The 105,613-nt window shown below is 43.2% G+C and overlaps 1 protein-coding gene, 1 long non-coding RNA gene and 1 pseudogene across 2 annotated transcripts; 1 reads left to right on the top strand and 2 right to left on the bottom strand.

The window, feature by feature from the left end:
- Window positions 1-37,959: 37,959 nt before the first annotated feature.
- Window positions 37,960-79,005, bottom strand: LOC115105447 (four and a half LIM domains protein 3-like). The gene is made up of 6 exons (XM_029627522.2): window positions 78,771-79,005; window positions 45,203-45,387; window positions 43,883-44,057; window positions 39,073-39,242; window positions 38,647-38,833; window positions 37,960-38,302 (listed from the first exon to the last, which is right to left on the bottom strand). Exons 1-6 carry the CDS (start codon window positions 78,847-78,849, stop codon window positions 38,145-38,147), a joined length of 954 nt encoding a protein of 317 aa, XP_029483382.1. The 5' UTR covers window positions 78,850-79,005; the 3' UTR covers window positions 37,960-38,144.
- An 8,232-nt stretch (window positions 79,006-87,237) lies between these two features.
- On the top strand, window positions 87,238-96,382 carry LOC115114915 (probable U3 small nucleolar RNA-associated protein 11; annotated as a pseudogene).
- On the bottom strand, window positions 88,898-89,980 carry LOC135564666 (uncharacterized). Its single transcript, XR_010461192.1, has 3 exons — window positions 89,657-89,980; window positions 89,264-89,375; window positions 88,898-89,169 (listed from the first exon to the last, which is right to left on the bottom strand). It is a non-coding gene; the product is annotated as an uncharacterized LOC135564666 (long non-coding RNA).
- Window positions 96,383-105,613: the final 9,231 nt, after the last annotated feature.

Genomic DNA, 105,613 nt, shown 5'->3' with positions numbered 1-105,613 from the left:
TTGATTTTTAGATTCATTGCCATCATTGACAACATTCTAGAACTGAGTTATTGCTCATCCAGTGGCAATTTAGGATGTAAATCTTGGTTCGGCAAACAATTCCTTCCAAACCACTCATTGTTGAATTTGCGATTTCCAACTTGTGTAATGTCTATGTCCAATGAGCACCGATAAGTTTTATCTTCGTTATTTCTCATCATATGACAAGGATCAAAAAGCATTTGCCAGTATATTGTCGACTTGATTCATGAGGATGACTGCTAGCTTGCTGGACAAGATCAGTCCAATCAAAGCTACTATAGATATAATGTGATTTGACCTAATTTTATCTGTGGCCAATGACCTTGAGCCTTCTTGGATGGGCTCTTCTGATGTAACTCTATGTCAGCACCCAAGAACCTTGAATTTTCGAGCTCTATCCTTAGATTTGGCGGTGTCGTAGTGCCCCCATGAGTGATAGAACACTGAACCAATCAGGGCGCAACTGGAAAACATTACCCAATCACGGCGCAACTAGAGAACATTACCAAACTCTACGCTCCTTATTTTCCGCTGGCTGCCCCACCACCACAGAAAGCACTAAGCTAGGCTGAAACACCTGCGTTTTGGAGCTGCCTTAAGAAAGCAAGTTTGTATGCGGCTTTACTAACTCAATTATTATTTATTTTTTACACCGTTTGCAAACTGATATGTGACACGTATTAATTTAAAAAATAATATGCGAAAAAGGGCCTTCCCTGAATGACGAGCCGCCACTGCTCATCTAACTCTGGTATCTGGGGTAATATGCTTAATGATTATATAATTAATTCAGTGTCTCTTTCCTTGTAGAATGTTGACAGCGGTGTAGAACACATTTTATTGCTGAGATGCTAAAACTTATCTTAGTAGCTACAATTACTGACACGGGATAAACTATCCCTCATGCTGGCTCTGACCAACCTAGTAAATTGCCCCTCACTATAGCTGCATGAACAGACTTATAGTGGTCTTCTCCCCTTTCAATGCTCAATGCTCATCCTTGAAAAATGCCATAAGGTCTGAAATAGACACCAACGTCGACATACTGTACAAACAATTATCTAGGCTAAGTAATAAAATGGGGGGGGGGTCTACTGCTCTGCTAAGTAGCTAGCTAAAGTGTAGTCAGTGGCTAGCTAAGACTGAGAAAGGGGACGAAAGAAGTTTATTCAGTTAATTTCAATACAGCACATGGATTCATCATGGATTGGACACAGGTCTCTGATCGCGCTGGTGAACGGTAGCTGACAGTGTCGGCTAGAGATGACGTGCCGGAGCTTCCTGCATGAATTTGTAGTATTGCTGAGGTCTTCTCTGTTGAGATAATTGAGGTCATTTGTACATAGATAGAGTTAAAGTGACTATGCATAGATAACCAAAGAGTAGCAGCAGTGTAAAAGAGGAGTTTGGGGGGGGGTGCAAATAGTATGGGTAGCCATTTGATTAGCTGTTCAGGAGTCTTATGGGGTGACGATAGAAGCCGTTAAGAAGCCTTTTGGACCTAGACTTGGCACTCTGGTACCGCTTGCCATGCGGTAGCTGAGAGAACAGTCTATGACTAGGGTGGCTGGAGTCTTGTACAATTTTTAGGGCCTTCTGACACTGCCTGGTATAGAGGTCCTGGATGGCAGGAAGCTTGGCCCCAGTGATGTACTGGGCCATACGCACTACCATCTGTAGTGCCTTGAGGTCGGAGGCCGAGCAGTTGCCATACCAGGCAGTGATGCAACCAGTCAGGATGCTCTCAATGGTGCAGCTGTAGAACGTTTTGAGGATTTGAGGACCCATGATAAATCTTTTCAGTCTCCTATGGGGGAATAGGCTTTGTCGCGCTCTCTTCACGACTGTGATGGTGTGTTTGGACCATGATAGTTTGTTGGTGATGTGGACACCAAGGAACTTGAAGCTCTCAACCTGCTCCACTACAGCTCCGTTGATGGGACTGGGGGCGTGCTCGGTCTTCCTTTTCCTGTAGTCCACAATCATCTCCTTTGTCTTGATCCCATTGAGGGAGAGGTTGTATATGTTATGTTATCAAGGCAAATATATTAATAAAACTCACCTTGTCTGAGTGAGAATAACATGGTTATCAAAATGTCATGCCAAGGAAAGCCTTGCTATTGACATTGCCAACAAACTGAAATGTGTTCAGAATAAATATACACAAGATGTAAAAACCAGCTGCTCCCGCTACAGAGATTGATTATAAAAAATCAAATTAAAATAAAGCAGCTACCAAGCATGATGGAATGTTAATTACTTAATTAACTCAGGAACCACACCTGTGTGGAAGCACCAGCTTTCAATATACTTCGTATCCCTCATTTACTAATTTTCTTTATTTTGGCAGTTACCTGTATATTGAAGAAGTAACGTTTGCCTCTGAATTAGGCATAGGAAACCCTATTATAGTAACATTATGATAGATACATAATCTGTATCCAGTTTAATTATAGGCAAGCCAGTTATATTCAGAAAAACTGACTAGAAAACATCCCCAATTGTATCACTTTGATGACCTGGCATAAATTATTGAAATTACACAGGCCTATAGCACCCCCTGTTGGTTGTCAACTGAATAATCAATTAATTGCACACAGAACACTACATCACCGTGGCTTTGTTCATGTTTTGTGCTTTACAGTGGCATTAGTCCTATAGTTTCTCTGTACATTATAATGCATAGGCCTTGGCATAATTGCAATAATTATACAAAACAAAATGTTGGCATGCATTGCCTAGAGTCGCCTACTGTAGGCCTATTATCTGTGCTATAGCCTTCCAGAGAGGAAGAGACGGAGAGGTTTCACTCTTGCCAAAATCGTTCCAAAATAAGCCCAATGCGTTTCTATGGGCTTATTTTGGACCTCTGCTTGTTACCTGCTCTTGGGACAACGACTCCCATTGTTAGGGTGGAGACATAAGCATCTCATCATTACATACAGATCTCTAAATCTACCCAATTCCCAGTGCTGTTGGTCTATAGGCTGCTGTACATAGGATCCATACTGTTGAGCTCCATGTGACTTTGCGTCATCACCCTACAATATGGGGAAGTGAAAGGCAGAGGCCTCTAGTGGCCAAAAGGCCATATTCACAAGGGCATTGCAATTGAGGGCCCTTGGAGTCATGTCGGGGTCGTCAAAAGAGGGACCAGTCAATCGTGAAGAATAAAATAATATATAGGAATAGGAAGCAGCGCAGGTCCTAATCCAGGCACTTGTCATCTCCCGTCTGGATTACTGCAACTCGCTGTTGGCTGGGCTCCCTGCCTGTGCCATTAAACCCCTACAACTCATCCAGAACGCCGCAGCCCGTCTGGTGTTCAACCTTCCCAAGTTCTCTCACGTCACCCCGCTCCTCCGCTCTCTCCACTGGCTTCCAGTTGAAGCTCGCATCCGCTACAAGACCATGGTGCTTGCCTACGGAGCTGTGAAGGGAACGGCACCTCAGTACCTCCAGGCTCTGATCAGGCCCTACACCCAAACAAGGGCACTGCGTTCATCCACCTCTGGCCTGCTCGCCTCCCTACCACTGAGGAAGTACAGTTCCCGCGCAGCCCAGTCAAAACTGTTCGCTGCTTTGGCCCCCCAATGGTGGAACAAACTCCCTCACGACGCCAGGACAGCGGAGTCAATCACCACCTTCCGGAGACACCTGAAACCCCACCTCTTTCAGGAATACCTAGGATAGGATAAAGTAATCCTTCTCACCCCCCTTAAAAGATTTAGATGCACTATTGTAAAGTGGCTGTTCCACTGGATGTCTTAAGGTGAACGCACCAATTTGTAAGTCGCTCTGGATAAGAGCGTCTGCTAAATGACTTAAATGTAAATGTAAATGTAAAATAAAAAATGTAGATAAAGAAATCTATGAAAAATTGCATTTGTAATTTGGTGCATTAATTATTGCCTAGATTCAAGCACATCAAGAGCAGCAGCTCTTGATCAAAACTAGAGCTCACATATTGTGGAGTATATTATGTACATGAGCACATGGTTTATAAATGAGCCCCTGCCCATCTGAGCAAATTGGTCAAGGGGGTTGGGAATTCAAGGGGAGGCAGGAGAAACAAGTCAGCTCAAGGAGGGTTGCTAATGTTTATCAGATAATAAGAACAACATTTAGTGTTTGCTATTATATGTTAGCTTTGAAAATACTATCTGAAAGATGTGGCGAAAGAAGAAAAATAAGTTGGAAGGCTCAGACGATATGCTCGAGGTTAAAGGCCGGCTGGCTGCAATGGTTGAGAAAAAAATATTTGTACTTTAAAAAAAGTTTTATAGTGTGAATATTGATAGTGAGGAAGAGAAAGAGGAGTTGAGTTCCGAGGGAGGTGGGTGTGTGAGGGGCGTCAAGTACAAGTGGGGTGAGCAGTACTCCAGTAGCTCTGAAGGTGAATTGGATGATAGTGAGTATTAATTACTTGGGAAGGAAGGTGTGGCTCGGGCTACTGAGCCCGAGCCTCATAACGGTAGACATGAGGCGGATGGTTCTGGTCCAGTGGGAGTGACATTTTTGGAGAAGGTGGACCCCTTCCTTTTGGCTGATCCATATGTTGTTTCAGGTGCTGTTGAGTGCTGTTGAATCGGTGAAGGTAACCCAAAGTGGATTTGTGATCATTTGCGACGCAGACAAGATGGTGAGCGTAGTGAAACTGAAGAGTCACTGTCTATCCTATTGAGTTTTGATGTTGAGTCTTTACCCGAAAAGGTAATGTTGGGATATATCAGTTATGCCTTACAGGCTTTTGTGCCACCCCAAAGTGCCGCATGCGTGACGGCGCCTAACATCCTTGCTGAACTCCACTGGCTACTAGTCAACTATAGGATTGACTTTAAAATCCCCCAAGTGTTTCATAAGAGTAGATGTCCGTGGCCCTGCAGAAATCAAATTCTATTTCTATTCTATTACAGGTTACAACTTCCCCCGGATTACTGTATTAACCCCTCGTTCCATGTGTCTCTCCTCAGGCCGGTGGTGGCTGGTCTACTCCAGGAGTCTGAGGTGCGGGAGGTTCCTCCGCCCCCTCTGGGCATCGAGGGGGCCCCGGCGTAAGCTGTTCGAGCCATACAGGACTCGAGGCGTCGGGCGAGGAGCCTTCAGTACGGTCCGGAGGAGAGATGCTGGGTGCCGGTGGAGGACGTTTTGGACCCTTCGTTGCTGCGGGAGTTCCCCTGTTTCCATCCGGATCGCCCTGCGCCTCGTCCTCCGGGTCGTCCCTGAGGTCGGTGTCGACGCGCTGCTGGAGCCGTGCGTCAAGGGGGGGTACTGTCACGACATCCGCCGAAGTTGTCCCTCTCCTTGTTCGGGCGGCGTTCGGTGGTCAATGTCACTGGCCTTCTAGCCATCGCTGATCCACTTTTCATTTTCCATTTGTTTTGTCTTTGTTTTACACACCTGGTTTCAATTCCCCAATTACATGTTCATTATTTAACCCTCTGTTTTCCCCATGGTTTTTGTGCGTGATTGTTTTATGTATGTTCGGTCCGTTATTGTGGGCTCGGTATTACGACATGCTATTGGAATATTTGAGTAAAGTTAGTTGTGTTACTCATCTCTGCTGTCCTGCGCCTGACTCCTCTGCACCAGCTACACCCAGACCACTACAATTCCACTACATTCCTAAAGAATATGTACTTTTTACTCCCATACATTTTCCCTGATACCAAAAGGCACTCGTTACATTTGGAATGCTCAGACAGGACAGAATTATGGTCCAAATCACACACCTATCAATATAACACGTCATCCCTACTGCCTCTGATCACTAAACACAAATAATACGTTTGTAAATTATGTCTTGGTGTTGGAGTGTGCCCTTGTCTGTCCATAAATAAAATAAAATAATAACATTGTGCTGTCTGGTTTGCTTAATATAAGGAATTTTATGTATTGCATTTACTTTTATTTCCAAACTTTTACTCAAGTACGACAATTGAGTACTTTTTCCAGCCCTGTACTTAAGTACATTTAAAACCAGATACTTTTAGACTTTAACTCAAGTAGTATTTCTCTGGGTGACTTTTTATTTTACTTGAGTCATTTTCTATTAAGGTATCTTTACTTATACATGTGACAATTGACTACTTTTTCCACCACTGCCCATCTATGGAACGATGAGACTCTACAAGAACACGGTGGTGTTCACGATGGTGTACTCCAGATGGTGTTCACAATGGTGTTCTCCACAAGCTGGTACATCCGATCTGTCTAGCACGCACACACACTTTTACTATCTGTTTATCCATGTACGGAGTTGTTATTCAATGTTTTTCTATGGGTCAAATTCAAGGTTTCGTCAAATAATTGTTTTATTTTTGGGGGGATAGCTTAAGGGGTCCTAAAACTCCAAATCAAATAGCTGAATGATCCTTAGTATGACCATCTTAAAACAATTCCATATGTTAGCTTAGTAGATCCAAACCCAAAAACAAAATAGGAAAAACCGCTAAATACAATAGTTGCTGGCCAAATTGTCAGAGAGAGAAAAAAAAATCTATTTCAAAATGGCTTTTTATTCATTGATGGATATACCAGTCGATGGGCTTAAACTTCAAAGGAAAATATACTTCATAAGCTAATAAATCCTTGAAGTGCTTGGAAATTAGTGTCGGTGTGTTTCTATTTTTACTCATGTAAAAGACTTGAGGTCCTCATAAGGGACTTCAGCTAAGTGTACCCCGATTGGGCAAAATTGGCAAATATTGTTTTGATTATCCCCATATACAGTGTGCCCATCAAGAAGGGATTCTTTCTCCAAAACAGAGTAAAGATGGCCACAAGATCGCTCCTTCTTGAGGACAAAGTAATGAGGTCGATGCACATCGCAAGCTGCTCTAAGGAGTTGGACAGTTTTGACTTCCCAACAGCAGTGGCCCACTTTGAGCAGGCCATGGTCCACTGCAAACACAAGTAAATTAGAGGCAAATGATTGTGTTTGTCAGGTCTGGTCCTAGCAGTTCTGCTGCCGCCCTAGACAAGAGTAATATATTTTGTCATGTATAGTATGCATCTGTTGATCACATATACCTTAAAAAAAAGGTAGGGGTGTGGCCCAGAAAACCAGAGTATCTGGTGTGATTACTATTTGCCTCATTCAGTGCGACACATCTCCTTCACATAGAGTTGAACAGACTGTTGATTGTGGCCTGTGGAATGTTGTCCAACTCCTATTCAAGTTGCTGGATATTGGCGGGAACAGGAACACACTGTCGTACATGTCGATCCAGAGCATCCAAAAGATGCTCAATGGGTGACATGTCTGGTGAGTATGGAGGCCATGGAAGAACTGAGACATTTTCAGCTTCCAGGAATTGTGTACAGACATGGGGCCTGCATTATCATGCTGAAACATGAGATGGCAGCGGATGAATGGCACGACAATGGGCCTTAGGATGTCATTATGGCATCTCTGTGCATTCAATTTGCCATCAATAAAATGCAACTGTGTTCATTGTCCGTAGCTTATGTCTGCCTATACCATAACCCCACTGCCACCATGGGGCACTCTGTTCACAACGTTGACAGCAGCAAACCACTCGCCCGCAAGACACCATACGCCATTCATCCGTGAAGAGCACACTTCTCCAGCATGCCAGTGGCCATCGAATGTGAGCATTTGTCCACTGATGTTGGTTACGACGCCGAACTGCAAACTGCAGTCAGGACAAGACCCTGGTAAGGTAGACGAGCATGCAGATGAGCTTCCCTGAAACGGTTTCTGACAGTTTGGGCAGAAATTCTTCGGCTGTACATCCCCAGTTTCATCAGCTGTCCGGGTGGCTGGTCTCAGACGATCCCACAGGTGAAGAAACCTGATGTGGAGGTCCTGGGCTTGCGTGGCAACAGATCTGGTGGACATTCCTGCAGTCAGCATGCCAATTGCATGAGATATCTGTAGATATTTGAGACATCTGTAGCATTTGTGTTGTGTGACAAAACCGCACATTTTAGAGTGTCCTTTTATTGTCCTCAGCACAAGGTGCACCTGTGTAATGATCATGCTGTTTAATCCGCTGCTTGATATGCCACACCTGTCAAGTAGATGGATTATCTTGGCAAATGAGGAAATGCTCACAAACGGGGATATAAACAAATTTGTCCACAAGATTTTAGAAAAATAAGCTTTTGAAACATGGGATCAACATGTTGCGTTTTTATTTTTGTTCAGTATATAAAGATTTGGAATGGATTGATAAACTAGAGTATAGTAATGATGTGTATCATGTGCATTTCAGTTGGGCTAAGTCAGTAGCACTTGGAAACGAAACATCATTGCCAACTATTAACATTGAAGTTACAATGCTGCCATCACTAGGCAACCAACTGCCTGTAGTAGGAAAGAGAGTTGTTCTCAATGAGCAGCGTATATCACACACAACAGAGTCACGAGCCCACAGTAGTTCAAACTACAATAAACATAACATTTATTAACATGATCCAGTAGAACTGTAAAAAGAGTGAGATATCATTTGAGCTTTGGAAACAATTGCTTTCATAAATGCATGGGGCGGCCTCGTGTCACAGGAGCATTCATGGTGCGAATTACAGGGAAGCCAGGGGGGTTCAGCTCCCCTGAATGAGAAATTAGCTCCCCTACATGCAACAAAAGTCTAACTTTGGGGGGGGTTCTCTAAATAGTGCTAATTTAACCGTTCTCCCATTTGTTTAAAATGCAGTGGTAAATATGTTTTACAGAGGTAAATATTTATGTAAAAACCATCCAATGAAACACCGCCACCTCTCTAATGGTTTAAAACCATTTCTTTCTATATGCTGCTTCTCATCCAGTAGTGGTGAATTTTGGCCTCAGCCGAGCTCCTTAACGCATAGATTTCCTTTGTACTTCCTCATTTTCACTGTTTGTTTGCCGGTGCGCCCTTGGTAAAAAAAAAAAAAAGCCTTTATTCAACGCATAAGATTTATCCGTTGATTTAGCATTGTTTTCTGTTGTCAGTCAGCTGTTTAGAGCGCCCATTGCTTTGTTTTTCAGGTGCACGTGGGTACTGGTGTTCTCTGTGGCTCTCAGATATTTGCAACATTGTTTCAATATTTAAATCCGATCTCCAGGTGTTCCATAGTAATGAACGTGTTGGGAGTAGAGATGAGACAGACAGGCTGGCAGCATTTCTCAGCCAGTCGAAATCATGAATCAGCATAATTTTTCTGGATATACACAAAAACCCATCAATAGAAAACAGTGAGTGGAAACGCCAAGCGGATGCTTCACACCGGGTGAAAAATCTGTCTCATTGTTCTCTCTGTGATATTACAGTATGGCTCTGTCAGGGAAGTCCTATTGTCATGGGTGTAAAGTTACAGTTAACCACTAGAGCGTCCCACACCACATGGAATCATTACAGTCACTACGAATTGTTACTCAATGGTTGCTACGATAAATGCTGGTAAACTTGAATTACACAGTATAAAGACATATTTGTGCAGAATATATATGACATACATTGTTCAGTGTATCATTTCTACAAACAGATCACATGGTCAGTAATGCAGAACTAACCCTGGGTAGGCAGAATATAATAAACATTTTTGTGAACCTTTTTGTTGTTCTGAGATTCATATTGATGACCATGCAACTGTATTGACCACCTGATTTTCATTAACTAATGAGCTTTTTTTTCATGTCAATATCACCACCTGCTGTGCTTTTTGGTAGTCTGGTTCCTTCACCATTTATACCCCTCACACAAGAAGGTAAACAGAATGGCAGGGGAAGATGAAGTATCAGTAAGATGCATCTTATTCTTTCCATCTGTGGAAGATCTGGTGTTGGCCCCCTGTTTAGCAACATGACAACACTGAGACTTGATCATACTTCAGGGTGACCTCTCTCCAGGTCACCATGTGATGGATTATTCTCTGTGTGTGACGACACCATCGCCCCGCCACACTCACCTCTGTCATCATGAAGTACTTTGAGAGGCTGGTCATGGCCCATATCAAAGCCAGCACACTGGACCAAATCCAATTTGCCTACCACTCCAACAGATCCACGGAGGATTCCATTTCCATCGCTTCTCACACGGCCCTAACACATCTGGACAAGAGGAACACCTATGTGAGAATGCTATTCATTGACTACAGTTCAGCATTCAACACTATTGTTCCCTCCAAGCTCGTCACCAAGCTCAGAGCAACTGGATCCTGGACTTCCAGACGGGCAGACCCACAGGCTCTGAGGATTGGCAACAACACCTCCTCCACACTGACTCTTAACACAGTGGCCCCCCAGGGGTGAGTCCTAAGCCCTCTGCTGTACTCCCTGTTCACCTACGACAGCTTAGTTTTGCACGACACCAACTCAATCATCAAGTTTGCTGACGACACCACAGCTGTAGGCTGATAACCAACAACGATGAGCCAGCCTATAGGGAGAAGGTAAGTGAACTGGCATTGTGGTGCCAGGATGACAGCCTCTCCCTCAACATCAGCAAAACAAAGGAGTTGATTTTTGACTTCAGGAAGCAGAGGAGGGAACACATCCCAATCCACATCAACTGGACCGCAGTAGAGAGAGTCAGCAGTTTTAAGTTCCTCAGCATTACACAGATGCGGTGCCTGTCTAGCTCTCATTTACTTACATTAGATTCTGCTAACAAGGAGACTTCATAGAATCATCGGACTGAGTAATATTTAATTGAATTTAATCCTCCGTGTGTGACCCCGATGCGTCACCTGGTTAGTGGTCAAAAAATGTACCTACATTCTTATCTCCTTATACAGTATGTCTTAGAAACAAATGTACTACTTCGATAAAAAGGGCTAAGTCACACTCTTTCATTAATCCCATTTCTGACCCTTGTGGTGATCCACTAAGTTTTGGAAGGATATTAAATCACTAAAAAGAAGCAGCCACACCTCTCTGCCCAAGGAGGTTCTATTTAACTCCAGTACTATAAAAGGCTAAACTGAAATAACTGATGCATTCAACCAACATTTTATTGCAGCAGGCCATTTATTTTGAAAGGGGAAATGGCAGCAATAAGGACAACTCAAATCAAATCAAATCAAATTTTATTTGTCACATACACATGGTTAGCAGATGTTAATGCGAGTGTAGCGAAATGCTTGTGCTTCTAGTTCCGACAATGCACTCTGAAAAGACTTCATGACAGAAACTCTTATGCACCCCTGTTCAATCACAGACTTGCCTGCTACTGTAAATGGTGACCCACTGTTCTCTCTTCAGCAAGTCACGACTAGGGAAGTTCTGGACACTCTCTTTGTCGTTGATGTTAAAAAGCCCACTGAGGCAGACTTGCTTGACCTGTGTCTTCTACGGCTTACTGCACCTCTGATTGTGGAGCCCTTGACACAACTTTTTTTTATCTGTCCATTCTATTTGAAAGTTTTGAGATTGGGCGATAATTATTAAGATCACAGGGATCACCGCCTTTATGGATCAAAACAAGGGCCGACCTCCACACCTTAGGAATAATACCCAAGGTGTGGAGGTCGGCCCTGGTTTTCATCCATAAAGGCAGTGATCCCTGTGTTCTTAATAATTATCGCCCAATCTCAAAACTTGCAAGTCTAGCGAAAATATTAGAACTCTTGGTAAATTTTCAGCTGCCGTCTTTTTATTTTGAAAAATTATATATATAATATAATATTCTGAAATCTCACACAGCCCCATCTCAGCTGCTTCTCTAGTCATAAATGACATAAGGTAGTTAAAAACACCAGCATTGCGCTGCCCTTTTATATTGATCTGTAGAAAGTATTTGATATGGTTGATCGTACACTCTTGCTACGTATTTCTAGACCAAGCAGCCTGCGTCTGGTTAAAAAATGACCTGTATGACAGAACTCAATGTATATCTGCTGATGGAGCTCAGTCTAGGCCATTTATTGTTCACTTTTTACATGAATCATTTTGGTTTCCCTGAAAACCTCTAGATGTCTCGTAAAATTGATCCTAAAGACCTGCGTGCATATCTGTGCCTTGAGAGGACCCTAAATTGAGCTAGTCCCCCATTAAAAGTATCTAGGTATTTGGATTGACAATAAGCTGTACTTGAAAACACACATCAATAAGCTGACTAAAAAGTTATGAGTAAAGATTGGTTTTCAGTATAGAAATACATCCTGTCTCACTTTTGAAAATAGGAGGAAGATTGTTCAAGCAACACTCCTCCCAGTAAATGACTATTGCGACTCAATCTACATGCACACGACAGCCTCTATGTTAAAAACCTATAGATTCAGTCTACTACTCAGTTTTGCTCTTTATCACTGGTGCTAATTTCCATATGCATCATTGTTTCATCTAGTTCTGTTGGCTGGTAGTCTCTGACTACCCAACGTTGGCTATTATTTGTATGTTCAGCAAAGCACTTCTCCAGAAACTCCCATACTACCTCACCTCACTTTTAAATTGAAAACCTAGCAACTATAAGACTCGCTCTCAAGACTGGTTAGTTCTAGAGGGTCTGCAGGTCTCCTCTGATTTAGGGAAAACTGCTTTCAGTTACTATGCTCCTCAGTCCTACAGGTCACTCTAAATCTTGATTCTTTGGTCACAAAAGGTGAATTTAGGGATCTGATTTTCATTGATTGTATATATTTGTTTCTAATACCCTTTGGAGTGTAATGTGATTTATTTAATATGTTGTAACTGTAATTTTGTAATGATCCTGCTTGAATTGTTGCTTACATTGCTTGAACTGTTCTTCTCATGGCACCATTGGAAATGACACCCTGGTCTCGATGGGTTCCCCTGGTTAAATAAAGGTTATTAAAAATGTCTTAATTTGTGTCACAGGCACTCGAAGAAACACTGTTACCCTTGGACCTAATGTTCTTTCATGCCTCGAAAATGAGATATAGGTTTATAGCGCCTTCAGAAAGTATTCATAGCCCTTGACTTATTCCAAATTTTGTTGTGTTACAGCCTGAATTCAAAATGGATTAAATAGATTTTTTCTCTCACCCATCTGCACACAATACCACAGTAGTGGAAACATGTTTATTGAAATTTTAGCAAATACATTGAAAATGAAATACAGACATATCTAATTTAAATAAGTATTCACACCCCTGAGTCAATACATGTTAGAATCACCTTTGGCAGTGATTACGGCAGTGAGTCTTTCTGGGCACGTCTCTAAGAGCTTTCCACACCTGGAATGTGCAACATTTGCCCATTATTATTTTCAAAAATCTTCAAGCTCCGTCAAATTGGTTGTTAATTGTTGCCAGACAACAATCTTCCCTCAGGAACATTCAATGTTTTCTTGGTCAGCAACTCCAGTGTATATTTGGTGTTGTGTTTAGGTTATTGAACTGCTGAAAGCTGAATTCATCTCCCAGTGTCTGGTGGAAAGCAGACTGAACCAGGTTTTCCTCTATGATTTTGCCTGTACTTGGCTCTATTGCTTTTCTTTATATCCTAAAAAACTCCCTAGTCCTTGACAATGACAGACATACCCATAACATGATGTAGCCACCACCATGATTGAAAATATGAAGAGTGGTACTCAGTGATGTGTTAAATTTTCCCCAAACATAACACTTTGTATTCATGTCATGAAGTTAATTTCTTTGCCACATTTTTGGCAATTTTACTTTAGTGTCTTATTGCAAACAGGATGCATGTTTCAACATATTTTTGGTTCTGTACATGCTTCATTCTTTTCACTTTGCCATTTAGGTTAGTATGGTAGAGTAAATACAATGTTGTTGATCTATCCTCAGTTTTCTCCTATCACATCCATTGATCTGTAACTATTTTAAAGTCACTATTGGCCACACGGTGAAATCCCTGAGCGGTTTCCTTCCTCTCTGGCAACTGAGTTAGGAAGGACGCCTGTATCTTTGTAGTGACTGGGTGTATTGATACACCATCCAAAGTGTAATTAATAACTTCAACATGTTCAAAGGGATATTCAATGTCTGCTTTTATCTTTTTTTTTACCCATCTACCAATAGGTGCCCTTCTTTGCGAGACATTGAAGATCATCCCTGGTCTTTGTGGTTGAATTTGTGTTTGAAATTCACTGCACGACCGAGGGACCTCGACTGTGGGGTACAGTGATGAGGTAGTCATAAAACATGTTTAAACACTATTATTGCACACAGAGTGAGTCCATGCAACTTATTATGTGACTTGTTAAGCACATTTTTACTCCTGAACATATTTAGGCTTGCCATAACAAAGGGTTTGAACACTTATTGACTCGAGACATTGCAGCTTTTCATTTTGAATTAATTTGTAAGTATTTCTGAAAACATAACTGCACTTTGATATTATGGGGTATTGTGTGTGTAGGCCAGTAACACAACATCTCAATGTAAGCCTTTTTCAATTCCGGCTGTATCACAACAAAATATGGAAAAAGTCAAAGGGTGTGAAGATCACAGACCAATCCAACACCCTCCCCAAAATTGTTTCAGGTTGATAATGCTTCATGTTCAAAGTCTCGCTGGCCTTAATTTGATGTAAGCATTTTTTTTGAGGAAACTGAATACTGGAGAGATCAAATACATTATGGGTAAACTGGGGATTTGGTAGTAATACAAGAAAATGAGCATAGTTAGCTTTGTGTGTGGCTAAAAACCCTAATACACAAGAAAATAAGGGTTCCTCAAGAGTTCTTTGGAAAGGGTGATGTTTCTATGTGGAACCATAATGACACAAAGAACCCTTTGAGTCATTCACTTTTTGAGTTCACAAAAGGGTTCTTTGCTCTTTTGGTGATAATTGAAATGTAGGAGAGGTGGCTCATTTGAATATTTGGTTGGCTCATAGGTCTTTTTGTGCAATCATGAGTGAGAGTGTCATTCCAGTTGATCAAATGTGTTGTGTTATGCCATTAAAATGATATATGACTATGGCCAAACAGTGATGGTGTCTTGTATAAGACTTCCGTATGAACGGTTGACTAAATCAGCCAGTGGTTCTCGATTCTCTTTTCAGGGACACCCAGCTGTTCAGAGGTAGTTCACTTGACTCAACTTGTCAATGTCACGTTCTGACCTTTATTTCCTTTGTTTTGTATTTATTTAGTATGGTCAGGGCGTGAGTTGGGTGGGCAGTCTATGTTTGATTTTCTATGATTTGGGATTTCTATGTTTCGGCCTAGTATGGTTCTCAATCAGAGGCAGGTGTCATTAGTTGTCTCTGGTTGAGAATCATACTTAGGTAGCCTGGGTTGCACTGTTTGTTTGTGGGTGATTGTCTATGTTAGTGGCTTGTGTCAGTACAGTTCTCATTTTGTAGCTTCACGGTCATCATTGGTTTATTGTTTTTGTTACTCTTTTGTATAGTGTTGCAGTGTTCAGTGTTCTCTTTATTAAACTTCACTATGAACACATACCACGCCGCATATTGGTCCTCTGATCCTTCTCGCCTCTCCTCTTCAGATGAAGAGGAGGAAGACCGCGACAGTCAATTAACACAATATTAACACCCCTATGGGATTTTAACAGTATTATATGGCTGACCAGAATAAGAAACCCTGTACTGTTCTTCAAAATTATCTACAAATAACCTTTCAGATTGAGAAAGGTTCCTTATAGAACCATTCTCCATAAAGGTTCTATTAAGAACCATACAAAAGAGGTTATAACCTTAGCGGAACCATTTTGTCATGCTATACAGAACCTTTTTTTAATGGTTCTTTATAGAACCTTAGGAAAGGGGTCTTTATAGCACCATACAGGTTCCCTTAAGAACCTAATGAGCATGGTTCTTTATTGAACCTTCAAAAAAGGGTTCTATATAGCACCAAAAAGGGTTCCACTATGGTTACAAGCCAAAGAACCCCTATCTGGTACTAATTAGACACATGTGTTTTTATTGTGTAGAGCATTGACTTGGAAAATCATGCATACATAGCCTAGTCCCAGATCTGTTTGTGCAGTGTTGTCAACTCGCGTGACAATCACCATAGACGTTGCCAAGACAGTATAAACAGCTCTGAGACCAGGCTATTGCATACTTAGAAGTCTGCATAATGTATGAACTGCAGTGGGATGGGACGGTAACAAAGCAACACGTGTGAACATTTACTGAAACAGTATTCAAACGTTCTGATGCCATTATCTAAAAGCTCCTATATTTGGTCTGTGAGTAATTGAAACACATTGATTATGGAATCTGAGTATTTGTAATTGTTCCGCCTTCCTCTCATATGTTAAACATTTGCATTCTTCAAGGATGATTTTACTTAATTATTTATTTTACGTTGTGCTTTTTCCTTCGATTCTATAGTTCCCATATGCTTTCAGATGATGTGAGGTTTACTGGACCTTTGGCAGTCACTCACTCCCATAAATATACAGTGGATGATTAGTGTGATAGTATTAGGGTGAATAGATGCCTCTATCTGTGGGTTTGGCTGTCTGGACCCAAGGCTGCATCCATCCCTGCCTCTGGAAAAACAAGGCCTAGTCTTCCCCACAGAGAGAACTCATTATGGGATAGTCTGTCTGCCTGCATGTCCGTCCGTCTGTCTGCATGTCTGTCTATCCATCTGTCTGTCTGTCTGTCAATGAATATGACCGTGTTGTTTAGAGGACAATGCTACCACTCGGAATGTAGCCATTTACTGACACAACAAAGTGCCTCTGTCTGGAGGTTTGGCTGTCTGGACCCAAGGCTGCAACCATCCATCCCTGCCTCTGGGAAAATAATGCCTGGTCTTCCCCACAGAGAAAACTCATTATGGGGCAGTACGGAAGCTTCCCACACCACAGCCGAGGATCTGCAAGGAAGCCCAACTCCTTGACCTCAGACGGGAGTGAATGGAGAAGACTGGAGCTATCAACATCAGGCACGGCCGGGAATGTCAGTTTGGGGCTAGGGAAGCTTGTGTTTTTCTCCATACAATTATACACTGACTTACTGTAGCTCCATTTTAATGTATCTGGTAGCACTATTTAAATGTATCTGGTAGCTCTATTTAAATGTAGCTGGTAGCTCTATTTTAATGTTTCCGGTAGCACTATTTAAATGTATCTGGTAGCTCCATTTTAATGTATCTGGTAGCACTATTTTAATGTATCTGGTAGCTCCATTTTAATGTATCTGGTAGCACTATTTTAATGTATCTGGTAGCTCTATTTGAATGTTTCTGATAGCTCCAATTGAATTTCTTTGGTGCTGCGTGTAGAGGTGAACCATGGAACCCCTATATTAGTACAGGTACCACCATGTTACAAAGCAGATTGTTAATGTTGCTCCATGTGCCATTCCATCTGTGTATCAATGCTGGTACAGTACACAGACATGTTTGGTGTAGTTACGGACTCTACACTGTGCAACTGAGCCGATCTCTTGTTCCAGTGTACAGAAGCTTTGACTTGTCCTCCTATTGCTGAGGTAACAATTATGATTTCATAAACGGTACATAGTCTGGCAGTACATAGACATGTTTGCTGTAGTTACTGACTCACTATAAAACTTGTCCTCATTTCTTTGGTAACAAACATGCTGTTACTGGTCAGTGGTCGGTGGTCGGTGAGGCATGGCTATACAGTTACTGGGAAGAAAGACCTATCGTCTGACACGTCGGGGTCGAGTCACGTCTGCTAAAGACACCCAGGCTAACCCAAAACCTTGAGACAGGCTAGGGGAGAGCCTCTTTGGAATGATGAGTAAACCCTCGGAATGCGTTCCCTGTTTTTACACCCATAACCATCCCACTCCCGCACAGAGCACGTCTGGCGCCACATTTCACTGAGGCAACACTCCTAAGCTAGCATGATCCTAGATCTGTTTGTGCTGCCTTGCCAACTTCTATGGTCATTGGCATGACATTGACCATAGGAGTGGGCAAGACAGCACAAACAGATCTAGGATCAGGCTCCTCAGAGGTAATCTTTTTATGCTGTTTTGACTTTTTTTCATCTAAACTCTGGTGACAACACCCCGCTGTGTCTCCCAGTCTCCTTTTGTCTTCCAGTAAGCACACAGTACAATTAAATCACCATTGTGTAGAGGGCGACAACCATATAATCTTGCCTTTCCGCCAGATTGTACTAGCCAATTTCTAAATTGCTTGTTATTGTCTGACATTCACTCATTGAGGACAACACCAGTTCCAGTTCCTCTGTTTTGACAGATCGTTGCTTTGTCACTTTCACTCAACCTTGCGTTTAATATTTTTTGTTGCCGTTTTTTTCTGACCGTTCAACCTTGCATTTGTGATGTAGTACAGTAGTAATGTTGTTCACCTTAATCCAAATATCCCTCTCTCTCTCCTCCTCTCCCTCTCTCTCTCCTCTCAAATCAATTAAAGGGCTTTTATTGGCATGGGAAATATATGTTAACATTTCCAAAGCAAGTGAAATAGATAATAAACTAAAGTTAAATAAACAATAAAAATGAACAGTAAACATTACACTCACACAAGTTGAAAAAGAATAAAGACATTACAAATGTCATAGTATGTGCAAATAGTTCAAGTACAAAAGGGAAAATAAATAAACATAAATATGGGTTGCCCTTTTCTTGTGAAAACAGTTCACAAATCTTGCTGCTGTGATGGCAGAAATACAAAACATAGAACAAAAACATTGAATGCCCACCCCAACTCACGTCCTGACCAAACTAAAACAGACTGGGGACCCTTGCAGCGGGCCCCGAATAGACGGGAGATTCCGGCAGCGCCGGACAGGTGGGAGACTCCGGCAGCGCCGGCGGGAAGGGCGACTCCGGCAGCTCCTTACTGACGGGCGGCTCCGGCAGCTCCTGACTGACGGGCGGCTCCGGCAGCTCCTGACTGACGGGCGGCTCCGGCAGCTCCTGACTGACGGGCGTCTCCGGCAGCTCCTGACTGACGGGCGGCTCCGGCAGCTCCTGACTGACGGGCGGCTCCGGCAGCTCCTGACTGACGGGCGGCTCCGGCAGCTCCTGACTGACGGGCGGCTCCGGCAGCTCCTGACTGACGGGCGTCTCCGGCAGCTCCTGACTGACGGGCGGCTCTGGCAGCTCCTGACTGACGGGCGACTCTGGCAGCGCTGGACAGGAAGGAGACTCTGGAAGCGCTGGACAGGAGGGAGACTCTGGAAGCGCTGGACAGGAGGGAGACTCTGGAAGCGCTGGACAGGAGGGAGACTCTGGAAGCGCTGGACATGAGGGAGACTCTGGAAGCGCTGGACAGGAGGGAGATTCTGGAAGCGCTGGACAGGAGGGAGACTCTGGAAGTGCTGGACAGGAGGGAGAAGACGGAGGGAGAAGACGGAGAGACAGCCTGATGCGTGGGGCTGCCACAGGAGGCCTGGTGCGTGGAGGAGGCACCGGATGGACCGGACCGTGGAGGCGCACTAGAGGTCTCGAGCACCGAGCCTGCACAACCTGTCCTGGCTGGATACTCCCCATAGCCCAGCAAGTGCGGCGGGGTGGAACAGACCGCACTGGGCTGTGCTGGCGAAGCGGAGACACCATGCGTAGGGCAGGTGCCATATAACCCGGGCCGAGGAGACGCACTGGAGACCAGATGCGCTGAGCCGGCTTCATTGCTCCTGGCTCGATGCCCACTCTAGCCCGGCCGATACGAGGGGCTGGGATGTAGCGCACTGGGCTATGCCTGCGCACTGGGGACACCGTGCGCCTCACGGCATAACACGGTGCCTGCCCGGTCCACCTCTCACCACGGTAAGCACGGGGAGTTGGCTCAGATCTCTTACCTGACTTAGCCACACTCCCCGTGTGCCACCTCCCCAATAACTTTTTGAGGCTGCCTCTCGGGCTTCCTTGCCAGCCGTGTTCCCTCAAAGCGCTGGCTCCCTTTACCTGCTGTCTCCGCTCTCCTGGCTAACTCCTCATAATGCCGCCGCTCGGCTTTGGCTGCCTCCAGCTCTTCCCTTACCGTCCAAAATCTCCTCCCATGTCCATGAGTCCAGAACCCTCTGCTCCTGGTTACCACGCTGCTTGGTCCGGGTTGTGGTAGATAGTTCTGTAGCGAATCTCTTCGCCATCTGAGGAGGAGTAGGAAGGATCGGACAAATATGCAGCGTGGTAAGTGTCCATGTTAATTATTTATTAGACTGAACACATGAAACAAAATAACAAAGTGAAAGGAAGAAACTAAACAGTTCTGTCAGGTGAATACACAAAACAGAAAACAACTACCCACAAATCATAGTGGGAACACAGGCTCCCTAATTATGGTTCTCAATCAGAGACAACGATTGACTGCTGCCTCTGATTGGGAACCATACCAGGCCAAAAGCAGAAATACAAAACATAGCACAAAAATATTGAATGCCCACCCCAACTCACGCCCTGACCAAACTAAAACAGAGGCATAAAAAGGAACTAAGGTCAGGACGTGACACACGCTGTGGTATTTCACCCAATAGATATGGGAGTTTACCAAAATTGGGTTTGTTTTCAAATTCTTTGTATATCTGTGTAATCTGAGGAAAATATATGTCTCTAATATTGTCATACATTTGGCAGGAGGTTAGGAAGTGCAGTTTCCACCTAATTGTGTGGGCATCGTGCACATAGCCTGTCTTCTCTTGAGAGCCAGGTCTGCCTACGCCGGCCTTTCTCAATAGCAAGGCTATGCTCACTGAGTCTGAACATAGTCAAAGCTTTCCTTAAGTTTGTGTCACTCACAGTGGTCAGGTATTCTGCCACGGTGTACTCTCTGTTTATGGCCAAATGGCATTCTAGTTCAGTTTTATTGTTAATTGTTAATTGTTAATTCTTTCCAATGTGTCAAATAATTGTCTTTTTGTTTTCTCGTGATTTGGTTGGGTCTAATTGTGTTGCTGTCCTGGGGCTCTGTGGGGTCTGTTTGTGTTTGTGAACAGAGTCCCCAGTACGAGCTTGCTTAGGGGACTCTTCTCTAGGTTAATCTCTCTGTAGGTGATGGCTTTGTTATGGAAGGTTTGGGAATCGCTTCCTTTTAGGCGGTTGTAAAATTTAATGGCTCATTTCTCGATTTTGATCATTAGCGGATATCGGCCTAATTCTGCTCTGCATGCATTATTTTGTGTTTTATATTATACACAGAGGATATTTTTGCAGAATTCTGCATGCAGTCTCAATTTGGTGTTTGTCCCATTTTGTGAATTATTGTTTGGTGAGTCATAAAGTTCTTTAACTGATTCAAGTATTTTTAGCCAGATCCTAATTGGTATGTTGAATGTTATGTTCCTTTTGATGGCATAGAAGGCCCTTCTTGCCTTGTCTCTCAGCTCGTTCACAGCTTTGTGGAAGTTACCTGTGGTGCTGATGTTTAGGCCGAGATATGTATAGTTTTGTGTGTGCTCTAGGGCAACAGTGTCTAGATGGAATTTATATTTGTGGTCCTGGCAACTGGACCTTATTTGGAGATTTACTGTCAGAGCCCAGGTCTGACAGAATCTGTGCAGAAGATCTACGGTTGAAGTCGGAAGTTTACATACACCTTAGCAAAATTCATTTTTCAGTTTTCACAATTCCTGACATTTAATCCTAGTAATAAATCCCTGTCGTAGGTCAGTTAGGATCACCACTTTATTTTAAGAATGTGAAATGTCAGAATAATAGTAGGGAGACTGATCAGCTTTTATTTCTTTCATCACATTCCCAGTGGTTCAGAAGTTTACATACACTCAATTAGTATTTGATAGCATTGCCTTGAAGTTGTTTAACTTGGGTCAAATGTTTCGGGTAGCCTTCCACAAGCTTCCCACAATAATTTGGATGAATTTTGGCCCATTCCTCCTGACAGAGCTAGTGTAACTGAGTCAGGTTTGTAAGCCTCCTTTCTTGCACACGCTTTATCAGTTCTGCCCACAAATGTTCTATATGATTGAGGTCAGGGCTTTGTGATGACCACTCCAATACCTTGACTTTGTTGTCCTTAAGCCATTTTAAGCCATTTTGCCACAACTTTGCTTGGGGTCATTGTCAATTTTTGGAAGACCCATTTGCAACCAAATCAAATCAAATCAAATTTTATTTGTCACATACACATGGTTAGCAGATGTTAATGCGAGTGTAGCGAAATGCTTGTGCTTCTAGTTCCGACAATGCAGTAATAACCAACAAGTAATCTAACTAACAATTCCAAAACTACTGTCTTATACACAGTGTAAGGGGATAAAGAATATGTACATAAAGATATATGAATGAGTGATGGTACAGAGCAGCATAGGCAAGATACAGTAGATGGTATCGAGTACAGTATATACATATGAGATGAGTATGTAAACAAAGTGGCATAGTTAAAGTGGCTAGTGATACATGTATTACATAAGGATGCAGTAGATGATATAGTATACAGTATATACGTATGCATATGAGATGAATAATGTAGGGTATGTAAACATTATATAAGGTAGCATTGTTTAAAGTGGCTAGTGATATATTGTACATCATTTCCCATCAATTCCCATTATTAAAGTGGCTGGAGTTGAGTCAGTGTCAGTGTGTTGGCAGCAGCCACTCAATGTTAGTGGTGGCTGTTTAACAGTCTGATGGCCTTGAGATAGAAGCTGTTTTTCAGTCTCTCGGTCCCAGCTTTGATGCACCTGTACTGACCTCGCCTTCTGGATGATAGCGGGGTGAACAGGCTGTGGCTCGGGTGGTTGTTGTCCTTGATGATCTTTATGGCCTTCCTGTAACATCGGGTGGTGTAGGTGTCCTGGAGGGCAGGTAGTTTGCCCCCGGTGATGCGTTGTGCAGACCTCACTACCCTCTGGAGAGCCTTACGGTTGTGGGCGGAGCAGTTGCCGTACCAGGCGGTGATACAGCCCGCCAGGATGCTCTCGATTGTGCATCTGTAGAAGTGAGTGCTTGTTTGTGAGTGCTTTTGGTGACAAGCCGAATTTCTTCAGCCTCCTGAGGTTGAAGAGGCGCTGCTGCGCCTTCTTCACGATGCTGTCTGTGTGAGTGGACCAATTCAGTTTGTCTGTGATGTGTATGCCGAGGAACTTAAAACTTACTACCCTCTCCACTACTGTTCCATCGATGTGGATAGGGGGGTGTTCCCTCTGCTGTTTCCTGAAGTCCACAATCATCTCCTTAGGTTTGTTGACGTTGAGTGTGAGGTTATTTTCCTGACACCACACTCCGAGGGCCCTCACCTCCTCCCTGTAGGCTGTCTCGTCGTTGTTGGTAATCAAGCCTACCACTGTTGTGTCGTCCGCAAACTTGATGATTGAGTTGGAGGCGTGTGTGGCCACGCAGTCGTGGGTGAACAGGGAGTACAGGAGAGGGCTCAGAACGCACCCTTGTGGGGCCCCAGTGTTGAGGATCAGCGGGGTGGAGATGTTGTTGCCTACCCTCACCACCTGGGGGCGGCCCGTCAGGAAGTCCAGTACCCAGTTGCACAGGGCGGGGTCGAGACCCAGGCCGAGCTGTAGTCGATGAACAGCATTCTCACGTAGGTATTCCTCTTGTCCAGATGGGTTAGGGCAGTGTGCAGTGTGGTTGAGATTGCATCGTCTGTGGACCTATTTGGGCGGTAAGCAAATTGGAGTGGGTCTAGGGTGTCAGGTAGGGTGGAGGTGATATGGTCCTTGACTAGTCTCTCAAAGCACTTCATGATGACGCAAGTGAGTGCTACGGGGCGGTAGTCGTTTAGCTCATTTACCTTAGCTTTCTTGGGAACAGGAACAATGGTGGCCCTCTTGAAGCATGTGGGAACAGCAGACTGGTATAGGGATTGATTGAATATGTCCGTAAACACACCGGCCAGCTGGTCTGCGCATGCTCTGAGGGCGCGGCTGGGGATGCCGTCTGGGCCTGCAGCCTTGCGAGGGTTAACACGTTTAAATGTTTTACTCACCTCGGCTGCAGTGAAGGAGAGTCCGCATGTTTTCGTTGCAGGCCGTGTCAGTGGCACTGTATTGTCCTCAAGCGGGCAAAAAAGTTATTTAGTCTGCCTGGGAGCAAGACATCCTGGTCCGTGACTGGGCTGGTTTTCTTCTTGTAGTCCGTGATTGACTGTAGACCCTGCCACATACCTCTTGTGTCTGAGCCGTTGAATTGAGATTCTACTTTGTCTCTATACTGACGCTTAGCTTGTTTGATAGCCTTGCGGAGGGAATAGCTGCACTGTTTGTATTCGGTCATGTTACCAGTCACTTTACCCTGATTAAAAGCAGTGGTTCGCGCTTTCAGTTTCCCGCGAATGCTGCCATCAATCCACGGTTTCTGGTTAGGGAATGTTTTAATCGTTGCTATGGGAACAACATCTTCAACGCACGTTCTAATGAACTCGCACACCAAATCAGCGTATTCGTCAATGTTGTTATCTGACGCAATACAAAACATATCCCAGTCCACGTGATGGAAGCAGTCTTGGAGTGTGGAATCAGCTTGGTCGGACCAGCATTGGACAGACCTCAGCGTGGGAGTTTTTTGTTTTAGTTTCTGTCTGTAGGCAGGGATCAACAAAATGGAGTTGTGGTCAGCTTTTCCGAAAGGAGGGCGGGGCAGGGCCTTATATGCATCGCGGAAGTTAGAGTAACAATGATCCAAGGTTTTTCCAGCCCTGGTTGCGCAATCGATATGCTGATACAATTTAGGGAGTCTTGTTTTCAGATTAGCCTTGTTAAAATCCCCAGCTACAATGAATGCAGCCTCAGGATGTATGGATTCCAGTTTGCAAAGAGTCAAATAAAGTTCGTTCAGAGTCATCGATGTGTCTGCTTGGGGGGGAATATATACGGCTGTGATTATAATCGAAGAGAATTCTCTTGGTAGATAATGCGGTCGACATTTGATGTGAGGAATTCTAAATCAGGTGAACAGAAGGATTTGAGTTCCTGTATGTTTCTTTGATCACACCACGTCTCGTTAGCCATAAGAGAGAGATTGGAAACCCAAATTGGTCTACACGGACATGTTCTGGCCTGGTTTAGATCTTATCTGTCGGAAAGATATCAGTTTGTCTCTGTGAATGGTTTGTCCTCTGACAAATCAACTGTAAATTTCGGTGTTCCTCAAGGTTCTGTTTTAGGACCACTATTGTTTTCACTATATATTTTACCTCTTGGGGATGTTATTCGAAAACATAATGTAAACTTTCACTGCTATGCGGATGACACACAGCTGTACATTTCAATGAAACATGGTGAAGCCCCAAAATTGCCCTCGCTAGAAGCATGTGTTTCAGACATAAGGAAATGGATGGCTGCAAACTTTCTACTATTAAACTCGGACAAAACAGAGATGCTTGTTCTAGGTCCCAAGAAACAAAGAGATCTTCTGTTGAATCTGACAATTAATCTTAATGGTTGTACAGTCGTCTCAAATAAAACTGTGAAGGACCTCGGCGTTACTCTGGACCCTGATCTCTCTTTTGAAGAACATATCAAGACCATTTCGAGGACAGCTTTTTTCCATCTACGTAACATTGCAAAAATCAGAAACTTTCTGTCCAAAAATGATGCAGAAAAATTAATCCATGCTTTTGTCACTTCTAGGTTAGACTACTGCAATGCTCTATTTTCCGGCTACCCGGATAAAGCACTAAATAAACTTCAGTTAGTGCTAAATACGGCTGCTAGAATCCTGACTAGAACCAAAAAATTTGATCATATTACTCCAGTGCTAGCCTCTCTACACTGGCTTCCTGTCAAAGCAAGGGCTGATTTCAAGGTTTTACTGCTAACCTACAAAGCATTACATGGGCTTGCTCCTACCTATCTCTCTGATTTGGTCCTGCCGTACATACCTACACGTACGCTACGGTCACAAGACGCAGGCCTCCTAATTGTCCCTAGAATTTCTAAGCAAACAGCTGGAGGCAGGGCTTTCTCCTATAGAGCTCCATTTTTATGGAACCTCTGGAATGCTACCCTTGCTCGGATTTCATCAACCTTGTTGTCAAGAGACTGGACATTGGCAAGAAGAATGCTAGGGAGTGGTGCACGATGTGTCAGTCTCCGGAGTCTGACCAGAAGACCGCCTCGTTTCCCTCTTTTCCGGAGTCGTTTTTTTGGGTCGCTGGCTGGGATCCATTTCGTTGTTCTGGTTGAAAGGCAGAACACAGGATCCGCGTCGCGAAAATCATATTCTTGGTCGTACTGATGGTGAGTTGACGCTGATCTTATATTCAGTAGTTCTTCTCAACTGTATGTAATGAAACCTAAGATGACCTGGGGTACTAATGTAAGAAATAACACGTAAAAAAAACAAAAAACTGCATAGTTTCCTAGGAACGCGAGTTTTAACTTCCTGACTAATGTCTTGAGATGTTGCATCAATATATCCAGTTCCCCAATGATATGATGCTGCCACCCCCATGCTTCCCGGTTGGGATGGTGTTCTTCGGCTTGTAAGCCTCCCCCTTTTTCCTCCAAACATAACGATGGTCATTATGGCCAAACAGTTCTATTCTTGTTTCATCAGACCAGAGGACATTTCTCCAAAAAGTACGATATTTGTCCCCATGTGCAGTTGCAAACCGTAGTCTGGCTTTTTTATGGCGGTTTTGGAGCAGTGGCTTCTTCCTTGCTGAACGGATATAGATACTTTTGTACCTGTTTCCTCCAGCATCTTCACAAGGTCCTTTGCTGTTGTTCTCGGATTGATTTGCACTTTTTGCACCAAAGTATGTTCATCTCTAGGAGACAGAACGCGTCTCCTTCCTGAGCGGTATGACGGCTGCATGGTCCCATGGTGTTTATACTTGTGTACTTGTAAGGGTGCGGAACTGGTGTCAGTGAAGTCAGGTGCAGGAGAGCAGAAATAGGTAATAGCTGGAGCAGTTTAATTTCAAAACCAACGGCAATAAAAAAAGAACCTACATGGGTACAAAACCCGACGAGCTCCAGTAACATAATGCACAAACACTTACAAACAAACAATTCCACACAAGGACATGGGGGGTACAGAGGGTTAAATACACAATGCTTAATGAGGGAAATGGAAACCAAGTGTGTAGGAAAACAAGACAAAACAAATGGAAAATGGATCGACGATGGCTAGAAGACCAGTGATGCCGACCGCCGAACACCGCCCGAACAAGGAGGGGAAACGACTTCGGTAGAAGTCGTGACAGTACTATTGTTTGTACATATGAATGTGGTACCTTCAGTTGTTTGGAAATTGCTCCCAAGGATGAACCAGACTTGTGGAGGTCTACAATTTCTTTCTGAGGTCTTGGCTGATTTCTTTTGATTTTCCCATGAAGTCAAGCAAAGAGGCAGAGTTAGAAGGTAGGCCTTGATATACATCCACAGGTACACCTCCAATTGACTAAAATTATGTCAATTAGCCTATCAGAATCTTATAAAGCCATGACATAATTTTCTGGAATTTTCCAAGCTGTTTAAAGGCACAGTCAATTTAGTGTATGTAAACATCTGACCCACTGGAATTGTGATACAGTGAATTCTAAGTGAAATAATCTGTTTAAAAAAATTGGAAAAATTACTTGTGTCATGCACAAAGTAAATGTCCTAACCGACTTGCCAAAACTATAGTTAGTTAACAAGATATTTGTGGATGTCACGATCGTTTGTAGAAACAGACCAAGGCGCAGCGAATGTTGAGTTCCACATAATTTATTAACAGTGAAACTTAGCAAAAAATAATAAACTAATAATGAAACGTGCCGACAATGGCGTGCTGGCATACAACTACTCAAAATAAAATATCCCACAAACACAGGTGGGAACAAACACTACTTAAATATGATCCCCATATTTATGCCTCTAATTGGGAATCATACAAATCACCAACATAGAAACATGAAAACTAGAACACCCACATAGAAATAATAAACCCCCAGTCACGCCCTGACCTACTCCACCATAGAACATAAGGACTCTCTATGGTCAGGACGTGACAGTGGAGTTGTTGAAAAATGAGTTTTAATGACTCCAACCTAAGTGTATGTAAACTTCCAACTTCAACTGTAGGTGCTGCTGTAGGCCATCTTTGGTTGGGGACTGAAGCACCAGATCATCAGCAAACAGTAGACATTTGACTTCAGATTCTAGCAGGATGAGGCTGGGTGCTGCAGACTGTTCTAGTGACCTTGCCAATTTGTTGATATATATGTTGAAGAGGGTGGGGCTTATGCTGCATCCTTGTCTCACCCCATGGCCCTGTGGGAAGAAATGTGTTTTTTGCCCATTTTAACCACACACTTCTTGTTTGTCTACATGGATTTTATCATGTTGAATGTTTTCCCCCCAACACCACTTTCCATCAATTTGTATAGCAGACCCTCATGCCAAAAATGATCACTAACAAACCCTGACTTATCATAAGGAGACAGCTTTGGGGTTTTCTTCAAGTCATCTTTTGGCAATCAAACAAAGTTTCTCTCATGTGTGCTCAGCTTTTCGCTTTAATATTCCACATCTCAGTTGAACCAATACAGGTTATAATGCTTTTATTGCAAAGTTATTCCTGCATTGGTATTAACACGGCAGGTAGTCTAGTGGTTAGAGCATTGGGCCAGTAACCAAAATGTTGCTGGATCGACTCCCTGAGCTGACAAGGTAAAAAATATCTTGTTCTGCCCCTAAACAAGGCAGTTAACCCACTGTTCCCTGGTAGGCTGTCATTGTAAATAAGAATTTGTTCTTAACCGGCTTGCCTAGTTAAATTAAAACATAATAAAAAGTTGTTAACACTGATGTTATCTTGTTTACTGGTATGTAAACAAGTAGTTGATGACATCATGACATTTACTACAAACTTGTGTGAGCATTTGCTGACTCAAATGCTTGGGTGAAATGGCCCATCCCATATGTTCTCATAGCTCTGTCTGTTTCTGGATCAGGAATGGCAGGTGGCCTCAGTGCTGCTGGGGGACACAAGTGTGTCAGATCAGATGGTGATGGTGTCATCTCATCACATTCCATGGCCCTTCCCCTAGGCCCAGCATCAGGAGGAGCCATGGCATAGTTTATGGCCTCAATTTTTATGGTTTGTTTCAGGGCACATTACAGACACATTTAGTAACACCATCTCAGTGACTAATCTTTAGGTGTGCTTGTCTAGACATTGTGCAGACTTCACACAGGGCAAAGCGAGGAGTTACTACTGAGAGAAAGGCAGCTGTTTGAGTGGCTGGACAGATTGAGGTTTTCAGATTACGTCATCGTCAGTCATCGAGTATCACAGGAGAAATTGACACTGGTACGGTGTCCATATTAGGACAGCCATATGGGTACTGTAGGCATCAACAGACTTCACTATTGACCAACTGGTCCATGAGCAATGAGAAGACAGTAGTTTATGATTGTCCTCCATTTTGGATTTTAGCAACTGGCCATGATCCCATACTTTCCCCCACATGGACTCTTGTTCACAGTGTCAATGTGTAGGCCTTAAAGGTTCACAAGACAAACACTTAACCACTGTCCTCTGATCATTAGTACTGCCTCAAACAGCCAATGATCTCACAGTCTTCTGTCAAATGGCATTACAGCAATCAGGTTTCTGTCTGCTTGGGTAAAGAAATATTGGTGGAAGTTATCTTTAAGAGCTAAAAAATACATTTCTGTCTGTATGTGTGAATTCTCGGAACAGACTAAATAAACTAAATGTCTTGACAAGACTGGCTTATCCGTCATGCCTGACTTGCGACTGTCTACCAGAATACTACTTCTCCGATTCCAGTGTTAAGTGCGAATGGTGTGATTTTCATCTCTGAAAATGTCTCCCTTCAAATGAGCCAAAATCATATGCAAAGAATGGCTGCTGTGTAGATGCTGATCTGTGTAATTCCTGTGTGACTTTAATTATGTCCCCTCCCCTCCTCTTGAGTATAACACGCTTTGGTTCCTACTTTCTGCTTTTTTTTATCAGTCTTCCATGAAACCACCCGTTTCAACAATGCAGCAGCTTATAAAAGAAAAAGCTGTTTCATTCAAGTTGCTGTTGGAGAACTGCTCTCAGAATCTCAAATGTGTCCACCTAGTGGATGATTCATCATGAGAGTGAGATAACGTGTCTATGAGTCAGAACTATTATTCTTCGACAGGTTTCTTAGTAGGTTAATGTTTTCTGCTTATGAATAACGACAATTGTGTTACCCTAGTGTTACACTTACAACAAATCCAAATTGAGGGGGGAGATCTCCTCAAATACTCATTCCATTTCCGTGGTTGAAACACTACAAGTATAGTATGAAGTTTCACTCTGTATTTGTATTTACAAATGCATATTTATAAACTAATAATAAACAATTATTATTACACTATTCAACCAGTCATTTGGTTTTTCTGCCTCTGTTAACTGGTCTGGTAACCGGCAGTCTTGATCCTCTAGGTCTAGTATAATGAGAATGGGAAAGGCCATGTGGGAACAACATGGAGCCTGTTATCACCCTATACAGCTGGCTTTATGGACCCCACTTCCTGTAAGGACTGAGGATCATTGGAACTAGTGTCAAATCAGGCCTCCCTCCTACTTTTATGGACTTTATAATAACCCGTTATGCCCTTTATTGTCGGGGAAAGGATTTTGTGCCACGTGCTGGAAGTGCGATGAGCATAATTATTAGTGGGATGAAACTCACATGTGCACCAGACGTGCATTAGCTGGAGATGTGGAGCAATAGACTGCCTTTGTGTAAACCCCCTAGAGTCGATTGACACACCGGTGCATTGTATGCATCTCAATCCACCGCATCCACCTGTGTCGCACTTCCGTACCTGCGGTGAAAGGTGACAGAGCTAGAGCAGTGTTTGTCAAACCAGGAGACATCCGGAAAAAAAATCGGTCTTCTCACGAAAACGTCTGTAGCGTCCGAACGGTTTGACCTAAGCACTAATGTGGAAAGGAGAGATTCTCACAAACACGATGGTGTTCTCTGTTCTGCTCTATGACCCCCACAAGTGTCACAGGACTCATCTGAAGTTAACCGGTACCGGTAAAAAAAAAAATGAATGAAAGTATGAAGGCATTTTGTGCCGAGCCAAAAAAGGGGTGAATGTGAAAAAAATGAATAAGTAAAAAAACATTTCCTGAGCTTTACTATATCTCTTAGATATACAGTAGGACAAACACTTCCAAACCTTGTTTCTTATGATTTCTTTTTTGACTGTCTTTTTTGCCATTTATGAATGTGTTATTCAATGCTTTTCTCTGGGCTATATTAGTAAAGGCCTAATTCAACATTTATCAAATACATTTCAAATAAAAATTACACCTAAAGGGGCCCTAAAATAAAAACTAATCTGCTCCCGCCACACCCTCTAGTGGTCATCTGGTGTCTCCGACCTGCCGCCACTCCCCCAGTGCTCTCTCCTTCTCCCTCTCTCCCTCTGTGCGTGTGTGATTGTGTGGTCAGAGACAGAGCAGATCCCCACCAGCTGCAACCTGTTCCATAATCAAGAGCTCTACAAATACTCAGTCCTGCCACTTCCACACTGCCAGATTATAATCTTTGTCCAGTCAGTCCATGTTTCTAGCCGTTTGTTCCTGTTGTGCCTGGTTTCCCTTGCCTGACGCTGTTTTCCTCTTCGCTACAGTTCTGCCCGCTCTGACTCTGGACCCTGTCTCCAGTCTGACAGTCCTCCTACTCTGTCCTGGATTCCCCACTCTACCTTCCCTTGGATTCCCCTCCGGACCTGATTACCCTGTCCCAACACCTCTTGCTCCAGCCTCAGCCTCCACACCTGGTTTCTGGCAACCCGCCTGAGCTTCCCCTGGCCTGCGCTCAATCTCCCCCCCCCCCCCCCCCGTGTTTCAATAAATACCTTGGTGACCCCCTCCCAGTCTCCCCATCTGAGTCTGCTCTTGGGTTCACCTGTTCCGTTCCGCATGACACTCATAGCTAAATGACCATATTAAATACATTCCATATGTTAGTTTAGTACCCCCACCAAAGCTTAGAGTTTTAAGAAGGGAAAAAAAATCTAGTTTGTTAAAGATAAAATATTTTGGGAGAAATATTCTGGACATTGAGTCAGAGGCATCATATTATTTTCTTAACTGTCATTCCTTTCTCCACATCAGTGGAAATTAAAAATTAGAAATAAACACATTGTCAGGCAGTCTTGAATGACAAAGCTTGTCAGTATGTTTGAGTGAGAAACTAAAGTAATGTCATGACTACTTTGTTATTCTTGCTGGCCTCACAGCCTAAATATGCATTAGTTACTATTTCCTTTTCACTCATGGTTGTCCTGTTTGCTTATCGGTCAGTCAAACTGTGCATGTTAAGTCAGATACTGTAGCTAACGTCTTTTGTCAGAAACGAAGGACTTCTGAGTAGCGTGGATGCGTGTGAGAATAGACTTGTGAAGCCATTTTCTAATGGACATTTTTATTGAAGAAACTAAACCTTGGGCGGCAGGGTAGCCTAGTGGTTAGAGTGTAGAGACTAGAGACTAGTAACTGAAAGGTTACAAGTTCAAATCCCTGAGCTGACAAATCTGTTGTTCTGCCCCTGAACAGGCAGTTAGGCTGTCATTGAAAATAAGGATTTGTTGACTTGCCTAGTTAAATAAAGGTAGAGCCAAGTGAAAGCCCATACTGTAGTTTATCATGCCTATGCAACATCAACTCTCTGCATTATTTGATGTTTGTCCAGAGTTGTTTACTGGGCAAGGATGATTCGGCTTGAAACTCAGAAAGGGATGGCAAACAAATTCAATGGAAGGGAGAGACAGATAAGAGATGTGTTTTTGTGCTCTTCCCAATTCCTGTTTGTGGTAGAAACCTTGAGAGTATGTGGTATTCTCTCATTTGCCAGTCGTGGCTAGATACCAGACATTCATTGTGATTCAATTCCACAATTCTATTTCCAAGAAAACCTTCCTAATTGAACATGTTGGTAATAGGTGCGGTAAAGAAAGATGGCGATTGTTTGCCAGAGGATTGCATTTTCAAGTCGCAGGTGGGGAGCTTAGCCTTTACAGTATACAGATGCCAAACCTGAATTGTGTCAGGTTTGGCATCTGTCAGCTACTGTGAACCATCTAAAAACAACTGTAGACAATATTAGGAAGGCCAAGGTTGTTTGTAAGCATCTGGGTGGTTGCTAAATGGCAATAGTCTATTTTACTGTCTGTTTTTGGATTTATTTAGATTTTATTTGCCCGGAAATTTCAATTGTCCACAACTATCTCAAGTTAGGATCCGGACACTGACCTAAATTCAGCCCGACTTCAACTTGAGGCCCAGTGTGGGATACATTTGATGGTTTCTCTTATAGCACTTGTGACATGGAATTTAGAGATTGTATGTTTTAGCGTGAGAGACACTGCACGAGACTCAACAGACAGTGTGTATTCTTGGGCCACTAAGGGCTCTATTCAATCTGTTCCGCTGAAGTATTACAGATATCGCGATAGAAATGCGAAGGTCATTTCCAAATGAGCCGACATATCAAATCAAAGTGTATTGGTCTAACAATTAACAACAACAACACACAAATCTAAAGTAAAAGAATGGAATAAAGAAATATATAAATATTAGGATGAGCAATATCGGAGTGGCATTGACTAAAATACAGTAGAATAAAGTATATACATATGAAATGAATAAAACAGTGTGTAAACATTATTAGTGTTAAACTAGTGTTCCATTATTAAAGTGACCAGTGATTCCAGGTCTATGTACATAGGACAGCAGCCTCTAAGGTGCAGGGTTGGGTAACCGGGTGGTAGCCAGCTAGTGATGGCTATTTAACAGTCTGACGGCCTTAAGACGGAAGCATTATTAAAGTGGCTGGAGTTGAGTCAGTATGTTGGCAGCAGCCACTCGGCTGTTTAACAGTCTGATGGCCTTGAGATAGAAGCTGTTTTTCAGTCTCTCGGTCTCAGCTTTGATGCACCTGTACTGTACCTCGCCTTCTGGATGATAGCGGGGTGAACAGGCTGTGGCTCGGGTGGTTGCTGTCCTTGATGACAGGATGCTCTCAATTGTGCATCTGTAAAAGATTGTGAGGGTCTTAGGAGACTGAAGCTGAATTTCTTCAGCCTCCTGAGGTTGAAGAGGCGCTGTTGCGCCTTCTTCACAACTGTCTGTGTGGGTGGACCATTTCAGATTGTCAGGGATGTGTACGCCGAGGAACTTCTCCACTGCGGTCCCGTCGATGTGGATAAGGTCGTCACTATAAAAAAATGTATACAATATACTAATACCACACTACTCTGAATCTTTTTTTTATTCCCTGCTAGATTGCGTATTTATTTTAAATTCCATCCCTGCCACTTTCAGTCAATACAAATATAGTCTAACTTCTTAGAGCCCGAGAGTCTTGTGTAGCCTATACCATGTTTAAGGTCAGCTTCTATATAAACAACTTCATCCCATGTCTGTTTCTGAGATGGCTCAGTCATATGGGCTTGCTCTGACCCCTCCGATCAGCCCTCACCTCACTACCGGAATCATCTTCCCATAAATCTGAGGGACCATGTGTGTGCAACTGGCCCTGAGTGAAAGTTACCATGGAGCAGCTCCAGATGTGCTCATCCTCCCTCTTTCACTCCCTCCCTCCAGTCCTCCTCTCCTCCCATGAGCGAAGTTTTCCATTTCCTTTTTTGGTGAAAAAATCTGAAAGGCGGGAGGGAGAGAGAAAGACATTGAACCAATGCCCACAGGAGAGAGTATTTGGCGGTCTGTTTGTTATTGGCCTGTGGGCTTTATCAAGGCGATGAAATGGCCAACTCAGCATAAACACACATACATACACACACACTGTCATAGCAAAGATGTGTAGTTACTACACCCTTGTGTTATATACTGAATCAGGCTTAGAGGCTTCCAGTGGTTGGGTTACACTGAACCTCGGCCAACAAAGAATTAGGAATCTGGACATGTACTATACTGCCAGAAAAATATAATTTGAATTACATACATTGACTGTCTAAAGCTAGTTGCACAAACAAGTGCCGAACTGGATGACTTACTGTATACAGTACAAGATCACTAGCACAACATCAACCCACACATTAGGGAAACTCTCAATCCCACTTTCAGCCTTTACCCAACCCCTTCAAATAAATACAAAAAATGCACTCAGGTGAGAAGTTGTGGGTGGTGGGAATTGCTCATAAATATTCATTTTTGGGGGGTGGGTAAATTTAGTTGTACCTAATTCCAACACTTTTTCACTAAAGCATACTTACCAGAGGTCCACTGGCATGTTCTGATAATAAAATAATGTGCATCAGAACTAGATATGGCTTTGGACAGTTAGTTTACATGGCAAGGTGCTGAGTTCCTGACATCTATTGCCACTGGCAGAGTAAGTTCAATTCCCCCATATGTCACACAGAAAAATCTTTGATATGTGGACTCACATTTATTGTAGTATTGTGCTAGGAAGAAAAGTGCAATGAAGATGGGCTCAATTCAATCCAACCTGTATTGCAGTATTTACACAGTCCCTCTTTTTCCAATGATCAAATTAACTCACAGATTGGTCTTGGGTACTTTATAAAAACCTACAACTACTACCCATCTCACAGGTATGCTTTCACTTTTGAGAATTAGAATTGTGTTGGCATGGGATGAACATTGCAAATACAGGCCCATGTGGAATTAGAACTCACAATCATTGAACTATGAGCCAACTTATTTCGGACTGCGCCACCATAGCGGTTTGGGAAAAAGTATAACTAGTTGACATGACCATCATTGTCATCTATTTCTTATGATGGCTGTAGCTACAAATATAAACATAATCCTCTTAGCCTACATGTTTTTTTTTTATGTATTCGTATAAGCACATACAGTACGTGTATGAAACGGTAAGGAAAAACGTTCAATTTGGCCATATGCGGAAATGTGCCTTACATCCTTTTGAATTTTGTGTAACGTCAGTAGTCTAGTCAAGGAAGCATCATGCAATATATTTGGCACACTCCACTTACCAAGACCATTGCTGTCACCTGGTTTTATATTAAGCTTTGTGGTGGCACCACCAACTCATATAGAAAGGGAGTGTATTTCATACCGAATACCTGTCTTGAGATGGTAGAGTTGAACCGCTAAGAGCATAAAGAGCTAGATTCACTACTAAAAGACCAAAATATAACTTTGAGGTGTTTCACTATAACTAAGTCTTAAACATCTGGTTTCCGACTAAACTTTTTTATTTTTAAATGAAAGTTACTAAGTTTCAATTAAGATTTCTTTAATAACATTTTATAAACAGGTCATACAAATTTAACAGTATACATTTTCAACTGATTTGAATCAACTCTTCCATCACACAGGTGTGTTTCTCCATCTTTTTTAGAATCATAAAAAGCACATTTGCCAACTCTGACTTGCCAGCATCAAAGCTCAAAATAATGAAATAAAGATCTTTTTTTGATTTTTTTTTCTATAAGTGACAATCAACAGCAATAATCAATATACATTTTTAGGCAAACAAGTAATGACCAGATTTGGGTTCAAATACTATTTGAAATCTCCCAAATACTTGTAGCATTTGCCTTAGACTGCCTGAAGTGCAAATGGATGAGGTTTGCAGTTTTGCCACTATTCCATTGGTTCCATTGGGCCAGGCAAGCTCAATCAAGCCCAGATAAAGTATTTGAAATTATTTCAAATAGGATTTGAACCCATGTCTGGTAATGACAAAGACATGCATACCACTTAGTTGATGAAATGCAGCTCAGCTTCTTTGGGACTAGCCCATTCATTATCAAACAACAGCGATAGTAACAGAAAGATTAAATACAAAAAGGCAAAAAAAAGGAAATATGCTTAATGAAAAATATCATAGATAAGTGTCAACATGGAAAAAAGTAAACAATAGTTGTTAAAAAAGGCAGAGTGGTTTAGGTGTTGCTCCATATATAAATGCTTGAGTTGCGATTGTATGTTCACAGACTATGGGAACGAGGGGAATATTTTAGCCATAGTGCAAATACATGACAGCATTTCACTTATGCCTTAACTGACTTCATTGGTTTTCTCCAGCACCACCAAGCCATCTTTCTTTTCACGTTCTCTCAATATCTATCTATCTTTTTTTCCCCCCCATCTCTTGGACATATTCTTTAGTATACTATAAAGACATTCACTTTCTGGAGCAGTGTTTGACAACTGCATAAACAAATGACCGCAACATATTATTCTCTTCAAATAATCATGATATGGCTACAGGGTAAGTAACAACTAAAGCATGACAGCAAATACTGCTTTGAAACCTAATTGACATAGGAGAACAGTCATATGCACAAAACTGCAATTCTCAGCATTGAATCACTCGAACATACTTTACTTCCATAACATATTTACAATGTAGTAAATATCAGTGTTCTGTAGCTGCTTTACAAAGTGCCGCTTTCATTGATTAGTGGTGATACGTTCATAGAAAAATCTAGCAAGTTTGCATAGCTGGAAGCTTTTCTCTTTGGTTTGATAATACATACCATATAAAGTATGCCATTTTTTTTTTTTAAAGGCACATAACCCTTTTTTTCCACATAGTCACGACTTACTGTGGAGAAGGAAAGCCTTGGAGTGGATCTCCCCTCTCCAGGCTAGATAGCAACTACATCAAAATAGTATTGATTTCGAACTATGTTCGATGGACTATTTGCATGTTGGTCAGTGTTATCCTCACATATTAAAATGCTACAGCCTCTAATACAGAACATTGGAGTAGCGATAGTGGAATTAAATTCTTCGGTGATTTTGGATCCATGACCCCCCCCAATACCAGTTAATTAGTTTATGGCAGATATTACATTTCTTTGGTACATCATTCTTTTGGTTGGGAGACCATTGGCAATCCATCAAATGACACCACTAATCATTTTAAAATTGTCCAGCTAACGTTCAGAACGGTTCAGTTCTGTCCAAAGACAATACTTTTCCCTCTGTTAAACCAAACATAATCCGACCAAAATGTCACCCCATACATACAGGTGAAGGAAATATAGGTCTATTTGGTCATGAAAACATGCCTCTGCCAAGTTAGATCAACTTTAGTCTAGCTGATTTTTGTCTGTGTCTGTGCTTCAGTAGCCTGATGCTTAGCTCTGGTATTTGACAGCAAGCAGCAGAAAACACAGGGGGAGGATGAGGGATTGAGCTGTGGTCTAGTGAGCAAGGTGTGGTGTGTGTGTGTGTGTGTGTGTGTGTGTGTGTGTGTATGACCTGAGAGGCAATCTGTGGGGCTGTGTTAACAACCTTGGCAGTGATGAGGGGGGCCCTGGGGTTGAACTAGGCGGGCGTGTGTGAGGAGAGGGGCGATACGGTGTGTGTGTGTGTGTGTAGTCTATAGATTGCTATTGGTGTTGCAGTCGCGACACAGGATCTGGTCTCCATTGGGGAAGAAGCCTGCCCCCACCAGAGAGACAGAGCACTCTGTGCAGGTGAAGCAGGGCTGGTGCCACTGGCGCTCCTCAAATGAGATGTACTTCCCTCCGCCAAAACCTAGACAAGACAGGAAGGTGTTATTTTAGACATTTAAATAGTTATTTAACAACCAACAAGTAGCCACTGAGGTCCCCTCCCATACATAAACATGTGTAATCAATGGCCACGTTCCAGATTATCTGCAATGCAGTAGCCACGAGTAAAAATAACCAATGATTGATCGCCATGCTATCCATCCTTTTTGAGATTTGGTGCGTGACTGCTATGTAGGCAGCCTGGAACATGGCCAACAGTTACTCAGTAAACCTGCATCCTCAGAAAAAAATACATGTCTATAGCAGCCTTTCTCAACTGTCCCATGCTCCTGGGTCATAATAGCTGCCGATGACCTTTGACCCTACCTGTGATAGGCTTGCTGCAGGCCTCACACTTCTTAGAGTATAGGCTGCCGAAGCACTTGAGGCAGTAAGGGTTGTCTTCGCGCGAGGTGAAGTGCTGCCCTGCCAGCTGCACCTTGCAGCCCGTACACACAAAGCACTCCTTGTGCCATGGCTCATCCCGATATGTCACACCCCCTTTAGCCAGGGCCTGGAGGGAAGAGAGGGTCAAAGGTCATCCTAGTTAGTCAAAGACCACAAGTCAAAATGATAGAATGGAACACACTCAAAAGATGTGATAAAAAATAAAATAAAAATACCAAATGGATACCCTCTGTTAAGGCTTTTGCCACAACTCCATAGGTTCCCAGAATCAGGAAATAAGGAATAAGCAGGGATATAATTCTGCCGAACAAAAAAAGGGAATTTGGGGAAAATTTCCACACAGACCTTTTTGCAGCGGGTGCAGCGCGGGGCGAACTTATCCTCATAGCAGGACACACAGTAGTGTTCATCCTTGTCTGGGATGAAGGACTTAGAGCCGATGGGCTGCTCACAGCTGTGGCAGATAAAACAGCCCTCGTGCCATGTGGAGCCACCGTACTCCAACTTCCTCGTGCCTGGGAGTGTAGAGATAGAGAGATCGGAAAGAAAAATGAAGTGAGAAAGAAGGAGGTATTTATCAATATTGATCAACAGGACCATATTGAAGTAAAAAGCATTAAAAAAACATTAAAAGAAAGTCCAAGTCAGAAGATGCATGGCAGTTGACAGCGATAATAGCAACAGAATGTCCCACTGTTGAAGAAATATTTTGTTGAAGGGAAAATTGAGTGAGAACAAAAAGAAAAGGCCCTGTCAAGAGTGCACAACACTTCCCCGCCTGGCTGAATATTCCTGGAAACCGACATTACTGTGGCTCAATCCAGACCTGGGTTCAAATACTTTCTGAAACAATGTCACATACTTAAAGATGTGCTTGAGTGAACTTGCCTGTTGCAATGGAACCAATAGAAAAGTCAGAAATGTGCAAACCCCACCCACCTGGTATTCCAGGCAGGCTAAAGCAAATCCTTAAAGTATTTGACAGATTTCAAATAGTATTTGAACCCAGGTCTTGTTCTATCAGATCCATCTAAGTGACCGAGTACTTCTGAGGATTCCATTCAAAATGGCTTAGGGGGTATTCTTGAGGGGATTTAAGTTTGGTTTGGAGTTCTAAGGAAAATGACACCTGAGCTTTACCAAGTGAAGCCAACAGGGCAAAACCCTAGACAAGAAGCCACTACTGACCGCACATCATCAGAATAATAGGTAACACTTTATTTGGATATTCCCAAGTACAATATATGGTGTGTAGATGTTCAATAACTGTCAACAACATTTCAACAAACTACCCACTAACACTAACCTTTAGCCTAACCATTATTCTAACCCTAGACCCTAAAGATACTTTGTTGATGGTCATACTATCTGTACATCTACAGTACCAGTCAAAAGTTTGGACACACCTACTCATTTAAGGGTTTTTATTTATTTGTACTATTTTCTACATTGTACAATAATAGTGAAGACATCAAAACTATGAAATAACACATATAGAATCATGTAGTAACCAAAAAAGTGTTAACCAAATCAAAATATATGGAACGCTTTTCCAACAGTCTTAAAGGGGTTCCCACATATGCTGAGCACTTGTTGGCTGCTTTTACATCACTTTGCGGTCCAAGTCATCCCAAACTATCTCGATTAGTTTGAGGTCGGGTGATTGTGGAGGCCAGGTCATCTGATGCAGCACTACATCTTGGTCAAATAGCCCTTACACAGCCTGGAGGTGTGTTTGGTCATTGTCCTGTGGAAAAACAAATAATAGTCCCACTAAGCGCAAACCAGATGGGATGGTGTAATGCTGCAGAATGCTGTGGTAGCCATGCTGGTTAAATTTGCCTTGAATTCTAATTAAATCACTGACAGTGTCACCAGCAAAGCACCATCACACCTCCACCCCCATGCGTCATGGTGGGAACCACACATCTGGAGATCATCCGTACATCTACTCTGCGTCTCACAAAAGACACGGCGGTTGGAACCAAAAATCTCAAATTCGGATTTATGAGACCAAAGGACAGATTTCCACCAGTCTAATGTCCATTTCTCAAGCAAGTCTCTTCTTCTTATTGGTGTCCTTTAGTAGTGTAGTGGCTTCTTTGCAGCAATTTGACCACGAAGGCTGATTCACACAGTCTCCTCTGAACAGTTGATGTTCAGATGTGTCTGTTACTTGAACTCTGAAGCATTTATTTGGGCTGCAATTTCTGAGACTGGAAACTCTAACGAGCTTTTCCTCTGCAGCAGAGGCAACTCTGGGTCTTCCCTTCCTGTGGCTGTCCTCATGAGAGCCAGGTATCATGGCGCTTGATGGTGTTTGTGACTGCATGTGAAAAAAGTTCTTAATTTTCTGTGTTGACTGACCTTCATGTCTTAACGTAATGATGGACTGTCATTTCTCTTTGCTTATTTGAGCTGTTCGTGCAATAATATGGACTTGGTCTTTTACCAGATAGGGCTATATACCCTTCTGTATACCACCCCTACCTTGTCACAACACAACTGATTGGCTCAAACGCATTAAAGACAATCCACAAATTAACTTTTAACAAGGCACACCTGTTAATTGAAATGCATTCCAGGTGACTACCTCATGAAGCCGGTTGAGAGAATACCAATAGTGTGCAAAGCTGTCATCAAGGCAAAGGGTGGCTACTTTGAAGTATCTCAAATATAAAATATATTTTGATTTGTTTAACACTTTTTTTGGTTACTACATGATTCCATGTGTTATTTCATAGTTTTGATGTCTTCACTATTATTCTACAAAGTAGAAAATAGTACAAATAAAGAAAAACCCTTGAATGAGTAGGTGTGTACAACTTTTGACTGGTATTGGACTATCCAAATAAATTGTATGTCACATGCGTCAAATACAAAAGATGTAGACCTTACAGTGAAATGCTTAAAGACTTAAAGAGCAGCAGTAAAATAACAATAGCGAGGTTATATACAGGGGGTACCTGTACAGAGTCAATGTGCGAGGGCACCGATTAATCAAGGTAATTGAGGTAATACAGTTGAAGTTGGAAGTTTACATACACCTTAGCCAAATACATTTAACAACTCAGTTTTTTCACTCGTAATAATTTTGGATAGCCTTCCACAAGCTTCCCACAATAAGATGGGTGAATTTTGGCCCATTCCTCCTGACCTCCTTGCTCGCACACACCTTTTCTATGGGATTGATGTCAGGGCTTTGTGATGGCCACTCCAATACCTTGACTTTGTTGTCCTTAAGCCATTTTGCCACAACTTTAGTAGTATGCTTGGGGTCCTTGTCCATTTGGAAGATCCGGTTTTGAAGCAGTGGCTACTTCCTTGCTGAGCGGGCTTTCAGGTTTTGTCGATATAGGACTCGTTTTACTGTGGATAGAGATACTTTTGTACCCGTTTCCTCCAGCATCTTCACAAGGTCCTTTTCTGTTGTTCTGTTCACTTTTTGCACCAAAGTACGTTCATCTCTAGGAGACAGAATGCGTCTCCTTCCTGAGCGGTATGACGGCTGGTGGGCCCATGGTGTTTATATTTGCGTACGTACTATTGTTTGTACAGATGAACGTGGTACCTTTAGTCGTTTGGAAATTTCTCCCAAGGATGAACCAGACTTGTGGAGGTCTACAATCTTGATGTCAAACAAAGAGGCACTGAGTTTCAAGGTAGGCCTTGAAATACATCCACGGGTACACCTCCAATTGACTCAAATTATGTCCATTAGCCTATCAGAAACTTCTAAAGCCATGACATCATGTTCTGACATTTTCCAAGCTGTTTAAAGGCACAGTCAACTTAGCCTCTTGGAACTAGACTTGGCGCTCCGGTACCGCTTGCCGTGCGGTAGCAGAGAGAACAGTCTATGACTAGGGTGGCTAGAGTATGACAAGTTTTTACAAATATACATAGACCGTCACGCCTGGTCTTACCAGAGGCTGCTGTTCTCTCCTGCCGATACAGTGTATAGCCCATTCAGATGTATGTTATTCATGTCACCGTTCAGCCACGACTTGGTGAAACATAAGATACTACAGTTTTTAATGTTGGTAGGATATACGTGCTTTTAGTTCAGTCACTTTATTATCCAGCGATTGTACATTGGCCAATAGTACCGATGGCAAAGGCAGATTAGTCACTCGTTGCCCGGATCCTCACAAGGCACCCCGATCTCCTTCTGCGAAACCTCCGTCTCATTCTCCTGCGAATGACGGGGATGAGGGCCTGTTCGGGTGTTTGGAGTAAATCCCTCTCGTCCGATTCATTAAAGAAAAATTATTTTTCCAAATAAAGTGAGACCAAAGAATAATACACTATACCCAATCTGGTTGGCACTAAAACATGTCATTATTTTCCAGGAAACATGATAGGTTTGTCTTTGCCGTCATTACTGAACGAGGGTTCCCAGATATCCAACACCATCAATGCATACTGAATACAGTAATGGGAATTTTTGTCTAAACTAAAAGAAAAGTAACCACCACAACAACAACAACAACAAAAGACCACCTTCCACCACACTCTTCCTGGAATCACTTGCTCTTTTACGTCTTTTCGTTTTGGCTGATAGATACGGCGGTGCTGAAATAGTTTACGGGCTTATCTCGTTATCGTCAGATACCTGGCCGCTCTCCAAGGCACTGGGATTTGGCTCAGAGACAGCAAGTAAGGAAAACGGGCAATTACTCGGTCACATTCTGCCCCGGCCGCGCTGACTTGCTAACTCTTTCTTTGTCTCTCTGACATTTGCTCTCTCTTTCTCTGGCTAAGTGCAAATGTTCTGTTGTCAAAGATTTTTCTCTAGATCCCAAGCTTTTACAACAAAGCCTATGTGCTTTTCATGTTCAGTAGCTTATATATTCAGACCATCTTAAACACTATGAACAGGGTGACGCGAGGACTACATTTCCAAGGATGTGGGGGAGATCATGGTTAGTCTTGTGTCGCGTAGTGTAGCCGATGTTAAATATATATGCTAGGAGTGAGTGTGTTCATGTCACTGGAGGCTGGTGTCACTTTAAAAATTGGAGGACGTGCTTGTTGTAATGGCTGGAAAGGAATGAATGGAAAAGTTCCATTCCATTACACCCACAATGAGCAATTTCTCCCTCCACCAGCCTCCAGTGTTACATGCAGAGTGTTTCCATGCCTCCCCCAGTACCTGGCATGACAGTCTTGTCACAGGCCACACACTTGGACGAGAACTCGTTGCAGTAGCAGTCGTTGCACAGCAGGGCCTCGTCCTGGCTGGTGAAGGGCTCGTCCGCCAGCGAGCGGTCACAGCGGAAACAACGGAAACAGTGCTCGTGGTAGTGCCGGTCCTCGTAGAACAGCTCCTGGAGATACAACAAGGGCAACAGTCGAGATCAGAATCAAAGCTACCATCCACAACCGTTGTGCCATTGAGCAAGCCACTTAACCCCTAAACTGCACTGGTTACCGTCGCAAGATTGACAATAAAGTACAATTCTATTCTTCCATCCAAGACAATTTATAGACAAATTCCTAGGACTTCCTGGAAAGGAGTGTACAGTAATGTAGGCCACACAATGTAATGGATGTTATGTAGAAGTTATTGGCTACACATGTACATTGAATACAATTGCATTGGTGACCTGTTCCAAATTGACAAATGATCAAGTATTGTAAATTATCTGAAAAGAGTGCATTATACATCTAATTTAAAGTGTTTCCGGATCTGTAATGAAAACAACTCTGGGTGACTCCCAGGTCATCCTGACACTGCAAGTACCTGGAGAACTCAAACTAACACTGGGGTTTCTGGTTATGAACAGAGGGAATAGGGGAGAGGTGATGGGTAAGAGAGGAGACGGGAAAGAGGAGAGATGGGAGAGAGAATGTGTGAGTGTGTGTGTGTGTGTGTGTGTGCGTGTGTGTGTGTGTGTGTGTGTGTGTGTGTGTGTGAGTTCCAGACAGGGAAGAGCAACAGTTTGTGTGGTCGAAGACAAACACAGGCTTTACTGTGTGTTCGCTGCTTTTGAGGGTGTCGATGATAACTCATTGGCCTCCTGTGTGTGTGTGTGTGTGTGTGTTAGCCAAGCACGCACCCTCAATGCTTATCCCACCGCATACACTCCCTCTTATTACTGTTGCAAATGATCAACTTCATCTGTTTGTGTTTGCCATTAAGGAAATATTAAAACTGCATTCATTGTGGGAAACAAGGAGACATTTTCCTCACACAACATTTCATGGTCTGACATGGCATGGCTGGCTAGTTGAGCTTGGTTGGAAAACCTCTGTAATGGCATGTTAAATTTGCCTAGACCTTGCCCTGCCACATTCAGACCATGAAAGACAACTGCCTCATTTAGCACACAGAATGCATAATTATCGAGATACGACCCCTAACTACCACTCATTACCATGTAACAACAGTTTGCAGTGTTAAAATGACTCAACTAGAATTGCATGCCCTCATGAACATGACCCACTAGTGGAGCCAAAATGAAAGTCTTACCCTGGCGTCATGGCCGATTAGCTCCTTGCACTCGTCGCAGGTGTTGGCGAACAGGCTGTCGTAACAGGGGATGCAGTAGGGGTTGTCCCCCTCTCCCCCGTCTGCCTGGATGTACTTGCGTCCGTACAGGGACTCCTTGCAGTTGTCGCAATCGAACCGGTCGCTCATTGTGACTTGTTCCATCCCTGCAACAGAAAAGCAGGATCGGCATGAACATGAGCCTTTCAAATGAACCCCTAGTGCTAGGGAAGGCGAGCGGCAAGGAGGCGGGGAGAGGGGGACATGCAGGGTGGAGAGAGGGAGTTGGAGAAAGGAGACACCGTACCCATCAGTGAACTCAACGTTAACACCTGTATTGTTTTTGTTTGTTAAACGTGTCATTTGGAAGCATTTTTCTGGCTGTCTGTCATTCGTTTCACTTTCTACTGTTCACCTTTTAACTGAATTGAAGTTTAACTAAACCTTAACACTCAATGGAGCGAGAGAGACAGGGAGAGAAAGAGGAGACAGAGGGAACAGGAGATGGAGAGAGACATTTATGAGAGGTAGTTCAAAGCAGCTATTAACTTTTTTTTGCTGTGTGATGAAAGTGAGATGCACACACAGAAACAGAAGTTGCACAGAGCCATCACTCTGGGCTTTGCTTGCACTCCTCCGTAACACTATCAACCCCTCTGAATCTACGGTCTGTGAGATTAAAGGAATGAAATGGTAAATGCATACATTTATGTTGGGAAGAAATGGAGATCTGCGTGGACCACCAACTGAGACAGCGGTGAAGACCGACTACCCTCATGTCAAACTCATCACAGTTGACTCTTGTGAAAACAAAAATCCAGGATAGGCCGGCCTGCCCGCCCACAAAATATGGACACCCTTTCAAATGAGTGGATGCAGCTATTTCAGACACACCCGTTGCTGACAGGTGTATATAATCGAGCATACAGACATGCAATCTCCATAGACAAACATTGGCAGTGGAATGGCCTTACTGGGCCTCCTGAGTGGTGCAGCGGTCAAAGGCACTACAGACCCGGGTTCGATCCCAGGCTGTGACCGGGAGTCCCATAGGGCGGCGCACAATTGGCCCAGTGTCGTCCGGGTTAGGGGAGGGTTTGGCCAGGGGGACTTTACTTGGCTCATTGCGCCCTAGCGACTCCTTGTGGCAGGCCGGGCTGACTTCGGTCATCAGTTGAACAGTGTTTCCTCCGACACATTGGTGCGGCTGGCTTCTGGGTTAAGCGGATGTGTGTTAAGAAGCGCGGTTTGACAAGTCATGTTTTGGATGACGCAGGACTCGACCTTCGCCTCTCCCGAGACTGCTGGGGGGGGGTTATAACGATGAGACAAGTCCGTAATTTGGGAGAAAAGGGGTGTAAAATAATGTCCTTACTGAAGGGCTCAGTGACTTTCAATGTGGCACCGTCATAGGATGAAATCTTTCCAACAAGTCAGTTTGTCAAATTTCTGCCCTGGTAGAGCTGCCTCGGTCAACTGTAAGTGTTGTTATTGTGAAATGGAAACGTCTAGGAGCAACAACGGCTCAACCACAAAGTGGTAGGCCAACACAAGCTCAGTGCCGAGTGCTGAAGCGCGTAGCTTCACTCGGTTGCAACACTCACTCCCAACTTACAAACAGTCTCTGGAAGCAACTTCAATACAATAACTGTTCGTCGGGAGCTTGAAATGGATTTCCATAGCCGAGCAGCCGCACACAAGCCCAAAATCACCATGCGCAATGCCAAGCGTCAGCTGGAGTGGTGTAAAGCTCGCCGCCATTGGACTTTGGCGCAGTGGAAATGCGTACTCTGGAGTGATAAATCATGCTTCACCATCTGTCAGTCCGACGAACGACTCGGGTTTGGCGGATGCCAGGAGAACGCTACAGACTCCATGCATAGTGCCAAATGTAAAGGTTGGTGGAGGAGGAATAATGGTAGGGGGCTGTTTTTCATGGTTCGGTCTAGGCCCCTTAGTTCCAGTGAAGGGACATCTTAATGCTACCGCATACAATGGCATTCTAGATTATTCGGTGCTTCCAACTTAATAGCAACAAACGGTGGGAACAACTCCATATTAATGCCCATGATTTTGGAATGAGATGTTCGACGAGCAGGTATCCACATACTATTGGTGATGTAGTGTATATTCCCTAACATACTGTAATGTTATATTTATACTTTGTTTTTACAGGAAAAGCAGTTTAATGGCATACTAGATCTTAGCTGAAGTACACAACATTTTTGCGCATTATGGCAATTGTATCTGGTTGCCAAAACACTACAGCGTCGCTGAAGGAAAGCCTGGTGGTAAGTGATACAGCACTCTGGCAAAACAAGCAGCCGGGTATCCATTTACAGCCGCCCAGAAATAATAATAATGTCTGATAAAATAATGAATCAAGACTTTAGAAGTCTAGTGCTGCCTGTGTTCACACACACACACACACACACACACCTGGATCAAAGACAACATCAGACCTCAACTGTTTCAGCTCTCGGTGGGGGACAATTCCACTGTTCAAGTAAATATGTTTGTGGAAATTGTTAAAAGTAGTCCTTGTGCATAGAGTTGTAAGATTTGTTGATCTTTGCAATCATTGGTTTTTGTTTGACATACATTTTAAAATAACCAACATTCTGTTGATGTGGAATTGCCCCGAGACAAAGGCTGTTAAATGAGTCGGGTGATGGAGTCGAGATAAAAATGTATTCACCTGCTCCTAATGTTCATAAATAACACACTGATGTGTTCTCTCTGAAATGACACCCCTTTGCCCATTTTGGAGAAGCTCTTTCAACCCCCTCTCCTCCCCCTTCAATAAACAGAACCATAAATTAGGGAGCGTTACTGTTGGGGATTCTTGCTGCCTCTTGTTCACATCACAAGCCTACCACATCTCTACAACCAATGAGGCAACTGATACCTATCCCCCGAGGACCTGAGAGACTCAGCCATTATTCACTTCATAGTCATTCAACTTGGGGCTCTCGCATCACTCACAACCATCTTGGATTAACCCAAACGCGGTTGATTGGATGGAATTTGATCTCGCAGCCCCGCGGTTCAATACTTTCTTCAGCGTGCCAAAGTAAATGCTAGCTAGCTTCATGCCAATGGCTTGTCTACACATATGACACAAGTCTAAGATGTAGCCTGCGCCATCAAACCAAAAACATATCAGCCACACCAGGTATGCGCTAGCCTCGCTTTCCAAACATGTGCATACTCATACGGTACTGAAAGTAGAGGTTAGCCTGTGTTCTGACATCATCCTTCACCTAAAATAAAATGGAGGAATTGCCCTTTCCCTGTTCTTTGGTATCAGTAGCTTGCAAACAAGTCGTTCAAAGTACGGCCAGAAAGCACTTATGTTTGATGTAAGCACTAGTTCTGTGAAGGCTGGACCAATATTGCGTCGGAGATGTCTAAACAACCGAGGATACAAGCTTTCGGGTACCTGGAATGGATCATCCAGGGCATTCTGGAGCCCACTTGTTTCCCCCTTGCATGGCCCATCCAGGCAGCTTTGGCCCAACATCCAAACCACAAGTCTATTTATGGCCCCCCGGGAGACGAGGGGTTGAGCTACAATAACCCGCCTGCCAGCAATCAGTTAAGATTAGGTAGCAGCCAGTGGCTCCAAAGGGCTCCAAACTCCGGATGGGAACTTTACACTTGTCGATATTCCACAGCCCGATACATAAATACATATTATGGTAGGACAGAACGGGTTGTTTTGACTTTACGTCTTGTAGTATTGAAAACGCAAGAGTAACAATCCGTAAGGGGCGAGCGGACTGCCCTGACGGGTAAATGAACTCCGGATGCCACAGGACCCGGCTCTCACAGCGAGAGAGCATGACGTCAGTGTACGACCCTGGGGCTCCACAAGTGATTCAATCCAGAAAGCAAAGCAAGACAACCCCCCTTTCAATCACCACCACCCCCTAAAAAGATGGTGAGGGGGCTGCTGTTTGCGCAGACGACGACCGGGGGAGGAGGTTGTAGGGGGTGGAAGTGGTACTCAGTGAACTACAATCTAGACTATTTCTCACAGTGTTTCCCGGAAGGAATCCATATTCTCTGTGCTTGGGGCGCAGTGACTAAGAAAAACCACTTTCTGCTCATAACATTCCCAAACACTAGAGTAGTGAGTGAGAGTCCCCTGACAGAGACTCCTAGGAAAGCACTACCTCCCCCACCAAGGACAACAAGTATGCTTATGCTGTCATATCTTACAGTAAGGATACTTATACTCCACTGGTAATACATTCTGGTAGACTACAGACACTCCCTTTTGCAACTGAAAGACATTTATCTCAATGGAAACACATCCAGATGCTGCAAATGCTATATACTGTAGGTAAAACGGAGTGGCTTCTCACAACTGCCTTTTCCTTTGACTTTCTTAATTCTTTCTAGGCCGTTGTTTGGAGTTGAAGTCTTCCCCCCCCCCCCGATAGACGAATTGGTGGGCTGATTGGAGACCCAACAGAGCGAGGTTAATCCGTAGAGATAGAACCCTAGCAATGAAATGTGATTCTCTCTATGCATAGAGATAAAGCAATCTGCCGCTATTGTTTTATCTGTATGGGTCTATGCAAGTTGTTTACTCATTGCTGCCAACTCAGTCAGCACTATATGCCGTTTGATCAGGCTCTGACTCAGGATGTGCGCCAGAGATGGGTTAGTTAGGGCTCCCTCACACCAAACAAAGTCCTCGGTCCGGTTTCACTGACAGCCCGCTAATCCCCTGCCCAAACTTTGCTCGCGCTTCGGTTCACTCCAAAACAAACCGTCCGTTGCACTCCGCGCTGGGAACAGTCCCTAGCACTCTTCCCCTGTCCCAACGCCCAATGAGAGTATCTGCTTGTAAAACGTGTGTTTGGCTACGGTCAGAGTGGCCAGACAAAGCAGTGTGCTTACATCAACAGATGAGAGAGACGGTCCCCGGCTGTCGAGGAGACTGTAGCAAGTCCCACTAAGTATGCTACACAAGCAAATGATGACATAACCATCTAATGTTTCACAATTATAAAAACACTGGCATAACCATTGACGAGACAATGGTATGAGGAACATGAGCAGAGAAAGTTATTCTAAAAAGGATTTCAAAGTGTGGATATAAGGGTGATATTTACGAGACAACCAAATAAACCAAGTGCATTACAGGCCTATCTATAGCCGGAGTGCACACTACTAACACGTGTGCCTCTTATGGGAAACACATGCATGTCTTAGGGGCTGAAAAATGTGACTCTATAGCTACTCTACTTGTGCCATTTCTCAACATTTCATCTATAATCATGTGTTGAGAATTAGTCTGCCGTAGTGGATCAGAGTGTCGGTGAGTAAGCGTTAGGCTGCTGGAGCTGAGCCGGTGTAAACATGGCAAGGAGAGCCCTTGACGTACTAGACAGCGACGTCGCCCTGTGTACTTTGCCCAACAGGTGTTCCGTGTAGAGTTCAAGCTCGTGCTTGTCTGTGTGTACTCTATGATTAAGCACAAACACGTATATACACGCACGCACACACACACACACACACACACACACACACACACACACACACACACACACACACACACACACACACACACACACACAGCTGCTGTATCTTTCAGTCTCCTTTCCAAAGTGTGGAAAGGAGACTCAAACAAGGTCAACAAAACCTTGCTATTATTACAGACTACAACCGTTTTAACTTCGACAAGAATGTGTGCTCCCGGTTTCAAAATGCCACTTATATTTTACTGACTTGGGATTGAGACTGGTTGTTGTTGTTCGTATACTAAGAAAAGGACATGAATGGCCTTAAATGGACATCTTAAAGTGTGAGAAAAGGAAAAGGATAGACTACCAGAATATGGGGAGCGGTTGCATGTTAGACATGAGCTAACCAATGTTCTCCTTAGGGATATTACCTCTCTAACCACTCAGCGCTCTGCAGTAGGTCAGGCAAGTCTGATGCGCACGGAGTACTTCCGTACAGTCTATGACCACTCCTCAGTTCGTCTGAGTCTATCCAATAGTTCTCCTATATCACAACATCTCAAAGACATGGGAAGAGTAGAGGGGAAACAAAGATGGCTTCCTATTGCAGCCCAAAGGAATATAGTTTACACATATTGAACTAACCATTGATGTATATAAAAACATCAATGCATATACACATACATTACCAAAAGTATGTGGACGCCTGCTCGTCAAACATCTAATTCTAAAATCATGAGCATTAATATGGAGTTGGTCCCCCCTTTGCTACTATAACAGCCTCCACTCTTCTGGGAAGAGATTCCACTAGATGTTGAAACATTGCTGTGGGGACTTGCTTCAATTCAGCCACAAGAGCACTAGTGAGATCAGGCAATAAGGTCTGGCTCGCAGTTGGCGTTCCAGTTCATCCCAAAGGTGTTCGATGGGGTTTGAGGTCAGGGCTCTGTGCAGGCCAGTCAAGTTCTTCCACACCGATGTCGACAAACCATCTCTGTATGGACCTAATTATTTACACAGGGTCATGCTGAAACAGGACTGTTCCCCAAACTGTTGCCACAAAGTTGGAAGCACAGAAATGCCTATAAGTCATTGTATGCTGTAGGGTTAAGATTTCCCTTCACTGGAACTAAGGGGCCTAGCCCAAACCATGAAAAACAGCCCCAGACAATTGTTCCTCCTTCACCAAACTTTAGTTGGCACTACGCATTCGGGCAGGCAGTGTTCTCCTGGTATTCACCGAACCAAGATTTGTCCGTCGGACTGCCAGATGATGAAGCGGACTGCCAGAGGACTCCAGAGAATGCATTTCCACTGCTCCAGAGTACAATGGCGGCAAGCTTTACACCACTCCAGCCGACGCTTGGCATTGCACATGGTGATCTTAGGCTAGTGTGCGGCTGCTCGGCCATGCTGAATTTATCAAATCCACTCATTTGAAGGGGTGTCCGCATCATTTTGGTCATTTAGTGTATCAGTTAATATTAACCTGCTTAGTATTTTTTATTTATTAAAACATGACAATTTGTTGCATTAGCTAAACTGGCTAGAATGGGGAATATGAGAGGGACAGAGACAAAAAGGCAAAGACAGAGTGAGGGGAAAACCAAATGGAATAGATAGAAAGAGCAAAGAAGACGGTGCCATTTAGAGGAAAATCCAATGTTGGCGTTGGATCTGAAACCTATGACACGTCATAAATCAGAGCAGAGGAAAAGTGAAACGTTGGGTTTGGATAAACACATACCACCACATTGTGTTCCTCAGTTCTACTGTCTGGATGACTTCCAGACAGAGTAAAGCTCCTTGGCTGGCTTTAAGACGGGTAGAAAATACAGCGCTGGACACTTCACTATATCATTTAAGGCCCGGTTGAGCATATCGAGAAAAGTTCATTTGTGTCACAGCCCAATTACAATATGGCCATTTCAGAACTTCGCCAAAACGGGGAACCTCTCCCCGGTCTTATTTACTCAATGCATCATGCCGTGTCAGCCAGATAAGACTTTCCATTTGGTGACAAATGCTAAATGTCAAATGGCGTGAATTACACAACAATATTTTAAATGGTCCAGAACCTGTTTGTTCTAGGCTGTCATTACAATCCCTTGACTCATAAACTGGAATGCAAGGCAAGGTCAGAGTCCTTTGGGATTTAAACACTTGATCATTCTCAAGGACTACACTCTCCATAGAGAAAACTATGAGGCCAAGATGGCTGGACATTTGCCTGGCCACTTCGGTTAACATCAGGACATCAACGGGCTGTCAGGTTCAACTGCCTTTTTAGGCTTTTGGGGACAGAATGATCTAGCTTACTGTTAGTCGTGCTAGATAAGTGGTGCCTTCAGAAAGTATTCACATCCCATTACCTTTTCCACATTGTGTTGTGTTAGTCGGATTTTAAAATTCATAAAAAAAAACTGAAATGTCTTGAGTCAATAAGTATTCAACCCCCGTTATGGCAAGGCTAAATAAGTTCAGGGGTAAAAATGCTTAAGTCACATAATAAGATGCATGGACTCACTCTGTGTGCAATAACAGTGTTTAACAAGATTTTTGAATGGCTACCTCATCTCTGTATCCCACACATACAGATAATTGTACGGTCCCTCAGTCGAGCAGTGAATTTCAAAAACACACAAACCACAAAGACCAGGAAGGTTTTCCAATGCCTCGCAAAGAAAGCCACCTATTGGTAGATGGTTAAAATTAAAAGCTAACATTGAATATACCTTTGAGCATGGTAAAATTATTACACTTCGGATGGTGTATCAATACGCCTGATCACAACAACGATACAGGTGTCTTTCCTAACTCAGTTGTCGGAGAGGAAGGAAACAGCTCAGAGATTTCACCATGAGGCCAATGGTGACTTTAAAACAGTTACAGATCAATGGCTATGGTAGGAAAAAACCGAGGATGGATCAACAACATTGTAGTTACTCTACAATCCTAACCTAATTGACAGTGAAAAGAAAAAGCCTGTACATTAAAATATATATATATATATATATATATATTCCAAAACATGCATCCTGTTTGCAATAAGGCACTAAAGTAATACTGCAAAAAATGTGGCAAAGCAATTAACATTTTGTATTCAGGACACAGAGAGTACCACTCTCTCTATTTTTTACTATAGTGGTGGCTGCATCATGTCATGGGTATGTTTGTAACCATTAAGGACTGGGGAGTTTTTCAGAATAAACGGAATGGAGCTAAACACAGGCAAAATCCTAGAGGAAAACCTGATTCCGTCTGCGTTCCACCAGACACTGGGATATGAATTCCCCTGGGAGATTAATTCACAATGAACAAGGCCAAATCTACACTGGAGTTGCTTACCAAGACAGTAAATGTTCTTGAGTGGCCGAGTTACAGTTTTGACTTAAATCTACTTGAAAATCTATGGCAAGACCTAAAAAGGGTTATCTAGCCATGATCAACAACAAACTTGACAGAGCTTGAAGAATTCACTTTTTTTTATTGGGGAAATGTTGCACAATCCAGGTGTGGAAAGCTTTTAGAGACTTACCCAAAGGTGCATCTACAAAACTCTTGATTCAGCGGTGTAAATACTAACGCAAATTAGATCATGTATTTCCTTTTCCAAAAATGTGAAGATTTTTTTTTTTTTCACTTTGTCATTATGGCGTATTGTGTGTAAATTGGCGAGAGAGAAAAATACTATTTAATCAATTTTGAATTTAGGCTGTAACAACAACATGTGGAATAAGACAAGGGGTGTGAATACTTTCTGTAGGCTCTGTATCAGTCGAGGGGTGTGAATACTTTCTGAAGGCTCTGTATCAGTCGAGGGGTGTGAATACTTTCTGAAGGCTCTGTATCAGTCGAGGGGTGTGAATACTTTCTGACGGCTCTGTATCAGTCGAGGGGTGTGAATACTTTCTGAAGGCTCTGTATCAGTCGAGGGGTGTGAATACTTTCTGAAGACACTGTATCAGTCGAGGGGTGTGAATACTTTCTGAAGGCTCTGTATCAGTCGAGGGGTGTGAATACTTTCTGAAGGCTCTGTATCAGTCGAGGGGTGTGAATACTTTCTGAAGACACTGTATCAGTCGAGGGGTGTGAATACTTTCTGAAGACACTGTATCAGTCGAGGGGTGTGAATACTTTCTGAAGGCTCTGTATCAGTCGAGGGGTGTGAATACTTTCTGAAGGCTCTGTATCAGTCGAGGGGTGTGAATACTTTCTGAAGGCTCTGTATCAGTCAAGGGGTGTGAATACTTTCTGAAGACACTGTATCAGTCAAGGGGTGTGAATACTTTCTGAAGACATTAACTCGGCCTATGCAAGTCGGTTGACAAGAGAGAAGAGGCACGATGAGGCAACACAAAGTCAAACTAGGGGGACACATGTGCAACATCTGTTTGCACTTTTTCGTTGTGAACTGCTCTTGCTGGCATTCGCAGTATCAGATAAAGACACTACAGTAACTATGAGGAAGGGGTGAGCCAATGAAGTCAGAGGAAGCAGAGGGAAATTGCTCATGAAAACGAGATAACGCCAGGCTTACAAACAGTCACTATAACAACCCAATGTACAGACACAGACCACAAAGATGCTTTCGGCTTCTAACTGAAGAATGACGATCCACATGGGGATGACACAGAACCTAGCTAGGTGCTTTCCAATAGTACCCAACATAAAAAAAAACGAGGAGGACAAAGGCACTCACTCTTCATAATTAAAATGCCTTTATTGAGGTGGCAAGTTCAATGGAACGATATGTTAAACTGATGCGTTTCGGTAGGTCAAACCTTCGTCAAACCAACATTTCCTTAAGTGTGGTTGGAACAGGCCAACTCCGCCCCAGCACTCCATAGCTTCCACGGGTCGGGATGCTTGCATAGCCATTGCGCAATCTGTGGCCGCCGCTGTTTACGCTTCCAGCCTCGGAGTGAAGCCACAGATCGGCTCCAGCGGAAGAGTTGCCACTTCTACATCTTTTCTCCCCCACTTTCAGACGAGAACAACCTGGCCCACCCACCCACATCCTTATTTCTCACACATTTCATAAGGCTACAATCAGTAGGCCCCGTCAAAACACTACTGCTGTGGCCATCGCGATTCTCCGTGATCCCTAAAATAACACCACCGAGATGCTTTGCCTCGACTGACCATGTTTCATACTATCAGGCAGACTCAAGCCATACTGTGCTGGCTCAGATATGTTCTTCTTCTTCTCATATTGTCCTTCCCACATGGTTTCAGCAACTACGCTGGAAGCGTAAACAGGCAGACCCAGTACATCTCAGCTTTGTTTAGCTCAGTAGCGAGAAAGGGGTACACTGTTCCCATGCGGGAGGGTTTGACTTCACCAAAAGAGGGCTGGGCAGAGCACCAGACACAGGAGGCCTAACCGGTCATTGTCCCTGAGCATTTAAACACAGCCTGGTGTGGTGGTGGGAGGACACCGAGGGCTCCGATGAGGGGGAGTGTTGTAAACATAAAGGAGGCCAAATGACTACCTGTGGCAGGGCCTTTGTAATTTGTCTCTTCTCTTAGCTTTTAATGAGCGAGCAGGTGTAGAGGAGAGATGTGATTTAGAGATTTGAAGAGAGGCAGAGGAAACCCGGGAAAAGACAGGCTTATGTGGGACACAAACCTCCGCTAGAACGTTAGCAGGGTTTACTTTGCGCAGTGAGTAGACGGATATATGCTTACTGGCCCCGAATGGGAGGGGGAAAAATGGGGCTTAACATTGAACAGGAGTTTCATGGTGATTTAAAGCATCTTATGGAGAATGTCAGTAAACCACAGGAAAGGAGGTAACGCAGCCCTCATCAGTAATTGCTGTAGGCCTATTACGGACTTCTGTAAATGCCAAAAAAAGTACATTGTGATAAAAGCACATTCTTACTTGCCAAGAGAGGACACGCTCATTGTGAGGAAAGAATGAATAGCTACTCTCAGAAGTAAAGCAGTCCGAAATGCAACTTTCATATATCCCCTCCCCCCTCTGCGAACTGTCTATCCAAGCTTACCATAACGCTCCCCCAACACCAAGCAATAACAGAAAAATTATTCTAAATCCTACGGTGCTTTTTCAACCAACCATGAAGGACAGCTTTAGATTCTGGAAAATGTATCTGGATGTATTTTTATATATCACTGTGTGGATGGTCAAAAGACTACATTTTTGGACCACATTTGTCTTCCTTTGAAGAGAAAGAGAAAAAAAAAACCACTGCCATACATTACAATTTCACATCTGGTTTAGATTCGGGGGAAGTATGCAGTCAACTCCAGCATGCCAAAGGAGGTTTTGGACAGTCACTGACTGGAGAATGCAGGAAGGTCTGCCTTTACTTTCTCTGCAGCGCTGGTATTCGCCGGTAAATGTGAAGAGGGCAGAGGCAAAAACGGAGAGAGCGAGAAAGAGAAAGCGAGAGGTACAGTAAGTGACAAAGACAGGTAGCAAGCGGGGAGATATATCAGCCTAGACCTGAGTGGGGAAAAACTAGTTGATGGAAAGATCATGACAAGACTGTCAGCATTGCAAGGGGAATACAGGAAGTGAAGGAATGCAGAGACTAAATAGCTGAGAGAAAAGGCTATATAGAGATCATTTTCAACCAAAGGATAAAACGCTAGTCATGCTAAAAAAAAAAGAAAGAGTATGAAGTTAAACAAGAAAATATACTTAAACGCTAAGGCGAGAGAGAGAGAGAAATGTCTGAAAAAAAGGAGCAAGCATGTAGTTCTCAGTTAGGGCCCTATAGTGGACATTGGTAGGGAGTGTGTTATATGGAGTGTGTGTGTGTGGGGGGGGGTACTGTTCAGAAGCCAAAATGACCCTGATTCCCAGGAGTGGCCTTGCTCCCCCGTTTCCGACTGACCAGCAGCACCGTGAAGATTTATTACCAAACATGGCCATCCCATCATTCTCGTCACTGTCCTGTCCTCCCCCTGGCTGGGCTGCCTGTCATCATCTGCACTCCAATCCAGGGGATAGGCCAGGACATCTCTTTCATCTCTTTGAAAGCAGAACCCTACAGACACTGGCAGAGTGAGGGGAGGGGTTTGGCTCAATATCATCCTCTGAGGCGTCATTGGAGCAAGGTGTAAATGCGGACGTGAAGATACCATGGGATTGCTTGAATGTCTGTCGAAGGCTGTAGTTCTTTTTTGGTGTGGCAAATGTTATTAATGCTTGCAACAGAACAAAAACACGCCGCCCTCGCTTGATCCTAGGAAAAAGTATTGCATTTCTCCCACCTAAAAGGAGAATGGTGCTACTAGAGCGGTACGACCAGAATATTTAGTTACAGTGGGTCAATACACTCTGGATCCCTTTCAGAGTGATTCAGCAGCAGGTCAGCCTAGCTGGTCTCCGGGGAGGATGGTGTTTGCACATATCTTCAGAAGGGGAAACGGAGGGAGTCCTCCTATGCAATATCTTCACTGGCGTGGTGACAATTTCATCTCTGCCGGTGTTTTACATCTCGACCTCCCTCCCCGCTCTCCTCGTTTGTACCTACAGCCAGACACAACAACCTCCCCAGTCACAACAACCTCCCCAGTCACCAGACACAAGGCTGTTATGTCTGGAGCCAGAAACAAAAAACACTAAATCTATCAGATATTTTTGAACTGTGGCGCTTTATTGAAACTTGGATATTGGTACGGAAATTGTGATTTTCTCATTTGGAGGGGAGGGATCCAGTCATAGAAATGGTCACACATGTTATGCTGTAGTACAGGCGTCTCCAACAGGTCGAACGCTGGTAGCTTGCAAAACAATTCTGAAAGTGCATGTGTTCCAGCACAAACTGTCCGAAACAAATCTCACAAGTATCAGACACCTCAAGCTCTAACCAATCAAATCCACATTGACATGATCCCACTCCTAGTTAGCCAGAATTGGCTTAAAAAGCCAAACGTAACATAATATTTGCAAATTAAGTTCCATCAATATTGCCTCTGTATGTCTGTGTGCTGCGCACGTTTGTCTCTTATTCACTTCTTGTAACCAGTTTGTGATAATGAGAAGTGTCTTCTGGATAGAAAAACACTTACCCCAAAACATTCTCAATTAAATGTTAACTGCAAAGTAGGCTTACCTGGCAGAATAATATAATGATTATTTATATAAAATTGGGTGGGACTTTGATTTAAAAACTGTCGTGGCGGCAGGGTAGCCTAGTGGTTAGAGCGTTGGACTAGTAACCGAAAGGTTGCAAGTTCGAATCCCCGAGCTGACAAGGTACAAATCTGTCGTTCTGCCCCTGAACAGGCAGTTAACCCACTGTTCCTAGGCCGTCATTGAAAATAAGAATTTGTTCTTAACTGACTTGCCTAGTAAAATAAAGGTAAAATAAAAAATTATATATATGTGGTGTAAAATACTTAAGTAAAAATACAGTACAGTTAAGTTCATTTTTGGGGTAACTATACTTTACCATTTACATTGGACTACTTTTACTTCACTACATTCCTAAAGAAAATGTACTTTTTATTCCATACATTATCCTTGTCACCCAAAAGTACTTGTTACATTTTGAATGCTTAACAGGACAGGAAACTGGTCCAATTCACACACTTATCAAGAGAACATCCCTGGTCATCTCAACTGCCTTTGATCTGGCGGACTCACTAAACCCAAATGCTTCGTTTGTAAATTATCTGAGTATTGAAGTGTGCCCCAGGCTATCCGTAAAAAAATAAATTAAATTAAATATTCAACCACGACAATTGTGATGTCTGGTTTGCTTAAATTAACGTATGAAATTACTTATACTTTTGATACTGAAGTATATTGAAAACCAAATACTTTTAGACTTCTACTCAAGTAGTATTTTACTGAGTGACTTTCAATTTTACTTGAGTCATTTAAGGTATCTTTACTTTTTTTCAAGTATGACAATTGGGTACTTTCCCCACCACTGGATATATGCAGCAGTAAAAACATCCCTAGACCAGCACATTCCTCTTTCACAAAATGCACAAGTAAAGGGGTATTACACAAAAAATCTCATTGTTTGTTTTTCAGCCCCAAAATTTTCTTCTGATGCAATTTAAGCATTAACATGGACTTAGAGAAAACAATGACATTGGATGTTCTATGAATACTTGTAATTTTGAGTGAATAACTGAAAAAAATCCCAAACCAGGAAAAATAAAATGGAGAAACACAGAATGTGAAATGACAAAATACTGCCTATTTGAAAGCTAGGAAAGAATTAATGAGCTGCTTGCGACATGCTTCGAAATTTAAAAGTAGCTAGAAAATGTTGGACCCCTGCTGAAGTAGGACTGGTTTCAAGGCTCTCTTTTGTGTTGTCTGAGATTCCCAAAGATTGGAAAGCAGCTGCGATCATCCCCCTCTTCAAAAGGGGGGGGGGGATCTTGACCCAAACTGCTACAGACCTATATCTATCCTACCCTGCCTTTCTAAGGTCTTCAAAAGCCAAGTCAACAAACAGATTACCGACCATTTAGAATCCCACCGGACCTTCTCCGCTATTCAATCTGGTTTCAGAGCTGGTCATGGGTGCACCTCAGCCATGCTGAAGGTCCTAAACGATATCTTAACCGCCATCGATAAGAAACAATACTGTGCAGCCGTATTCATTGACCAGGCCAAGGCATTCGACTCTGTCAATCACCACATCCTCATCAGCAGACTCGATAGCATTGGTTTCTCAAATGAATGCCTCGCCTGGTTCACCAATTACTTCTCTGATAGAGTTCAGTGTGTCAAATTAGAGGGCCTGTTGTCCGGTCCTCTGGCAGTCTATGGGGGTGCCACAGGGTTCAATTCTTGGGCCGACTCTTCTCTGTATACATCAATGAGGTCGCTCTTGCTGCTGGTGAGTCACTGATCCACCTCTATGCAGATGACACCATTCGGAATACTTCTTGCCCTTCTTTGGACACTGTGTTAACAACCCTCCAGACGAGCTTCAATGCCATACAACTCTCCTTCCGTGGCCTCCAATTGCTCTTAAATACAAGTAAAACTAAACGCATGCTTTTCAACCGATCGCTGCCTGCACCTGCCCGCCCGTCCAGCATCACTACTCTGGATGGTTCTGACTTAGAATATGTGGACAACTACAAATACCTAGGTGTCTGGTTAGACTGTAAACCCTCCTTCCAGGCTCACATCAAACATCTCCAATCCAAAGTTAAATCTAGAATCGGCTTCCTGTTTCGCAACAAAGCATCCTTCAATCATGCTGCCAAACATACCCTCGTAAAACTGACCATCCTACCGATCCTCGACTTTGGCGATGTCATTTACAAAATAGCCTCCAATACCCTACTCAATAAATTGGATGCAGTCTATCACAGTGCCATTCGTTTTGTCACCAAAGCCCCATATACTACCCACCACTGCGACCTGTACGCTCTCGTTGGCTGGCCCTCGCTTCATACTCGTCGCCAAACCCAATGGCTCCAGGTCATCTACAAGACCCTGCTAGGTAAAGTCCCCCTTATCTCAGCTCGCTGGTCACCATAGCAGCACCCACCTGTAGCACGCGCTCCAGCAGGTATATCTCTGGTCACCCCCAAAACCAATTCCTCCTTTGGCCGCCTGTCCTTTCAGTTCTCTGCTACCAATGACTGGAACGAACTCCAAAAATCTCTGACACTGGAATCACTTATCTCCCTCACTAGCTTTAAGCACCAGCTGTCAGAGCAGCTCACAGATTACTGCACCTGTACATAGTCCATCTATAATTTAGCCCAAACAACTACCTCTTCCTCTACTGTATTTATTTATTTAGCTCCTTTGCACCCCATTATTTATATTTTGCACATTCTTCCACTGCAAATCTACCATTCCAGTGTTTTACTTGCTATATTGTATTTACTTCGCCACCATGGCCTTTTGCCTTTACCTCCCTTATCTCACCTCATTTGCTCACATTGTATAGACTTATTTTTCTACTGTATTATTGACTTTGTTTGTTTTACTCCATGTGTAACTCTGTGTTGTTGTATGTGTCAAACTGCTTTACTTTATCTTGGCCAGGACGCAATTGTAAATGACAATTTGTTCTCAACTTACCTACCTGGTTAAATAAAAGGTGAAATACATTTGTTTTTGTATTCAAAATGGCTGAGATAGGACACCGGTAACTTGATATACAGAACAAAGGCATTTTTCAGAGCCCGGTCCATCATGCAGAGACAGTGGTGAAAGATCCATGCTGCCTCTTATCCTTCCTTTCCAGAGCAGTGGATTTCCTTTCGTCTGTAACGGACAATGCAAATTCCATCCTTCCTGGTTTCTACGGATCTGACCTGAATGACACTTCACATTCTATATTTGCTTACTAAAATGGTAATCTGTGTTGTTCCCTTAACCTTTGACACAAAGTTGGCTAGTCAAATGCTGCACAGACCATTTAGCATGACAAGAGTAAGCACAATGTTCATGAATACATCAGCAAGTTGTTTTGACATCATCCCCTCATGCCCCACCGCCTTTTATAGGTCCATTTCCAACCCACAGGGACCAAAAACCAAGGCTAGACCATGCGGCACAGAGCCAAAATGGCTCCTGTAAACTGGCCATTCCCAGGGGGTCGCCTGATTCTGCCGACTCAGCATCAAGGAGCTGGTGTAGAGTTTCAGAGCCCGCACAGTCAGCAATTTGAGCACCCTTTGATGGCGACGCACAATTGCTGCTCGCCACAACTGCAAGCAATTATTCCACAAACACACATGGCCACTCATGATTGCTATGGTGGCACCTGATCCTTGGGTTAAGATGCCAGATTTTTGGTCAATGTGGCAATGGTCTCTTTCCCTATTTCTCGCTCTCTCCATTTCAAACCTACATTGGGACTATCTGGAGGCTTTGTGGCTTGCAGGTATAGGTTGCAGGTATAGGCATCGGTCCTATTGGAAGTGTTGCATATCGGTCCTAGTAAATCAAATTTGATTTGTCACATACACATGGTTAGCAGATGTTAATGCGAGTGTAGCGAAATGCTTGTGCTTCTAGTTCCGACAATGCAGTAGTAACCAACGAGTAATCTAACCTAACAATTCCACAACTGCTACCTTATACACAAACACAAGTGTAAAGGGATAAAGAATATGTACATAAAGATATATGAATGAGTGATGGTACAGAACGGCATAGGCAAGATGCAGTAGATGGTATCGAGTACAGTATATACCACCTGGGGGTGAGAGTAGTAAGTACACTTGTAATGAGTACTAAAGTTGACCTCATCTACCCTAGCTATGTTCTCTGCAACTCAAAAGAGTAAGTTGCGGTCACCAAAAACCATCCCTTTCTCTCTCTCGCTCCATAACCTTGAAAAGATGGGTTTATTTGTGGGGAAAAAACATCACGTATGTCCAGAAAATGCTGAGGGAACCTGCCAAATGGGAAACGACTGGGATGAATCACCGTTATAAGTCATTTCCAGTAATATGCAGAGGCCCTTTTTTTCTTCACAGAGTAAGGTCTCCTTGGAGACGTGTAAACAGTGCCCTCATTCCCTGGCACCATAAAACGTTTGGCAGTGAAGTGTTCCCTTGCTTCTTGTCCTCCCGGAGTTCACTGAGGGCAGCAACCAGCGTTCTGGAGGTGATGCTGTGGCAATGCGAAATATGTTGACTCTCTCACTCAATGTAGTGCATGATACATTTTTTTTTCACTCTCAGGGGATACTGTACATGACTTGTGGGCTGACTTCATTACTTTTGCCCCCATAAAACCACATTATGTCTTTGGCGGAGGAGCTGGCAGCTGGATCCGAGGTGCCCAAAATAAAATTAATATACAAAACTGATGCAACGCTGGAAAAGTTGGCCAAAAGCCTCCAGAACCTGAAGATCAGGTCAATCCATGTCAGTACAGTAAGGGACAGTGTAACAGAAGCATATTAAAAGCAGCGTACTAAATATCTACAGTACAAAAATAGAATAATAGACCTAATAACTGGGTGTGATAATGGTGGAGCGACAGGCGCAACGGGCAGGCATTTTTATGTCGAGTACCCCCCCCATCTCAAATAAAAAAATTCCACTCATAAAAACGTAATGACCATTTCTTTAATTCCGGAATTTGTAGGAGGCGCCAGAAGTGAGTTCCTTTCCTGCTGGACAGCGACCCCTATGACTAGCATGGGGTCAACGACAACGCGGGGGCCAGTTGCTCCTTCCTGTACCCCCAAACAGAGATCGCTCTGGGATATCTCACAGATCCCAACCCCAGTACACAGTACACACGAGTACTATATGTGCACACAAACACACCTACACAGGCATGCACACACGGTCACAAAGAAAAACAGACATGTACTGTATGAACACGCCTGACACAGAGACAAGCAACTAGACAAAGAAACACACACAGGCCACTGTGCACACATACAAACATATACAGCACATGCAAAAGTTCACACACACACAACTTCTTTACACTGAAAAGCTAAATGGGAAGATCGAGGGCTCAAAGACAAAAATACAAAATCGGGGGACAATGGGTGACTTGTGCAGGAAGACCAGACACGGCGAGCAGCTGTATACACACACCAGCAGTTTGTTTAAACTGAGTCCCAAATGGCAACCTATTCTCTATAGTTCACGCTCTGGTCAAACGTAGGGCACCATATATAGGGAACAGGAATGAAAACAAAGTCTCTTTTTTGGGGGGACTTCCCATTGAGTGTAATTATTGCTTATATTCACAATTCCAACTCTTCCACTCATAATTGAACCCGATAAGATCAAACAACTTGATATATTTAGGAAATGAGCTCTAAAAACAAAGTGGGCAGATCCTGGTCCAGTCATTAAAGCACACTGAGTGGATAACCAGTCGAGACAGAGAGTGGACCAGACTGGGATAAGAAGCGCTAGGGTTTAATAGGCATAATCCTGCCAAATTACCCTCCTCACTGGTATAAGAGACCAATGAAAGCTGTGCTCATTCAAACACTGATTTCACTGAAGCTGTCATAACAGGGAAAAGTGACAAGTTTTACACACACCGGCCATGGGGGGGGATAAAAAAAATAAAAACATCTCAGCATTAGGCCACTAGGGAATAATGATACAAAACTTACACAACCACACAGTTACTAAACATCCTTCCAGAGTTCGGCATGAGGGAAGAAAGAGGATAGACTGCTGGCTTGTGCTGAAACACGCCTCTCCTGACCCAATGTTATGATCCCCAGCAGACCCATCAAAAAGGACCACCTCCTTTCTCTCTCTCTCTCTCTTCCCCCTTCTCTCATTTTCTTTGACCTTCACAAAGGACCCGAGAGAAGAGAATGTCACGTGTCTGTCAAATGCATGCTGATGAATTGCCACAAAATCAGGAAGTGCATATGTGAGTGGTGCAGCCAGTGGGGGTCAGCGACCCGCGGGTCATTTTTCCCCCTCTCCGTACCGTGAGGAGAACGCCCCGGCTCACACACACACACCGGCTGGAATGTGCACACTTCAAAAGGTGTCCATAAATCAAGCTGCCATGCCAAGGACTCCACTCCGTGCCCCTCCGCTACCCTTCTCCTTACCTCTCCATCTCTCTGCCCTTCTCCAACCTGAGAACCTGGACCACGTTCATAGTTGTGCATGAAAGATGGTAGCTCATGGGCCCAGACAGAAATGAAACTCCTTATTCTATAAGGTGCACTATGTGCTGGACTTTGCAATGCAGGCACATTCTCCATGCTCATTCACTCTGGTCGCACACTTCTTCTGCCTCCACTGCTGAGGAAAAGGAGTCAGAACTTGTAGTAGCCAGGTCAAGGGCAGGTCATTGCTTCCTTGTCATAGAAGATATTTGGGGAGTGGCAGGTTGTTATAAGTAGATGCTCAGTAGACATCTTTTAATTATCATAATCATTATCAAAACTAGCAGATATACCTTGGTGCGAATGGACAGGGAGTTTTTCTTGGACTTGACTATTGTAGTGTTCAATAGCGCTTGAAGGAGAGCCCAATCTAAGAAATCCAGTTTCGACTTTACCAGAGGAGAGCCACAATCCGTCACGCTCTCTTATCTCGCTGTGTCACATGGGATCTCTTTATCATGCAGCCATGCAAAACACTATTCGTCTTCTCCACCTAATTCACTGCAAAGTGATAAACTGCAAAGTCCACCCAGCACTTTGGTTAAATAAAGAGACACCGTAAGCAAGCACAGGTGTTTCGGTAAACACAGATAGTGGAGTTGAATTATGTCAAGTCCCAATCAGACATGTCTTATCTCTCTCAATCTATCATCCACAATCTCCACCGCTCTTTCTCAACTCCCTCCTTTACTCTGGTCCTATACATGTCTCTTCTTTAGGAGGTTTAGTCACGGCTCTGACTAAACCTGTAGTGTGTAGGCAAAGGCACCAGGTTTAGTCACGGCTCTGACTAAACCTGTAGTGTGTAAGCAAAGGCACCAGGTTTAGTCACGGCTCTGACTAAACCTGTAGTGTGTAGGCAAAGGCACCAGGTTTAGCCACTGCTCTGACTAAACCTGTAGTGTGTAAGCAAAGGCACCAGGTTTAGTCACGGCTCTGACTAAACCTGTAGTGTGTAGGCAAAGGCACCAGGTTTAGCCACTGCTCTGACTAAACCTGTAGTGTGTAGGCAAAGGCACCAGGTTTAGCCACTGCTCTGACTAAACCTGTAGTGTGTAGGCAAAGGCACCAGGTTTAGCCACTGCTCTGACTAAACCTGTAGTGTGTAGGCAAAGGCACCAGGTTTAGCCACTGCTCTGACTAAACCTGGCGTCTCCATCGATCAACTAAAAGTACATGTTTGTCACACAAGGTGTAAATTAACGAGATCTACTGCACAGCCCTGATTAGTGGGATGCTAGCTTGCACAGCATCACAGTCAACCACAGATGGTGACATAAAAGGGCACCCCACGGCACTCTACAGTAAACACCATTCAATCTGGCTACACTATAAAAGGTTAAAAAGCTGGCACCCACACACACAAAACACAAGAACGTGTAGGACCACACATATACAGCATACACAAATTATCTCTGCGTTCAACAGAGAAGTATGACGTGGTCTGACCGATGATCCTTATCATCTATATGCAGACTTAGGAAGACCGAAAGCCCTCTAACATTGTGCCACTGGGCACAGATGTCAGTTCAACGTCTAGCTTTGATTTTACATTTGGTTGAGTTGTAAACTTTTGTGAATTCAAAAGTGTCACCATGTCATTGGATTTAGATATTATTGATTTTAAATGGGTGAAAGAAGATGAAACGCCCGTACGTTGATGACTTGTTTCAAAATCCAATCACTTTTCCATGTTGATTCAACGACATCACATTGATGTTTTGGGGGGTTGAAATGTGGAAACCACGTTGATTCAACCAGTTTTTGACCAGTGGGGTGCCACTGTTTTCGGCGATCACAAAATTTGAATACGGGTTTCCATCTACCAGCTTCTTCAAGGAAGCAGGCATGGGGGGTTGAAATATTTTCGGGGTTTAGTCATGGTGTTGGTGTCATTGGCCCTATGCTGTACTGCTTTCCAAGCAGTCTGGCGCTCTCCCGTTCTACTCATTGATTTCATTTCCTTTGCACTTGCTTTGGATGTGGTTGTTTGATGCCTAGGTCTCCTACTCCACTTGAAGTGCAAAAATTGCTAAAGTATATCAAAAAGTAGAGAACAAACAACTAATAATGTTTGCCAGACGTTGCTCGAGAGGAATGGGGGAATGCGTTGAGAATGTGTAGCTTTGACTCCGTCTCAGTGGAGAGTAGAGAGGTAATCTGGCAACCCCCGTTAAATTAGTCTGAATGGAGATGGCAACGTGCATGGATGGTGAAATCCATAGTTTAGGACCCAATGAATTCATTTCAATTGATTTGATTTCCTAATATGAGCCGAAACACGGGAAAATGTTTGAAATTGTTGCATGTTGCGTTTATATTTTTGTTAAATAGAATTATTATTATTATTAAGTAACTGGTTCCACAGACTTTTAAAACATTTTTTAAAAGTTAAGATGCCCAAATAATAGGTGAATGAACACGAGACAAGTTGAGCAAACACATTTAATGTTGACAGAATTTTTGTCTGACTTCTCAAATTGGTGCCAGGTTTGGGCCAACTAAAAAGGTTCAATTCAACTAACACTAATAGAAAAGTTCAGTAAAGTAAAAAAGGCTGTTACTTAATAATAATTAGTTGAAACTATATATTTTTTTTACAGTGTATATTCAACTATCCACAAACATCCTGGGCTTAATCCACCCTTTGGTTCTGCGAGACCTATCAAACAAACAGATTACGCTGTTTGGAGTACATTTAGTCCTATGATCTGAGCCGACTGTTTGACAAAAGACCTTACAAGTAAAAGGTAAACAGTTTAATCAAGTGTGTCTGATAAAATTACAATGTTCTCTTCCGCTCTGCTGAATTAAAAAGGTAGACGCCGCTAAATTACATCGCCATGTGCAGCACTGCAGATAGAAATGAGATGCAAGACTTGCAGAAATGTACCCCACTACGCTGTTTATTTTCTGCATCTACGCCATATTACTGAGTCTACCTTTAACATGCAGAAAAAAAGGGAGTGGAATATCTCCGGCCTAGTGCCTAACACAAGCCATTCATTACAAGCGAGAGTCAATAGCATTAGTATGGACTGAACGTCATCTAAACAGTAGGGACTTGCAGTAATCTCAGATTAAGCCAAGCTGTGACAGGCCACTGACAGATGTGCCTTTGAGCATTAACGGTGTTCCTCTTGGGCCACTCCTCTCTGCAGCCCTTCATTCAACATCCCTGGCAGTGGCTCGCCATTGCTCGTCCTGTCGTAAATCACCTCCGTCTTCCTCTCCTCATCAACCAGGAGCTGGTGTTCTTTTATATCCAAGCCAAGGACACTTTCTCCCATTTATGGCTCCTGCAAGTACAAGGCATTGTGATGGGAACAGCCTCCCCCCTCCTACTCTGCCTTTGACTCTTGCACATTAGCGCAATCATGTACCCATGGTGCTGCCAAGTAAACACTCCCCTATGTTTATGTTGGACTTGGGCAACTTATCATATCCACTTCGATTTATGGTCCACGGAGTGACATGCGCTCACACCTTTATGGGAATGTGTGAATGTGGCAGGTCGGTCTGGCCTAGTCTAAGCCTGCCTCCTCTGGAGAGAGAACTTGACTGTCTATTCGACGACGGAGATGGGAAGAGAAAAGAGGGAGCGCGGGAGAAAAGGAGAGAGGCGGCTACTGAAGATACCCGGATAAGGAGTCACATTCTTGATGGCCCACCAGTTCCATCAGGCGGAGCAGGGATTTGCCTGTGTTTACTCAGAGAGGGGAACACACTCACTCGCAGCTGTGCTCCAAATAAACAAAATAGCCATATGAATTTAAGAGGAGAAAACACATATCTAATCTGTACAAGTAACATCCATGCAAGACGGGTCCGTCCAGGGTCGGCTAGGGTGAGCCAATCCATAACTTGGGTTGAGGAATTTGCGCACGTAAACACATCACACAGCGTCTTCAGAAAAGACGATGCGCTGAGTAACAACTTATGGTACAGGGTTCAGTATCTGAACAAAAAGGGGTCCACTCCACATACATCCAAACACACACACAAATTCAAGGAAATGCGAGCACACACAAACACACACACACACACCTCCGATTATTCCACATCTGTGGCGATGTCACAGTCATTTGGTTTCATTTCTTGCAGATGTGGTGGGAGACAATCAAGCCTAATACACCGGCCTTGGCACTTAGCTCAGTGTGTGAGCGTGCGAGTGCTGGGGCGAGGTGGGTAGCCGAGCCATATAAAAGACAAAGCCACTGCAGTGGTGTTGATGGCATGTTGGAACAAACAAGGATTGCTACGCCAGGACATCACTGTTATGAGAAAGCCTTGTGAGCATGCTGTGGTGGAAAGATGTCAGGCCCTCTAATGCTCTCTGCTTGTATCGTTAGCATTAGCAACAGTGCTGGGCCTTGTTTTGGGCTGTTGAGAATCACTCTGTGGTGGGGATCAGAGCAAGCCACAATGCCTCAAAGTGATGGCCAATTAGGCCATGTGCTTGGTGAGTAAGAGCAACCCAAAAAAGGAGAAGACAAAAATCCATGACACTCCAGATGAACAATGACTTCTGTCACATACATTATGGGAGGTGTAAATCTAGCAGAGAATAAGATTACTGAAAGAAGACAAGAGAAACAGCATGCTTATCACGGGCGGGTGATCCTTCAGGACAGTCTGTCCCACAGATGTGGGTTTTTTGGCAGCCGCCTTTAAGTTCACGGAGCAGAAGCGTCTTGGGTCTTGAAAGACGCTATACATAACCCATGTATTACTACCATTAGAAGAAAGCAAACAGAAAAAGGTTTGGGCTGATGCGTTTGATTGATCAATGGATTTCTGGCTAAAACGTCACCCTTCCTCCTCATTGTTATTCATTTCATTGTTGTCAGCCAGTAGGTTTCTGGCAGGTCACGGTCTTCGAAATAAATGCTTTTGGGAGTTGACAAAGTAACAGGGGACAGCTACGAAAGGGACGTTTAAGTTACTGCATGGCGAATATATCTGTGTAACATATACACTCCCACGTCAATGGAGGACATAGGGCTGCAGAGTAAACAGTTGCAAAGAGGCCTGTACACACGGTGTCTCTCTCAGGTGTGTTGCAAGACAAAATTACACACCCTACCACGCTGTATAGATTATTGGATGACATTACACCCCCCCCCCCCCAAGTGCCTCTGTTAATCATATAGGACCATCCTATGATTTACGGCTTGATGTGACTTTGCTTGTTGGTTTTGGAGGCATGTTTGCTGTAGGAAAAATATATAAATACATATATATTCATGGCCTCCATTTATTGGAAAATGGGGAATGAGAGTGATGTTTATAACTGACTAGGCACTGTGGTGTGCCCTGCCAGTGTTCTAGGGCACATTATCTAACAGTGTTGCAAGTTTAGGCGAGGGGGATCGTCATGCATGCCAGAAGATGAAATCAACCATCAGACTGCCTAAGCCAGACTGAACACCGTCCTCACGTTGTTTCACAGCAGTTCAACTGAGATGGCAGGTTACCACACTATAGACGTGCCATTAAAATGATGAACAATTTCGAACAGGATAACATTAAATCACGAGGGAAGGTGTTGATACTATCTAGACAGTCCATCTCACGTCATGACTAGGGCCATGTGTTTTGCGCAGTCATGTGATATGGCCAGATTTTTTTTGGTTTGTGGGGTCAGATGGTCCAGCATCATCCTCAGCCAATTGCTTTCATTTGACTAATTCTTATTTTTGGATGAGGCTTAAAATACAGGATAAAGTCACATGATTGTTTTGTGGAAGGAGGGGACAAATTATGATTACACGCCTTTCAATATCTCAATAGCTATACTTCTCATAGTCTTGCAGTAGACAACATCCTCCTACCGGAGAGGCCAGTCATGGCTGACTCACAAGAGCCGGGGGGGTGATGACCCGACAGGAATCGTGCACCTAAACATCTGCTTCGTCACGAGAACTATGGAGCTGGAGCTGACGTCATGCAGTTCCAACCGCAGCTAGGAGAGTGGACAGGGCTTTCTCACAAAATGTTATTGGAGTAGCCAAACTCTTTAACAACATGCATTGACAAGATCGGGTAGAGATGAAGGATTACTTGATGTCATTCATAGGAGGGACAAAATAAACATTTATGATAGAAAGAGGTGAGGGGAGAAGTGAACAACAACATATGGAAGAGAACGACATATGGCATAAATAACCTTTATAGCAGAGAGAGAGAAGAAGAGACAGCAGAACAGGGAGCACCTACGCTGCCTCCCGCAGAGGGTCAAACTCTCAGGATCACATTGCAGTCATTTACCAACAAAGCAGCCGCTGGAGGAAGCCGTGCCCCCTCACAATAACACTGCAGCACCTGGACACCCACCCCCACTCATGCAGGAAACATGAGGTCATCCACCCCCCCCCCCCCCCATTCAGACAGGCCAAACACACTCCAGCTGCCTGCCACGCAGCCCCACACTCAATTGAAGGGTGCCTGGTTAGTGGCTAGTCTGGCTACCAGAGGAAGGCAGGAGGAAGAGGGAAATGGGGGTTGAGGATATAGGATACAGAAAGAAAAGCCTGCTTTGTAGGTAATGCTTGACATGTCCATTTCAGGACCACTTGTATGCTCAATACCTTTATTATGTTTTATTTTTTTCTGTAAAACTAGTTGTTTTCTTATTGCCTCGGTAGCTTAACCAATATCTCACAGACCACAATAACAATTCCCCTTCTAGTGTTTGAGAGTCAGCAAATAGACAGCAAGCAGACCGCAAAAAGTAACAACGACTGGAACCTTCCTCAACAGAGTTGGAGAAACAATTCAACATTGTAGTCTTTAGCGACCTGCAAGCACTTGACTGTGGGTTGTCCGTCATCATTGTACTATGGGCTAGAAACCGTCAGCCCCCAAACCCATCCACTAGCAATTCACTACACCCGCAATAACATCTGCAAAATATGTGTATGTGACCAATACATTTGATTACAAGTCATTATGGTCCCACTGAAGTTTAAACATGACACCACTCCAAAACAAAGCACTACTAACCTTCAGCAAAACACAGAGACCTCCAAAGAATGTGACCGTGGTCGCTTAAAATGCCATAGAGAGAAAAGAAGAGCGAGAGAGAGGCAAAACACATTATATACTCCATAAGCTGGGTCAAGGCAGGAATGCCAGACACTACATATTGCATAAAGGATGTTGGCTTTTATTGCCCTCTGAAGAAAAAAGTGACTGTAAAACCAAAAGACTGGCCTTGTTGGCACAGCAGGACACTACAGATCACACAGCTCTTCATAGGAGGAAGTTGAGTTTATTTTTTACTCAACCTTTATTTAACTAGACATGTCAGTCAAGAACAAATTCTTATTTATAATCACGGCCTACCGGGGAACAGTGGATTAACTGCCTTGTTCAGGGGCAGAACGACAGATGTTTACCTCAGGGATTCGATCCAGCAACCTTTCGGTTACTGGCCCAACACTCTAACCACTAGGCTACCTGCCACCCCAGTTGTGGTGTACAAGTGAGAGGAAGAACGGTTTTATTTCAAAGTTGACGGCGGTACATGGCTTTGAGCTGAACTACCACTGTCCATATAGAGTCAGAAATGATTGACACCCTTGATAAAGATGAGCAATATATTTCTAAAATAAATCATTCAAATAATGAGCTATATTGTATGCAAAAAAAATGTTTATTTTACACAGATAAAATAGCTCAAAGAAAGAGATTTTGTTCAACAAGTAATCCTTTTTTAAATCAAAATGATTGACACTGACATTGATTAGTGATGTGCAGTTCGCAAACAATTCCTTATTTTTGAATGACTTAATACGCACTCCTTCGGCTCAGTGGCCGTGCTCCGACCAACTGCTGTCTGTCATATATGTGCGCAGGGAAAAAGATTGTCGCATAAAGAAGAAAATACATGGGCCTCCTGAGTGGCGCGACAGACCCGGGTTCGATCCCAGGCTGTGTCACAACCGGCCGTGAACGAGAGTCCCATGGGGCGGCGCACAATTGACCCAGCGTCGTCTGGGTTAGGGGGGGGACTTTACTTGGCTCATCGCGCTCTAGCAACTCCTTGTGGCGGGCTGGGCACCTGCAGGCTGACTTCGGTCATCAGTTGAACGGTGTTTCCTCCGACACATTGGTGCAGCTGGCTTCCGGGTTAAGCGGGCGCATGTTAAGACGTGCGGTTTGGCAGGTCATGTTACGGAGGACGCATGACTCGACCTTTGCCTCTCCCAAGCCTGTTGTGGAGCTGCAGTGATGACACGAGATCGTAATTGGATCGCAACGGGATATCACAAAATAGGGGAGAAAAGGGGGGTGAAATACACACAAAAAAAGTCATACATTTATAGAACTGATAATTGATCACATGGTGGAAAAATGTATGCAATTAATTTATTATAGAATGTTATGATGGACACAGATTTGCAGAAGCAAAACATACACACAGCCTTTGCACAACAAATTCGAACTCGAGAACGAATCGTTGGGGTGCTGCAGTTCGCGAACGATATGGTGCCAATCACCCTCACGGCAGTCAAGCAATGCATTCTGCCAAGAGTTGTTCAAAAGCATCAACAAATGATCTTATTTGTATGCCTAGCAATCAACAAATAACTGCGCTTTAAACAATGTCACAACTGACAACTCCAATATGCCCCTTATGATGAATGACATGCAGAATCATGACTCTTCCGAGTCTTCAGTTCATCGTTCACCGGTAGGGGGTCCTACAAGTCTGGGCATTACTGACTCAAATTAACAAAAATGAGTCAAAATATGTTCTTTTGACTGAAGGAGTCGAAAAGATCTGAGTCAGTAAAAAGAGTCAAACTTGCAATCACTACTAAATATTCTTATAAATAAAGTAGTCAAAGGTTTTGTATTTGGTCCCATTTTCCTAGCATGCAATGATTACATCAAGCTTGTGACTACAAACTTGTTGGATGCATTTGCAGTTTGTTTTGGTTCGTCTACAAATTATTTTGTGCCCAACAGAAATGAATGGTAAATCATGTATTGTCTTATTTTGGAGTTACAAATCAGTCAAATCTTATTTAATTTTTTTAATTTTTTATTTTACCTTTATTTTACTAGGCAAGTCAGTTAAGAACAAATTCTTATTTTCAATGACGGCCTAGGAACAGTGGGTTAACTGCCAGTTCAGGGGCAGAACGACAGATTTGTACCTTGTCAGCTCGGGGATTCGAACTTGCAACCTTTCGGTTACTAGTCGAACACTCTAACCACTAGGCTACCCTGCCGCCTGATTCCATTAGTCCCCCCTCATGTTTCTGTTTTTCCCTGCTTTTTCAGGTTTGGTTGCTCTAAGTCCACAACCATGCTTAAACCACATCAGGAGACCAGTTTTGAGGTCTGGAAAAATCTAAAGACACTGTGGGTGTAGTTACCCTTTAATTTAACTGTGCACCATCCGGAGACCATTTGGTTAGTGATGTTACTGTAATGCTCATGATGCGGTTGCGGATTTCGCAAAACAAAATGGCCACTGGATTGATACAAACAATCATATCATTCTGCCAGGTAGGCATAGGCTACTTTGTAGTTAACATTTAATTGAGAAGGTTTTTGGGAACCTTTCCATCTACCAGAAGAGGTTGTCTTACATTAGCATCATGGCTAATGGCTACACAAAGTGGTAGACAAATGCGCAAATTCAGACAAGGGGATTCCTGTGCCGTTGCCGCTTCAGAAAGTTTACGGGAAAATATGAATTACTGATGCATTTTCTTCAGGTCTTATGATAATCTTTGGCATATTAACGCATTTTCTAATACGTTCACTCAATACACTTAGTTGATATCCTATGTTCAATAAATGTTTTAATATTGTTGAGTTGCGTTTTAATGTCTTGATTCTGTGATTCCGTCCGTGTTCTCCGCAGCACTGAATTAATAAGGCCCTAGAGGGGGTCAAAGATCATATCCCCATACTGGTAACGGTGAGAGGTAAGCATGTCTTTGGGGGTATGATCTTTGACCTTCTGACTTTCATAAGTGACAATGTGATGCTACGGAAAAACGAAGAGCATCAATGTAGAAAGTAATCGAATTCCCATCCAATCTAATTTCATAAATCAAATGTAATTTAATATAGATCAACGAGTACTATTATTTCTATCCATGTTTATGAAACAAGCTTTGTATTTGATCTATTAAATCTAAGGTTTTTGCGTAAGATTTAGTGGTAAGACACTTACTTCCATCCTTGTTTATGAATCAAGCTTATGTTCTTATTTAAAATCATTTATGAAGACATACACTACAAAACCAAAAGGTATGTGGACACATGCTCTTCAAACATCTCATTCCAAAACCATGGGCATTAATATGGAGCTGGCCCCCTTTTTGCTGCTATTACAGCCTCCACTCTTCTGGGAAGGATTCCACTAGAATTTGGAACATTGCTGGGGGTGGACTTGCTTCCATTCAACCTTAAGATCATTAGTGAGGTTGGGCATTGATGTTGGGCGATTAGGCCTGGCTCGCAATCAGCATTCCAATTCATCCCAAAGGTGTTTGATGGGTTTAGGTCAGGGCTCTGTGCAGGCCAGTAAAGTTCTTCCACACCAATCTCAACAAACCATTTATGCATGGACCTCGCTTTGTGAACGGAGGCATTGTCATGCTGAAACCGGAAAGGGCCTTCCCCAAACTGTTGCCACAAAGTTGGAAGTACAGAATCATCTAGAATGCCATTGTATGCTGTAGCCTTAAGATTTCCCTTCATTGGAACTAAGCGGCCGCAGACCATTACTCCCCTCCCACTTAACTTTACAGTAAACATCTGCATTGCGACAGGTAGCGTACTTCTGGTAGATGGTGAAGTGTGATTCATCACTCCAGAGAACGCGTTTCCACAGCTCCTGAGTCCAATGGCGGCGAGCTTTACACCACTCCAGCTGACGCTTGGCATTGCGCATGGTGATCTTAGGCTAGTGTGAGGCTGCTCGACCATGGAAACCCATTTCATGAAGCTCCCGACGAACAGTTATTGTGCTGGCTTTGCTTCCAGAGGCAGTGTGGAACTCTGTAGTGAGTGTTACAACTGAGGACAGGCGATTCTTATGCATTAAGCGCTTCAGCACTCGGTGGTCCCGTTCTGTGAGCTTGTATGGCCTACCACTTCGCGGCTGAGCCATTGTTGCACCTAGACGTTTCCACTTCACAATAACAGCACTTACAGTTGACCGGGGCTGCACTAGCAGGGCAGAAATTTGACAAACTGACTTGTTGGAAAGGGGGCATTCTACGACAGCGCCACATTGAAAGTCAATGAGCTCTACAGTAAGGCCATTCTACTGCCAATGTTTGTCTATGGAGATTGCATGGCTGTGTGCTCGATTTTATACACCTGTCAGCAATGGGTGTGGCTGAAATAGCCGAATCCACTAATTTGAAGGGGTGTCCACATACTTTTGTATATATAGTGTAATTGGAATGGTGCCGATTTATAAATTTGATTGGGCATCTGTTATACTGTACCAACACACCCAGAAGAGGAGCTCCTTTAAAGAACACTGTAGTTTGTCAGACCTCTGACATTTTAGTGAGAGAGGTTAAGGGTGCGTTCCTCAGCTAAGGCGAGGTGACGCAACAACCAATGGGGGAACTTTGCTGGTTCACGCTCGGTTCATAGCCAAACTTAGGTTGGTCCCTAAGTAAACCTAGGGGCCAACCTAAATGATGCCGCCGATGGAATTAGAGTCACCACCCTCTTTCAATCCATAGATGGATATTGAGAATAAATATACATACGAAGAAAACAATATATACACGGGACAAGACAAAACAGACGTCCGACTGCTACACCATCTTGGAACCTAGCCATTAGCCCAAACAAAGCACACCCTATTTTAAAGTTGATACATACGCATCCAGGTATACTTATGTTTGTGAGTCAACTTATTTGAATGACATTATTTTATATGTTATTAACAGTGTGCTCCACTTGAAGTAGAATTGAAAATAAAAAAATAAAAAATATTACTTGAAACAAACTACAAGAAGTGTGTTAACTGCTAAACAACTGCAATAATGGTTGCTTTGTTTGTCAACAGCCTTGTGGCTATTGTAGTCTTTTGAGTGTAGAAAAACAGGGATCTCTAAAGATGTCCCAGGTGGGGCAGGAGGCAGGAAGCATGGAAGGGAGAACCAACTGCACAGGCAGGCACCTTACCTAGTCGGTCTGGAACCCACAGTAAGCCTGGTAACACAGCTATTTTAAGGGTATGATTTATCTTCCCTTTCTCGCCCAATGTAACATGTGTGAAACGGCAACAGATGAGACAGCAACATTCCCAGGTTTTCCTGCTTATTCCATACTGATTCCAGATGTTTTCTAACCAGGATTTCAGGAAAACCAGGGAATTTGGGGAAAGTTCAACCCTAAATATGGCTAGCATTTACAGTACTATGCAACTATGAAAATTCACATAACTCAAAACACAGCGACATCCCAAACACATGGCCACATCCCATTTCCTCTTGCCACTGAGAACTGCTCAGCCTTGGGGACTGACCACCGAGTCAATGAGGAGGGAACTACTCAGCTACCTACCTGCATCAGTGCCAGGATGCCCCAGGCATGCTAGTCTTGATGACAGCCTCAAGGTTCAACAGGTAGCACGAAAGCCAGTGAAAACTGAGGGAATAGTGGTGATAAGTATTCCATGGCCTCATCTCAAATGGCACCCTATTCCCTACATAGTGCACCACATGCACTACTAGGTCACCTTTCCTACTATACTTATAAAAGGAGATACTTGGAGTTGTTTAGGTGGGAGCTATTGACCCGTTGTTGCTTTAGAAATGTGAAAAGTAGAAATTTCATATTGAAATTGACATATCATTAGTCAAAAGATCCCATTCTATGAGGCTCTTATGCTTGACACGTGAAAACAAAAGCCTACATGCTGTTATGGCATTACTTAATAACTCCCTTTGTTGCATTGCCCAGCAGAAAGCTAACATTTAAGTATAGTCTAGTCTCAATTTCCAGTTGTTCTCAGGTTACTTAGTGCCAGTAGTATAATATGAACAAAACTGCTACAAAGTAGGCTATTTCTAAATTGTCTGATGATCCTTTCTTCCTGTCCTGACATGGATTATACGCATTACTGTATCTATCATTCATTCATTCATAATCCCGGAGCACTGCTGAATTTATTTTCATTAGCCTCACCTTGCAAATTAAAAGTTCAAAACTGAAAAGTTCAAATTAAAAAGTAAAAAGTATTTACTTCAATAAATGATGCACATTAGACCTACATTACTGACGTCAGGCTAAAATGCGTAATGAATGGGATTCAAAATAACACAAACGAATGATTAAAAAGAAAGAATGCACATGGATTCATTGATGAAAACCAAAGAATAAGAAACGTGTGTGTAGGCCTACTCTAGATTTTACGTAGGCCTACCCAAGAATAGTGGCGATAGGATGGCGAAAAGTTTGCAATTCATTCTTGAAGGTAGAATGGGTGATTGCGCTTACCCGACGTTATATCTGCTGTTGAATGCACCTTTGCGACTTGACAATCGAAGCCCACCTCTCGCGCTGTGTCACCAGACATTCAAATGATGAGAATTGCAGCCGGTATACCGGTCGCTACTCCAGTGGGCAGATTATTATACTGTACAACTTTTCCCGTTCCTTTTCCACTGCAGCCTACTCAGACCTCTAACTGTACAATGCTGAAGAGTGACAGAGTTCACCGGCTCTACTGTCTATGAGGAAGTTAGTGTTGAGTCACAAGACCCCGCCCCGATATTGGAGAAAAATCTCCTCCTTCTGACTTCGAACCTTCGGACTGTGCTGCGCTTTGGTCATGTACTGTGGACCAGGGATGGGAAATGGCGGCCCCCAAAATAACTCGGGGAGAGTAAGAATAGTAGAATACACAAGTTGCAATTCCTAAATTTGGTTATGCCTCAGCAGTTTTTCTATTGTTATGTCAGTCACTGACAGTCACTCAAGTAGCCCATAGTCTAGACAGCTATCCAAACGTGTATTAATAACGGTTGAATTGCTGACCAGGACCCCCATTGATCTGCTTTGTCACTCTCACTCAGAAATATTAAATGTGGGTACACAGAGCAACTGCTGCCCCTCCTGATAAATGTAGATCTTTTGTGGCCCCCACCCGCATCAAGGTTGCCCATCCATTATGTAGGCCATATTATAGTAGCCCTTCCTCATTGGGGCCTACTCCCCCAGCATAGGCCTAGTTTACATCAAATTTGAACTCCAGACTGTTTGCTCCAATGTCACCTGACACCACATGAATAGACATGCAGTGTTGATGGATTTGCCTACATTTGCATACATATATATTTTAGGCAACTATTGAGGGAAGAAGTTGATTGACAGTGATAAAGTTGTTTTTGCTGATAACAAAATATATTCACACCTTACACAGATAAAAGTTCTCCCAAAAATAACTTCATGTAAATGGTGAATTGATTGAAATCTAGGCTTGACCTGATATCATTATTTTGCTAGACACACATGACAGGTAGGTGGGGATAACAGACAACAGGTAGGCCTGGGTTATACACAACACTGACAATCAAACTTGCACAACAATATGGACAGTAAGCCTACTGCTGTATTGTGTTGTGTTATGGACTTGAATTGCCATAGCGTAGAGTTCATCCAATGTTGTCAACAAGTGCATAATGGGCCCTGGGGGATTGGTATTGCTTTCATATCCTTTGGTCATTCTTTCATTACATTTTCTGTTGTTGTAAGTTTATTGATAGATTTTACACGTGTTAAACTGAAACCTATATGTGTGGATGTATTTTTGTGACCAGTATCAGTACTTTCTCTTATTTTCCCAAAACTGCACAGCTGTTCTTTCTCTTAACTCAGGCATGATCTATCTGGCGCACTTTGCCCCAATATGGGTAATTATCTCACTTCCTGTTTCGCTTCGTCTTCTGTTCTCCTCTTTTTCTCATTTGTCTCATCTTGACGCTATGAGTCAACAAGAGGGAGCGTTCTCGATATAAATGTCAACAGCTGTACAGTATGTCCTTGGGTTAGAAATGAAATACTCACCTTAAATACTCACCTGAGTAGAAGTGCTGCTCTAGGATCAGTTTGGCCTTTTAGATAATAATGAATACGATTATAAGGACATGAAGGTACCTGATCCTAAGATCAGCACGTCTAGAAGCTTTTTCTATACACTCCCTAGAACAGTGGAGAGGTTAATCCAAGTGTTATAGAACATGATGTTGACACATGCATCCCCCTACACCATGGTATTGTTCTGGTCTGAACAGGCGTGTTTTGATCGTCACATTTTATTTAGACTACACAGAGACAAGTGCCTAGGCTAGTGCTAGCAGATCACCATTTCATGTGGTTCTGCACTCAGCCCAAACCCCCTTTACATAACTAGGCATGAGTGCCAACTGGGTGCCAACAGTACCAGTTCACTGAGGACAAGAAAAAGGCGTGATAAACGTGATAAAATAAATCTATGTTTTTAAATAATAATAAAAAAAGGAATAAGGAAATAGTTTTGAGCACTGCTTTGATTATTCTTAAAAGCAACTTTTAAAAGAAAGGGTTTTGAGTGCTGCCTCGAAATCATCAAAGTACATAAATGGAGAACAAGATTGTGTAGTTGGGAAAAGTAACTGGGTGGATATGGTCTTGACATTGAAGCAAGAGTGTGTATGATTGTGGACTACAGGAAAAAGAGGACTGAGCATGTCCCCATTCTCATCGACGGGGCTGCAGTGAAGCAGGTTGAGAGCTTCAAGTTCCTTGGTGTCCACATCACCAACCAACTAACATGGTCCAAGCACACCATGACAGTTGCGAAGCGGGAACGACAAAACCTATTCCCGCTCAGGTGACTGAAAAGATTTGGCATGGGTCCTCAGATCCGCAAAAAGTTCAACAGCTGCACCATCGAGAGCATCCTGACTGGTTGCATCACTGCCTGGTATGACAACTGCTCAGGCCTCCGACTGCAAGGCACTACAGAGGGTAGTGTGAACGGCCCAGTACATCACTTGGGCCAGGCTTTCTGCCATCCAGGTCCTCTAAACCAGGTGGTGTCAGAGAAAGGCAATGAAAATTGTCAAAGAACCCAGCCACCCTAGTCATAGACTGTTCTCTCTGCTACCACATGGCAAGCGGTACCGGAGCGCCAAGTCTAGGTCCAAGAGGCTTCTAAACAGCTTCTACCTCCCAACCCATAAGACTTCCGAACATCTAGTCAAATGTCAACCCAGACTATTCACATTGCCCCCCCTTCCTCCCCTCTCCACACCACTGCCACTCTCTGTTGTCATCTATGCATAGTCACTTTAATTAACACTACCTACATGTACATGCATCCTCAACTAACCGGTGCCCCGCACATTGACTCTGTACCGGCACCCCCCTGTATATATAGTTATTTTTTACTGCTCCTCTTTAATCACTTGTTACTTTTATCTCTTATTCTTATCCGTATGTTTTGGAACTGCACTGTCGGTTAGGGGCTCGTAAGCATTTCACTGTAAAGTCTACACCTGTTGTATTCGGCGCATGTGACTAATACAATTAGATTAGATTTGATTATGTTACTGTTAGATTCAGTGTAATATATTTAATGTGGTAAAGAAGACACGCATGTGATGTAAACCATATCAGAAATCCTATTCATATTTTGCAACCTGCGTCATGGGTTGCAAAACGTTATGGAGAGAACTATTGTGTCTCATTTCTTAAAGGGATGAGGGTTGACAAACAAGGATTCTTCATGTTTCCTACGACATGTGAGACTCCTCAGTCTCCACGGTTCAAAGGCAAGACAATTGGAAGAGTGTGGTCTCTGATACTGTCAGGACCTCTCAACACCTCATTCCCCTAATTATAAAATCTTATTTAACACATCAGTCCTGCACAACAAATTAGAGAATAGAAGCCGCTCTATTCACACAGGGAAAAAGTGATCTTCTTCCTAGAGATGTTGAGATCCATATTATACCCCAACAGAGAACAACTCTCTGTCTCAATTTTGGAAAACAAGCACAGAGGGTAATTGAAGCCCTATGACTAGAGATATAAGTATGATACATTTCCTGATGGCGGGGGGGGTTGCCAGTGCTGATGGGAAAAATATGGAGTAAGTTGGCAATCGGAGTCTGGCATTTATCTCAGGTACCACCAATTGTATCGCCATTGTGCCCTTGAGCAAGGTATTATCCCCCAAACTGCTCCAGGGATGTTGCTTTGCGGCTGACCCCGTTCTGCACCCAGCCTGTCGTGTTTGTGTGTGGGGGGGGGGGGGGGTCGGGTTGAGAACCGTCACAGCAAAAATAACACGAGTGCCAATTTTCCACCAGAGTCCAGTATAGTCAGGACACATTTTGACCTTTGATGTAGATTTAGAGTCTTAGATTCAATTTAGAATCAGATTTGGATGCGGTTCGAAATGCCGACCTGGTATGACCTGTTATGAGTTTAGCCAGGTGACTGTCATGCAATGTGCCAAATAAAACGTCACGAAAAATAAAATGTTAATTTCTGAAGGGTGTTGTCGCATCTGCCAAGCGAGTTAGCCATAATGGGTCACCATAGGCTAGAGTAGCTATCTATACACCACGTCTAAGACCACATGTATTTGACCACGTCTAAGAAGTGGTGGTTGCTTGTCCAAACGCAATATCCAATTGGTTGCTTGTCCAAAAATTAAATGTAGGGCTATGCATACCTAGAAGACAATAAGAGAACCCCAGGCCTAGAGCTCACAGCAAGCCTGAGATGAACTGTCTTAACCTCAGGATTGCAGACATATTTTGGAGACTTACAACATCCACCACCCACTCTACCTCACTCTGAGGCTCCATAATAAAACAGGTAATCCACTAACATAAACCACAACCTCAAGCAGAGCAATTCAGCAGCAGACTTAACAGTTAATTGTAGACGATTTACGTTTTATAGGAATTTTGCGGTTCGAGAGGGAATCACGTCCAGGGGTGCACTCTCTATTGCTGGCTCTCGAGGAACAGAGGGGGAGAAGGGGAGAAAAGACAGGAAGAATGCTACGTCTCGCACTATTATGTCTTAGAGGCTGGGTCTCCTCGTAGAAACTTAATGTAATTGCACTGGGAAAATACTGTGGTCTTGGTTGGGGGACTAAAATGTTAAACTCCTAACCTGGTCCCAGATCTGTTTGGGTTGTTTGGCCACCAATGACCATAGGAGCCCGCAAGACAGCACAAACAGATCTGGAACCACACTAAGGAACTCCTTTCAATGACCTTTCTGACGGGGTCGGCCTGCTGTAAAAAAGGCCCTGCAATGGTCAGGGCCAGCAGAAACAGGACCAGAGTCCTGAACTCAGCCACTGTCCAGCATGCTTATGTCACTGCTGTTATGTTTACAGGGTCATATTAAAATCTCTGACCCTTGGCGAATGCTCTTATCCTCCCACTCTAGGATCGACTTGTTATGACTCACAATCTTCATTCTACTATTTACCTCTTACAATAAGTGCTGATTAGTCAGAATCTACGCAGACATTATTTAACCCGTAAATCCTGAAGTGCTGTCTGTGTTTTGGTAATTAGACTCATGTTAGTGGGCTAGTATATCACAGCGGCCCCGAGGCGGACCCCTAACAGTAGGGTCATTAGAGATGAAAATGAAAAACAAGTGGGTGACATAATGTGGAAACACTGAACCAATTCAGAGGTTTCTTCATCACCCACAGAATATTCTGCTCACTGGGCAAATCTTACACATATTAAACACATTTTCTGTGGTCATTTGGGACAGAGCACAGAGAGTACGACCCAGAAAAAAAATGGTTTGTGGAATAGTGTAATATCCCTCTTCCTTCTTGAGCTTTTTCCACAACATTCCCAACGCAAGAGTTTACGTGAGATTAGGGACCTGGGGCAACTATGGCTTTGCCTGGTCTCTCCTTGGATTACTGTATCAGGAAGTTGAGTGAGAGAGAGCGGTGTTCCCCAAGGAGGTGTTGTGACCCCCTTATCCTCTCCATGGAATGCTGTAGTCATGAAACCACGTCACTGAGGAGAAGAGCATGCTTTCGTTGCACGTGACAGTATATGGAATGTATGAAAAATAACTATTTTTGTGCTAGAGAGATGGGGAGTGTGTAATTTCCGACATGGTTCTGGTTCATGCACTTGGCCCCACATGTTTTGACATAAAGTACCAGTCAAAAGTTTGGACAAACCTACTCATTCAAGGGTTTTTCTTTATTTGTACTATTTTCTACATTGAAGAATAATAGTGAAGACACCAAAACGATCAAATAACACATATGGAATCATGTAGTAACCAAATAAGTGTTAAACAAATCAAAATATATTTTAAGTTTGAGATTCTTCAAGTAGTCACACTTTCTCTTGATGACAGCTTTGCACACTCTTGGCATTCTCTCAACCGGCTTCATGAGGTAGTCACCTGGAATGCATTTTAATTAACAGGTGTGCGTTAATTTGTGGAATTTCTTTTGAGCCAATCACTGGTGTTGTGACAAGGTAGGGGTAATATACAGAAGATAGCCCTATTTGGTAAAAGACCAAGTCCATATTACAGCAAGAACAGCTCAAATAAGCAAAGAAAAATGACAGTCCTTCATTACTTTAAGACATGAAAGTCAGTCAATCCGGAAAAGGACCACCACAGGAAAGGAAGACCCAGAGTTACCTCTGCTGCAGAAGATACATTCATTAGAGTTAACTGCACCTCAGATTGCAGCCCAAATAAATGCTTCACAGAGTTCAAGTAACAGACACATCTCAAAATCAACTGTTCAGAGGAGACTGCGTAAATCAGGCCTTAATGGTTGAATTTCTGCAAAGAAATCATTACTAAAATACAACTATCAAGAAGAGACTTGTTTGAGCCAAGAGACACGAGCAATCAACATTAGACCGGTGGAAATCTGTCCATTGGTCTGATGAGTCCAAATTTGAGATTTTTGGTTCCAACCGCTGTGTCTTTGTGAGACGCAGAGTAGGTGAACAGATGATCTCCGCATGTGTGGTTCCCACCGTGATGCATGGAGGAGGAGGTGTAATGGTGTTTTGCTGGTGACACTGTCAGTGATTTATTTAGAATTCAAGGCACACTTAACCAGCATGTGTAACGGTTTTCTTGTGGTGAAGGAGAGGCGGACCAAAACGCAGCGTGGTTTCTATTCATGGTACTTTAATAAAGCAACTACACATGAACAAACTAACAAAACAAGAAACATGAAAACCTAAACAGCCCTATCTGGTACAAACACAGAGACAGGAACAATCACCCACAAACACACAGTGAAACCCAGGCTGCCTAAGTATGATTCTCAATCAGAGACAACTAATGACACCTGCCTCTAATGGAGAACCATACTAGGCCGAAACATAGAAATACCCAAACATAGAAAAACAAACATAGACTGCCCACCCCAACTCACGCCCTGACCATACTAAATAATGACAAAACAAAGGAAATAAAGGTCAGAACGTGACAGCATGGCTACCACAGCATTCTGCAGCGATATGCCATCCCATCTGGTTTAGCTTAGTGGGACTATCATTTGTTTTTCAACAGGACAATGACCCAACACACCTCCAGGATATGTAAGGACTACTTGACCAAGAAGGAGAATGATGGTGCTGCATCAGATTACCTGGCCTCCACAATCACCCGACCTCAACCCAATTGAGATTGTTTGGGATGAGTTGGACCACAGAGTGAAGGAAAGGCAGCCAACAAGTGCTCAGCATATGTGGGATCTCCTTCAAGAGTGTTGGAAAAGCATTCCTCATGAAGCTGGTTGAGAGAATGCCAAGAGTGTGCAAAGATGTCAGTACTATTATTCCACAATGTAGGAATAGTAAAAATAAAGAAACACACTTGAATGAGTAGGTGTGGCCAAACTTTTGACTGGTACTGTATATTACCTATTTTCCCATGTTTCCCACATCATAAACAGAAACATGGCCAGGGGAACGTGAGAGTAAAAATGAGAGGAGACAGATCCACTCAGGTGTCCATCAACAAAGGCATTTGTCACTGATGTTTATCACTGAGGTTATTTGAAACCATTAACTTGGATATGAACCATAATAGGGGTCTGGTCCCCAGCAGGAAACATAAAGAACTCATGTTGGAAAAACACAAACATATTATATGTTAGTGTTAAACAACTTCTTTGGCAAAGGCAGGCCTTCATTACAGTGACCAAAGTCATTTGGAGCATCAAAACTGCGACCAAGACATATAAACTGACTAGTGCAGTGATCTGGGTTTGTTATGGATCTCTTCCTTGTTCCAAGCCTGGCATTGTGCAGCATGAGACAGAACAGACCAGACAGGACAATCCCAGTGTTGGATGCTTAAAAAGTCCATATAAAGCTAACGTGGTGATGTGTGCTTAGTGTCGCTGTAGCAGGATGTTGGCATCTGCCTTGGTCTGCTTGAAGAAAGATTGCCAAATTTTATATTTTAAAGCCACAGTAAAACATTTTATGTAAAACTTTCAACACAATAAAACTTTAAAGATTTACTGGGCTGAATGGCTTATTTGGTTGTCTTATCACTGATTTGTATTTGATTATCCTCACAACAACGGAGGTTAAAGCTACTTTTTAAATTCACCCTGAAAATGGACATTAATAACAATATACACGCATAATAGCATTATAATACTGTATATATTTTAAGCCCCTCAGTTTAGTGTGCATATTATGCTGAATTCTAGAATGTAGGCCTTAGGACCAAGGGGTCCGTTATATCTTCTCTGTTAGGACATTCAGCACCAGAAAGGTGACACTTACAGGAGCCTGACTCATCACCATACCCAAATACCTATCACATAGTACCTTCAACATCAGGGCAGGAGTGCCTGGGTAATTGTCCAAATGTGTGCAACATTGTCACCTGCTGTTTAATTGCGAATATTGCAACAACCACATCTGATAATGTCAACAAAAGTTTGATGGTGTGTATTTTGTTGATATGAATAATGACACTAACGGAAATTCTAAACATATATTAATATTTCGTCATCACTAATTTCACCCACCATAACATCAAGAGAGCTCACCATGATATCATCATGGTTTGATTTGTGCTACATATGGTAGCCGGCGGAGAGAAGAACTAGCGACTCTTCTTAAGTGAAAAGTGAGGTAGCGCTTCCTGTATACCCACGTGTTTTACTAAGGAACAATTTTGAGACATTTGCATCTTGGCTTTGTAGTTTATTTTTATTTTTTACTTTGAAAATTGTCAATATGTCATCGTTTAGAAAGTCTTTGAAGTCCCAACAAAAAAAATCACAAAGAAAGATACCAGGTAAAGATGAGAGTAAAAAAATAAAAGTAAAATTTAAGGATGAGATAGTTGTTACGTTAGCTTTCCAGGGGCCTGTTGCACAAAACTAGGATAAGGGATTAAGCCAGGATATCTTGGTGATCCTGGCTCAATTGATCCGTAATCCGGTTGCACTAAAGATGGATAGGGGGCAGGAGGATATGTTATGGTATAAATTACCATGGAGATTTATTCTGTGGAGCTAGCCTGCTCCAGACCAGGCTAAATTCCAGGATCTATTTAATCTCATCCCTAATGTCAGTCAGCAGTCACCACAAATGGAAACCAATAGTTATTTCACTGCTCACTATACATTGTTATCACATATAACTAGACCCACTGTTATTATTTAAACGTTTGTGATCATTAATTTCAATGATTTTGGATAAAAAATGATTTTTAGATGTTGCTATCATTAGATAATTTACAGTTTCCCATAGACTATAAGGCTATATATAAAATGATAGAATATTAGGGCCACAGAGGGGAAAAAACACAAGTCATAATATTGTAACCAGTTGTTTTAAAGGAGGACAGTTGTTAAAATGACAGATGTGGGGCATTTCGTGAAATTGTACTTCAGTATGGTTTCATAAACAAAGACATGCTGATGTGCCAGAATATTAAGTATCACATTGTCATAAGTATCAAAACTGTAAAAACAATATGTAGCTTTTCTGCAGAAAGAACCAGCCTCATAAATTTATGACTTTATCCTTTTTCTTCAGTGTGGCCCTAGTACTCTGTCATATAAACAAATACACATTCCATATGAATATAAAAACACAATGTAACATTATGTTCCTTTATTGAATAAGGACAAAACAAAGCAGGTAAACCATCAGCTCCTTTCGAAACTGAAGTCACAGTGACTCTACAAGATGGAAAGCACAGAATCCAAGCATATTATACAAAATGATACATACACATTCAAAGGTCTGTATATAACACACCCTGCATGTCTGCACACTAAAATAAATGCAGGACAAATCCATACACATCAACTGAACAGACAAATGAATGGATGCAGTAGCCTCCCTGCAGCCTTGTATTACACACAGTATACCGCACAAACATCATAAGAGGCCAAATTCGTCAAAAAACGAACCCAAAAAAAACCCAAATTCCTCTGCCACCGCAGGACATATTTAACCAAAATTGAAAGCACACATACTAACTAAAATAATTCAACACATATTGGTCCCTCAGCAGCCGACCACTGTCGTCATCAGGGAAGATTGCCGGATTGTCCCAGTCCATGGCTGGTGGCACTCTGGGGGCCCTCTCCTTCCTCAGGCAGGCCACATTGTGGAGGACAGCACAAGCCACAGTAATATCACATGCCCTAACAGGACTGACCCTTAATTTGTGAAGGCAGTGAAAGCGTGCCTTCAGGAGGCCAAAGGTCATTTCAACTCTGGCCCTGGTCCTGGCATGGGCATGGTTGTAGGCCTGCTGTGCTTCCTGGGGGTCTGTGAAAGGTGTCAGGAGAAAAGGCTGGCAGCCATACCCCTGTCTCCCAGCAACACACCAGAGAATTCACCTGTCAACACAAAATCTCATCATTACTACCTCATAAACACAGTGATATTCTTGACACAGCCATGATGGTTATAAATAGGGGTTGTGTGGCTTACCTTGTGATAGGCACTGATAGATTTCAGAGGCCCGAAAGATTCTGGAGTCATGGACTGAGCCAGGCCATTTTGCCACAACATTGCTGATCACACAGTCAGCATTGCAGACCATCTGAAATCATAAGATGAGGAATATTACACCAATCAATGCACATCACTGGCAATGCAGAGTGTTCGTCAATGGACAATATCAAAAAGTTATGTTCACCTGAACATTAATGCTGTGAAAGGATTTCCTATTCACAAAATCGGCCTCATGGGCACCTGAGGGGGCTTTTATCCTTATGTGTGTGCAGTCCACTGCACCAATGACATTGGGGAAACCTGTCACACAAAGTAATGAGTATCCTACTATGTGTTAACAGTTGTCCTGTAATTTGTAGATCCTCTTACCTGCAATCCTATAGAACTCCTCTTTGATGTCACAGAGTCTTCTGTGGCCAGGGAAGGAGATGAAGACATCTGCTAATGCTTTGATAGCCAGACACACACTCCTTATTGTGCGGCAAATTGTGGCCTTGTTCAGCTGTTCTGCATCCCCGTTCCTGTAGGTTCATGCTCTACAACATCCGCAGAGTACGACCCTGCCTCACACAGGAAGCGGCGCAGGTCCTAATCCAGGCACTTGTCATCTCCCGTCTGGATTACTGCAACTCGCTGTTGGCTGGGCTCCCTGCCTGTGCCATTAAACCCCTACAACTCATCCAGAACGCCGCAGCCCGTCTGGTGTTCAACCTTCCCAAGTTCTCTCACGTCACCCCGCTCCTCCGCTCTCTCCACTGGCTTCCAGTTGAAGCTCGCATCCGCTACAAGACCATGGTGCTTGCCTACGGAGCTGTGAGGGGAACGGCACCTCAGTACCTCCAGGCTCTGATCAGGCCCTACACCCAAACAAGGGCACTGCGTTCATCCACCTCTGGCCTGCTCGCCTCCCTACCACTGAGGAAGTACAGTTCCCGCTCAGCCCAGTCAAAACTGTTCGCTGCTCTGGCCCCCCAATGGTGGAACAAACTCCCTCACGACGCCAGGACAGCGGAGTCAATCACCACCTTCCGGAGACACCTGAAACCCCACCTCTTTAAGGAATACCTAGGATAGGATAAAGTAATCCTTCTCACCCCCACCCCCCCCCCCCCCTCCCTTAAAAGACCTAGATGCACTATTGTAAAGTGGCTGTTCCACTGGATGTCATAAGGTGAAAGCACCAATTTGTAAGTCGCTCTGGATAAGAGCGTCTGCTAAATGACTTAAATGTAAATGTAAATGTAAATGCATCCCCACTGAGTACAGGAAGGCTCCACTAGCAAAAAGCGCAAGGCCACACAAACCATTTGCTCCACACTCAGTGCATGGCTCCGTGCAGTGCGGTGCTTAATCCTGGGACCCAGTAGTCTGCATAGATACCTGATGCCATCTGCAGAAAACCTGTATCTTTCATATAGATGGTCATCAGGGAAGGCCAGTGGGTCCAACCGGTCCCTGAAGACCCTTTCTCGCCTGAAGGCTCTCCTCAGCACAAGTGCTTCTTCATCCACCACATCTCGCACAAATGGGCATGCCATTGTCAGAGCAGAAAGGAACACACAATTTTGGGCCTTCATATAGGCTAGTGGCCACACCTGGTGCTGGGGGGGTGGGCAAAAGAGGGCGATGCCTTATAACGATGACTTGGTTGTACTGATTGCTGGGAAAATAAAAAAACCTTAGAAAGATGCCACCGTCCTGTGTGCTCACAATAAGAGCTCATATGTCATGGCTCACTTGACTTTACGAGAATATACCTAATTTTTATTTTGAGCTGTGTCATCTTCTTGGAGCTGGGGGAGGAAAGACAAATAATGATTAATACATTTGTGTTACAGTTAGCATACAGTGTACATTGAAGGCATATCTCACCTCCCTCTCAAGTTTTTTTATTTCAAGGTCCAGTTTCCTAATTGTCCTCTTTTTTATTTCGGACTCCAGTGCAAGATTTTCCATCTTTTTCTTCTTGTACTGAATGTCTATGTCTGCCAGTTCTATTTGGCGCCGGAGGTGGTTGCCATACAACTTTCTGATAGCTTGTGAGCTCTGTGAACACAATACAATTAGCGCAGCTGGAATTTGGCAGGATGTGGTGTCCTTTTATTAATACGCACTATGTTGCCAGGCTGGTTTTCCCACTGTATAGCATCTGGGTCCTGTAAAAGAAATTAGATTTTTTGATTTTGATGAGGACTCCTCACCATTGTAGAGTAAATAGTACTTTCACAGTCTTAACATGATACCTCATGCCTTCTGGAATCCAGAGAGATGGTCTCCTCCTCATCATCGTCTCCATCATGTGCTGTTGCTGCTGCACTGGGGCCTTCACCCTATCACATTTAATCGGATTCATATTGAAGCTAGTAGACAAGACATGCCAGGCCTACAGTATGCCTTTGATGGAGTACTCACTGGATCAGCATCGTCTGGTGCTTGTGCTGGTGGCTCTAACAGGAACACAGTGCTGCCAGGCACTGCAAGGCAATAGGTAAACCAAAGTCAGACAGTCCAAATTGATTCAATATGAATGTGGTTGTATCCCATGTAGAGATGGAAGGACATACCTTGAATGAAGCGGGTGGCATCTTGGGAGGAACCTATGCTCGTCTCTTTCCCCCCAGGGATCCCCTCTAACATTTAGGGGATCCCTGGGGGGATCCCCAGGGCCTGCCTTTATTTAGCTCCAAGGCCATGTCCTCTGCTGGGGTAAGGTCAGCCTTTGGTGACCCACCACCCGTGCCTTGTCTGTGGGTATTCTTTTTCACTGCTAAAACAGTACAGACAATGTGTGAGCAGGCACCTTCTGGGTACAATATATGCTTGTGCTTTGTTAAATATTAGTCAGGGACCATACCATTCTGCAGAATGTTCTTGTATTTGATTTTGACCTGCTGCCATGTCCGTTTTGGCCCGTTCATGTTTAATCTACACACACACACACACACACACACACACACACACACACACACACACACATTTAATGGAGTCACACTGCAAAAAATTACTTGGTATTTTTGTCTTGTTTTCAGTAAAAATATCAAAAAATTTATCATAGCTTTATACAGTGTGATGGAGTTACTTTACACAATTTCACTCATATCTGCAGTGCATTTCAATTAAAAATTTAACCGTTTCATAATTACAGTACAACTGCATTTTTGGAGATGTGAATTAAATATTTGAATTGTAATTGTGATGTTTCAGCGGAGCGGTGAGTGTGTAATTGTGCACTACTTACGCATTCAGGCGGTCTGCAATACTTTGCCACGCTTTTTCTCTTTGCTTTATCACTGTGGCGGTGTTGCCTTTCTTCTTAATTATATCTTTTACCTCCTCGTATGCCTCCATGAGGATTTGTGCTTCCGACGGGGAAAAGTACGCGGCTCTAGTTGCCATGGTAAATCAGTTAATCTGTGATCTGTGGCGGGGTCTATTTGAGTGAGCCGTGAGCGCGCACCTATCCAGGATTGGTTTCACCTGGTTTAATGAATCCGTGTCTGCTCATCCTGGCTTGGTCTTTGTGCAACCAATTAAGCCTGGACGCACATGTTTTGGCTTCATTGAGCTCAGCTGAGTCATTTATCCCGGATGTCTTAATTCTACTTTTGTGCAACAGGCCCCTGGAAGCAATGTTATTGTTGTTTGTTCAGCTGGTGTGATTGGTGGTTGTTGACATGTAGCATTATGTTGCTAACGGCATTGTGCATTTGGTTCCTGTTGCCTACTGTAATAACTAACGTTAACTAATTTATCTGTTTCATTTTGTGCCACAGCCTGGTTTTCGAAAACATCTGGGACATCTTGAAAGAAGGATTACAAACTTCGTGCAGAGTAAATCAATCTAATTCATGGATATTCTATTAACACTTATTCACGGGTGGGTATAATTTGTGGAACGTTCCAACAGGAATCTGTTCCAAAAACTTAAAGTACAAGGTTGCTAACAAACAGCGCGTACAAAGTAGCACGATCGATTCGTCTAGCTAACTAGCTGCCGAATAGGCATCAACTCACCACGTAGTTTATTCTTAATGTTTGTCCATAGGCTACCAGAGTGAGGACAGACATTTTTCAGAATAAACGTGGTGAGTGAAAAATATGATGAAATACCCCGCTCCTTACCCGGTATCTTATTCGGCCGCTATACTACTTTATATGTGTTGCTTGTTGGCAACTTTGTTATTTACTAAGTTTTTGGAACAGATTCCTGATGGAACGTTCCCACAAATTATACCCACCCCTTATTCACCTTTTCTGAACTGTCACGTGTGCTACACAGCTAACTATGTGTGGTCCATGTACAGATTTGATTTGGTTGCTGATCTTATACCCTTTTGTTTGGACATTTTCAGTGACTACCACAAGAAACCGAACATCCTTGCTGCTTTGCGTTAAAAAAAAGCCTTGGACAAGAACCCTGATGAGTTCTATTTCAAGATGGTCAGCTCTCAGCTTAAGGTAAGTCATCATGTTGGTCTGGTCCCAGGTCTGTGCTGTCTTGTCAACTCCTCTGGTCATTGTCAAGCTAAACACAGTGGATTAAGGCCGCACAGGTCTGGGACCAGGTTATACAAGAGTAGCTAGGTTCCCAGATCTTGTTGTGCATCTTGTTGCCAACTCTATTGCTCATTGTCAAGCGTGATAATCAGTTGGCATGATGGCACAAACAGACTGACACTCGGGCTAATACAATAGCTAGCCTATATATGATCATTTCATGTTTTACCATGTCCGTATGTCAGCTTTGCTTTCATCCAAAACATGATATATTAATGGTTGTGCCATTTCTGCAGTCTGATAATAAAATCCCCTCTCATCTCTGGTCCTCTTGTGTTTTGAAAGGACGGAGTGCATGTGTCGAATAAGGCTAAAGGAACAGAGGAGGAGAATGCAGAGGAAGTTGATGAGGACGCAGGATATCAGATATGTGGAGATGAAGAGAGTGGCAGAGGGCAAGGTAAGCTCTCACTGTGGTGCCCTGTAAACTGGAATAAACGGTTCCTTATGTTCTTGAATGACCTCATTTCCTTTTAGCTGCATGAATAGATAAATGAATGGGCTGTGAATATGTACAGTGTGAAATTGTGAGGGGAATGTATGCCAGTCGGCACCTTTTAAGAGCCTGTGAAAAGCAATTGAACGACAATTTATCCTGTGGGGTGCAACGTGCAGACTGTTGCTTTCTTGTACTCACTCAGTTCAGTCACTGAAGTTGTCAATGGTGGTATACAGTGGTGAAAGTGCAGGCTTAAGTGTTTTGAATTGCCTTCAGAAAATTGAGAGGTTGAAATCGGAACTCCATCTCCTGGACGCTGACGGCAAACAGAAAAACGGGCGCGAACTGAAAAGGTAGAGGAATACAAACACCAATGTATACACACACTGCGCAGTGTTATTTTGTAGTATTGCATTGGATATGTCATACAGAAGGCCGTCCCACTTTTGTCATACATACAGACATTCTTCTTGTACACCAAGGAATTAGGGCCCATATTCATAAAGCGTCTAAGAATAGGAGAGACGATCTAGGATCAGGTCCCCCTGTCCTTGTAATATCATGTAATTCATTACAATGTAAAAAGCTAAACTGATCCTAGATCAGCACTCTCAATCTGAGACGCATTATGAATAGTTAAAGGAAAAATGTCTGATCCAGCGGCTGTATCTCTGCCTGCTTGAATGGCAAATAGCTCAGATACACATAAAAACATGAAATGACCCCGGGAATCGATAAAACATCGCTCAGAGATGCACAAATATGATAGAACGTTCAAAATGGGTGAATCTTTTAACTGAAGACTTTTTCTAAAGACCATCTGAAACTGACAGAGCCCTGATTTCTCCTGGTTTTGTGTTCCACTACAGTAGCATACTTTTACCTGGCCAGCCACCTGGATACAGCCTCTGAGCTGGTGGACAGAGTGTACAACTGGCCCACCCTCCATACGCCGGAGAGCAAGACCATCCAGGGTGCCGTGGAGCCTCTCAGTATAAAGGTCAGTCAGGACTGTCCCTGTATAGCCTGACAGCCACACTGTTCCTCAGCAATGGGTACATTTGTTTTTTAGCTCACCCAGGGCACCGGGGTGGGTAGAGTGCACATTTTAGACCATTCCTGTTTTTCATTTAAGGCCTTTGTTAGCATAAATTATGATGTTGTGTGGTTATTCAACTCTACAGTGTATTTCTCTGTTACATGTATTGATGTTTTTGTTTGTTTTCCTCTCTGCAGAAGTTGGCCAGACAGGAAGCACCAGTATAATATCTTGTCCCAGCGGATTGACCGGGAGAAGAAGATGTTTGTCATTGGTCAGAAGATCCAGACCCGCAAAGACCTACACGTGAGTAGGGGATGACTACAAGCCATAGAAGCTTAATGAGTCGTAATGCTTAAGACGTTGGGGAAGACATGGATTTCTCCATGATAATTGTATTGATGGGTTTTTTCTAGGCGTGTCACATGTTAGCAAAGCCAAAGGTACATTTCCCCCCTCTGGTGGACAAGTTGTGCTTAATTCTAGGCTTTTCAATTGGGTTCTGTTCTAATTCATCTGATTTCTATCCACTGTCCCAAAGGGTGCATCTACTTCTAGAAAGAACAGCCTGCTTGTTAACTATATAGGAGGTTTCTTTGATCCTCGTTGTGCTTGTGTGTGCCTCCCACAGAATACGATGACACACTAAACAGTAGAATGTTCAACAGTATTACCATCTCTATGGTGTCTCCTCTCTGTCCAGGATAAGAACGAGAAGGTGAAGGTGAGCAAAGAGACGGTCAATGCCTCTGCCGTCTACAAGTTTGAAGCTAAGAGGAAGCGATGAGAAAGGTAAACCTCTTTGAACAGGAAACGCATCATCAACCAGACAGTTCTGTGGCCTGTTATACAATCACCAGTCGGTCTCCATCGGTCAGTAATGTGAACTTTGGTTTTCCTATTGCAATTCATGGATATGGACTAGTGAAATGGTCAGGGAATACCCTCTCAATTGTTGTTGGAGGCATAGATTGATCTCTATGGTTGCAGCAATGCAGAGTTTTTGTACATATTTATCAAAGGATATAAGTTAGATGTTTGTATGAATAAATTGTTTTGAGACCAATTTCTAAGCCTCAATCTTGTATATGTCTATGCCAAATGTCTTTTTTATAGGTTCATATGAGCATTTATCAATCTCATGCTGTTCAGTTATACTACCAGTAGATGGCACTAGTGTACTTCATCGATGTACAGGTAACTGCCAAAATAATGGAAACACTTGCCTTCGTAAATATAAAGGATACGAAGTATATCGAAAGCTGGTGTTTACACACAGGTGTGGTTCCTGATTTTTATTAAGCAATTAACATCCCATCATTCTTAAGGTTGTGTATAGAAATACTTGGCAGGCCATTATTCTGGGCATTATTTTGGCTACCATGGCTATGCCGCCATAGGATGACAATGCCCCCGTGCACAAGTGGTCACTGAATGGTTTGAAGAACATGAACACTATGTAACCCATATGCCATGGCCGGCTGTCACCCGTTCACAACCCAATTGAACACTTATGGGAGATTCTCTAGCGGCACCTGAGACTGTGCTCTACACTACCATCACCAAAACACAAAATTATAGAAATTTTTGTTGAAGAATGGTGTCGCATCCCTCCAATAGAATTCCAGGCTCTTGTAGAATCTATGACGGGATGTACTGAAGCGGTTTGAGTTTATTTTATTTTTACAGGGACAGTGCACATTAATCAACGTTTCAGTAAAAGTGCCAGTTTTAGCCAGCCGGCTAATTTTCAACCGCAGTCCCTAGGCAGGTTATTAAAAACAATTACAATATAGACAATAGCAACATAGGACAAGCAAGACATAGCATACAGACAGAGCAAACAGGACAAGCAAGACGTAGCATACAGACAGAGCATCATAGAACAAAAAGCAGCAAGACAAAATTCATAAAAGCAGCAGTGTTTCCACGCCTCACAAGTTACAGACATGGAAAGCGGCAACACACAGCTAGAGACCATATTCACAAATCTGATTGACCTTTAGCCATGTCTTCAAGCATTTTGTGAAAGTGTGATATGTGGTGCAGTTATGTGTGTCTGATGGCAGTGTATTCCAGACATGGGAAGCTCTCACAGAGAAAACGGATTTACTAAAGGTGCTTTTCCTTAAGGGAACTATACATTCACCTCTCATGGCAGACCTTGTGGATCTGCTGTCATATGTTTGGGTTTTCTGTTTAACAAAAATACTGAGTGGAAGGGGAGCCAGGCCATTTAGGATCTTGAATACAAGACATGCATCGGTGTATTGCACAAGATTTTCCCAACTCAGGAGCTCATGCTTTCTGAGGATGTAACAGTGATGATGGCTATTGGGCTTCCTATCAAGCACTTTGAGAGCCTGTTTGTAGACAGACTGAATAGGTCTTAATGTTGTACAGCAAGCTTGGGCCCAACTAGTCAAGCAGTATGTTAAGTGGGGGAGTATCAGATTTGAAGTACAGTTTTGCTACCTCTAGTCAAACAATTTCGTATAAATCGGAAATTAGCTAGGTTGAATTTGGTTATTTGAATTACCTTTTTCACATGCTTTTTAAAAGAGAGGTTGGAATCAAGTATGATGCCAAGGTACTTAAAATCAGATACCACCTGGAGCTTCTCCCCTGACACATAGACATCTGGCTCAGTAGCATCTGTTGCCCTCTTTGTGAAGAACATGCAAGCAGTTTTTTTTTACATTGAGATGCAAACACGAGTCACTGAGCCACTTTGTAACCTGGACCATTACAGTAGTGAGTTCTTGTGCAGCTTGTTTGCTCTTTCCATTCACATATATCACTGTATCATCTGCATACATTTGAACTTCAGACCCGGTACATACAGAAGGCAGATCATTGATGTACAGGCTGAACAGGAGGGGCCCCAGTATTGGCCCTTGGGGCACGCCCACATCATAGCTAAGAGTGGGCGACAGCTCATTGCTCACTCTGACACACTGAGTTCTGCCTTCAAGGTATGATTTTATCCATCTCAAGGCATCAGGGGAAAAGTTGAACTTGGACAATTTTGTGGTGAGAATCTCATGGTTAACATAATCAAAAGCCTTCCTTAGGTCCAGAAACACAGCCCCAACAACGCCCCCTTTGTCTATCTTGGACTTCACATTTTCCAGAAGAAAGCAGTTGGCCATTTCTGTGGAGTGTTTCGCTCTGAAGCCAAACTGCATGGAGTGTAATGTGAAGGGGCTGTTGAGGTGGGCAAACAGTTGTTCTGCTACACACTTTTCAATAACCTTTGACACCACAGGTAGTATACTAACAGGCCTGTAGTTACTCACGTCAGCAGGGTCGCCCGATTTAAAGATGGACGTTATTATGGCCGACTTCCATACCCTTGGAAACACCCCGAGACCAATTGATGTGTTGGTGACCTTAGTAATGGGGCCAATGAGTGACTCTTTGTAGTTTTTAAGAAAGGTAGAGTCCAGCCCAAACACATCTTTGGCTTTAGAGTTCTTTAGTGAGCTAATCACCTTGTTCACATTTGACTCAGAAACCTCCCTTATGATGAAGACCGGTTGAGCATCATTTACTAGCACTGAGCCCAATAAACCAGTGGAGGGGTTCTGTGTCAGTACCCTGACAGTCAATAAAGTAGGAATTGAAGGCTATTGCTATTGCGACTGCATCCTGTGTTAGATTGTTATTCACCATGATTTCTAGTCTTTTTGCAGTTTTTAAACCTACGTCTGTCATGCTCTAATTTGGATTTTAGGGCTGTTTTTAGACTATAAATCTCATTCTTTCATCAATTTCCAGATTTCTCCATTTAGCCAAGGAAGAGTGCTCTTTTGGCCAGGTTTGGATTTGATTTTCTTTAGGAAACCATTTATTGTAGCCTGGATTGTGGATAGAAAAACCTGACTATCAGCTTCCACGTCTGTATAGGACGAGATGATTCCAGTTAATTCCCTTAATTGCGTTTTCAAAATAGCTTAATTCACTCTTAGGTATTCTTAGTTCATCCGGCTTATTAACAGTAGAGAAGTTAAACCTGCTCTTAGACAGCTTTCTGGCTATAAGTGTCAGATTATGATCAGATAGCCCAGTAACCATATTGAATGATTTAGTCACTCTCTCTGGTTTATTACTGAACACCAAATCAATCTGTGTTTTAGAGCAACAAGTCGTCCTGGTTGGCCCTTTTAACTAGCTGTGCAAGGTCAAAGGTATTAGTGATCCGTTTGAGGGTTTTCCTACAAAACTTGTCTTCATAATTAATGTTAAAATCTCCCATTAAGATGACCTCTTTCCCAAAGTCACATTCCCTAAGCATGTTATTAAACTGATCAAAAAACACACTTTTGGTGGAAGGTGGACTATACATTCCAATAAGGGTAAAAGACATTTGAGGAGACAGTGTAATGTTCAGGCCAATACATTCTAGTTCATTATCACATGACCACTCAATTTGTTTACATTGGATATGTTCTATGTAAATCATCACACCCCCTCCTCTTCCTTCAATCCTGTCTCTCTTGAAAACATTGTAGCCAAGCACAATCAAAGCAGCATATGGAGAGTTTTTATAGAGCCATGTCTCTGAGAGGCGGAGGAAGTCAAGGTTGGAGTCTGTGATCGCGTATAGCGACTTGGGTATGTTTGAAGAGTCAAAATATATCCTGGAGCCGGGTGAGTCGAGAGAAACCATGGGACCATAGCACTCACCCACTTCCACAGCGGCGACGAGCAGTGGACGAGGCCATCCACCGCTTTCCACTCCGGTGCGTATCGCTGGCTCGGTGACGTTGGGCCCAGGATTGAGTTGCACATCCCCGGAGAGCAGGAGGGTAGTGAACAGGTAGTTTAACAGTTTCCGATAAATGTTGGACTTGTGTTTGTTACGCCTAAGCGGTTCAGTGGAATAGGAAGCGAGATAGACTTGGCCATCATTCAGAACATTATGGTACTGTCCGCTCCCGTGGAACGGTGAACCAATGTGTTTGGAGTTGATATTCTCCGGAGGTAGATTTGTTCTGGATCATGGTATCCCAACGCCCTATTAAGACACTTTATTTAGGTGTTTCCTTTATTTTGGGGGTTTTGAGGGTCTAGATGGACGATTTGAAGTAAGTACAGTTGTGCTTAACTTGCTCTCGCTGCTCAGGACTGCTCAATTCAAGAACATTCTAGTGTAGTTAGCATTTTCTTTGCGTTGTTTAAAGACCAATTATGATCTACATAACATAAGACTAATCAGAATTGTCATTGATATACAGTACCAGTTGAAAGTTTGGACACACTTACTCATTCCAGGGTTTTTCTTTATTTTTAAAGTTTACTACATTGTAGAATAATAGTGATGACATAACTATGAAATAACACATATGGAATCATGTAGTAACCAAAAAACCAAATCAAAATATATTTTAGTTTCTTCAAAGTAGCCACCCTTTACTTTGATGACAGCTTTGCACACTTGACATTCTCTCAACCAGCTTCATGAGGTGGAATGCATTTCAATTAACAGGTGTGCCTTGTTAACTTGTGGAATTTCTTTCCTTAATGCGTTTAAGTCAATCAGTTGTGTTGTGACAAGGTAGGGGTGGTATACAGAAGATAGCCCTATTTGGAAAAAGACGCAAGTCCATGTTATGGCAAGAACAGATCAAATAGGATAAGAGAAATGACAGTCCATCATTACTTTAAGAGGTCAGTCAATACGGTCATTCAAGTTTATTCAAGTGCAGTCATAAAAACAATCAAGCGTTATGATGAAACTGGCTCTCATGAGGACCGCCACAGGAATGGAAAACCCAGAGTTACCTCTGCTGCAGAGGAGGATCTTCATTAGAGTTACCAGCCTCAACTGAAATAAATGCTTCAGAGTTCAAGTAACAGACACATCTTAACATCAACTGTTCAGAGGAGACTGCGTGAACCAGGCCTTCATGGTTGAATTGATGCAAAGAAACCACTACTAAAATACACCAATAAGAAGAAGAGACTTGCTTGGGCCAAGAAACACAAGCAATGGATATTAGACCGGTGGAAATCCAAATTTGAGATTTAGAGTAGGTGAACGGATGATCTCCGCACGTGTGGGGGTGCTTTGCTGGTGACACTGTCAGTTATTTATTTAGAATTCAAGGCACACTTAACCAGCATGGCTACCACAACATTCTGCAGCAATACGCCATCCCATCTGGTTTGCGCTTAGTGGGATTATCATTTGTTTTTCAATATGGACAATGAGCCAACATACCTCCAGGCTGTGTAAGGGCTATTTGACCAAGAAGGAGTGATGGAGTACTGCATTAGATGACCTGGCCTCCACAATCACCCGACCTCAACCCAATTGAGATGGTTTGGAATGAGTTTGACCGCAGAGTGAAGGAAAAGCAGCCAACAAGTGCTCAGCATATGTGGGATCTCATTCAAGACTGTTGGAAAAGCATTCCAGGGGAAGTTGGTTGAGAGAATGCCAAGAGTGCAAAGCTGTTATCAAGGCAAAGGGTGGCTACTTTGAAGAATCTCAAATATAAAATATATTTAGTCTTTGACTAGGCCATTCCAAGACATTAAATGTTCCCCTTAAACCACTCGAGTGTTGCCTCAGCAGTATGTTTAGGGTCATTGTCCTGCTGGAAGGTGAACCTCCGTCCCAGTCTCAAATCTCTGGAAGACTGAAACCGGTTTCCCTCAAGAATCTCCCTGTATTTAGCGCCATCCATCATTCCTTCAATTCTGACCAGTTTCCCAGTCCCTGCCGATGGAAAAAAAAACATGGTGTGTTCTCTGGGTGATAGCTTTGCGCCAGACATAGCGTTTTCCTTGATGGCCAAAAAGCTCAATTTTAGTCTCATCTGACCAGAGTACCTTCTTCCATATGTTTGGGGAGTCTCCCACATGCCTTTTGGCAGACACCAAACGTGTTTGCTTATTCTTTTCTTTAAGCAATGGCTTTCTTCTGGCCACTCATCCGTAAAGCCCAGCTCTGTGGAGTGTACAGCTTAAAGTGGTCCTATGGACAGAAACTCCAATCTCTGCTGTGGAGCTTTGCAGCTCCTTCAGGGTTGTCTTTGGTTTCTTTGTTATCTTTCTGATTAATGCCCTCCTTGCCTGGTGTGAGATTTGGTGGGCGTCCCTCTCTTGGCAGGTTTGTTGTGGTGCCATATTCTTTACATTTTTTAATAATGGATTTAATGGTGCCCTGTGGGATGTTCAAAGTTTTGGATATTTTTTTATAACCCAACCCTGATCTGTACTTTTCCACAACTTTGTCCCTGACCTGTTTGGAGAGCTCCTTGGTCTTCATGGTGCCCCTTGCTTGGTGATGTTGCAGACTCTGGGGACTTTCAGAACAGGTGTGTGTGTGTGTGTGTGTGTGTGTGTGTGTGTGTGTGTGTGTGTATATATATTACACACAGTGGGGAGAAAAAGTATTTGATACACTGCCGATTTTGCAGGTTTTCCTACTTACAAAGCATGTGGAGGTCTGTAATTTATCATAGGTACACTTCAACTGTGAGAGACGGAATCTAAAACAAAAATCCTGAAAATCACATTGTATGATTTTTAAGTAATGCATTTGCATTTTATTGCACGACATAAAAACCTGCAAAAATAATAAAGGGAACACTTAAACGACACAATGTAACTCCAAGTCAATCACACTTCTGTGAAATCAAACTGTCCACTTAGGAAGCAACACTGATTGACAATACATTTCACATGCTGTTGTGCAAATGGAATAGACAACAGGTGGAAATTATAGGCAATTAGCAAGACACCCCCAATAAAGGAGTGGTTCTGCGGGTGGTGACCACAGACCACTTCTCAGTTCCTATGCTTCCTGGCTGATGTTTTGGTCACTTTTGAATGCTGGCGGTGCTTTCACTCTAGTGGTAGCATGAGACGGAGTCTACAACCCACACAAGTGGTTCAGGTAGTGCAGCTCATCCAGGATGGCACATCAATGCGAGCTGTGGCAAGAAGGTTTGCTATGTCTATCAGCGTAGTGTCCAGGGCACGGAGGCGCTACCAGGAGACAGGCCAGTACATCAGGATATGTGAAGGAGGCTGTAGGAGGGCAACAACCCAGCAGCAGGACCGCTACCTCCGCCTTTGTGCAAGGAGGAGCAGGAGGAGCACTGCCAGAGCCCTGCAAAATGACCTCCAGCAGGCCACAAATGTGCATGTGTCTGCTCAAACGGTCAGAAACAGACTCCATGGGGGTGGTATGAGGGCCCGACGTCCACAGGTGGGGGTTGTGCTTACGGCCCAACACCGTGCAGGACGTTTGGCATTTGCCAGAGAACACCAAGATTGGCAAATTCGCCACTGGCGCCCTGTGCTCTTCACAGATGAAAGCAGGTTCACACTGAGCACATGACAGACGTGACAGTCTGGAGATGCCGTGGAGAACGTTCTGCTGCCTCCAACATCCTCCAGCATGACCGGTTTGGCAGTGGGTCAGTCATGGTGTGGGGTGGCATTTCTTTGGGGGGCCGCACAGCCCTCCATGTGCTCACCAGAGGTAGCCTGACAGCCATTAGGTACCGAGATGAGATCCTCAGACCCCTTATGAGACCATATGCTGGTGCGGTTGGCCCTGGGTTCCTCCTAATGCAAGACAATGCTAGACCTCATGTGGCTGTGTGTCAGCAGTTACTGCAAGAGGAAGACATTGATGCTATGGACTGGCCCGCCCGTTCCCCAGACCTGAATCCAATTGAGCACTTCTGGGACATCATGTCTCGCTCCATCCACCAACGCCAAGTTGCACCACAGACTGTCCAGGAGTTGGCGGATGCTTTAGTCCAGGTCTGGGAGGAGATCCCTCAAGAGACCATCTGCCACCTCATCAAGAGCATGCCCAGGCGTTGTAGGGAGGTCATACAGGCATGTGGAGGCCACACACACTACTGAGCCTCATTTTGACTTGTTTTAAGGACAGTATATCAAAGTTGGATCAGCCTGTAGTGTGGTTTTCCACTTTAATTTTGAGTGTGACTCCAAATCCAGACCTCCATGGGTTGATAAATTTGATTTCCATTGATAATTTTTGTGATTTTGTCGTCAGCACATTCAACTATGTAAAGAAAAAAGTATTTAATAAGAATATTTCATTCATTCAGATCTAGGATGTGTTATTTTAGTGTTCCCTTTATTTTTTTGAGCAGTGTATATATATTAATTATACTGAGCTCATGTGACACTTAGATTGCACACAGGTGGACTTACTTTAACTAATTATGTGACCTCTGAAGGTAATTAGTTGCATCAGATCTTATTTAGAGGCTTCATAGCAAAGGGGGTGAATATATATGCACTCATCACTTTTCTGTTTTTTTTATACATTTTTGAAACAAGTTTAAACCATTTTGACTATTTTGTGTATGTCCATTACATGAAATCCAAATAAAAATCCATTTAAATTACAGGTTGTAATGCAACAATTTAGGAAAAACGTGAAGGGGGATGAATACTTTTGCAAGGCACTGTAGGTGTGTCCAAAAGTTTGACTGGTCCAGTTTTTATAGCTGCCATTTTATACTTGTGAAAAGTTTTCCTCTTTTCTGATTTTCTCTTTTTTTCGCATAATTTCGACACTGAATGTTCATATCTTCAACCAAAACCAAATATTAGAGAAAGGGAACCTGAGTGAATAAATAACACAATGTTAATAATGATTTTATTTATTTCATTAACAAAGTTATGCAACACCCAAATCCCCTGTGTGAAAAATGAATTGCCCCTTTACACTTCAGCTCCACTATAACATGCTGACCAGACCGGACACGTCGCGTGGGCGAGCGTCGCAAATTAAATTTAGAAATCCATGTTATTCAATTATTGCACCCACACTGCTCGCGCGCGCCAACGAGCGTCTGCTACACCAAGGGCTAAAATAGAACTCATTCCTATTTCTGACGCAGATCACGCTGAAAGTCCTGCCTCTCCCATCTCTAATTGGTTTATAGAAGCAGGTGCCATCTCATTGGTTATACCCACGTGGGTGACTGAAAGACTAACTGTTTTGCCGGTAGTTGTCGTAATACAATGAACGTTTAGATGCAATCACCATATAAGTTAAACAATGAAAAGGCCTGGAAGGAGGAGAGATGACTAGAAACGATTCGGTTGGACGTTTTTTTGTCAGAGTAGAGGTCCTTGTGCATTTCAGGTAAAATAACAACTCAATGTTTATATCCCAGGACAAATTAGCTAGCAACAGCAAGCTATCTAAATAGGACAAATTAACATTAGCTAGCAAGTGCAAACTAATTAGATAAATTATCATACATGTTTAATGATTTTTGACCTG

Source organism: Oncorhynchus nerka, linkage group LG3 (assembly GCF_034236695.1).
Source record: "Oncorhynchus nerka isolate Pitt River linkage group LG3, Oner_Uvic_2.0, whole genome shotgun sequence".
NCBI classification, from domain to species: domain Eukaryota; kingdom Metazoa; phylum Chordata; class Actinopteri; order Salmoniformes; family Salmonidae; genus Oncorhynchus; species Oncorhynchus nerka.
The sequence above is the reverse complement of the archived record's forward strand: the minus strand, read 5'-3'. Positions and strand labels throughout refer to the sequence as shown.

Coding starts and splice junctions, on each gene's coding strand:
- LOC115105447 (XM_029627522.2), bottom strand. CDS start 78,849: ATGTCTGGTGACACAGCGCGAGAGGTGGGCTTCGATTGTCAAGTCGCA. Junction 44,058..45,202: donor TAATCGGCCATGACGCCAGG/GTAAGACTTTCA, acceptor TTGTATCTCCAG/GAGCTGTTCTACGAGGACCG. Junction 38,834..39,072: donor GCTGCACCCGCTGCAAAAAG/GTCTGTGTGGAA, acceptor TCTTCCCTCCAG/GCCCTGGCTAAAGGGGGTGT.